Genomic DNA, 101,206 nt, shown 5'->3' with positions numbered 1-101,206 from the left:
TGAGAGAATGTTATGTTTTCTTCTTTTCCATCTCTCTCTCTTCCTCTCTCTAGTTTTTCTTCTCCTTCAATCACTTTATTAAACAAATATTTATTGAGCACTGTGTCTGTTGCTAGGTCAACATCGCTGAATAAACCTGAGGTAGCCTCGATCTTTGTGAAGATTACAAACTCATGTCATCTCCTCGTTCTCTTCCTCCTCCTCCACCTCCACTGTCACCAACATCACTCACAGATCTTGCAAAGTGCCTGATTAACCCTAGCACTGTAACAAGTGTTAATTGTAGATCATGTCCCACCCATGAATCATCTGTGCACAGGTAGGCTTTGGGGGTTGTTGGGTTGTGTATGCAAAGATGGAGGAAACCATTCCCTTTCATGTTTCTTCTCAATGACCCAGGTAAGGTCTGGCTGTTCCAGGAGACAACAGAACAGCACAACTGGGAGCATTAGAATCATCTACAGGTTTTGGGAGACATGATGTTGCTTGGTTCTGTGATGGTGTAAAAAGCACACATTGTTCACTGAAAGAGAAAAACCAGAGAAAGACCTAATCCAACTGGACCCAATACCCGGTCCTGTGATGCCCAACATTTTAGCTAAACTTTGCTTCTGCCACATTCTTCCTTCTTGAAATTTCATACTCTCACAGAGTCTGGTCAGCTAAGACGACTGAATCTGAGAGGAAGGTATTGGGAATATGGGTGTCCACAATGATGTGCTCGAAAAAGTTTAACAAGTGGCTTTCTCTGAACAAACAAACAAAAAAGTCCTGATTTGTAGTGTTTACCAACTTCCATGGTGTAAGCACTCTCCTGGCTGATTTCAAGTTACCAGCATGGCGTCACTGAATGTGGAGTTGGGAAGAGCTGGCTGCAGCATACCACTGAGTGTCTCACAGGGAGTCTGTGAGAGGGCCCAACCTCATGTGCCCAGGATTCAGGAGGGTATTTCCCAAGGCATCCTTTCTTCAGGAAAGCAGGGGCATCTGGACAGCCCAGTCCCTGGGGGTGGAGGCCATGTTTGAGCATTTCTTTAGAGTCAGGCACATAGTAGGTGTGCAGGAAGGAAGAGCTAAGTGGATGAATGAGTTGGGATGTTTAATCGTCTTCTGAAATGGAACGTGGCAAAGATGACTCTATCGGTTTCTCCTCAGACAAGACTTCAGAAGGTCCTGACTCCTTTAATGAGACATGTATTTACACAGTGTCTCTGTGTGAGAGGAGGATGTGTTACTCCTGGCTGGAGTAACTGTTAATTAATCAACTAGTTAAACTGATTAATTATATTAATAAGAGTTATCTGATAATTAGTGCACCAGAGAAAGACAACCGGGTGAGAAGACTCTGTGGATGAATGTATGCCTAGAGATTATATGGGGGCAGATTGGCTTCCAAGATTTTATTTATTTAGTTTTAAAGAGAAGGGAAGAGGGGGAGAAAGAGAGGGAGAGAAACATCCATGTGTGAGAAAAACATTGATTGGTTGCCTCTTGCACGCCCCCATCCGGGAGTGATGGAATCATTCTGGTCAAGGCACATACAATCCTGGTATGTTCCCTGACCGGGAATTGAACTGGCGACCTTTTGGTTCATAGGGACGGTGGTGGCGAGAGGTGAATCCAGGAAAGGGTGGGATCATGAAGAGGCTTGAAGCCACTCTAGGGAGTTTGAGTTTGGTTGGGTTATAGGGAGATCAGCCATCCTGGTATGCCCAGGACTTATGGGTTTTCTGGGATGTGGAGATTCAGTGCTAAAAAACTCAGAAAAGTCCCAGGCAAAGTGTAATGAGTTGGTTCCCTATCTGATAGGCAATGGGGAGCCATTGAGGAATTCTGAATTGGTTGTTAAAAGATGAATTGGCTCTGAGGTAAAATGAAGCTTCTGCAGGAAGCTGTCTCTGAACTCTCCCTGGACCAGGTCAGGGCCCAGCTTCAGGGCTCGCTCCGCTTCTCTTGGGCAGCCACATTCTAATATAATGCTGATTTGATGTTTGCTTTCTCCAACGAACACGAGCCACACGTGTAGTTTACTTGGCACCTGACATGGCTCATGGAACATGTTCAATAAACACCTGTCAATCAGGAACAAATGCTTGGTGTTGTCAGAATTGATCCATGTGCCTTCTAACCCTATGGGTATAAACTGGGAATAATACTATCTCCATCAACAAAACTGCAGTATGGAAACATCTAGCACAAGACTTGGGTGTGGGAAGGAAGCTCAAGAATAAGTGCTCAAGAAATCTTAGTGGAGTATGAACCAGAGTGGTAAGGGGAAAGACTAAGTCAACATGGACTGGAACAACCATTAATTAATTAATCAACAAATTAAATTGATGGAGTATATTTATTATTACTAATTTAATAGTTGCTTAATTTTACCACTTGATGAAATACGATTGTTTTATTTTCTGATAGTGAACTGACTTCATAGAGCTCTCAGGAGGGATCCAGACAGACCTTAGACAGAGGTTAAGGTGACCAGTGCTGAGGTAAGGGTACTGGGGCTATGGGAGCCTAGAGGATACCCTTGACCTGGCACAGCACAGAAAGGAGGCTGGACTGTTCCTGGACTATGTTTCCATTCTGTCTTGGTTGCAGGCTGATCATAACTGTTCTGAGCCAAAATTGCCTTACCTGTTAAAACCTATTTTGAGAACTGTTCTGAGGATAAAACAAAATGATAACTGTAAAGTGACCTAGCATCATTTGATCATTGGACAGGTGCTGGGTGAGACCCTGTTTTTGGAGCTGTGGACACACAGTCTTCATGAGCCTATGTACCAGGGCAGGGTTTCTCTTCCATGGCTGCATGATGCAATTACTTGGGAGTCCTTAAAAATACAGATATCTGGGTCCTCTCCCAGAAGACTCTGATTTAAGTTACCAAGGTTGGGTCTTGACATTGGCATTTTTTAAAAAGGAACCCAGGCGAATTGAATGTGGTACAAGATCGAATATAATTGGTTTTTTGGGAAGGGAGAGAGAGTAACTGAACAAATGAATAAATAAGATAATTTGGATGGATGCACTCATTGGAAATGGAAATAGACAACATGAGGTGATGGAGAATGATCAGGATGGTTGGGGTGGGTCTTAGAGGAGATGGCACTCGAGCTGAGTTCTGGGAAGTGTAGGTGCTCAATTCACAGGGCTTCTTCCTCTTTCCTTACACCATTGGTTCTTTGACTTGGCTGCGTATTGAAATCACTGAGGGAGTCTTAAAAAAATATTAATGCCTGGCTCCCATCCCCAGGGATATAATCAGTTGGGGCCCAAGCTGTGTATAACATAAATACACCAGTGCAAGTATTCTTATTCATAATAACCAAAAGGTGCAAGCACCCAAACAGATGAATGGATGAATACATAAAAAACCCAAAAAACAAAAAACATGTTCTAGCCATACAACGGGATATTATTCAAGACACAGAAAAGAAAGAAAGTGCGATATATGCAACAGTATGGATATACCTTGAAAACATTATGCTCAGACAAAGGAGCCAGACACAAAGGGCCACATAGTATGTGGTGTTGCAGAATTTTTAAAAGCCCAGGTGACTCTGATATGCAGCACAGCTTTCAGACCACTGCCTCATATTATATTGGGTTTCAATCAGTAAAAGATTGATGCCCAGATATGGGTGATGTTGCTCACAGTTACAGTCGACAATGGCATCCCAAGCCCAAAACAAACTTATTTCAGGCAGATGTGGGTGAGGACGTCCTGTCCCCAAGCTGCTCAGTCCCTCTGACTGTGCAGAAAAGTGAGGGAACAGGCTTCATTGAACATGCACATGCTTCCTGGGCACCATTTTCCTGTGAGTTTACAGGCACGGTTGGCACATTCTGCTTTCACACACACCTACCCAAAGAGCTCGTGCTTGCCCCCTGGATGCGTGCATGAACTCATCTTTGAAGCAATGGAACCCTTCCCTTGCTCAACGCCTCTGTTCTCGTCTCTGTCATCAACCCATGGTTCTGTGTAGCCCTCAGGCTCTGACCTCTGGGGCCCCCTTTGCCTATGGAGTGGCAGCCATGAGATCTCACTGTGATGAAAGGAGGCAGTGCTGCTCAAAGACTTGGCAACTTCTCAGTATCTCAAGCTCTCTTGGAAGGTAAACAACCTATGGGTGCCCAGCAAGACGAGACATGTTGGTATCTCGCCCAACAGGATTTTGTTGGCTACAGTCAAGGAAGACACCCAAGGGCCCCAGGAGCTCCTTCCCTTTTGAAACGTGTCAAAATTTTGCAAGGTGCCGAGCTTGCAATACAATGGGGAGCAGAGGCACAACACGACCTTTCATCCTGACGATTGTGAGATTGCACAGAGAAAACAGGTTTAGAGAAATTAAGTTGGCCCAAAGGTGGCACAGGTGGGCTCAGAAGGCAGCTCTCTTAGACTCCTGAGTCCTCTTACTTTCCTTCCTTCCTGATCGTGGCCCAAGGGTCAGATCAAAGAAAAAGAAATTTAAAAAAAGCACTTAGCTAATCTCCCAACTCCAGCCTGAGAAGGTCACATGAGCTCAGCAGAGTAAGGGAGCCAGACCGAGCTGCTCAGGATGACCTGAAGCAGGTCCGGCAACAAGAGAGTTCTCTCCCTGACCTTCTCTATGTGGGCTGGGCACACATCTTTTGTTGTATGGTATAAGGCAGCGGTTCGAAAGCTTTGCTACACATCACAGACATCTGGGGCTTTTAAAAATCCTGTGACACATTTTGTGTCTGGCTCCTTTAGCTGAGCATAATGTTTTCAAGGTCCATCCATACTGTCACATATATTAAGGTTTCTCTTTTCTGTGTCTGAAATAATATACCTTTGTATGGATAGAGCACATTTTGTTTTTGCATTCATCCATTGATGGATATTTGTGTTGCTTCCACCTTTGGATATTGTGAATAAGAATAAGCTAATCTGCCTTGGCCGGTGTGGCTCAATGGATTGAGTGCCGACCTGCAAACCAAAAAATCACAGGTTTGATTCTTAGTCAAGGCACATGCCTGGGCTGTGGGCCAGGTCCCCAGTTGGGGGTGAGTGAGAGGCAGCTAATTGATGTTATCTTTCACACATCAATGTTTCTCTCCCTCTCTTTCTCCCTCCCTTTTCCTCTCTCTAAAAATAAGTAAAATCTAAATAAATAAATAAATAAATAAGCCAATCCACCGAGACAGGTTGAATCAGAGTCATGGTTGCAAGGGCTGATAGGAAAGAGTGGACTATTTAACGGGCCTGGGATTCCCGTTTGGGCCCACTATGCTCCATGGCATTCTCCAGCCTGGTCCATCCCTTGGGCATCTATATCTTAGTTGGTCCCCTTCCCACCAATTTTCTGTAGATGTAGTTGTATTAGTATATGATTATGTGTGTTTATGTGTGTGAGGGGGTACAGGTGGAAGAGATGAAAATAAGTGGGTAATCTTCACTCTATAGCAAGCAGATAACTGAGCAGAAGGCATGATAGCATAATGGTCAAAGACATAGGCTTCAGAAGCAGAATGTTTGGGTTGTGACTTGAATTATGAAACCGCTTGGTAGCGCAGTGTCCTTGTCTGTAAAGTAGAGCTAATAATTCTCACCTCACTTGAGTGTTGTCAGAAGTTAACATGTTCAAAGTACTTAGAAAAGTGTCTGCTATTTAGAAAGTACTCTATTTTACTTCCTAAATACCTCTTGGATTTGTCCTTTTCTCTCCAGCATCACTTCCTCGTTGAGGTGGCCGATATCCGTGACCTGGACAGCAGCTGCTTCACTAGCTGGCTGGTGACCTAGACAAGCCCCTGCCACACCCAGGACACCAGCCTCTTCAGTCTACACAGGAAGATTGGTTCTGGTCAGCGGCTGGTGTTTTGGAAGCTGCATGGTGAGTGCACTGCATGTCTTTTTCATGATGAAGGTGAAGGAAAGGGGAAGATTGGAGCTGACTGTGAGCCGATACTATCAATGGGCTGAGCCAAGTCTCCTGCAGAGAGACCTGGTTTACAAAGATTTAATAACAATTAATGACTGTTGTGCTGTCAATGAAACATGAGATGAATAAGAATAGGGCAAACTACAGAGACAGAATGAATCAGAGTCTTGCTGCAAGGGCTGGTGGGGAGAACAGACTGCTTCACGGACTGTCAAAATAATTACCTTGTGTTAATGCCATGACTCAGCAGAAATGGCAATTGTGGTTACTCTCAAAAGGAGGAGTCACAAACATGTTTTCATGTTCAGAAGTGGATGGGGAAAGGGGTGGGAACAAATGAGTGAGACAGGATCCCAGCCAGAGGGCAGTATGTGTGAAAGGAGCCTGGGTGGAAACTGCTGCTGGGAAAAGGATTGCAGTAGAAGTGCTTGCAATGCTATTGTGTCAAAAAGCCTATGATTGTTCAAACCCTGAAACATCTCTGGCTCTAAATCTATCCTAGTGGGAAGTGACCTTTCAACTTAGCACCTTCCTTCCCCAAGGTTTCATCTCTTATGCCCACCTAAGATGTGTTTTTGGAGAGAGACATACAAGGAAGACCCTCCAGAGGCAAAGCCAGAACCATGGTGGACAGCAGACTAGGAAATTTCTCTAAAAGAGAAGAATGAAGTGGGAAAGTAACACTTTCAATCCACCCTTAGCTTATCCAAATTCCCATTGTGGCTAAACATGCAAATCACACATGACACTTAGAAAAACCCCTTACATCCTGAGAAAACCACACAAAAAAGTGCACCTTGTTTTTTCTTAAACTGCTCAATAGTTTTGCTTCGCATTAAACCCTAAGTAGATTAAATATTGGGTCCCCTGGTAGGCAGCTTCTAACATCACTCTCAGAGGTTCCATCTCCTGGTGTCCACTCTCCTGTGTGACCTGCTCACTTTGAATGTGGACTGCACCTGGTGACTCCCTTCTTTTTTTGTTGTTGTTTGATAAAAATATTTACTAGATTTTAAATGGTGAGAGTAAAGCATGTGTTTATCCTCTGCTTCTGGTAATGGAACTGTTGGCTGAGTGGGTTCCCGGAGGCTGAAAGGCCAATAAGTGGACAAGAATTCATCACTTATTCATTCCAAGTGCATCTGCTCCACACAGAATCTGGCTCTCACCACGTAAGGGCCAGTCTTTCAATCAGTGTGACTCCTTTGTTCTAACCGAGCCTCTCCATCTTCTATTTCTTCACACGAAGCATTCTGTTACTCATTGTTTTTCTCACTCCATCGATGCACTGGTGTCTGTTTCATTGTTTCAAGCTATATTTCACCAAGTTTTTCAACAGAAGTGTCTCTTCTAGCTGTCTGGTGAATACAGTGACTCACTTTTAGTGAATAAAATATGACAACAGTGATAGGATGTCACTTCCGAGATTAGGTTACAAATGCTTGTGACTTCTGGTATGTTCTTCCTTCTGGCTCATCTCACTTGCCTTGGTTTTCACACGTTGAAGACACGAGCTGTCAGGTAGGAGAGGCCTGTGGGGCAGGAAATGGAGGGTGGTCTCTGGCCAACAGCCCCTGAGGAATGGAATCCTGCCTCAGCCTCGTGAGTGAGCCTGGGAGTGCAGCCTCCCCCGGTGGACCCTTCCAGAGAGACCATGGCCACAGCGCCATCATGACTTCAGCTGACAGAAGACTGAGGGACAATAAATGTTGTTTAAGCCATGGAGTTGTTGGATAATTTGTTACATAGCAACAGATAATGAACACAGGCTCATCTGTTACCGGCTTCTTAAAAGAACACAATGTACCTGTATTGCACTGCTCAGAACCACAGTGAGGAGCTACTGTTTTTTCCTCCACCAATTAGAATGCTCAACATAACAACCATACTTTTGTGGGTTTAACTTTTATTTTTAAATTTTTTTTTAAATTTAAAAGGGAGGGAGGGAGAAAGAGAGGGAGAGAAACATCAATGTGTGGTTGCCTTTCGTGTGCTCCCTACTGGGGACCTGACCTGGCCTGCAACCCAGGCATGTGCCCTAGACTGGGAATTGAACTGGCGACCCTTTGGTTCACAGGCCAGTGCTTAATTCACTGAGCCACACCAGCAAGCGTGATTTAACTTTTAACTATATGCCAAATGTTAATTCTAAGAGCTGGTTCTTTGAAGGGAGATTCTCTTGCAAGTTAACAAAACAGATTTTAAGCTTTCAAATTTACTCCTGAGTTTTTAAAAACAATTTTGAAGATTGAGATACAATTGTATCAGTTTAAGAGGTACAGGCCTACCTCATCTTTTTTATGTATGCATGTATGTATCTATGTATGTATGTATTTTAATCTTTATTGAATTTGTTGGGGTGACACTTGTTAATAAAGTTATACAGGTTTCAAGTGTACAATTCTATAACACATCATCTGTATGTTGTATTGTGTGTTCACCACCCAAAGTCAAGTCTCCTTCTGTCAGCATTTTCCCTTTACTCCCTTTCTGCCCCCACCCACCTCTGGTAATCACCATACTCTTGTCTGTGTCTGTGAGTGGTTTTTTTTTTTTTTTGGCTTAATCCCTTTAGCTTTTTCACTTAGTCCAAATCCCCTATCCCCTCTGACAACTGTCAGATTGTTCTCTCTCTTTCTTTGTTTGTTTCTGTTTTGTTTGTTTATTGTGTCCATTAGAGTCCATGTATAAGTGAGATCATATGGTATTTGTCCTTCTCTAACTGGCTTATTTCACTTACCATAATGCTCTATAGGTGCATCCATGCTGTTACAAAAGGTGAAATTTCCTTCTTTTTTTTTAATGGCTAGTAGTAGTTTACTGTGTAAATGTACTACAGCATTTTTCCACTCCATCCACTGATGGACACTTGGGCTACTTCCAAATCTTGGCTATTGTAGATAATGCTGCAGTGAACATAAGGGTGTATATATTCTCTTGAATTAGCATTTCTACTTTCTTTGGATATAGTCCCAGAGGTGGAAGTGCTGGGTCATAAGGCAGTTCCATCTGTAACTTTTTGAGGCAACTCCATACTGTTTTCCATGGTGGCTGCACCAGTCTGCATTTACACCAACAGTACACAAGTATTCTCTTGTCTCCACATCCTCACCAACACTTGTTGTTTGTTGATTTATTGATGTGTGAGGTGATATCTCACTGTGGTTTTCATTCGCATCTCTCTGATGATTAGATGTTGAGCATCTTTTCAAATGCCTATTGACCATCTGTATGTCTGTCCTCTTTGGAGAAGTGTCTATTCAGGCCCTCTGCCCATTTTTAACTGGATTGTTTGTTGTTTTGGTGTTGGATTGTATAAGTTCTTTGTAAATTTTGAGCATTAACCCCTTATCAGATGTATCATTGGCAAATATGTTCTCCCATTCAGTGGATTGTCTTTTCATTTTGTTGATGGTTTCTTTTGCTGTGCCAAATCTTTTTAATTTGTTGTAGTCCCATTTGTTTATTTTTTCTTTTGTTTCCCTTGCACAAGGAGATAGATCAAAAATATATTGCTACAAGAAATATTTGAGAGTTCCGGCCAAGATGGAGGTGTAGGTAAAAACACTTCACTTCCTTGCACAACCAAAAGAAGGACAACAACCAATCTAAAAACTATAAACAAGCAGAACTGCCAGAAAATCAAACTGCATGGAGCTCCAACAACCAAGGAGTTAAAGAAACATTTACCTAGACCAGTAGGAGGGGTGGAGATGGGCAGTGGAGTGGAGAGGACATGTGGCAAGATGGTGGACTGTGCGGGCAAGGCAGGGGCTGGCTGAATGGGGAAACCAAAGACTCAAAGCTAGCTGTAAACTACTGCGGAAGTTGCCACGTCAAGAGAAACTCCCAGTCTCATATGAGAGAGTTTGTTGGAAGGTGGGGCTAGAGCTGAGCAAGTGAGAGCCAGTGAAGATCACTATGAGCTGATGGTGGACACTTGCAGTGTGGAGCAATGGAGGGTGTAGACCCAAGTTTAGTCCTACTTTGTCCCTCTCTGGCTCTGTGACCCTGAGCAAAGGAGTTCACCTTTCTGAACTTCATTTCCTTCTCTGTAAAATGCTGCGTCCATGTGACTAGTTGCTTTTGCTAAAAAGATAATATTCGCGAGGGCCATTTTTGGCACATGCGTGGTCAGTTCTGAATCCATCCTGTTAACTTCCAGGATGCACCACCCATTGCATGCTGTAGGGTAAGTGATTGATACATGACAGATGTCTAATAAATGTAATGATTGTCACTTTAATCATAATTCTGCTGGAGGACACTTGGAAGGAGGGTAAGTCAGGGGACAGGGAAGGCCAGGAGGCGGTGTATTTCCGAGGGCCCAGCCTGTGCAAGCGTGCCCTGCCTTTGGGGCAGGGGGCGCACCTGTTATTCTGTGGAGTTGCTGGACTACACGCGCGGCGGCGGCGTGCGTGGGTCCCGGTCTTTGACCAGGTCCTGCGCCTGTTGGTAGCACACATGCGGGTGCCGCTGGCGGAGGCGCAGGCGCACCACGTTGTAGTCCACGTCGTGCCCGATCTTCTTGCAGTTGAGGCTGCTGGTGAGGTTCTTGTGCGTGGCGAGCAGATCCTCCAGGTTCTTTTCTACGCGTGAGATGTGGCGCTGCAGCTTGTCAGTGCCCTGGAGAGGAGGTGGGGCCGTGCTGGGAGACCGGTGAAGCGTAGCCAGAACGGGGAGAAGTGGGCAGACACATCTGGGCCAGGTACGCGTGTGAAAGAGCACAGCCAAGAAGAGGTGGGCCTCGGATGGGGGGAAGCACACCTGGACCAGGTGTACATACAGAAGGGCCCCGCCTGGACAGGAGCATAGCTGGGGAGGGGCGGGCCTTGCATGGGACTGAGGGAGACACACTGGGGCCAGATGTGCCTGAAAAAGCAGCAGCGACCGGGCGGGGTTAAGGGAGGGGTCGGACGTGGGATGCGGGCGGGCCTCTGGACAAAATGTGCAAGGAGCCACCCAGGTCGGGACTGAGAGAGGAGTGTATGATGAGTGAGTGGGGCGGTGTGAGGCGGACAGAAGTAGAGGGGCACATATTTGAGACAGGGGACTTATTTGCAGGGACTCATTTGGGAGGTAGTTGAAGGACTGATAAACCTGGGTGAGATGATTATACCTGGGCCAGGTGTGCTTGAGGAAGTCTTACCAGGGCGGGGCCTCCCCTCAGAGAGGGCGGAGAGAGGAGAAAGGGGAACGGAGAGGGGAGTACCTGGGCGAGGCGCATGGCCTCGGGGAGTTGGGTGCCCACGTGTCTCTGGTACACACGAACCGTGGGTCTGTCTAGCTTCTCTCGAGTCTCCAGGTAACTTTTTGACACAGGACCCTGGTGGAGTGCGGTTTGCCGAACAGTCAGGTGCAGCCTAGGCGGGCATCCCTGGCCTCCTCCCCGCAGGCCCTTCTCCCAAACCGTACTTTGACGAGGCCGTGGGTGATGTACATCTCCTGGTTGAATTTCTTGCACCGGTGGATAGTTCCCCTCATTAGCCCCGAGGTCATGTTCATTCTTTCCTGGGTGGGTGGGAGCGCAGGGGGATCACGCTGGCTTCCCGTCCCCTCTCTTCCTGCGTCCCCCTTCTCTGGCTTTGATACTCCCCCACCTTAGCCCCTAGCCACCACCCGTGAGCCGCGACCGCGCGCACCTTCAGCTCTGAGGTCTCCCGCATCTTTTGGGTCAGCGATGCGCACACGCGATCGCTTATCAGCTGCTGTTTCTCCTGGATTTCCTTTTCCTTCTTGGCCATTTCTTGCAAGGTGTCCTTGGACTCCATCAACAGTCTCTTGGCTTCATACAGCGCCGTGGCGCACTCTGCAGGAGGGTGGGACACGCGTGGGGCGCCAAGCCCTCCTTTCTCTCACCCTGGCTCTCTGCGTCCCTCTATTGTCACGGGATGGTGGGCCATGGGCAAGGGGCTTTACTGAGGGACTGGAAGAAAGTCCAGGGGGTGAGTATGAGTAGCCCCCAGGAGTGACTGAGAGAGTGTGGGAAGCAGGAGTAGGCAGGGTGAGACTTAATCCAGAAGGGGGCTGGCTCTCAGCCCTCTCATTTGGTCTCAGGGCAAAATTCCCCAGAAAAGGGGCAGCTGAGAAGTGGAGGGGAGCTGGTGGGCACCCACTATCGTGGACTCCTTTCTTGCGGGGGCCTACCTGGGGTATACGTGCCCACTGGGTCTGGAGGAGGCGTTTTCTGACCCTGCGCGCTGGGGGTTTGGACGTGGAAGAGGTTCACCCAGGAGTGGCGGCCTGCCTGCTCCAGAACCTTGTCCAATGGCTTGTTCATTAAGTCCACAGCTTGGAGCCTCTCCTTGCAACAGAAGGCCAGAGTGTCACGGCAGGAGGCCAGGCTCTGGGGGCAAGGAAGGAGAGAGAGAGGGGCAGAGATGAAGGCAGACAGTGTGCTGGAGGTTGGGAGAGGTGGCTGGAATTGATTTTTCTGTTGGGGGCTGCAAAGTGTATTTGACACTCTGTACTTCTCGTTGGGGTGGGAAAGGAAGGATTTCCAAGTCAAGGCTCAGACACCCCACCTTCTCAGCCTCTGTCCAGAAGCCTCCACTGACTGCTGGAATAGGGTGGGGAGGAGCAGTGTGGGCTGTGGCAGCTTCCCTGTCCTAGGTGTCAGTTGCTCAGGGTCTGTGTCTGGCTTTGCCTTGGCACCCTGAGAAAGCCCCTGCCCTATCGATGGGGATATTTGTAAAGGGGAGAGGTAGCACTGGCTATACGCACATCTCTGTCTTCTTGTGCCATCCCTTTCCTCCTCGACTTGCATCCATCCCATCCTTAGCCTAGGGTCCCCCTTCCTCTTCTCTAATCTTAGTCGCAGGACCTCTCGGTGGGCCTCAGAGTCCCTCTCCCCAGATCTATTGCATCTGGACCCTCACCCCCATCCAAATCCCACTTCTATCATTACAAAATAAAGCATTCAGCCTTAAAAAGGAAGAAAACGCTGCGTTTTGTGACAACGTGGATGAACCTGGAGGATGTTATGTTAAGTGAAATAAACCAGATTCAGAAAGACCAATACTACATGATCTTGCTTATATATGGAATCTAACACCAATGTATAGAAGACAAGAGTAGAATGGTGTTTGCCAGGGGCTGGCGGGAGAAAGAAATGGGGAGTTGGTCAAGAGATACAAAGTTTCAGTTACGCCAGATGAGTAAGTCCTGGGGATCTAAGGCACAGCAATGCGACCATAGTTAACAATGCTGTATTTTATCATTGAAATTTGCTGAAAGGGTGGATCTTAAGGGTTCTCATCACACACAAAAGTATGTGAGGTGATGGATATGTTAATTACCTTGATTTTGGTGATTATTTCACAATGTATACACATATCAAATCATTGGGTTGTGCATTTTAAATATATGTACAATTTAAAATTGTTAATTATACCTCACTAAAGCTGGAAAAAAAAGATACCTGACCTGAAACCATAAGCCTGCCACTGGCCAGTCCTGTGCTCTGGTTGGGGCCATCGCTCTCTGAGCCTCAATTTCCCCATCTCCAATGAGGGGACCACGGTTTCTATTTCACAGGACTGCTTTAAGGAGCTACCTGAGTGACTCACAGGGCTGGCACAGAGAGGGTGTTCATTGTTATTCTGAGGCCTGGCTCCACCCCTCAGGGCAAAGAGGAAATACAGTGATTGTCAAGTCAGTGTGGGTGGGTGGAGACGTTGCTAGTCCCCAAAGTCAAAGCGGTTTGCCCACTGGGCATCCAGGGGTCCTCCTCTAGCCCTCTTCGCTGGGTCCCAGGTATTCTCAACCTTGAGCAAGGCCTCTGAGTTTTCCATGTCTTTCTCCAGTTTCCTCTTCATGTTCATTAACTCCTCTTTCTCCCAGGTAAGCATACTGTCAGCTTTGTCAGGGATCTGGAAAGTGAGGACAGAATCTCTCACACTCTCAGGAGAGGGCCAGGTTGGCAGAGGGTTTGTCAACCTCATAAACTCTGGGTTTGGAGAATGGAGTTGGGGGCAGTCCCACCCTGTGGGGGTCTCTCTGAGAAGTCTTTATCCTTTTAGGGGCTAGAGAGTGGGGCTGGGTATCTCCTTTTATACGTAGGAGTCCAGTGAGCTGGGATGAAGGTGACTTCACCTTCGGGGAAGGTTTCTCTAGGGCTGGGGTCCCCCTTCCTTGGTGGTGGTCTTATCCCCCCCTCCCTGGCTAGACATGAGGAATCTCATTATAGGGATGATGAGAGATTGCCTTTTGGGGGTCTTACTTTCTGAATTTAAGGGCTGGAACTAGGAATCCCATCCCGTGAGTGGGGTCTCATCCTTCCTTAGGGAGGGTGGGAGACCCCCCTTGGGGTACAAGTCTAGGGTTTCACTTTGGAGGAAGATTTCACAGGACTGAGACTAGGTAGGAGGTCTCTCTCTTTCTCCCTGGCTGGGCTTAATTTAACTCTTGGGTGTGGGAGCTGGGAGTCTGAAGGTCTCAATCTGTAGGCAGGACCTGTTCCTTTCTCCCCCCATGAGGACTGGGAAGGGTTTCTCACTCACTGAGGTAGGGGAGAGGTGTTTTTAAATTTTTATGTATTTTATTTTTTAACATTTTGAGGAGAATTTCATGGGTTGGGACCAGAACATTGCCCCCTTTTCTCAGCTGGGTGTGTCACTGGGTGTGGGCATTGTGAGAGCATGAACACAGGGGTCTCGCTCTGTGGGTCTGTGGGTGGGGTGGGTAACTGCATGCCTGGGTTGGGGGTTATGAGTTTCACTCTTTGGGAAGAATTTTATCCAGTTTGATATTGGGGTCCCATCTTTTCTTCCTGTCTGGGGGACTGGGAAACGTATTCCCTCCGAGGTGAGGGGGCTGAGGTTCTTATCCCCATGGGGGGTCTCCTTTTCTGGGGTCGGGGACCAAGGAACCTCATCTTGGGGATGTCCTATCTTCTTGTGCCCTTACTCCCTGGAACTGGGGCTTGGGAGGGCTGTTCTCTAGGGGCGGGTTTTCTCCAGGCTGAGCGAAGGCCTCAGTCTCAGAGACCGGGTTTGGGGTAGGGGGTGGGGAGGTGGTCCCACCTTCTCAGACTTGGGCCGGTAGCCCCGCAGCTTGACGCTTTGCTGGTTAATTAGCAGGCCCTTGCGCACCTCGCTGAGCCTGTGGTCAGTGGCCTCGCGCTGGCGCTGCAGCAGCCGCAGCTGCCCATTGATCTGCTGCTGCGCGCGGCCCAGACGGGCGGCGGTGAGGCGAGCCCCGCGCGCGTGCGCCTGCACCACCTCCGCGGTCTGCAGGGCTCGCGCATCGCGAGTCAGGGGCAGCGGCAGGTGTGTGTGCCAAGCAGGAGGCTTCATTTTGCTCTTCCACAGCGTGACTCCCTCGTCCGGCGGCGGCTTCTCCACAGTGCCACCGCCTTTAACCATCTCCAAACGGAAGCGCCAGGGCCGGATGTAGGCGGCCCGGCAGAGGTGGTGTGCGACGTGCGGGTCCCACACGCTGTCTTTGGGTTGCCACATGGTCACTGCCTCCTGTCCGCAGCGGTCGGTCAGCTGGTGCGCTTTCAGCGTCTGGGCCAGGGTCGCGTTGCGCCATGCTGGAGCCCCGACGCGCGTGTTCTGGCTGTGCTCAACCGGGGGTGTCAACACGGGCATGGTCCCTTGCTTGGAGCCCTGGCCTGGCCTGGGTCATCCACAGGGAGAGGCAGGCACCCCTTACCCCCCCGCCCAACCACTCACACTTCCTTCCTGGCCTGAAGAGTGAGAGAGAAACAGAGTGCCCATCACCATGACCACGGTGACTAGAGCACAGACAGGAGTTCCAGAGGTGGGGGAGGGGTCAGCAGAGGTGGCTCAGAACCTTGGCTCCTTCAGAAAGATGACCTCATTTAGCCCACCTCTCCCTGTTGCTTCTTACCCTCCAGCGACACAGGCCTTTGCCCACTTCAAAGCTCTGGCTCTGCTGCTCTCTGTGTGGCATACTCTTTTCCATGTTCTTCCGTGGCTGGCTGCTTTTCTGTCTTCAGAGCACAGCTTGTACAAGGTCTGTCTGGAAAAAATCCAACCACTCTTATAACGGGAAGAGTTTGCGCAACATCCATGTAACCTGGCAGCCAAGGAGAGTGGACTGGAATGCCCATTTGAAAACAATGACGACTTCACTGTACTAGTCAGTTGGGTGGTAGATGCTGTTGAGTGAGCATGTGTACTGTGTGGCCGTTGCATTCAAAATGGCTGAGTGAGTAGAGCAACAAATCTATGTCAAATTTTGCGTTAAGCTTGAACATTCCTCCACAGAAACTATTCAGATGACTCAGAAGGCCACAGCTATGGGCAACTGGTGATTGGCAGCTTCATCACACAACACGCCTGCTCATGCCTCACATCTTGTGCAGAGTTTTTTTTGTGAAACTTCAAACCACCCAGGTGACTCGGCCCCCTACAGCCCAGATTTGGTGCCCTGTGACTTATGGCTTTTCCCAAAACTGAATCATTGATGAGATTCAGGAAAATACGACAGGGCAGCTGGTGGCACTTGGGAGAACTGTGTGAGGTCCCAAGGTGCCTACTTTAAAGGGGACGGAGATGTCATTGTCCTACACACAATGTTTCTTGTATTTTGAATCTTCTTCAATAAATGTCTATTTTTCTCATTGCATGGCTGGTTACCTTCGGGACAGACCTCATATATCACCATGTTCAAGGGATTTTTTCTTAGCACTCTATCTAAGCCTCACTCTCTCCCATCACTCAGGATTTTTAGTGCAAGACACAGGAAAGATGATCTCACCATCACAGCCAAAACAAAATGAAACACAACAAATAAATGTCGTAGCCCTTGAGGACACCATGGTTAGTACTGCAAAACTCTCAGCTGCATCTGCTGTCCCTGTAGTGTCACTGCTACTGCAGCAGCAACTGAGTGGGTTCTCCATGGTACCTGCTTCTTTGTCTCCTTAGTTCCCAGGCTCCAGGGTGGCTGCATCTAGTTGCCTGAGCCCATGCCACACGGTTATGCTCTAGCTGCACGGAAAGCTGGGAAAAATGTGTCTCGTCTGAATTTCCTGTTTCCATGGGGGAAGGAACACTTTGTTTTCCGCTGAGACTCATATGGGGAATTCCTCCAACATAAGAAGCAGGTCAGAGGCTGGGGAAGACAAAAGGGACAGTTACTCTCTATCCCTCCCCTGTCATTCTCCACCTTGTTTCCTTCTAGCAGTGGCATCTTTACTTGGGCATTTGTTTGGCCCCTCAAACCATGGTCAAGGTTCTAGAGCCAAGCAACTTGGATTCAAATTATGATTCTGATACTTGCCATCTGTATGACTTTGGGAAAGTCACTTGACTTCTCTGTGCCCTTTGTTTTCTTACCAGTCAACTGGATAATAGGATTGTGGCATGGATTAAGTGAATTAATAAGAGTAAAGTGCTTAAACAGTGGCTAACATAGAGTAAGCACTATGCAAGTGCTTGCTTTTCTTTTTTATTATTTGAATGAGTAGATGAATGAGCTTTTCTAATACCAGTAGATGCAGAGAGGGGTTCACAAAGAACTAGGGAGACAGCTTAGTTGGGACAACATTCTGCACTCAACCATCCACATTCACTTTAATTCACATTTAGTGCTTTCATCTTCCCAGCTGGGGGATTTCACCTTCTTGATTTGCTGCCTGGTACACACAGAACCTCTTCTGTGTACTGTTGTTGTGCCAAACCAGCTCGTGTTCTTGTGTCAGATCTACATAAGGATGATTTTGGTTTCAACATAGGTCCATGGTGAAATTCATTATGGCTATCGGTGGAGGTGTGGTCTGTCCTATTCTGGCCTTTAATTGGTTCACCTTATTCATGCCAGCACACTCCCAGTATTTACCACTCTCGCTGTCTGAGCACTGAAACCGATGCATGCTGCTGCCCACTGCTCGGCCTGCTGACTCCTCCTTTTCACCTCCCAACCCCAGTTTGTATCCACTTCTAAAACTCACCTCCATTCCCGGTTTTGATGGCCAATTTTGGAAGTTTTTCCCTAGCTTGAGACATATGCCTGTGTTTGAGGAATAGGTAAACCATCTTCTGCTCTGCTTGCAAAGCCTGCTGGTCACAGCTTGGGTTGTCAGGTTCTATAGACTGAATGTTTGTGTCTCCTTCTCCTCCCCGCCAAATTCATGTTATTCTAATGCCCAATGTGAGGATACAGGAGGTGGGGCCTTTGGGAGGTGGTTAGGCTATGAGAGTGGAGCCCTCATGAGTGGGATTAGGATTCTTATGAAAGGGACCCAGAGAGCTCTGTTATCCCATCTGCCATGTGAAGACAGTGAGGAGACGGCATCTGTGAACCAGGAAGTGGGCCTTCACCAGACACTAAATAGGCTGGCACCTTGACCTTGTGAGCAATAAACTCCTGTTGTTTATAAGCCACAAGTCTGTGGTATTCTGTTATAGCAACCCAAACAGACTAAAACAGCAGGTGCCTGGAGGGAACCATAGTAGGTCTGGGGTTAACTCTCAGTCACCAAGAGATTCAACTACATGTGGCTGGGCAGAAATGATGCTCAAAAAATGGTACGGAAACATTTGTATACATAACCCATGGCTGGGAAAAATGTTCACTATTCCTCAAACTCAAATACCTCTCTTAAGCTAACAAAGAAGCCTGTTTTTATGCTATGAAAGTAATGTATGCACATTGTGTAAAACACAGAAAAATATAAGGAAGAAAATAAGAATCATCTGTAATTTTTTTCACCCAGTGATGTCTATTGTGAACATATTTTGATTTCATGCCAGCCATTTCTCTAAACTCTCCTCCCCACCTGTACAGACATAGGCAAAATTAGGTTTACAGCTGTTCATATGGTCAATAATATGATAATTAATAAATAATAATACAAGAATAAACTGTTTCATGTACTCACAACTCTAAACCTACTTTTGCCCACTACTGTACATACATGTGTCTATCCACATGTACACACACACACACACACACACACACACACACACACATATATATATATATATATATATATATAATTATACACATGTCCCTCCTGTCTGTATACTGAAGCTCAAATGTTTCTAACTGAGGCCAGTGGGGCATCATATTTGTGAGATCAGCTCTCTGATTTTTATAATGTAGGTCGCTTTACAGAAATTCCCTTTTGTGGCCATCTTTGCTGGGACCACCTATTCTACATAACGAGTATTACAAAATGGGGAGCAGAATTCTCTTCTTGGATTAAATAGAGTGAAAATGCAGGGTGTACGAGGGAGGAAAACCTTTTAAAACTTCTAGTTTTTCTTTCCTTATTTCCTTTGCTATTGCATGGTGATGCCCTTCACTCTGAAAGCTTGGCAGGTAATTATCAGAGACCCCTTTTCCGGTTCCCTGATGTCTTCCCTTCTGGGGCACCAGGTCCTACTTTTAGTAGGTGCCCCCCTTTCTCTTGGAGATAATCACATCAATTGGTCTCTCATTCCAGGGGGATATGACCTAGAATCAGTTTTGTCTTTGAGAAATGAGGTCGCTTTCCTGGGGGAGGTGTCAGGAGACAATGGGAAGCCCCAGGCTGGGAGAAGAGGTTCTTCCTGGCTTTTCCCAGTCACCTCTTGCAAAGGTGGTGACCCTGCTAGTTGGTAAGGAATAAAGACCGGTCTGTATGGCTTTAGTTCCCATCTGTCCCCTAAAATGGTTTAGGCAAAAGTTATTCATATCTTCCTGCAATGGACAAATTTCATAGTTTCTTCTCCATTCCATTCAATTTGACCTGTAGATAGAATCTGAAATCGTCCACCATCTGAAATGTGAATCTCCTCTCCTGTACTCTTTCACATTTTTCCCTTTTGCCTCTGATCTTGTTCCTTCACAGGCTGGTTGCCTGCCATCCACCCCCTCAAACATAGTGTTCTCTAGCCTTGAAAATGGCCCCCCATGGTCCCCATCTTCTGGTCTTCATGCCCTATATAATCTCCCACTTTTGCACGTGGACTGGATCTAGTTCTAACCAACAGAATATGGCAAAAATTAAAGAATGCTACTTCTCAGATTAGGTTATAAGAGATCATGTCTTCTATCTTCCTTGACTTTTCAGAGATGGAGAAGCCCATGTGGCAAGCAATTGAGGGAGCCTCTGGCCATCAGCCAGCAAGGACCTGAAGTCCTCAGTCCAATATCTGTGAGGAACGGGGTCCTGCCAATACCACACGAGTGAGCTTTGAAACACATCCTTTCCCAGTCCAGCCTTCAGATGAGATAGCAGCCCCAGCTGGTATTTTGTCTGCAGCCTGGAGAGAGACCCTGAGCCAGAAGACCCAGCTAATTCATGACCAGATTCCTGACTCACGGGAACCTATAAAATAAATATTTTTTGTTTTAAGCTGTTAAGTGCTATGATAGTTTGTTATGCAGCATTGCTAACTAATACATTAGGTTTCTGTCTTCCATTCACTTCTCATTCCTCACCCTCTCCCTGGTTTTAGGTATTACTTGTCAGATTAGGGTGACTGTGGCTTTAAGACCAATGGGTAGGTTTAGTGAGGCAAGTGCCAAGTTTAGAATAGCATCTGAGTTCCTTACCATAATGTAAAGGTATATGTTCTGTCCACCTTTCCTTCCCAATGTCCCAAAACTCTGTCCTTACATTGTTAAGGATCAGCCGTTTTGGTGCTCTGACTCACCAAGATTGTTTAATCTCATGTGCTTGCTCTCCCCTCTCTGTAGATATTCTGTATTTTCATATGGTTTACCCCCTCTCATCCTTCAGGTCTCTGCTCAAACCTTATTTCCTGAAGGGCCCTTCCTTGACCATCTGGTTTAAGGATCACACTGCCAGGCCATGCTATATCCCTCCTCCCCACAGCACTCATCTTTTGGTGATCTCTATCTCCAGATATCAGCTCTTTACTGGGGCTCTTATCTCTTAGTCCTCACTGAACCTATGCTACCTAGCCTAGTTCCTGGCATAAAGCAGGCCTTTCGTACTTATTCGCCGAATGACGGAACGATAGGCCCTGCCATGCTTGGACACGGTCCACGTGTGGATTAACCAAAACTTGCTGCTGCTTCTGCCATGGACAGTCATGTTCTGGCTGCTCAACTTCCAAACATCATTTTTTTTTTTTTTGATGGGGGAACCCCAACTAGGTGGGAGGCCTTACCTACCCACTGTTGTGAGTTGAATTGTGTCCCCTCAGAAAGATATGTTGAAGTCCTGACTACAGGTACGTGTAAATGTGTCCTTGTTTGAAAGAGGATCTTTGCAGATGTAATTAGTTAACACAAGGGTATACTGGAGTAGAGTGGGACGTTAATCCAATGATCGTTGTCCTTATATTGTAAGAAGGCTATGTGAAGGTACAGACACACAGGGAAGATGGCCACATGAAGAAGGTGGCAGAGACTGGAGGGCTGCGTCTCTAAGATGAAGAACTTCATGGATTGCTGGCCACTACTAGATACACGGATCATCCCCCACAGCCTTTGGAGGGAGCATGACTCTGTCAACACCTTGGTTTCAGACTTCTGGCCTCCAGGACTATGACAGAATCCATTCCTATTGTTTCAAGCCACCTAGTTTGTGGTAAATCGTTATGGAAGTCCTAGAAAACTAACATAATGACATCTGTCTCTTTAGTCTGAGTTCCCTTGCCTACTCCTGGCCTGTCTCTCCATGTGGCATTCCCTATCACCTGTGCACACTCGGAGCTCCTCTTCAACGCTCAAAGAGCAGAACTAGAGAGAGGCAGCTCTTTCCTCTCCTGGCTTTCTGAGCTCATCTTTTATATGCTAGTTTCCCACTTTAACCTTAATCCTCCTCTCATCTCCTGCTGGAGCCTCCTATAAGTCAACCCCACTTGCCAGGTTCCTGGGAGCAAGGAGCCCATTGACAAGGTCCACCCAGACCCACCCATCTCCCGGGGTCAGAGCAGGTTGGAGATGGGTGAAGTGTGGACTGGGGGACCCACCAGAAAAATCTTTTTCCTGATGGTGGATTGACTGATCGAGTTATTGGACAAGTATAACTGAGCTCCTGCTCCGTGTCAGAAACTGGGCTAAGAACCAGGACCCGAGAGTGAGGAGAGGCAAAGACCCTTCTCTTATGGAGTTTCTCATGCAGTGGAGGAGATGGAAAATGAGAAAGTGAAACAAACCACCAACTGGTCGGGTAAGGAGCCAGAGTTCCCAGCTGCCACGCAGCGCAGTGCTGTTCTGTGCTGTTCGTGGCTACTTCTCACAAGAACGCTGCTCCTGGCGGCAGCCCGTTGGAGCCTGGGCAGCCGGACTGTGACTGGGCGGGGACAGGGCAGGGCGGGGACAGGGCAGGGCTGTGAAGGCCTCTCCCCCGCTCCCCGGGGCTCCCGCAGTGACTACGTCCACAGGGTGGTACTGCAGCTGCTGGGAGCCGCTCTCCTGGGCGTCTGCTGGGAGAGATGTGTTCGATGCTTACATACCGAAGATGAAAACTCAGAAGATGGAAGGCTGCTTTATACTGGGAATCCGGCCCCAGCACTATTTGGTGTGAAATGTTCCTCTCATCCTGCGAGTGGGATCAGCTGTGCATTTTGGTTTTGCACAAAATAATATCATGCATATTTGAAAGCCTGTCTTTGCAGATCTTATTTTATGGCATCATAGGAAGCTTCATAGTGACTACTCCAGCACTGCTTCACTTCGTTACAAAAGGCTAGGTCATTCGGTTGCATCAGGGGCCCCAGCAGACAGTTATAAAGCCATTACTTATAACGTGCTTTCAGCACCGTGGGCAGTGTTTCACCAGAATGTGGTGAAGACTGCAAACAGCACGCATGTGTTTACCATATTTGATGCTGAAATGAAACCAGTGTTAGTGAATCCAGATCTTGTTGCAAGCCCTGAAGACTGTGACCATCTAATGGATTATAACAAACGAGTCACTTTTAATATGGAACAAGTGAAAACAAAACAGGTTTAAGATGAGAAATGAGTCTATTGTTTTTATGCTTGTGTTTAAATATGATTTATGTTCCAATCTATAATAGTAACATTGCCTTTACTTTTGTTTTCTGTTTAAAATAAAATAAACCACTAAGATTATGTCTGATAGAATTAATAAGTCATCATCATTGCCATCTAATTAATATCATAAGCAGGAAAACAAACTGCCAAATGACATGGTTCTATTTTTCTTTTTTTTTTAAAGATTCTATTTATTTATTTTCAGAAAGAGAGGAAAGGAGGGAGAAAGAGAGGGAGAGAAACATCAATGTGTGGTTGCCTCTCGAGTGCCTCCTACTGGGGACTGGCCTGCAATCCAGGCATGTGCGCCGACTGGGAATCGAACCAGCAACCCTTTGGTTTGCAGGCCGGCACTCAACCCGCTGAGTGACACCAGCCAGGGCACATGATTCTATTTAAAAAAAAATCATGGTAAAGCCCTGACTGTTTTGGCTCAGTTGGTCATCTTATAAAACGAAGGGTTGAGGATTTGATCCCCTGTGAGTGTACATACCTAGGCTGCAGATTCAATCCTCGGTCAGGGCGCATATGGGAGGCAACCAATCGATGTTTCTCTCAATTGGTGTTTCTCTCTCACATCAATCTCTCTCTCTCTCTCTCAAAAAAAAGAAGCAATGAAAAAATTAAAAAATCATGGTAAAATATACATAGCATAAAACCTGCCATCATAACCATTTTAAAATGTTTTGTTTAGTGGCAGTAAGAACATTCACAGTGTTGTGCAGCCAACACCACCATCTGTCTCCAGAACTCCCTTCATTTTTTAAATTATTAATATATTGTATTGATATTACAGTTGTCCCATCCCCCCCACCGTTTACTCCCCTCTGCCCTGCACACACCCTCCCACCTGCATTCCCCTCTTTAGTTCATGTCCATGGGTCATATATATAAGGTCTTCGGCTTCTACATTTCCTATACTATTCTTAACATCCCCCTATCCTCTACCTACCATTTATGCTACTTATTCTCTGTACCTTCCCCCCTTTTCCCCTCCCACTCCCCTGTTGATAACCCTCTATGTGATCTCCATTTCTGTGGTTCTGTTCCTGTTTTAGTTGTTTGCTTAGTTTGTTTTTGTTTTTTGTTTTATGTTCAGTTGTTAATAACTGTGAGTTTGTTGTCATTTTACTGTTCATATTTTTTATCTTTTTCTTAGATAAGTCCCTTTAACATTTCATATAATAAGGGCTTGGTGATGATGAACTCTTTTAACTTGACCTTATCTGGGAAGCACTTTATCTGCCCTTGCATTCTAAATGAAAGTTTTGCTGGATAGAGTCATCTTGGACGTAGGTCCTTGCCTTTCATGACTTGGAATATTTCTTTCTAGCCCCTTCTTGACTGCAAGGTCTCTTTTGAGAAATCAGCTGACAGTCTAATGGAAACTCTTTTGTAGCTAAGTGTCTCCTTTTCTCTTGCTGCTTTTAAGATTTTCTCCTTATCTTTAATCTTGGGTAATGTGATTATGATGTGCCTTGGTGTGTGCTTCCTTGGGTCCAAATTCCTTGGGACTCGCTGAGCTTCCTGGACTTCCTGGAAGTCTATTTCCTTTGCCAGATTGGGGAAGTTGTCCTTCATAATTTGTTCCAATAAATTTTCAATTTCTTGCTCCTCCTCTTCTCCTTCTGGCACCCCTATGATTCGGATGTTGGAATGTTTAAAGATATCCCGGAGATTCCTAAGCTTCTCCTCATTTTTTTGAATTCTTGTTTCTTCATTCTGTTTTGGTTGAATGTTTCTTTATTCATTCTGGTCCACACTGTTGATTTGAGTCCCAGTATCCTTCCTGTCACTGTTGGTTCCCTGTACATTTTCCTTTATTTCACTTAGCATAGCCTTCATTTTTTTATCTAATTTGTGACCATATTCAGCCAATTCTGTGAGCTTCCTGATTACCAGTGTTTTGAACTGTGCATCTGATAGTTTGACTATCTCTTCATCGCCTTGTTGCTTAGGAGCTTTGACCTGTTCTTTCTTTCTTTTTAAAAAAATACTTCATTGTTGTTCAATTACAGTTGTCTGCATTTTCTCCCCACCCCTTCCCCCAACCCCAGCCAAACCCACCTCCTTCCCTTGCTTCCACCCTCCTTCTTGGTTTTGTCCATGTGTCCTTTATAGTAGTTCCTGAAAACCCTTCTTCCCACTGTCCCCCCCCCTCTGGCTATTGTTACATTGTTCTTAATTTCAATGTCTCTGGTTATATTTTGTTTGCTTTTTCCTTCTATTGCTTATGTTCTAGTTAAAGGTGAGATCATATGGTATTTGTCCCTCACCGCCTGGTTTATTTCACTTAGCATAATGCTCTCCAGTTCTATCCATGCTATTGCAAAGAGTATAAGCTCCTTTCTCTCTGCTGCATAGAATTCCATTGTGTAAATATACCATAGTTTTTTATCCACTCATTTGCTGATGGGCACTTAAGTTGCTTCCAGTACTTGGCTATTGTAAATTGTGCTGCTATGAACATTGGGGTGCATAGGTTCTTTTGGATGGGTGTTTCAGGGTTCTTAGGATATAATCCCAGCAGCAGAATTGCTGGGTCAAAGGGTAGTTCCATTTTTAGTTTTCTGAGGAAATTCCATACTGTTTTTCACAGTGGCCTCCCAGTTTGCATTCCCACCAACAGTGTACTAGGGTTCCCTTTTCTCCGCATCCTCTCCAGTATTTGTTTGTGGATTTGTTTATGTTGGCCATTCTGACCGGCATGAGATGGTACCTCATTGTGGTTTTCATTTGCATCTCTCTGATGGCTAGTGATGCTGAGCATCTTTTCATATGTCTCTGGGACCTCTGTATGTCCTCCTTGGAGAATTGTCTGTTCAAATCTTTTGCCCATTTTTTAATTGGGTTTTTTGTCGTCCTGGAGTGGAGTCATGTGAGTTCTTTGTATATTTTGGAGATCAAACCCTTGTCCAAGGTGTCATTGGCAAATATGTTTTCCCAAATAGTTGGTTCTCTTTTCATTTTAATGCTGTTTTCTTTAGCCATGCGGAAGCTTTTTATTTTAATGAGGTCCCATTTGTTAATTCTTTGCTTTATGTCCCTTGCTTTATGGGACATGTCTGTGAGGATGTTGCAGCGTGGAATGTCTGAGATTTTCCTGCCAATGTTTTCCTCTAGGACTTTTATGGTATTACGACTTATATTTAAGTCTTTTATCCACTTTGAATTTACTTTCGTGTATGGCATAAGCTGGTGATCGAGTTTCATTTTTTTGCACGTAGCTGTCCAGATCTCCCAACACCATTTGTTGAAGAGGCTATTTTTACTCCATTTTGTGCTTTCCCCCCTTTGTCAAATATTAATTGACCCTAGAGACTTGGGTTTATTTCTGGGCTCTCTGTTCTGTTCCATTGGTCTATGTGTCTGTTTTTATGCCAGTACCAGGCTGTTTTGATTAAAGTGGCCTTGTAATACAGTTTGATATCAGGTATTGTGATCCTCCTGCTTTGTTCTTCTTTCTCAAAATTGCTGCAGCTATTCCGGGTCATTTATGATTCCATATAAATTTTGGAAATGTTTGTTCTATCTCTGTGAAATATTCATGGGTACTTTAGTAGGGATTGCATTGAATCTATAAATCATTTTGGGTAATATGGCCATTTTGATGATGTTAATTCTTCCAGTCCATGAGCATGGTACATGCTTCCATTTGTTTGTGTCTTCCTTAATTTCTTTCTTCAATGTTGTATAGTTTTCTGAGTACAGGTCTTTTAGTCCTTGTTTAGGTTTATTCCAAGGTACTTTCTTTTCCTTTTTACTATATCAAATGGGATTTTTTTTCCAGATTTCTGTTTCTGATGTTTCATTGTTGGTATGCAGGAATGCCTTTGATTTCTGAGTATTGACTTTGTATCGGGATGTTTTGCCAAATTGATTTTTTAAGTCAAGTAGTTTTTTGGTGGAGTCTATAGGATTTTCTATATACACTATCATGTCATCTGCAAACAATGACTGTTTTGTATCCTCCTTTACAATTTGGATGCCTTTTATTTCTTTTTTTTTATTGTTATTCAATTATAGTTGTATGCCTTTTCTCCCCATCCCTCCACCCCACCCCAGCTGAACCCACCTCCCTCCCCCCTCTCCACCCTCCCCCTTGGTTTTGTCCATGTGTCCTTTATAGTAGTTCCTGTAATCCCCTCTACACACTCTCCCCACCCCCACCGCCCACCCCCACCCTGGCTATTGTTAGATTGTTCTTAACTTCAATGTCTCTGGTTATATTTTGTTTGCTTTTTCCTTCTATTGCTTATGTTCCAGTTAAAGGTGAGATCATATGGTATTTGTCCCTCACTTCCTGGCTTATTTCACTTAGCATAATGCTCTCCAGTTTCATCCATGCTGTTGCAAAGGGTATAAGCTCCTTCTTTCTCTCTGCTGCGTAGAATTCCATTGTGTAAATATACCATAGTTTCTGGATCCACTCATTTGCTGATGGGCACTTAGGTTGCTTCCAGTACTTGGCTATTGTAAATTGTGCTGCTATGAACATTGGGGTGCACAGATTCTTTTGGATTGGTGTTTCAGTGTTCTTAGGGTATAATCCCAGCAGCGGAATTACTGGGTCAAAGGGCAGTTCCATTTTTAGTTTTCTGAGGAAATTCCATACTGTTTTGCGCAGTGGCCTCACCAGTCTGCATTCCCACCAACAGTGCACGAGGGTTCCCTTTTCTCCACATCCTCTCCAACATTTGTTTGTGGATTTGTTTATGTTGGCCATTCTGACTGGTGTGAGATGATACCTCATTGTGGTTTTAATTTGCATCTCTCTGATGGCTAGTGATGCTGAGCATCTTTTCATATGTCTCTGGGCCCTCTGTATGTCTTCCTTGGAGAAGTGTCTGTTCAAGTCCTTTGCCCATTTTTTAATTGGGTTGTTTGTCTTCCTGGAGTGGAGTCGTGTGAGTTCTTTATATATTTTGGAGATCAGGCCCTTGTCTGAGGTAGCACTGGCAAATATGTTTTCCCATACTGTTGGTTCCCTTTGTAATTTGGTGCTGTTTTCTTTAGCCCTGCAGAAGCTTTTTATTTTGATGAGGTCCCATTTGTTTATTCTTTCCTTTATGTCCCTTGCTTTCGGGGATGTGTCTGTGAGGATGTTGCTGCGTGGAATGTCTGAGATTTTCCTGCCAATGTTTTCCTCAAGGACTTTTATGGTGTTACGGCTTATATTTAAGTCTTTTATCCATCTTGAGTTTATTTTCGTGTATGGCGTAAGTTGGTGATCGAGTTTCATTTTTTTGCACGTAGCTGTCCAGATCTCCCAACACCATCTGTTGAAGAGACTGTTTTTGCTCCATTTTATGCTCCTGCCTCCTTTGTCAAATATTAATTGATCGTATAGATTTGAGTTTATTTCTGGGCTCTCTATTCTGTTCCATTGGTCTATGTGCCTGTTTTTATGCCAGTACCAGGCTGTTTTGATTACAGTGGCCTTGTAATACAGTTTGATATCAGGTATTGTGATCCCTCCTGCTTTGTTCTTCTTTCTCAAAATTGCTGCTGCTATTCGAGGTCGTTTATGGTTCCATATGAATTTCTGGAATGTTTGTTCTATATCTGTGAAATATGTCATGGGTACTCTAATAGGGATTGCATTGAATCTATAAATTGATTTGGGTAGTATGGCCATTTTGATGATGTTAATTCTTCCAATCCATGAACATGGTACATGCTTCCATTTGTTTGTATCTTCCTTAATTTCTTTCTTCAGTGTTGTGTAGTTTTCTGAGTACAGGTCTTTTACCTCCTTGGTTAGGTTTATTCCTAGGTACTTTATTTTTCTTGTTGCTATATCGAATGGGATTTTTTTCCTGATTTCTGTTTCTGCAGTTTCGTTGTTGGTGTACAGGAATGCCTTTGATTTCTGGGTATTGACTCTGTATCCAGCTATTTTGCCAAATTCATTTATTAGGTCGAGTAGTTTTTGAGTGGAGTCTATAGGGTTTTCCATGTACACTATCATGTCGTCTGCAAACAGTGACAGTTTCATTTCCTCCTTTCCAATTTGGATGCCTTTTATTGCTTTTTCTTGTCTGATTGCTGTGGCTAGGACTTCCAATACTATGTTGAATAGGAGTGGTGAGAGAGGGCATCCTTGTCTAGTTCCTGATCTTAGTGGGAAAGCTCTAAGTTTTTGTCCATTGAGTGTGATGTTGGCTGTAGGTCTCTCATATATGGCCTTAATTATGTTGAGGACTGCTCCCTTTATTCACACTTTGCTGAGTGTTTTTATCAGAAATGGATGCTGTATCTTATCAAACGCTTTTTCCGCATCTATTGATATGATCATGTGATTTTTGTCTTTGCTGTTGTTGATGTGATGTATTATGTTTATTGATTTGCGAATATTGTACCATCCTTGCATCCCTGGGATGAATCCCACTTGGTCATGGTGGATGATCTTTTTAATATATTGCTGGATGCGGTTTGCTAATATTTTGTTGAGAATTTTAGCGTCTATGTTCATCAGCGATATTGGCCTGAAGTTTTCTTTCTTCGTTGTGTCTTTATCTGGTTTTGGGATTAAGATGATGTTGGCTTCATAAAAAGAGTTTGGGAGTCTTCCATCAGTTTGGATTTTTTCGAATAGTCTGTGAAGGATAGGGGTTAGTTCTTCCTTAAATGCTTTGTAGAAATCTCCTGTGAAACCCTCTGGTCCAGGGCTTTTGTGTGATGGGAGTTTCTTGATGACTGCTTCAATTTCCTTTGCTGATATTGGCCTGTTCAGGTTTTCTGCTTCTTCTTCAGTCAGTTTTGGAAGATTATATTTTTCTAGAAATGTGTCCATTTCATCTAGGTTTTCAAATTTCTTAGCATACAGGTCTTCATAGTAATTTCTTACGATCCTTTGTATTTCTGTGGTATCAGTTGTAATCTCTCCACTTTCATTTCTAATTCTGTTTATTTGGATCCTCTCTCTTTTCTTCTTGATAAGCCTACTTAAAGGCTTGTCGATTTTGTTTATCTTTTCAAAGAACCAGCTTCTGCATTCATTGATCCTTACAATTGTGCTTTTAGTCTCTATGTTATTTAGTTCTGCTCTGATCTTGGTTATTTCCTTCCTTGTGCTTGCTCTGGGCTGTCTTTGTTGTTGTTCCTCCAGTTCTTGTAGGCATAGGGTTAGGTTGTTTGTTTGAACTGTTTCTAACTTCTTAAGGTAGGCCTGTATTGCTATGAACGTCCCTCTCAGGACTGCCTTTGCTGTGTCCCATAGGTTTTGGGTTGTTGTGAGTTCGTTTTCATTTGTTTCCAGGAAGTTTTTGATTTCTTCCCTAATCTCGTTCTTAACCCATTCATTGTTTAATAGCATGCTATTCAGTCTCCATGTTTTTGAGTGTTTTGGGTTTTTACCCTTGGGGTTGGTTTCTAGTTTCAGACCCTTGTGGTCAGAGAAGATGCTTGATATGATTTCAATTTTCTTGAATTTGTTGAGGCTTGCTTTGTGTCCTATCATGTGGTCTATCTTTGAAAAAGTTCCATGGACACTTGAAAAGAATGTGTATTTTGCTTCTTTGGGATGAAAAGCTCTGTATATATCAGTTAAGTCCATTTCCTCTAGGGTATTGTTAAGTGACACAATATCTTTGTTGATCTTTTGTTTGGAAGACCTGTCCATTTTTGATAATGGGGTGTTAAAATCCCCTACTATAATTGTGTTGCTGTCAATATCTTTCTTGAAATCCTCCAAGATTTTCTTTATGTATTTGGGTGCTCCTATGTTGGGTGCATATATATTTATAATGTTTATGTCTTCTTGGTGGATTCTTCCTTTGAGTATTATGAAGTGACCTTATGGGTCTCTCTTTATGGCCCTTCTTTGGAAGTCTATTTTGTCTGATATGAGTATTGCTACCCCTGCTTTTTTTTCCTGTCCGTTTGCTTGGAAAATTTGTTTCCAGCCCTTCACTTTCAGTCTGTGTAAGTCTTTTGTCCTGAGATGGGTTTCTTGTAGGCAGCATATGTGTGGGTCATGTTTTCTTATCCATTCAGCTGTTCTATGTCTTTTGATTGGAGCATTTAATCCATTTACGTTTAAGGTTATTATCGATAGGTAGTTATTCATTGCCATTATTTCCTACCTGTGTTCCTCTGTCTTTCTCTTTTCCTTCCTTTCCTTAAAGCAGTCCCTTTAGCATCTCTTGCAGAACTGGTTTGGTGGAGCTGTATTCTTTTAGACTTCTTTTGTCTGGGAAACTCTTTATTTGGTCTTCTATCTTGATTGAGAGCCTTGCTGGGTAAAGTAGTCTTGGTTGCAGGCCTCTGGTTCTCATTACTTGGAATATTTTTTGCCATTCTCTTCTGGCTTGGAGCGTTTCCATTGAGAAGTCATTTGCTAACCTTATTGGGGCTCCCTTGTATGTTACTTCCTTTTTCTCCCTTGCTGCCTTTAAGATCCTCTCTTTGTCTTGGAAATTTGCCATTTTAATTATGATGTGTCTTGCAGTGGGTCTCCTTGGGTTCCTCTTGTTTGGGACTCTCTGTGATTCCTGGATTTGGGTGGCTTTTTCTCTCCTCAGATTAGGGAAATTTTCCATCATTACTTTTTCAAACAGGTTTTCTATCCCTTGCTCTTCTTCTTCTCCTTCTGGTATTCCTATTATACGGATATTGTTACGTTTCATGTTGTCCTGCATTTCCCTTATTGCCTCTTCATTCTTTCTGAGCCTCTTTTCCTTTTCTTGCTCCTTCTGGGTGTTTTTTTCTACTTTATCCTCCAGCTCGCTGATCCGATCCTCTGCTTCATCAAGTCTGCTTTTAATTCCTTCTACTGTGTTCTTCAATTCAGAAATTGTATTCTTCATTTCCTCTTGGCTCTTGTTGATATTTTCTATTTCCTTTTTCATGTTGATATAGTTTGCAGTGAGTTAATTGTAGTTTCCTTGTAGTTTCTGGTAGTTCTCTTTGAGCTCAGAGAGCTCAGTGAGCTTCCTGATGACCATTGCTTTGAACTCAGTATCTGATAGTTGACTTGCCTCTTTTTCGGTTAGTATTCTTTCTGAGACTTCCTCCTTTCCTTTCATTTGGGAATTGTTTCTTTGTCTTCCCATTGTTTGTGAGGCTCTTCTTGTTGGCCTCTGCTTCTTAAATTGCTTTGTTCTGACTCCCTGGATTTATGATATGAACTTCTATGGTAGAATGCCAATGGGATTCGGTGGTGCTGTCTCCTTACTCTCCTGTGCTCACTGGTCTTGAGCTGACGTTTATGTGTTTAACACGGTCTAACTCTAGTCTTTTCAGCACTCCAGGTTTTGTTGTCTCACCGTCAGATCTTTCAATATCCTCTATCTTTGGTCTCTGATCTTCGTATATGCTGGAATACTGTTGGCTGTTCGCTCTGCTCCTCAGATCAGCTAGGTATTTCCCTGGCGCTGACGGGAAGTGGATTCCGCTCCCACCTATGTTGCCGCCATATTTTTTCCATCCCAGTTTGAACTTACAGTGACTCTGACAGCCAGTGTACTCCTGCCATGCAGTTTCAGAAGTTAGAGTGTAAATTGCTTGTTCAAAAAATCTCAGGGCAATGCCAGATCCAGTGAAGAGGAAACAGATATCCTTCAATGAGAGCAGTGACAAAGAAGGCACATCAGTTTTAATTCACTAAGATAAATGTGACTGCGAAGCAGGGGATGTTCTAGATCCCTCAGCTTGCTCACAGCTTCCTCTGAAATGTCATTTCTTATTTTTCTAGTTCTATTTCTTCTTCTTGTCTGATTGTCATGGCTAGGACTTCCAGTACTATGTTGTATAGGTGTGGTGAAAGTGGACATCCCTGTCTTGTTCCTGATCTTAGTGGGAAAGGTCTAAGTTTTTGTCCATGGAGTATGATGTTGGCTGTAGGTCTCTCATATATGGCCTTTATGATATTGAGGAATGCTCCCTGTATTCCCACTTTGCTGAGTTTTTTTTTATCAGAAATGGGTGCTGTACCTTATCAAATGCTTTTTCTGCATCTATTGATATGATCATGTGATTTTTGTCTTTGCTGTTGTTGATGTGATGTATTATGTTTATTGATTTGTGAATATTGTACCATCCTTGCATCCCTGGGATGAATCCCACTTGATCATGGTGTATGATCTTTTTAACGTATTGGTGGATACAGTTTGTCAACATTTTGTTGAGAATTTTAGCATCTATGTTCATCAGCGATATTGGCCTGACGTTTTCTTTTTTTGTTATGTCTTTATCTGGTTTTGGGATTAGGATGATGCTGGCTTCATAAAAAGTGTTTGGGAGTCTTCTATCTTCTTGAAATTTTTGAAATAATCTGTGGAGGATTGGGGTTAGTTCTCCCTTAAATGCTTTGTGAAATTCTACAACGTTTTGAGGATTCTTTCTCGCTCTTGTTCAGTTGCTTGTTCTGAGTAATTTCTCCACTCTTTAGTTGTATTTCCAGTTAGGTTCTGGGTTGAGTTAGTGTGGCTTCCACTCTTTCCCTCGCCTTGTTGTGTTGTTATCTGTTGGTGGTTCCTTTGTTGGTGGGTTTCCTCTTCCAGCAGGTATCCTGGTGTTCACAGCTTCCACCTGCTCGTCTGATTTTTCAGTGTCCTCTACAATTATTGGTCTGCAATCTTCATATATGCTGGGGTACTGTTGGCTGTTCGCTCTGTTCCTCAGTAGATCGGCTAGATGTTTCACCCATGTGCAGGGGGAAGTGGACTCCGCTCCCACCTATCTGGCCACCATCTTCCTTCTCTCAGTTGGTTGATCTGTTCTTTCATTTGGGCCATTTTTTTTTTTTGTCTCGGCAGGCCTCTTATGTATAAGGGGCGGAGCCTTAGGTATTCGCCAGGGTGGGGCAACCCACGTCTCTGTGTTGTGACGCTGTATGTGGGGAAGGGGTCCGAGAGGGAACAATGCCATTTGCTCCTCTCTCTACCAGTTTTCAGTCCCTTCCCCTGCTACCCACAATCAAATTGGGCCCTTTTGGTGCTGATTCCTGATTGGTTGGGCTTGTGTATGTTCTAGGACCTGTGGGTTTCTCCAGTGAACTCTCCTGTGAGGTTGGGAGTTTCTCCTGCTGATGTCTCAACCCCCACAGGTATTTTCAATCAGAGGTTTGAGGCTTTATTTCCTGGAGCTGGAACTCTGGGTTGTGTTGTCTGTCTTGCTCCCCAGTTAATAGTGATTAGACAATAATTATGTACTTCACAGAATGGTCCCCCCATTTCAAATATTTCAAGTACCCACCTGGCCCCAAGCACAGTTGTTATGATATTACTGACTGTATTCCCTGCGCTGTAATGATACATCTCTGTGACTGTTCCGTAACTACCCATTTGTACTTCTCAATCCCTTCACCTTTTTCACCCAGCACCCCCAACCCCACCTCCCCCCTGTCAACTGTCAGTCTGTTCTCTGTATCTGTGACTCTGCCTCTGTTGTTTCCTTATTTTGTTCTTTAGACTCCACATATAAGTGAAATCATATGGTATTTGTCTTTCTCTGTCTGATTTATTTCACTTAGCATAATACCCTCTAGGTCCATCCATGCTGTAGCAAAACGTAAGATTTCACTCTTTTTTATGGCCAAGTATATTCCTTAGTATATATGTACCACAGCTTTTTTTTATCCACTCATCTATTGATGGGCACTTGTTGCTTCCATATCTTGGCAATTGTACATACTGCTGCAATAAACATGAGGGTGCATGTATCCTTTTGAATTAGGGTTTTGGGCCTAAAGCAGTTCCATTTGCGGAACCTCCACACTGTTTTCCACAGTGGCTGCACCAGGCTGCATTCTCACCAACAGTGCACTGGGGTTCCCTTTCCTCCACATTCTTGTCAACACTTGTTTGTTCATTCATTGATGATGGCCATTTCGACAGGTGTGAGGTGGTATCTCATTATGCTTTCAACTTGCATTTCTTCAGTGATTTGTGATGTTGAACAACTTTTCATATGTCTGTTGCCCATCTGTATGTCCTGTTTGGAGGAGTGTTTATTCAGGTCCTATGCCCATTTTTAAATCAGGTTGTTTCTTTTTCTGGTGTTTAGTTATATGAGTTCTTTATAAATTTTGGGTATTAACTCTATCAGATGTATGAGTGGTGAATATCTTTTCCCATTCAGTATGTTCTCTTTGCATTTTGTTGATGGTTTCCTTTGTTGTGTAAAACTTTTTTTAGTTTGATGTAGTCCCATCTGTTTATTTTTTCTTTTGTTTCCCTTGCTTGAGGAGATATATTAGAAAAAATATTGTTATTAAAAAATGTCCGAGATTTTACTACCTATGTTTTCTTCTAGGGTTTTTATGGTTTCAAGTCTTATATTTAAGTCTTTAATCTATTTTGAGTTTATTCTTCTCTATGGTATGGGAAGATGGTCTAATTTCATGTTTTGCACATATCTGTTCAATTTTTCCAACATCATTTATTGAGTAAATTGTCTTCACCCATTGCATGTTTTTGCTTCCTTTGACGTAGATTAATTGACCACATTGGCATGGGTTTATTTCTGGGCTACTATTCCATTCCACTGATCAGTGTGTCTGTCTTTATGCCAGCACCAGGCTGTTCTGATTACTATAATCTTGAAGTAGAGAGTGATATCAGGGGGTATGATACCTCCCTCTTTGTTCTTATTCAAGATTGCTGTTGCTATTTGGGTTTTTTGTGCTTCCATACAAATTTTTGGATTATTTGTTCTAGTTCTGTGAAAAATACCATTGGTATTTTGATAGAAATTGTGTTGAATTTATGGATTGCTTTGGGTAGCATGGACATTTTAGTGATGTTAATTCTTCACCTATATGAGCATGGTATACTATTTATTAGTGTCTTCTTTGATTTTTTTCTTCAATGTCTTATGTTTTCTGAGTAGAGGTCTTTTACCTCCTTGGTTAAGTTTATTCTTAGGCATTTTATTATTGTTTCTGCCACAGTGTGAATGGGATTTTTTTTCTTAGTTTCCCTTTCTGATAGTTCATTATTGGTGTATAAAAATGGATTAGCATGATTCTGTTGTTTCCTTCTATACATTCTGCATTTTCCAAATTTTCTACAGTGAACATGCATTACCTGGATCATAAGAAAACTTTAAAATTTCTGCCCTCTGTTCCTCCCCCACTTCCCTGACAGTGATGCTGCTTTCTCCTGTTTGTTTCTAGGGCTCCCCACCTCCTGCCTCCACCACCAAGGGCACTTAGATGGCTACAGTCTGTTTCTCATCACCTGTTATTTGAATTTTATTTCTTTTCAAGTTGTGATGGCTAATTTAATTTACAGTAGTCCTCTTTTATCATGGTTTTGTTTTCCGCAGTTTCAGTTATCTGTGGTCAGTGGTGATCTGAAAATATTAAATCGAAAATTCCAGAAATAAACAATTTATAAGTTTTACATTGTGCTCCATTTCTGAGTAGCATGATGAAATCTTGAGCCATCCCACTGTGCCCCAGCAGGGATGTGGCTCGTCCCTTTGTCCATGGTCTGCATGCTGTAGACAGTCCCTCCCATTTCTCAGTTAGTTGCCATCTGGGTTCTCAGAGTGACAGTCATGGTATCATAGTGCTTGTGTTCAAGTCACCCTGATTTTACTTAATCATGGCTCCAAAACCATTCACATAAGTTCTATTACAGCACATTGTTATAATTGTTCTATTTTATTATTATTGTTAATCTTTTATTGTATCTAATTTATAAATTAAAGTTTATCACAGGTGTGTATACATAGAAAAAATAGTACATAAATTGTTCGGCATCCACTAGTGATCTTGGAATGTATCCCCCAGGGGTAAGCGGGGACTACTGTGTTTACTTTTAAGTTTATTTTTATTGTGACATAATTGACATACAACACTGTAGAAGTTTAAAGTGCACCATGTGTTGATTTGATACATTTACACATTACAATATGATTACATTTATACATTGCAATATGATTACCTTGGTAGTGTTGACTAACACCTCTGTCACATCATATAATTACCATTTCTTTTTTTTGTTACGGCATCAGTTAAGATCTAGTGTGTTTGTTTATAATACAGTGTATTGCTGTCTGTGATCCTTATGCTGTGCATTAGAGCTGCAGGACTTATTTATCCAGGCCTGTTTATTTTTTACTGCCTCTTCTCAGTGCTTGTCTAGAGAGAAGTCTCAGCAGGAGGCAGACTCCAACAGGGTAGCCTGAGGAGTGTGGTGGTGGGGCTAGGACACCACACAGGATGGTGCAGTAACCTGGGGCTGGCAGCACATGGGGGCTGTGACCATCCCTGAGCAGAAGCAGAAAGAGGAGGGAGTGATTACTGCCAGAATCTGGAGAGGGCCACCTGGCAGGACCTGTGGTCACAAAGGCACAGCCATCTGAGGTGAGTGTGGAAGGACGGACCTGAGGGGAAGATACCCTGGCTGCACTCTCCTCCTTCCTTCTGACCTCCTGCAACGGTGTCCCTTTGCCTGAGCTCAGCCAGAGCCAGAGAGTGAGGGAGCCTGTTGGTACAACCCATGAGGGGTGTCCTAGGACACAGAAGCAGGGGAGGAAGGAAAGTGTCCCAGGAGGCCAGAGGGAAGGTGTCTGGTGCCATTTGTCATTGAGACAGAGCTCTGAGGTCAGGGCCATGCTTCCCTGCTCACAAATGTTGAGTAAATAATCATGAGCTAGAAGAAGAGCAATGTTTTATTGTAAAGTACACATAACAAAATTTACCATTGTAACCATTTTCCCAGCTTTATTGAGGTATAATTGACATATAATTTGTAAATTTAAGAATGTGATGATTTGATATATCTGTATGTTGCGAATAATTACCACCATAGCCACTGCAATCACTTAAAAGTCACAATTCAGCGTTATTAAGTACATTCATGATATTGTGCAACCAACATTTATTTCCAGAACTTTTTACATCATCCCCAAAGGAAACCCTGCACCCCTGAGAAGTCGCTCTCCATCCCTTCCCTGCTCCAGCCCCTGACAACCACTAATCTGTTTTCTGTCTCTGTAGATTCACCTGTTCTGAATATCTCACATCAGTATAAATGCAGACCGAATTTGAGGGGGAATAAACATGCCCTTATCTCTGACTTTCCTCTTCTTTTCTCCCCTGAAATTCTGCTTGCGGTTTCAGACACTTTACTTGCATATCAGGCCACTCTGGTAATAAGGAGTGGTGGGGGCGCTGGTTGGAGAAAGGGGGACCTGGCCTTCTCTCCCTCCTCTGGGGCTCTGGGAACGATGGGGAATCTGACAGTTGATAATGAGACCCTCTCTCCCTTAATGACTCTGGGGGCTGCGGGGATGCCGCAGGCCAGCTCTGCCCTAATTAATTAATAGGGAGCGCTTCACACAGAGGAATTAGCCTCAATTCCTCCGGTCTCAGGCTCCTCTTGGCTCAGCGCTGCTCAGGCCCCACCCTGCAGACAGGACAGTCATCTGGGACAGCCTGGGGATGCTCCATCTGGGCTGGCCTGCCCGCCTACTGCCAGGGCCACAGTCGGAGCCACTGGTCAAAGGTGGGCTCTGACTCTGGCTTAACAAGGTGGCAAGTAGCTTTTCCCTTACTGAGAGAATGAGAGAGTGACTCGGAGGGCCAGGGTGAGGGTGAGAGTGAGAGTGGGGCTCTGTTTGGGTGCAAAGTGCAAGGGACTGCCAAAAGTTCTGTAATTAAAGTAAGTAACGTTGGGATATTAACTTTGAGAGGTGATGGGTATGTTTATGGCCTTGATGGTGGCGATGGTTTTCTGGGTGTATACTTATCCCCCAACTCATCGAGTTGTATATTTTAGTGTGTTCAGCTTTTTATATGTCAGTTATACCTCAGTAAAATGGTTTAAAAATAAATGAATAGGGCCCTGGCTGCTGTGGCTCAGTGGACTGAGCACTGGCCTCCGGACCAAAGGGTCACCGGTTTGATTCCCAGTCAGGGCACATGCCTGGGTTGCGGCAGGGTCCCCAGTGGGGGGCACGCTAGAGGCAACCACACATTGATGTTTCTCTCTCTCCCTTCCCCTCTCTAAAAATAAATAAAATCTTAAAAAACAAACAAACAAAAAATAAATAGGGTAATGAGATAGACAACAACTCCAGGTTTATGTCTCATTTCAAAACTGAAATGTGAGGAGGGACTCCTTATAAAATCCCCCCTGGAGTTTATTCATGAAAAATTGTGTATAAAAATTTAAAGACAGGATCAGTGAGTGTTGAGTGAAGCCATATGGCAGGCTGAAGCAAGAGGAAAATCAGGAATTCTGATGCTGTCTTTTTTTGGAAATGTTGATATTTTGTTAACTGTGGATTTTTTTGCATTCATTTTGGATACTGAGTAATAAAATGTTTTAATATTTGGAAGATCTATCTCAGCAAGCTGATATTTTTAAAATGACTAGTGCATAATGTTTTAAAATCATGCACAGGTGAAAAGAAGCACTCAATGGATTTTAATGTTAACTTAAAAAGTACAAAAATTTCACTGACAATTCAGACCCCACACTGCAACTACTCTTTAAGAAACTAGAATGCGTCAAGTTTTGGTGTGGTCTCAGAGAATAGTCATACTTACCCGAGAAGCTGATCAAAATACTCTTTCCTTTTCAAAGTACCTGTCCTGTTCATGTGAGGTTAAACTTTCTTCATATACTTCAATCAAAACAACATATCCCGACAAATTCAATGCATAAGATACATTTCCTTCTTGTTATTCATGGTAGTTTTATTCTATAAAGTTGTGCAAAGACTGCATTAGCAAAGAAACTATTGCTCCTAGGGAGATATACTGGGATAGGATGCTATGGGCTTCTGCTCACAAAATTTTTGTTAACCAGTCATCAGCCAATCAATACTTAACTCTGTTTTACAGGTTTTGTGTTTCAAGAAACCTCTTTTATATATATATCATATATAATAATACATAAATATCTCTATATGGTTCATTGACACCGAATTTACAGCCAACAGCATTGTGACTCATGCCTGAAGGAAGCTTATCTAACACATTTTCTCTACAAGGCGCAGCGCAGCCCTTCCTATGCTAACAAATTTTAGCACTATGCTTGGGAGCCATTTTAAAATCTACAAAAAGCACAAAAGTGAGGAAAATGTGGCACCAAGTAGACCATGAAAAGGACATCTTTTACAGTATGACAACTGCACCAAGAAGGCAGAGCGTGGCCTTGCTCCACCTCAAATGGGAGCGCACCTGCTGGCCAGTTCAACTTTGGCGTCACTCTGAGCATGCCCACTAATGGCCACGAAAGTGCCGCGAGCGTCAATTTTGGGTTCCAAGCAAGTTTAAGCAGGTGGGTGAATTTGCTACATGGAGTCTGCACGTAATAAAGATCAACTGTGTGAGAACCCCATTTTATTTCTATTAAGCTGGACATCAAAGCAATTTGCAAAACTGACACCTTGCCTGTCTTCTCAGGAGTTTTTTCTTGTTTTTGAAATGTTATTTTTCATAAAAATATTCTCTTTATGTTGTGTTAAAATGAGTAAATATTTTAAAACTTTCTCAGTTTTAATTTCTAATACAGTAAAGATGAACAGGTATAACCTATATAGATACAAATTCTTGGTCCTCCAGGATCTTATTATTTTATTTTATTTTCATTAACATTTTTTATTAAAGTGTAATTGGCATACAATATTATATTAGCTTCAGGTGATTCAGCATTTATATACCTTATGATGTGATTGGTTACTGCAATAAGTCTAGTTATCATCTGTCACCATGCAAGTTATTGCATGATCGACTTTATTCCCTGTACTGGACAAGGTCATTTCAATCAACAGACACGATTTCTTGGAACAATTTTAGATTTACAAAACATTTGAAAGGATTGTACAGGGAATTCCCATATCTTCTCCACTCCCCAAATTTCCCTTATTATTAATATTGTCTATTAGTATATATTGTTATAATTAATGAGCCAATATTGATACATTATATTTAAAGTCCATACTCTATTGAGGTTCCCTCAGTTTTCTGTTAACCTCCTTCTTCTGTCCCAGGAGCCCCTGCAGGACCCCTTATTATGTTAATTAGTTATCACTTAAGTCTCCTTCAGTCTCCTAGGAGGGTTTCTCTGACTTTCTTTGTTTTTGATGATTTGACAGTTTTGAGGAGCTCTGGTCAGATTTCTTGTAGGATGCGCCTTACTGGAATTTGTCATGATTAGCCTGGGGTTGTGACTTTGGGGGTCCTCTATAACTTTTAAGAGTGTAAAGGGGTTCCAAGATCCAATAGTTTGTAAAAGAGCAAGGGTGCTCTGCCTTCCCTGCTCAGTCTCTGGCCTCTAGTAGAGCCTGGTGCGCAACTGAGGCACAAGAAATATTTATGGAGGGAATGACTGCAAGAGCCAGGAGCTCGGAGACAGTGCTAGGCTCCTAAAAGGGTGCAGAATCCTCCGTGCACAGCCCGTGACTGAGGAGGAGGGAGTGAGAGACTTTTGAGAGGGCTGCAGGGGAACCTGGCATCTAGTGCAGGGGCTCAACCTCAGCCACATACTGAAATCACTTCGGGAGCATGGAAGTACGCTGTGCATGAGCCCTGAGCCTTGAGCCCAGTGCCCAGGCATGCCGATGAGACTGGTCTGGGAGCCACCTGAGGACTCAGAATTTTCAAAAGCTCTTCTGGCGATTCTATGGCACTGCTAAGTTTGAGAACCACCTATTGATAGACAGGAGGTTTTGTGAAGGAGGCGAGTCCGGGCTGTATGTACAAAGAGTTGGAATTGAGGTGGCTGCTCTCTGGCTCTCCCTTGGGCAAATTACCGAACGCCTCTGCGATTGGGGGTAGTGATATCTACTTCACCGGCCTGTGCAGTTTAAATAGAAGTAAAAGAGCCTGTGTAGACTAGGAAGATGCCGTCAACAGTTGGTCGCTAACATTAACATTAATAACAAATATATATTGATTTTTACAGCAGGTGCGTGGCTCTGTGCTCATCTTTTAAAACTGGCAGTTAGCCTTCAGAGAGGTGGAAGGTGTTGGAAGCGGTAAGTCAGTACCATTTGAGAAGAAAAGCAGGGTCAACATTACCTGAGAATAATATTAATTACAAGAGTAACAGGAATTATTCGTCTCCCTTTTGCACAGCGGCTGCACGACCCATTTCCACACTGGCGCGCTTTAATTTTCTGTTGGGTCAGCAAAGTCATATCCGTTGTTTATTTAGATAAGGAGGCCAGGCTCTGAGAGGGAGAAGGGCTGGCCCAAGGGCACGCAGCGGCTGAGGCCAGGAAGTGCATCCAAAGGGAGAAGCTGGGCTGAGGATCCCCCGCGGTGGTGTGGTCACTGGGACGCTTGCACCAGCGCTTTTCCCAGGCCTACGCCCAGGATGCAGGCGCGGACCCAGTTCAGTGGTGCCAGGGGCTGGTCCCACGCTCTCTCCAGAGATGTTCAGGCCTCAGGAGGTCTTGGGAGGCGGGAGGCGAGAGCTCGGAGGCGCGGCTCCGCGCTGGGGGCGGGAGCTGGACGCAGGAGAGGCCACCCACCCGGCCCACCCCAGGATCCCCCTCCTACCGCAAACTAGCGGTGCCCCTTCTCCTGAGCTGCTGCGGAGTCTGGGCGCCAGGGAGGCGGGGGGCATCCCGGAGGGGATTCCGCCCCCTCCCCCGGCCTCCAGGCGCCCCCGCACCCACGTGAGCGCAAGGCCTGCCCCGAACCCCCAGCTGCACAGCGTGTCCCGGCTCCCCGCCGGTGCCTCCGCTGTCTAGTCCCAGCGCCAGCGCTGTGTTGTCCCTGGCGGGTCCCGCTGCCCGAGCCCGGCGCTTTGCGGGGCTCCGGCTCCTGCATTCGGACGCAGCGTACAGGCCGAGGCGCAGGCAGCCGTCCCGCCGCGGACACTGGTGAGTGGGGACGCCGCGGCCCCGCATGCGCAGGGGCCCTGGGGTTCAGGGCGGCGGGATCCTCGGCGGGATCGGCCCACCCTGGGGTCAGGCTGGTGAGGCGCCATCTCTGGCCGCTCTTTGAGGCAGCCAGCGCCTCGGTGTCCCTGAAGAGTAGTTGCGTTTCCTACGTTAGTTACCTACCCCAGGGTCTCTCTGCCCATCTCCCTCGCCCCTATTCCTTTCCTCTCTCTGTGGCCTCCACTCCTGGGCAAGTTCCAACTCTACGTCTGACGCCTTGACCCTTTCCAGGGCTCGGTCCCTTATATATCGGAGAGTTTATTCCTCCAACTCGGACAGACCTGATTGTGACTCAGACTTTGCTCACCACTGCAAGGGGACTGGATCCTAAGATGTGTGGGAGGTGGTGGTGATGTGTGAGTGTTTGGGACAATTTATGAGTGGGGTTGCCTTCCCAAAGAAAGAGGTGTGTGCTGCCCTGGCCTGGAGGCTAAGTTGGTTGGAGCGTATCCAGTGCACCAAAGAGTTGTGGGTTCTGTCCCCGGTCAGGGTACATACCTGGGTTACGGTTCGACCATTTGACCAGGCTCTGGGTCAAATGTTTGACCAGGAATATTTGAAGAGGAACATGGCGCTGTGTGTTGGACGGTAGCAGGAATGTGGCAGGTGTGTGTGCTGTGTTTGTGTGTGTAGATTGGAGTTGTGTACCTGACACTGCATGAGTGCCGTTGCATTTCTGGGTGTGCGTGGGGCTATGTGAACAGTTCTCTGTGTGTGATTGTGTGTGTGGCTGTGTATGTGACAGCTGCACATGAGAGGAGTGTGTGATGTGTGATGTGTGTATTTCTGTCCTCTCCTTCCCCTCACTCCCTCCTCCTGCTGGGCTAGCAGGTGCTGAGATAAAATATATGGAAAGCAAACATGCTTTGTCCCCCACCGCTTGTTTCCAGCGTTACAACATAAGAGCTTCTTTCTTCCCCCCTGGGTTCCGAGGGGCTGCCAGCACTTCTCATCTGAGTCTGGAGGTTGGGGGAACCGGTGGGAGACCAATCCTTGAATCTGTGCAGAGACTTGGGGGCACTAGGAGGGCCATTCTTCAGCAGGAAGCCCAAGAAAGAGGGTAAAAAGACTGCCCAGTATCAGGAGAGCCTAGAAAAGAGAGAACTCAAGGTGAGGTGAGAAGCCCCCAGGAGTCCAAGAGAGATTGAGGAAGGCCCAAGTGCAAGCCAGGATCCTGGAAAAACCATTTCAAGTCAAGTGTTGCTTAACAAATGATGCAGACAGGACTGAGAAAAGTTGATAGGAAGACACCCTCCAGCTTCAGCATTTTCTGTCCTCAGTCATGAGTCTGCTGGGTTTCTCTGCTTCATGCACCACAGCTGGCGTCCATTTCATGCTCAGCAGGCACTGTTCTAAGCATCACCTGTACTGGGCCATCTAATCCACGTAGAAGTTGACTTGTTCCTGCAAGGTGGAGTGGGGCTTGAAATAAGAGCTCAGGTATTCTCTCCTACCAGGTCAGGGGTCAGCAAATGTTTTCATTAAAGGGCCAGAGAAACTGTATTGCAGCCCACATAATGTTCAGGCCAACAACTCAACTCAGACATTGTAGCACATAGACAATACGTAAGGAATGAGTGTGGCTGTGTTCCAATAAAACTTTATTTTTGACAACAAGCAGTGGGCAGGATTTGGCCCTCAGACTACAGTTTGTCCATCCCTGCTTTATACCATGCTACTTTTTGTAAGGAAGAGCACGGAAAGAGACAAAACTAGCTCTGCAGTTGTTGTAACTAGTTTAGATCTCAGCTGAACAGTTCCATGGGACACACGGGCAGCTTGGAGTTACCACCCAGTGCCTGGAAGTGTACATCCTAGAAGAGAGGGAGAAATTACAAGTTTCCTGTGTTGTGTGTGGTCCCATGTCTGGGATTTTTTACAGCGAGGTGAGAAGCATCATCGATGGATCCATTTGGAGTAGGACCCTGAATGGGGTTCTGCACTGGGGACCAGGAGCTTAGACCTGGAAAGTTGAGCCAGATGACTCATCCCTCAGATATGGGGAGAGCAAAGGAGGGCAAGAAAGACGGTGACCTCAGAAAAGTAGCTGCTTAGCCAGCAGCAGGAAAAAACCAAAAAGTCCAGGCACCTACCTGCTGGTGGAACTGAGACTTCCAACAGACTACCAGTTCTGACCTGGATGAATTTAGTCAGTGGGGGTGGGACGAGGCAAGGAACCCAAAGCTGCAATCCCTCAGAGACTAGCTGGGCAAGTCCAGGTTCTTCCTGGTGCCGCAATCCCAGGCAAACTTGCATGGAGTTCCACACAGTATACAATATTTACTGCCTTCCTTTACCTTGGAGTTTTTTCTAACAGTGAGGTGAATATGGTGTATCAGTCAGGAAACAGCACACTCAAAAGGAGGGATTAAAAAGAGTAAGATAAGGACTATTTACAAAGGGGTGAGCAGGGTTCAGGGAAACCAGTATGGCTGGGGTAGCCTGAGTAGGGATTCTCAGGGAGGGAGTGGGAGAGGGATCCAAGGACAGTGGTGGCTGTAACAGAGTTACCGTTTTTTAAAACTGAAGCATATTTGTCGTGTAACATTGAGAAAATTTAAGGTGTACGGCATGTGGTTTTGATACACTTACATATTACAATATGATTGCCATTATTGTGAGAGTCAGAACCTGTAGCGTCAAGAAATCCAACAACATCCAAGGGGGGAAAGACAGTCTCTTTGACAAATGGTGTTGGGAAAACTGAGTAATTGCGTGCCAAACGATGAAACTGGACCCCTAGCTCACACCACTCACCAAAATTAACTCAAAATGGACCAAAGACTTAAACATAAGGCCTGATACCATAAAATTCCTACTAGAAAATATAGGAAAGACTCCCCTTGATAATGGGCAATGATTTTTGCCAAAAGCACTTGTAACAAAAACAAAAATCAGCAAGTGGGACTACATCAAACTTAGAAGCTTCTGCACAGCAAAGAGAGATTGTTAACAAAACAAAGAGGCAACCTACAGAATGGGAGAAAATTTTTACAAACTGTATATTGGAAAAGGGGTTCATATTCAAAATACATAAAGAACTCATACAATTCAATAACAACCCCCCCAAATCTGATTAAAAATGGGCAGACAACCTGAATAGACATTTTTCCAGGGAAGGCATCCAAATGGCCAACAGGCACAGAGGACTGTATGGTGGGAGCTGTAGGTGGAGGAACACAGCCCCTGCCAAGCAGGGCATGGCTGGGGAAGCTGGGGGAATCAATGTTCCACCTCTTCCCATCCTCCACTCTCCTCTTGCCTTCCACTGGCCTGACCCAGAGGGGAGCCAGTAGGCAAGAGAGCCTGGACAATATCATCTCTAGTGGCCAGCCTTGTACCTGGAGTGCATCTGGAGGACTAACAGATTTCCCAGTGGAATGAGGGAACCTCCACATTTTTGCTGAGATGAGTATAGGCAAGGCTGCCTATCCTTCAGGAACTGGAGGCCCAAGGCCCAGCGCCCATAGAAATGTTTTCACTACTTTTAAAATCAGGAGAAAGAATTAAACTTTTGGGTCAAAGAAAATATTTTAATATATAGTGAGGTGAAATTCCCATAACAGAAAACCAACCATTTCAAAGTGCCATTCAGGGAGAACCAAGATGGCGGCATAGGTAGACACACTGCGCCTCCTCGCACAACCAGAACTGACAGAGAATCGAACAGCAAGGGGGACCGACACCAAGGAAACAGAAAATAAACATTCATCCAGACTGGTAGGAGGGGTGGAGACGGGCACCGGGGTGGAGAGGACTCGCGTGGCTGTGGCGGGACTGAGACTGGCGGAGTGTGAGACAAATGGCGCAGGCAGTCTGAGCACTAGCAGACCCTGCGGCCCCACATTTGCACAGATAAACCCAGAGGGCTGGACTCAGAGTGGCGGAGAACGGGGCAGGCAGAGCAGCGGGTAGCACCCCGCGGCACCACATTCGCCCACAGATAAACCAGACGAACGGCGGGGGGCGAAGCAGACCGCGTAACCCAGGGCTCCAGCTCAGGGAAATAAAGCTTCAAACCTCTGACTGAAAACGCTGGTGGGGGTTGGGGTGGCAGCAGGAGAGACTCCCAGCCTCACAGGAGAGGTTGTTGGAGAGACCCACAGGGGCCTAGAGTGTGCACAGGCCCACTTACTCGGGAACCAGCACCAGAGTGGCCCAGTTTGATTGTGGGTAGCGGAGTGAAAGATTGAAAGCCGGAGGAGAGTGAGGCAGGCGCCATTGCTCCTTCTCGGCCCCTCCCCCATGTACAGCATCACAGCGTAGAGACCAGCATTACCCCGCCCCGGTGAACACCTAAGGCTCCGCCCCTTAAAGTAACAGACACGCCAAGACAAAAAAAAAAAAAAAAAAAAAGGCCCAAATGACAGAACACTTCAAAGCTCCAGAAAAAATACAACTAAGCGACGAAGAGATAGCCAACCTATCGGATGCACAGTTGAAAGCACTGGTTATCAATATGCTCACAGACTTGGTTGAATCTATTGGAAAAACAGATGAAAAAATGAAGCCTATGCTAAGAGAAACGAAGGAAAACGTACAGGGAATCAATAGTGTTGAGAAGGAAACTGGGACTCAAATCAATGGTGTGGACCAGAAGGAAGAAACAAACATCCAACCAGAAAAGAATGAAGAAACAAGAACTTGGAAAAATGAGTAGAGGCTTAGGAACCTCCCGGACGCCTTGAAACGTTCCAACATCCGAATTATAGGGGTGCCAGAAGGAGAAGAGGAAGAACAAAAAATTGAAAACTTATTTGAACAAATAATGAAGGAGAACTTCCCTAATCTGGCAAAGGAAATAGACTTCCAGGAAGTCCAGGAAGCTCAGAGAGTCCCAAAGAAGCTGGACCCAAGGAGGAACACGCCAAGGCACATCATAATTACATTACCCAAGATTAAACGCAAGGACCTACATCCAAGATTACTGTATCCAGCAAAGCTATCACTTAGAATGGAAGGGAAGATAAAGTGCTTCTCAGATAAGGTCAAGTTAAAGAAGCTCATCATCACCAAGCCCTTATTATATGAAACGTTAAAGGGAGTTACCTAAGAAAAAGAAGATCAAAAATAGGAACAGTAAAAATGACAGCAAACTCACAGTTATTAACGACCACACCTAAAACAAAAACGAGAGCAAACTAGGCAAACAACTAGAACATGAGGGTTGTCATTAAAGGAGTGGGAGGGGGAGAGGGGGGTAAAGGTACAGAGAATAAGTAGCATAGATGATAGGTGGAAAATAGACAGGGGGAGGGAAAAAAATAGTGTAGGAAATGTAGAAGCCAAAGAACTTGTAAGTATGACCTATGGACATGAACTATAGGGGGGGAATGTGGGAGGGAGGGGGGTGGGCAGGATGGAGTGGAGTGGGGGGGGAAATGGGACAACTGTAATAGCATAATCAATAAATATATTTTAAAAAAGAAAAAACAAAAACAAACAAACAAAAACAAACAAAAAAACCAAAGTGCCATTCAGTAGCATTTGGTACATTTGCAGTATTGTACAACCATCACCTCTACCTAGTTCCAAGATAATATATTCACCTTTATACCAAACTAGTTGTAAAATATAATTTTAACATTTTTTTAGTGGAGGAAGGAGTCTCTGAGGTAAAATTCCTCCAGCCCAATACCAGTCACAATTGGCAAGCTGCCCTATACATGTAAGGTATGTAGCTGGGAAAAGAATAGGCAGGTGTTTATTTTTATATGTGTTTTATTTAATATGTACTAAAACATAATTAGCATTTCAAATAATGACTTAAAGACCTAATGTATCTAAGGTTTCTATTTTAGATACATTTATTTAGAATGTAAATACAATTATATGGATGTGGGCAAATTTAAAGAGGAGACACAAAAGCTGGAAGTTGGTGAAACAGTGCCTGGAGCCCCAGAGAGACTCTGTGAAAGGAGGAGCATCACATTCCCTTCAAAGTGGGATGCTAAAGAGCCACTGGGGTCAAGGATTGTCACTGTTTCCTTCCCAAGGGACTGCCCCTCTTTCTGTTGCTCACTCAGGCACTTAGGCAGGCAGCTGCATATATTGGACACTCACTATTTACCAGGCACTTGCTGTCATTGATTTTGTTGTTGAAAGCCCATTTGTCAGCACCTCCAGGCCAAACATGAAACCATATTAATTTGGTTTCATGTCTGGCTCCAAGGCACCATGTCCAGGGCTCTGCATGCAGTTGGCACTCAGCAAAGCCTTGTTAGGTTGGCCTGTGAGTCAGGCAATGGCAAAATAGCCTATTGCATTATGGTCGCCTTTCCTGCTTCTCCCAGCCAAGCCAGGAAGCAATTCTGAGACCTTGACCCTTTTCAGGACATGACCTTTGAACCCCAGGCAGTGTTCTTAGCTGTCCCAGGCCCCAGAACATCCCAGCCAAAAGACATCATGTCTCCCCTACGGTCAGGATACTCTCTGAGTTTCTCACCAGCTTCCTCTGCCCTACCCACTCTTCCCACTTCGCCTACATCTGTCTTCTGTCCTGTCTCTCACCAGGCCCTGGTCCTTTGGCCCTCTGTCCCCGGCAGATAGAAAATGAGCAGCCACGGCAACAGCCTCTTTCTGCGGGAGAGTGGCCAGCGGCTGGGCAGGGTGGGCTGGCTGCAGCAGCTGCAGGAGAGCATGCAGCAGAGAGTGCTGCGCACGCGCCTGCGCCTGCAGACCATGACCCGGGAGCACGTGCTGCGCTTCCTGCGCAGGAACGCCTTCATCCTGCTGACCATCAGCGCCGTGATCATAGGTGAGTGGGCTGGGCAGGTGGGAACATAAGGGAAATTCCTTGCGCTCACATCTCTTCATTCCACAGACTAATTCTCACCTGCATGCACACACACATCTTGTCTTACCAGAGCCCCCCCACTCCCCAGGGTAGGACACTCCCACAGTGCATACAATGTTACATGGATACGTGTGTGTACGTACACACACATGCACACCATACAAATACACTCTCTGCATATGAACACACAAACACGAACACATTTTTATGCATGCACAGAACTTACAGTTGCAAACATGTAAACACACAGTTGCGTACATACTGGAACTTCCAAACACATCCACCCAAGCACATGCATTCCTCTGCACACTTATTGGCACAATTATGAGCTTAAATACACATACACTTGCATGTTTGAAAACTATATACATATGGTCACACTATATACACACATGGGAAAACTGTGTGCATCTCATGTGCATGGGCCCACTTATACAAGCACAGACACATGCATGAATGAGTATCTGCTGTCACATGCATGCATGTGTGCAGACCTTTACGCACAAATTTACACTGTATCAACATGGTAACACATAAATCCATACATTTCTACAGTGCACATACGTACACATAGAGTGTTTCTCTTTTTCTCTCACCCCCATCCACACACATTCTTCTTGGGATGGATGGCCCCTGCTTGGGCCTGAGTGACCCAAACTCCACTCCATGGACGTTTTTGGCCTTAGGGGTCAGCCTGGCCTTTGCCCTGCGCCCGTACCAGCTCACCTACCGCCAGATCAAGTACTTTTCTTTCCCTGGAGAGCTTCTCATGAGGATGTTGCAAATGCTAGTGCTGCCGCTCATCGTCTCCAGCCTGGTCACAGGTGAGAGAGCCCAGGCCAGTGTTGGCCTTCAAGACCCACCCACAGCCCAAAGTTAAACCTGGAGCCAAAGTGGTCCCAAGCATAGGACCACCTCCTCAATTAAGGACCTCAAACACTGAGTGTACATCCAGCCCAGAGTCCTTGGCCAAAGCCTGGATCCCGATCAGAATCAGGTTCCAGACCCCATATGACTTACACCACTTATTTCAGTAGCTTTCCTATACTTTCCACTGAAGACAAAATACCAGCCTGCCAGGAACTTAGTGTCATGCAGAGGTGAAAGGAAGGCTGCAGTGGGGCAGCCTGAAAGGCAGCTGGAATGTGGCGTGGATAGTCAGGGGGTGACGTGGATGAAGGTGTTTGAAATGGAGGTGGGTTGGGGTGGGATGGAAGCATGGATGAACTATGCAGGGGTCAGCACACTTTTTGTAAAGGGACAGATAGTAAGTATTTCCACTTTAGAGGCCGTAGGGTCTCCTTTGTGACTACTCAATTCTGCCCTTGTAGCACTAAAGCAGATGCAGATTAATATGTAAACAAAGGGTGTGGTTATGTTCTAATAAAAATGTATTTATAAGAACAAGCAGTGGGCCAGAGCTGGCCCCTGGGTGGTTGGTTGATTGCCAATCTCCAGATTTTTGGGGATAGGCATAAAGATAAAGGCATGAAAGAATGCTTTCTTGGGTTAGGTTTCTTGGAAGCAGGGCCTGAGATGGGTATATATGTGCACAAGCGATTTCTTGAGGACAGCTCTCAAAAGAAACTCACGAGGAAGTGAGGGAGCAGGTTGGGGTGGGGAAAAAAGCCAAGCAGAGATGTGGGTTCTGAAGAAGTTTGGCCTCTTGGCCTGATCCTACAGGAAACTCTGGAGCAAGAGCCTCCCCACTGAATTTTTCCTCCGGACTCTGATCCCATCAGAATCAAAGGAGCTGGATTTTTGAATCCTACTGCCAGCCAGTCACTGGCTGTAGGTCTCCCACGGGGCCTTTCTGGTCAGGCAACTTCTGTTTAGCTGAGTGCAGTTCTTAGGGGAAGGGGACAGCATGAACTGTTAGCAGCTAACACACTCTGCAGCTGAAAGATAGGTGTATCAGCCTGGTAAAAGTGTCTGAAGAGGACACCAAAACATCCACCACAGAGAGTGTACAGTGACTGGGTTGCAGGGAAGTGTCATTATGGGGTGAATAGTGGGATGAAGAATGGAGTGAAAGTGAGGTTACAGTGCAAAATAGGGGTAAATGGAGGGTGGTATGGATTAAAAAGGTTATCTTGCAGTAGAGGGAAACTTGGTGAAGTAGTGATTGGGACATAGGATGGAGTGGAAGACATATATGGAAAATAGCATGGAGTTGAAGAATGATGAGATAGGTCAAGGGTAATGGTGTGGGTGCTTGGTGGAATGGTTGTTGATCTGGTGGAGTGGAGAGGGAGGAGTGGATGGATGGGAGAGTGGGTGGTGGGGTGTGGAGGGAGATGCTTGTGGCTGCACCACCTGTCCTCCAGGTATGGCGTCCCTGGATAACAAGGCGACAGGGCGGATGGGGATGCGGGCAGCTGTGTACTACATGGTGACTACCGTCATTGCGGTCTTCATTGGCATCCTCATGGTCACCATCATCCATCCTGGGAAGGGCTCCAAGGAGGGGCTGCACCGTGAGGGCCGGATCGAGACCATCCCTACGGCCGATGCTTTCATGGACCTGGTCAGGTGACGTCCTTTCTAATTTTGATGGGAATTCTGGCCCTATGTGCCACAACCTATACTCAAGGAGAGACAAAGGGAACAGGCTAGTCCAGCCTGGAAAAGCAACCTCCAAGTTGAACCTAGCTTTGTTGGTACCCATTTTCTAGCTTGGAACCTTGCACAATTCCTCTGGGAGCAGCTGACTCCTAGGGGAGGATATTTTGGTCCTTAGCCTAGAGAAGCTGTATCTTGGGATAGGCTCAGGACAGATAGTGTTTGGTTTTCCCAAGATCTGTTGGAACAGCAAGATTTTGTCAGCTAGATCAAGGCTAACTACAGTTCTACCCTAGCCACTGACTTGGGGGGAGTGGCGGAGTGCAGGAATGGTCTGGTTTATTTTGTTTTTTTGAGGCATATGTATATGAATTGAAGGGCCTACGGTGGCATAGGGTTGGTCCTACTACATGGCTCAGACAGACCTGGATTTGAGGTCCATCTGCACCCCTTAGCAGCTGTGTAGCTGTGTAACTTACTTAAATATTTTGTCTTTTTTGGGGGGTGTGTATAAAATGGAGACATCAATAGCACTCACTTTTAGAGTTATTGTAGTGTTTAAATCAGATCATATCGGTAAGGCACTTAGCTTACTTAGCCTGGACTGGAATAAGTGTTCAAATGTTGGCTACCATTATTACCGTTGCCATTGTTGTTGTTGTTATCATCATCATCATCATCATCATCATCATCATCATCATCATCCTAGATGACTTTCTGACATCTAACCCCTTCCTTTCGTCTGATGTTTTTTTTTTTGCAGAAATATGTTTCCACCCAACCTTGTGGAGGCCTGCTTCAAACAGGTCAGGGGGAAGTACACAGTTTGATCAAGGAGGTTTGGAGGGTGGGAGGAGCTTGCTGCTGAGTGAGTGGTTCAGGGGTGAGGGTTTGGAAGAAGGGCCTGGCAGAGCAATGGCTATTGGCATGATGTTCAAGGGAGGATTAGAGAGAAGACCATAGGCCAAGGGCTTCCTGGGGATGGTACTAGAGGAGGAACCAAGGCTTCTGACTGTAGATGGTTGAGAACACAGTCCCCCATATTTGTGTGAGCATTGGCCAGGGAACTTGTGAAAAATGCAGACTCTGTACTCATTCTTCCATGCTTTGGTTATTCACTCACTCATCCATCTACTCATTCACTCATTCTTCTATGCATTGGTTAAATCATTCATTCACTCATTCATATCTACTGAGTAAGACTCTGCAGGGTGTGGAAACCTGAAACTGGTGTTAGGAAGACATTTCTCCAGGTGACTCATGCATCCTGTCTGAATCAAATTTGGTCCCAATCTTTCCATATTCCAGTTCAAGACGCAGTACAGCACAAGGCTGGTAACCAGGACCGTGGTGAGGACAGAGAATGGATCTGAGCAGAGCGCCTCCATGCCTCCTCCATCGTCAATGGAGAATGGAACCAGCCTCCTGGAAAATGTCACACGGGCCTTGGGCACTCTGCAGGAGGTGCTGACCTTCGAGGAGACTGTGCCTGTGTCTGGCTCAGCTAATGGCATCAATGCCCTGGGCCTTGTGGTCTTCTCTGTGGCCTTTGGGCTGGTCATTGGTGGCATGAAACACAAGGGCCGAGTCCTGCGGGACTTCTTTGACAGCCTCAATGAGGCTATTATGAGGCTGGTGGGCATCATTATCTGGTGAGTGCTGGACTGTGATAGGGTGAGTGGTGATGGCACAGGGAAGGATGGACCAGGGCTGGGAAGTCAGGCAGTGGGGTAGCTGCTGACGGGGTCATTGGGACCATTGGGCCAACATCATTTACATATATATTTATATATATGGGTTAATTCACTCATTCATATACTCATTTGATTGCTCATCTATTCACTCTTTTCTGCAATGATTTAGTCACTCATTTGCTTCCTTGTTCATCTATTCATTCACTCACTTATTCATTATACTCATTCTTCCATGCATTGTTTATTTACTCCCTTGTTCATCTATGCATTCACTCAGTATTCTATGGATTGATCGAACTATCTATTTACTTGTTTATTCATTTATACTCATTCTTTCATGCATTGGTTCATTCATTTTTCTCATTTGCTTATTCATTCTTCTATGTACTGGTTAATTCACTCATTCATACATTCATTCACTCATAAACTCACTCATGAGTTAAGCCATTGATGGATGAATTTATTTGCTCACTCAGCCATTTATTCATTTGGATTCACACTTTGACTCACGTATTCATCTCTGCATTTATTCATTCTCTCAGATATTTCTTTCATTCATTCATCCATTTGCTTAATACACTCATTTGTTCACTGACCCCCTCACTCATGTTTCATTTGCTCATTTTCTTACGCATTTATCCACTCACTAATTACTCTTTAATTGATGCATGAATTCATTCATTTTTAAAATTTCTTCACACCTTCACCAATTTTTTCACTTATTTAGCAGACATTTTCCCAGATTGACTTTGTCTTGAACTCTGGAATACAGGGATGTATTACTCCTTGTCCTCAAGGAGCTCACAAAGTCTTGGGGGAGACAGACATATATATTAGATCAGTGTAATGCAATAGGGAAGGTTCTATAGTAAAAGGGTATTAAAAAGTGTGAATGTGGAGAAGGGAGCCAATGGAGGGATATGCAGTGAACTATGCTGGGGAAGGTGAGGAGGGAGTAATGGAGAAGGTCGCCTATTAGCTGGGCCTTGAGAGGTGAGTAGGAATCCAACAGGACAGAAGGAGGGAAGAGGCTCTTCAAGCAGAGGGAAGAAACCATGCAAAGCTTGAAAGGACCTGAGTTGTTTGGAGCATGGTGAGGAGTTCAGGAAGGCAGAGGCATGGTAACTTGGGAGTAGTGGTGGAAGATATTAAGAAGACTCTCTGGTTCCAAGTTGAGGAAGACTGTACATTATCCAAAATAACTTTAAAATTGTATAGGGGGCTAGAGGCCAAGTTATGAGCTTGGAAAAGCAGCTGAGGGGAAAGGAGGGGGAGCTTACTAAGGCTAAGCAAGAAAATTGACAAGGGGTATTGAAGGCTCAACTGAATTTGGAACCATGGGTTTAGCCAGTGGTGTCATTGGCATGGTGAGAGCAAATATCCACATGCACCAGGCAACTGAATATTGGAGAGAAGTCACGTACAATGGATTCAGGGTTTAGGAGGGATTTTGCAGAGGATGAGCTGAAAGGATGGAGGCAAGAGAGCTGGGAAAGGGGTGTGCAGAGTAATCATAGAGGTAGCTGCAGACTTGGAGATGAATCAACAACCACTGACAAGGGCTAACCCTAAGCCCAGCTTGGGGATCCCTGTGGTTGGAGAAGATGCCACATCCTCATTCCCACAAACTTAGAGTTTCACCATTTCTGACCCAACCTATTGCATCAACTTCCCCAGAGGCCCCAATCTCCTCCAGTACATTCACCATGACAATGACCAAGCACAGACTTCAATTTCTAATGAGAGAGCAATAACAATTGAATCCCGGTGATGAGTGAATGGTGGCATTGCTGGCAGAAACTCACAAGACTAACCAATGGGCTGGTTTGTGGGGAAACAGGTGAGCCCTTGAAGAACTCACTTATTCTGTCCCCTCTACTCTCCTTTTCACTCATCACTCCAGCCACACTGGTCTTTCTGCTCCTCCAGTACGCCCAGTTCACGCTCATCTCAGGGTCTTTGTGCTGTGCCCGCAATGCTTCCCTCTCAGATGTACATGGTTCCTTCTCAGCATTCAGGCCTCAGCTTAAATGTCACATCTTCAGAGAAGCCCTTCCTGACCACTCATGCTTAAGCAGCCCCACTCAATGACTCTCTTTTGCAGTTATCATCACCTGAAGCTTTTAATTACATCCTTCTGTGTGAATGTAAGCACCATGAAGTCAGGGACCATGTGATGGCAACACAGTAGGTGCTCAGTAAATATTTGTTGAATGAATAAATAAATAGATGATTTGATAAGATAGATTGCTTGAGATGTCTGTGGGAAATCCAGGTGAAACAGCTCAGGGCTGGTGAATGAGAATCTGCATTTATAGGAAAGAGAATACGGGCATAAAAGTGACAAATTTAGAATAAAGAGTTGGGGGCAGTGAATAAGGGGAGTCAGAGGACCAGAGCTAGGGATTGTCTGGGCAATGTCTAGGGAAAGAGTCCTGAAGACAGTAATTTTGGGAGAACTTGAGTGGGTGTGGATGAAGGACAGGCCTCAGGGCAAGATTTCATGCCCTGGAGTTGTAGGAACTTTTCTGCTGCCTGGGGTTGAGCTGTGGGTGAGCAGGGAGAGGAGGCGGCATATGTTTGTGGGTCCTAGTCCCATTTGTTAATGTGTGGGGAAGGTTTTGGGTGAAGTAGGGTGCTGAATTGTGGGCACTGCCTGGCTCTAGGGTCTTATATGGTCAAAGCCTTGGGGATGCCAGCTCTGGGCTTATAGGGGAAGTGATGAAGAAGCCCTGACAGGTGTCTGGTTTGGCCCAGGTATGCACCTGTGGGCATCCTGTTCCTGATTGCTGGCAAGATCCTAGAGATGGAAGACATGGCCGTTCTGGGGGGTCAGCTGGGCATGTACACCCTGACTGTAATCGTGGGCTTGTTTCTCCATGCTGGTGGTGTCCTGCCTCTGATCTACTTCCTCATCACCCACCGGAACCCATTCCCCTTCATTGGGGGCATGCTGCAGGCTCTCATCACTGCTATGGGCACGTCTTCCAGGTATGACCTTGTCTCCACCACTGGAACCCTTTCTGGGTTCATTCTTTGTCTTTCATGGGCTCTTCTGCAATACCTGCCTTCCCCCCCTACAGAATCTGTTCTGAGTTGTTCAATTATGTCAGGTGGCTCACATGGGCACTGACCTTTGTTCTGGGTGACTCTCCTCACCCCTTTTTCTCCTTTCCTATGTCTCTATTTTATATGGAGGAGAACCAGCTGTCATTTTTGAGGTGAGGAGGAGGGTTCCAACATGTGCCTTGTTCTCAGTCATTTTCTAGCTCAGATGATCTCACTCTCTTTGAGATGGTGTCTGGAAACTCTCTTGACTTCCTTCTCCTTTTGGGGGTGGGTTTCAGGTGGTTAATAAAGAGCTCTCCTTTTCTCCTATCCAAATTCAAAACAATTTGAAATATATCACAAACACCAATGGGATGGAAGAAAAATATCATTTTTTAAATTGCCCATAACAACCCTGGTTGGAGAATGTGTCTTTTGATCTGTGGCCAAGTAGAACTGATGCGATTGTGCCCCAGAATTAAACCCCCGTGGTCCCCACAGGGCTGCACACCCAAAGGGCCTCTCTGTGGGTTCAGGTTTCTTACTGCATGGCATAAAGCTGACCAGACAGAGCCCATGTTTTGTTTTGTGGACAGGCTGATCCCAAATGAGATGCCCACTTTTTTTGTGAAACTCACCAATCATTTAAGTCAGTCTTCCTCCTCTGGGGAGTGATGGGGAGAGAGACCGAGAGCATTAGTTTAGCTGAGGTCACTCCCTGTCTAGACAGGGGAGGGAGGATTAGTGGTCCTTGGAAACAGCCCTCAGTCCTGAGAGGAGGGAAGCCAGAAGACCCCGAGTACTCTTCCTTCTCAGAGTGGATATACAGAGTGAATTAGTGGCATGAACTAGTGTAGTAATTAGCTTCTAGTTATTGGCGTCAAGGGGACAAGGGACCATCAGCCTTGAGGACACCGTTGCTGTGTGCTCCCTGTGTTGTGAGGAGTCCCTCTTCCCCATGCAGTTATCAACCTCCGAAATGTTAGACACCTGCCCTCCACCCCTGGCTCAGGCTCCCACCTGGCCTTCCAATGTTCTCAAGGGGAATGCTCCTTTGGCCCACTGCTGCACCAGCCCTGTGCCACCATCCCCTGCTCTCAGCCCCTGGGGCTCTCTTCCCCAGCTCCGCGACACTGCCCATTACCTTCCGCTGCCTGGAGGAGGGCCTGGGTGTGGACCGCCGCATCACCAGGTTCGTGCTGCCTGTGGGGGCCACTGTCAACATGGACGGCACTGCCCTCTATGAGGCCCTAGCTGCCATCTTCATTGCTCAAGTCAACAACTACGAGCTCAACCTGGGCCAGATCACAACTATCAGGTGAGATGGTCTTGGTGGGACGTGACAGCAGGTGAGACCTAAGATGATATTAGCTTGGTAGGAGAGGAGGCAGCCTCAGTTCAAGATCAAGGGAAGCCTTGGATGGTAGAGGGGTGATGTGGGTAGAGGCCAATCACCCATGTCAGATGAAGCTCCAGGTGACTGCACCCTGAGGCTGTCAGGAGCTGGCAGCGTATTCCAGTCAGATCTCCTTTCACTATTGTGGGAGATCCCTTTGTCCATTATTTTCCAAAGTATGGCTGATGCATCCTAACTGCCTGAGGTTCTTGTTAGAAACTTGGATCCTGGGCCCCATTACCCAGAGGTTCTAACTTAGTCGTTACAAAAATCACAGCAAATGTTATCATCTCCTTCAGGTCTCTGTTCCAATGTCACCTTTTCAGGGAAACAGTCCTTAAACACCCTATTTACAATTGCACGTCTGGACTTTTTTAGGCTGAACCATCTCTCCATAGCACTATCTGCCTTATGTTTTACATATTCATCTTGATTATTGCCTCCCCCCCCCCACCCCATTGGAAACTCTGTTTGGGTGGAGATTTTCTTCTATGGGAGTTTCTACTAGGTGTCGAGCACATGGTAGATGCTCAGTAAGTATGAGTTGAGAGAGTTAATTTATTGAAGGCTCTGGAAAGTCTTGTGCCCATTTACTTGATCCTCACAACACCCCCTGAGTTGGGTAAAATTATTTTTTTGGAGAGAAAGAAATGGAAATTGAGGCAGGTTCAGTTACTTGCCCAAAGTCACCTAGTGGAAACAGGTGGAGCCAGGAGTCTGGCAAGTGCAGAACATAGGGTGGGAGGAGGGATGGGTGGGTGGGAGGAAGAACCAGGCATTCAAGGAAGCTGAGTTAGGAAGCAGAGGTATATGTGGGCAATGGTTTGAGATTCTCTTGCCCAAGGGAAGGGTCTGAGTCTGTCCCACACTCAGCAGCCCTATTCTGCCTTCATGTGCACAGGAAGTACCTGGAGCTTATGGGGCAAGGCTCTGTATTTCTTGTGGCCCTTGTAATAGGTTTCATAAGTATTCAACATTAGAGAATAGCCTCTTGTTCAGCCAGCAAATATTTGTTGTAGCAGTACTGACTTGGTTCCAGGCGCTTGGAATATGGCTGTGAGCAACACACTCATGGTTCTGCACTGGGTCTTTTGGAAATTAGATGACACAGCTGACTCAGGGTCCTGGGAAGGTGCCATTGAGGATTTTCATCATGGCTCGGAATTCTGGAAGGAAGGACTGTGCATGGACGCCCAGCAAAGTCTGACTGGGATGTGCTGGATGCAATTCTCCAAGGCTCTGCTCTTATTCAGGAATTTTTTTTGGAGGAAGAAGACACTCAGTGGGATTCCTATGCTGATAGAGGTCCAAGGGCCAGTTTCTTGGCTGGGTGGGAATTCCTACTTTAGACCTGATCTGAACTTAACCCAAAGCATTTGGAGTTGGCTTTTTGGATACAGCTGGAGTTAGCTCATCCCACTGAGAGTGTGTTCTGTGCCTCCCAAGGGCACACACGTGGTAGGGCTGGTGTTTAGGGGGGATAGGTAGTCTCTATTACCTAAAATAATGGTAATAATTGCCCTTCTTGAAGCTCCATTCATGAAGCACTGTGCTCTTTTACTGCTTACAATAGCCCCTAGCCCCCCAAGTTAGGTATATGTCTCCCCTTCTACGGATGAGGAAATAGAGACTCTGAGTTTATATAAAAGGCCATATGGCTAATGAATGGAGTCTGCTGGACCACAAAGTCCATTTTCTGTCCACCAACCCAAGTGTTTGCTCAATCTCTGTTCTGATAGAGACATCATCTGGGCTAACTGTCCTGAGTGGCTCCATGTTCATATGATAAAATTTGGGAAAGGTATTCAGAGGCCACCAGGAAGAGGACTGTCAACTTCAGGGCATTAATGCCTATCCTGGTAAGCTCAGTGGCTTTAGAGTTATTCTTAGCACACCATGCCAGGCGATCATGATGTAGGAGCTAAAATCGAGCTTACTCTTGATCCAGTCAGACCTGTACTTGAGGTTGGACCACTATCTCATTTTCCATGGGTTTTATCTTTCAATTTTTCAAAACCATATATAATTTTTTATTTGCTTAGCATCATAGACAATGTCTTCTTTGGGTTCTAAACTTGACCCCTCTTATGGAGTTCCATTCTTGGCAACTGGACCTGGCTGTCCCAACCTACCTACTTCCGGTATATGTGTATACAGGGGCCTCGATCTCCTGGTTCACAGTGCTGCCCATCGTGATTCTTCTGCCCTCTTCCATCCCACAAGACAGCTGAGTTAAATGCTTACTCTTGTGTCTACAATATGAGTTGTTGCAGTGTTCAAAAGTCCATTGTAGATGGACTTCCAACCAGATCCCTGCAAAGGATAAGACCTGTTTGCACTGGCATTTAATGAAAGTCACTTTGGATTTGCTTTTATTTGGGGGATTTTAATTTAAGATGCCCTGGGGAACTCAATCCTTCCTTTCTGTGTACATTCTTCCCTCTTTCTCATCTCTCCCTTTCCTCCTCCTGCCTCCCTATGTTCTGTCTCCATTTGCAGTATCACAGCGACTGCAGCCAGCGTTGGGGCTGCTGGCATTCCCCAGGCGGGTCTGGTCACCATGGTCATTGTGCTCACATCAGTCGGCCTGCCCACTGAAGACATCACGCTGATCATAGCTGTGGACTGGTTCCTGTGAGTGTCCTTCAGACCCTGCTGCTATCTCTCCTCCAGCCCCTGATTTCACTTCAGGACCCCTGACCTATGGGCTCCCATTCCAGCCAGCACACAGAGTTCTAGAAGTTTAGAGTGAAAGGGGACTTTGGAGAATGCTCCAAATCATTGCCTGTGGATCCTAAATTCCATAGAATTAACCTTGGGAAGTAGGGCAGAGAAGATTCAGATGATGGAGGCTTTACCTATCAACTAGAAAGGCCCCCTTTTTACCTATTTTATGTAGAAGTCAAAAAGGTGATCTGGGGGACAGAGCTGGCTTGCAAATATATTTTTTAAAAGTCTTCAACTTTAAAACAGGAGGTTTAGCCCTGGCTGGTGTGGCTCAGTTGGTTGGAGGGTTATTCTGTATACCAAAAGGTTGGGGGTTTGATTCCTGGTCAGGGCACATACCTAGATTGTGGGTTTAGTCCCCAGTTGGGGCACGTAAGGGAGGCAGCTGATCAATGTTTCTCTCTCTCTTTCTCCCTTGCTCTCTCTGTAAAATCAATACACACATTTTATTTATTTAAAGAAAATTTTCAAGATTTTATTTATTCACTTTTATAGAGAGGGCAAAGAAGGGAGAAAGAGAGGGAGAGAAACATCAACATGTGGTTGGTTGCTTCTCACATGCCTCTAACCGGGAACCTGGCTGGCAACCCAGGCATGTGCCCTGACTGGGAATCCAATCGGCGACCCTTAGGTTCTCAGGCTAGTGCTCAATCCACTGAGCCACACAAGCCAGGATTTTTTTAATTTTTAAAATATGTTTGTTGAGCCCTGGCTGGTGTGGCTCAGTGGATTGAGCACTAGCCTGAGAACCTAAGGGTAGCCGGTTGGATTCCCAGTCAGGGCACACGCCTGGGTTGCCAGCCAGGTCCCCCACTAGGGGGTGCTTGAGAGGCAACCACACGTGGATGTTTTTCTCCCTCTCTTTCTCCTTCCCCTCTCTCTAAAAATAAATAAATAAATGTGATAAAATTTCTTTAAAAAAATAAAAAAAACACAGGAGGTTTAGGTAAAATGAGTCTGGATTTCCTCATTCTGTATGCTGTTCAGCTCATAACCCCTAATATTCTATATTGGATGTTTACATCCTTAAAAAATTTGCGTTGCTGACATCAAATGTGAGTATACCAGAGATGGTCCATTCCACATCTGTTAGGAGGGGAAACTGATGATAGAGAGGGGATGCGACCCATTGGTCAGGGATTGGACTGGAGTGTGAACCCCTAGTTTTCAGACATTGAAACCCCCCTCAGCTGCATTCTCTCCCCTGGGGTGCTCTTCAAGCCTTGGTTAGTGGAGCTTAATGGTTAATTTTCTCCTCTCTTCCCTCCCCAGTGACCGACTTCGCACAATGACCAATGTGCTGGGGGACTCCATCGGAGCAGCTGTCATTGAGCATTTGTCTCAGCGGGAGCTGGAGCTGCAGGAAGCTGAGCTCACTCTCCCAAGCCTGGGGAAACCCTACAAGTCACTCATGGCACAAGAGAAGGGGGCATCCAGGGGACGGGGTGGCAATGAGAGTGCCATGTGAGGGGTGTCCTGGGAAAGACCCACTGCCTGAATGACCATGCACTGAAAACATGTTCTGTCTGACGTGTTTGGGGGAAATAGAGATAAAGGAGCAGTAATGAAAGGATGTCTACGGTCTTCGTTTCTCTCTGAGCTTATGCTGAGAACTTGGGAGGGTGGTGGTGGGAGGGCACTGAGGGAGGGTGGTGGGCAACAGGGTGGAAATGTTTTCCCTGGGGTTGTGGGTACAGGAAACTTAAGGTTCAACAAGGTGAGGGGTCATCTCATGTTGCTTATTCTCTAAAGGAGCAGCATAATGGGAGGAGGTAAAAGGAAAACCTCTATTTCTCATAACCAAACAATATCTATGGTCTCTATGTTGGGAGATCCCCAAGACCACCTTCAGGTTCCATGATTGGGTAGAAGGACTGACAGAACTCAGAAAAACTGTGGTGCTTGTGTTTATGGTTTATTGCAGTTAAAGGACACAGATTAAAATCAAAGGCAAGAAGCACATGGGGCAGGGTCCAGGAGACATCAGATGTGAGCTTCCAATGGTCCCTTCTTAGTGGAATTGCATGGCTGGCACTTAATTCTCCCACCAACAATGCATGACAACACATGGAGCATTGCCGTTAGGGAATCTCACCTGAGCCTTGGGGTCCAGGGTTTAATTTAATTTAATTTAATTTAATTTATTTTTAGAGAGGGGAAGGGAGGGAGAAAGAGAAGAAGAGAAACATCAATGTGTGGTTGCCTCTCATGTGCTCCCTACTGGGGACCTGGCAGGCAACCCAGGCATGTGCCCTGACTAGGAATTGAACTGGTGACCCTTTGGTTCGCAGGCCAGTGCTCAATCCACTGAACCACAACAGCTAGGGCAGGGTCCAGAATTTTTTACTGGGGGCTGGTTGTATAGCCATGGAGTGCCTGCTGACCTTAATTACTCATTCTTCAGTACCCCTAGAGGTCAGACTAATACAGCATGGCCCAGGGCCCCAGTGAACAAAAACAGGCCTTCACTATAAACTACCCTGTCAGCGTAGACTACCTGGCATGGCCCAAGATCCAATTATACAGATACTTTTATCAGGCAAGATATTCCAAGGACTCAAAGGTCACCTCTCAGGAACCAATCAAGGTCCAGTTTCTTTGGGATGTGCAGGCTTTGAGAACCCCTAGCTCTCTGACTTAACCCTTTACTTCATACACTCCACAGTTGGGGATAGAGGAAGCAGCTTCTAAAGGCGATGAGTAGCTGGAACTTGTAGCCCCAACTTTTGACTCCTTCCCATGCCAACCACAGGGGATTCTGTGTCTCCTTACCACACAAGGGTGGATGTTGACCTGTTAGTATTATTTTCCTTCAGTCTAGTGAACCAGGTGGGACATTAAATGGGACCTTAATAAAGGCTTGGGGAAAACACAAACAGAGAAACATGCTTCTAGCTATCAGGTAACTCAACTCTGACCCCTTTGTCCGTGAAACATGACATTTTTTTCTAAGTCAAATTAAGCTTCACTTGAGCATCTATGCCTCCCAAAGATGAGGGAAATTTGAGCACAGGTATGTTTTGGGGTGCCCTCCAGCCCCATTCTTTAGGATCCTAAGAGAACCATTGAACATAAACAATTGAGAGAACTTGGAAGAGGGCTCCAGAATTCTTTAATCTATTTGTGGTTACCACGCAGACATATATAGCCAGAGACTAGAAGTAATCCATGCAAAGGCAAGAGCCTCCTCTGCTTATTTTTAACAAAAGTCCCCAGTCTGAGGTGTGGGAAAAGGAGAGACTTTAGTCAGCTGAACAGTTCGCAAGCTGGGGAAACACAGCCTCTCCTGGTAATTCAAAGTGTCTGTGGAGACAAAGGGAGTCTGCCTTTTATATATAAATGTCCTGCCCTGGTTTGTGACTTGTCAATTTTTATGCAAATGAAGAATCCAAATGTGCACAGTCAGATTGGTCCAAATAGCACTATTCTAATTGTTCAGCATCACACATTCTGATTGATCATTATGAACTTGCTCTTATTGGTCAGTATAGTTGCAAATGAGCCCTGACTAGTGTGGCTCAGGTGGTTGGGCAATGTTCCACAGACCAAAAGGTTGCGATTTCAATTCCTGGTCATGGTAGATGCCTGGGTTGTGGGTTTGTCCTGGTTGGGGCATATGTGAGAGGCAACTGATCAATGTTTCTCTCTCACATCGATGTTTCTCTCCCTCTCTTTTTGCCTCCCTTCCCTGTCTCTAAAAATAAATAAAATCTTAGATGCAAATGAGGCTATAACTGTGCAGTTCCAAATTGGGGTAGGCTTCAGCCCATTGTTTGGAAGATGATACTGGGAACTCCCTCATAGAGGGAAACTCAGTAGGAACACAGCACAGAAGGCTGGCAGCTCAGTCTGTGGCTTTTGCCTGAAATGCAGAGTGCACAAGAGGCCTCTGTCAGCAATGGCTGCTAGACTCTGGTTATGAATTTGTGCCCAGTTAACCAGAAGGAGTCTGTCTCAGCAGATTTGGTCCTTCTTGAGGTTTACATTGTAAAACATCCTACTCCACATTTGGAACTTTGCTTGGGATCCCTATCTCAAATGAGAACTTCAGCTTCTGGTCTCTCCCACCCCATAGTCAGTGATCTGTGTCCCTAGTGGGCTCCTGGTGAGAGCAGGGTGTATTGCTTTGCTAGAGCTGCATGACTGGGTGGTTTAAACAACAGAAACTAATTTTCTCATAGTTTTGGAGGCTGGAAGTCCAAGATCAAGGTGTCAGCAGGGCTGGTTTCTTTGGAGGCTTCTCTCCTTAGTTGGTAGATGACTGTCTTCTCCTTGTGTCTTCATATGGTCAACAAATTTTTATATATTGCTTCTGTACTCTGCAACTTTCCTGAATTTCACATAACCTCAGAAATCATCTCTAAATGTGTTTGCAGGGCAACCTTCCAAAAACAGGTACACATCCCATCACTTCTGAGGATATAATATTTTAAAAGCATGACACTTTTTTTTGAGAGCTCTATTTTGTCTTCATTGCTTAGTGGACATCAATTCTAATTTAACCCTAATACCACTGACAAACTCTTATCAAAAGTAATGTCAGAGGAAAAAGGTTTATCATCGTCTCCTTCAAAATTTCAAGAAAAAAGTCTTAAAAGTTGACAAGTATTTTTAAAAGTATTTTATTGATTATGCTATTACAGTTGTCCCAACTTTCCCCCATTTGCCCCTCTCTGCTGGGTACCCCACTTCCCTCTAGCATCCCTCCCAGTTCATGTCCATGGGTTGTGCATATAAGTTATATGGCTTCTCCATATCCCGTACTATTCTTAACCTTCCCCTATTTTGTACCTACCAGTTATTCTTGTTAATCCCTGTACCTTTTCCCCCATTCTCCCCCTTTCTCCTCCCAGCTGATAAAATCCAAATAGTAGACTACAAAGAAACATGTGAGCATGTGATACATGGAATGAAATGAGGCTTTCTTAATGAGTAACCTGGGAACCAAGGGCACCTAGACATCACAGTTTGGAGGTTCATGAAGTTGCCCTGGGAGTGAGCCTGGCTCAGTGGCAGGACCTTGGGGACAAGCCAGGCTCTGTCTCCACTTCCATAATCCTGAACTGCTATGACCAAGGCAGACCACAGAGTCTCTATCTAGGAAATACACTTATAATCCATGAGACTTAAAAAAAAATCCAAACCATTATCGAAGATAACTGAGAAAGTGCCAGGTTCTATTCATTTAAAGTTAAAATGATTGGTTATAAAGTGAAAAAAAGAACCCAAGATATGACCCAAAGAAAAATGGTGAGAGAGCAAGGGGTACCTAAGGAAAGTTTTGCTTTAAGAGATAAGATTAGGAAAATGAAAAATATTGGACAGAGGAAGCCAGGATTTGTGGTCATCAGTGTTATGCATCCAGCTACTCGTGACAGTTCTGTAACTGCTTTATTCCTGACAGTTGCCACCCTGATGAAGAGTCCCCCCAGGGCCCTCTTCATGTCCCTGTTCCTCAGACTGTAGATGAAGAGGTTCAGCATGGGGGTGACCATAGTGTACATTACTGAGGCCACCAGACTTGTCCTAGAGGGTGAAGTAGCTGCAGAACTGAGGTAGACCTCAAGGCCGGTGCCATAGAACAAGGAGACTACTGACAGGTGAGACCTACAGGTGGAGAAGGCTTTGTACTTGCCCCCAGCTGAGGAAATCCTCAGGATGGAGGAGAAAATCTGAGTATAAGAAAAGATGATCCCAGAGAGGGGGAAAAGACCTAGGACAATAGTGTTAAAAAATTACTATTATGCTATTGATGAGGGTGTCCAAACAGGTAAGTTTTAGGACTTCAGGAAAATCACACAAAAAGTGTGGGATTTCCATGTTTGTGCAGAAGGACAGCCTCAAGACGGTCAGGGTTTCCAGCAGGGAGCCCATGACACTGAGGCACCAGGACCCCAGAGCCAGCAGCCCAGAGACGAGGGTTCATGATGACCGTGTAGTGCAGGGGGTGATAGATGGCCACAAAGCGGTCATAGGCCATCGCAGTCAGGAGTAAATTGTCCAAGCATCCAAACACAATGAAAAAAAATATCTGGCTGAGACATCCTACGTAGGTTATGACTTTGTTCTGTGTCTGGATGTTCAGCAGCATCTTTGGGATGGTGGTGGAGATGAAGCAGATGTCAGCCAAGGACAGGTTGGAGAGGAAGAAGTACATGGGTGTGTGGTGATGGGAGTCTGAGGTGATGGCCAGGATGATGAGCAGGTTCCCAGTGAATGTGACCAGATATATGGACAGAAATAGTGAAAGAAAGAGAGGCTGCAAGTCTGGCTTCTCTGTGAATCCCAGGAGAAGAAAGTTTATGACTCTTGTTTGGTTTCCTCTTTCCATGGGACTGCTGGGTTTGCCCAGGAGGAGGAAAAAAAGCAATACAAATTTCACTTCCAATAAGAAATCCTTGGAATGATAGAAATATCCTTACTTCAAACCCAGGGAAGTCATACAGTCATTCATTTTGGGTAATGGTTGGCATTCTTTGATGACAAATTGTGGTTACTGTTGTTAGCTGGGAAAATGGTCTGTCTCTAGGTTCAGTGGTTCTCAAATTGTGGTCCCTGACCAGCATCACTGGGGAACCTGCTAGCAATGTGCATTTCTGAGCCCAACTGACCTATTGAAGTGTATACTAGGTGTGGAGCCTATCTCCATGTTTTTTTTAAATTAATTAATTTATTTTTATTAATAAATAATAGACAGTTACGATTGTCTGCATTCTCTCCCCATCCCTCCACCCCAGCCCAGCCAGTCCCACCTCCCTCCCCCACCTGTACCCTCCCCCTTGATTTTGTCCTTGTGTCCTTTATAGTAGCTCCTATAGACCCCTCTCCCCACTATCCCCTCTCCACTCCCCTCTGGCTATTGTTACAATGTTCTTAATTTCAATGTCTCTGGTTATATTTTGTTTGTTTTTTTCTTTTGTTGATTATGTTCCAGTTAAAGGTGAGATCATATGGTATGCTGGAAGCAACCTAAGTGCCCATCAGCAAATGAGTGGATCAAAAAATTATGGTACATTTACACAATGGAATTCTATGCAGCAGAGAGAAAGAAGGAGCTTATACCCTTTGCAACAGCATGGATGGAACTGGAGAGCATTATGCTAAGTGAAATAAGCCTATCTCCATGTTTTAACATGCCCTCTCAGGAACTCTGACGCTGAGTTGAGGACTCTTCTTGAGGAGTGGTTGCTTGCATCCTTAAGCAGTCATCCTTTTCCCAGCATCCCTCATGGCTGCTCTTGCAATTTTTGCTCAGTACTTGTGGGAAAGGGGATTTTCCTAACTCTAGGCAGACCTTCACAATAACTGAAACATTCCTTTATAGTGCTCTTGTTTCTGTATATCAATTTTCTGGACTGTGGGTTCTACTTCTGTTAACAAAAATAATAACCAATGTTATTATTAATCATTATTTACATTTTACTTATATTACCAATGCTTCTAAATAAAATTTAAAAATTTCTAAGTATAATGTCCTTTACTGATGGGCACTTAGGTTGCTTCCAGCACTTGGTTATTGAAAATTGTGTTGCTGTGAACATTTGGGTCCATAGGTTCTTTTGAATTGGTGTTTCAGAATCCTTACATATAATCCCAGCAGTGGTATTGCTGGGTCAAAAGGCACTTCCGTTTTTAGTTTTCTGAGGAAATTCCATACTGTTTTCCACAGTGGCTGCACCAGTCTGCATTCCCATCAAAAAAATTTGGGCCATTTTTTTTGTCTTGGAGTGCCTGTTATGTAAAGGGGCGGAGCCTTAGGTGTTCACCAGGGCAGGGTAGCTGGTTGCTGCACTGTGATGCTGTATGTGGGGGAGGGGCTGAGAGGGAGCAATGGCGCTTGCTCCACTCTCTGCCGGATTTCAGTCACTCCCTTTGCCACCCACAATCAAACTGGCCCCCTCTGGTCGATGATTCCCGAGTGGGTGGGCCTGTGCATGCTCCAGGCCCCTGTGGGTCTCTCCAACGAACCCCCCTGTGAATCTGGGAGCCTCTCCTGCTGCCACCTCAACCCCCACAGTTGTTCTCACTCAGAGGTCTGGGGCCCCACTTCCCTGCACTGGAGCCCTGGGTTGCTTGGTCTGCTTCGCTCACCTGCCATTCCTCGTGGTCTATCTATGTGTGAATGTGGGGCCCTGGGGTCTGCTAGCTGTTTCACTGCCTGCCCGTTCATTCCACAATCCGCCACCTCTCTGGGTCCGCCAACTGCATGGCTGCGAGTCCTCTCCACCCTGGCTGCCCGCTCCACCCCTCCTACTGGTCTGGATGAATGTTTCTTCTTTATCTCCTTGGTTGTGGCACTTCCATGCGGTTTGATTTTCTGTCAGTTCTGGTTGTTTTTTGTTTTTAAATCGTTGTTGTCCTTCTTTTGGTTGTGCGGGGAGGCACAGTGTGTCTACCTATGCCTCCATCTTGGCTGGAGCTGTGGAGTTTTGTTTCCTTAAAGGGACTTTTAAAGGTACAATTAATTGTTTAGAGATTAATTATTTAGAAAAAATAATGTTAAATACTATCTTCACATTCCCAAACAAATTTCAAATGTTAAATGTGGTGGAGGAGAAGAAAATATAGATAAATATATAGGGAATATAAATTATACCTGAATATATATAATCTTTGAAAGTAGAAATTCTCTCTGAATAAAAATACTTTGGTAGGGGAGGTGGGTTCAGCTGGGGTGGGGTGGAGGGATGGGGAGAAAAGGCATATAACTGTAACTGAATAACAATAAAAATTAAAAAAAAAACTTTGGTAGAAATAAAAGGCAAGAAGATCAATAATTGGACCATAAATTGAAAAATTTTGAATGAGAAAATGTACCTTGCAGAAAATTAGAATGCAAAAAAACTCCCATTTGATTAGTAAAACTTAAAACCTTTATAAAGTCTTAATTATAAATTATTAAAAAATTAATGTATTAAGTAGGAAAGAGGCATAAGATATTGATTCATAGAATGAAATGTAAGAGGATAATTAAATATTTGACACTACACTTGATCTTAGACAAAAGACTGAGAAGCCTTTTGTTTAATATTTATCACATTATTTAATAATTTAAACAATTTAATAAATTATTAAATGTTTAAAAATTATTTAATAATGATTAAATATTTGAAAAAGTTTTATTATTACACTTAATCTATGAAGATGAAGTTAAAGTAGATACATTTTTCTCTGAGGAAATTAAGAAGCCCTTTTAAAAAAAGATGAAAAATGCAAAATCCATTATATGGAAAGAGAAATAAATGACACTTAAGACACTGCTATGAAAGGATATTTGGTCTGCTTTCCTGGGCTGGAGAAGTTAAAAACATCTTACAGATTTAAATATATATCTGAACAACATCAAGAAAAAATGATTTACAACAAGATACAGGAAAATGTGGACTAGGATCATCTTTGAGTGATAACCCAAATCTTCATTTTTAGATTTGTTTTGTTTTCTTATATCATTCAAAAGTGCAAATGAGCTCACATGCAATCTAGCCTCAAGAAACAAACACTTTAACATTTGAAGATGTTAATAAAACTTCCGTGAAAACTAGGTAAAGCAGAAAATGAAGGTAAAGGCAGAGTTAATGAATTAAAAAGAAGAAAAAATTTAGAACTGAAAAATAAATTTTTCAGCTAATTCTTTGGCAAAATCAAACAAATAGACAAAAATTAGAAGTCTAATAAAAAAGATAAAAAGAGAGAAAGAATAGAAATGCCTAAAATTAGGAATGAGGAAAATTAACACAGAGGTAAGGAAATGCTTAAATTTGTTGTATGATATCACTTATAACTCTGAGTTAAAAATTTGAAAAGGGAGAGGGCTTTTCAGGAACATGTATAAAGGACACATGGACAACACCAAAGGGTGTTAGGATTGAGGGTGGGAGGTGGGGATGGTGGGGGTTGGGGGAAAATGGAGACAACTGTACTTGAACAGCAATAAAAAAAGTTAAAAAAAATTGAAAATCTCTAAGAAATAAATTTATTTTGGGGAAAATATGAGTGTTCAAAGCTGATTCAGGGTGAAGGATAACAGATTAATAATTAAGGAAGGAATTAAATAAACATTACAACTTAGCACCAAAAATGCCCTGGTTGGATCTTCTGGCAGGAACAATAATAGAAGAATTCCCCTTTAAGTATTAAAGAAAAAAAGAGATTCTACCATCATTAATGTTATTTATTAACTCTTGTGAAGCTCTAACCAATGCAATGCAAGGAGAAAAAGATATGAGAGTCCTGAGTATTGAAAAGGCACTTCTTTATTGTTTGCAGATGATGCACTGGCTGTAGATAATAAACTGGCAGCTGAAAATCTCTTTGGACTGTGAATAATTTTAGTAAGGCAGTTAACACAAAACAAATGTAAAACCAGTAGCCATTTAAAAGTGGCATTTACCATATGATCTCACCTATAAGTGGAACCTAATCAACAACAAAAAAAACCCAAGCAAGCAAAATAAAACCAGGGACGTTGAAATTAAGAACAAACTGACAGTAACCAGAGGGGAGGTGGGAAGGGATAATGGAGGGAAAGGGGGAAGGGTTTTCAGGAACATGTACAAAGGACACATGGACAAAACCAAAGAGGGGTAGGATCAAGGATGGGGAGTGGGGATGGCTGGGGTGGCAGGGGAGTGGTGGGGGAAAAAAGGAGACAACTGTACTTGAACAACAATACAAAAAATGACATTTAGTGGCATATAGTATTTTCAGAGTGCTTTGCAACTATTGCTTCCATGTAGTTCCAAAACATTTCATCACTATGGGGAGTCTCTGTAATATCTTTATAATTTTTCTGTAAATCTAAAATTATTCAAAAATAAAAATTAACAAAAAATGGATGCAAGAGAAAAAACCCAGTAGTGTTCACATCTTGTTAAATCTCTTAGAAAATGGATTACAATTATTTACACATATTAACAAAAATATAAGTATCTTGGAACAAGGATTGGAAACTTGCAAATATACAAAAATGAGAGTGATACATTTACTGAATTAGCTAAGGTTTCTTGAGAGCCTCCATATGTTGAGCACTTGCACCATATTTTATGTACCTTGGCTTTATCATTATCACTCTTTTTTGACTTAACAATGAATATGTGCTTACAATAGTGCAGTGATGATAATTAACATATATAGGTGCTCACTAGGAAAAAGAGACAATCAACTTCCCATGCAGACAATTAATAAACTTCCCATTCTTTCTCTCTTTTAATTTAATTCTCATATTATCCTTATGAAGAGGATACTATCATTATCCTCATTTTACAAATGTGGAAACTAAGGCACAGAAACATTGAGTGACTTAATATCACAAGAGGCATGAATGAAGTCATAAGTGCTAACGAGGTGGAATTCAAGGGACTGTTCCTTGTTTGAATGAATGAGTGAATAAATGACTGAGTAAACTTTTGTAGATGAAAGAATATGGGTGCATCTTTGAAAGAAGAGAACAGAGGAACTATTGGCTCCTGAGAAAATGTCTAAGGTGGCTGGGTGTGAAACTCTTGATAAATGTTGGGAATTGAGAGAAAGTCAATTTCCATTAGGAAGGTGAGAAATCCTCAGAATTGGGTTCCAGAAGAAAGAGGAAGGAAACTGAGAGGAAGAGAAGTTGAGAGGAATTGAATTGTGTAGAATGTCTTAAATAAAGGGATTCTCACATCGTGTTATCCCCATTTGTACCACCAAAGTTCATCCTTTGAGAGCTCTTCCTGGCTCCATACCTGCTTCCCACAGCAGGTACTCTGATGACACTGCTAAACCTCTAGTTCCCTTGGTCCTTTTTTCTCTGGGTGATGGATATTCAACTCAGCTGCAAGGAAGGGCGTGGAGTGAGTATCAGTTGCACTCCCTCCTTCCTTTGATCTGTAGGTGAGAGGAGTAAGGGACATATTTACCGTTTCTGGGGCCTTAGAGCTTGAATTCTTATAGATCCTCATTAAATTAATTGTTCCATGGTTTCTCTAGTCTCTGAGCAGTTTGATTCTCATGAAAGAGCCAAAATAGAAAGGAACTTTTTTCCTGCTAGTTTTGTGCCCTTGGGGGCATTTTTGATGCCAGCTACACGTATCCCCTCCCCTGGGCCACTTAGTCATGATGTTCTTTTCTCCGTGGATGTGACTTCCATTTTCTTCTCCCATGAGAATTTCCTCAGGATCTGAAATGGAATTTCTTTGTCTATCAAAGGCAACAGCAGACACACTTTTCAAGACCACATGAGTTCCAAGCACCTTGACTTTACTATTGAAGGTGCCACCTAGAAAAATGCCCAAGTATGCAATGACAGAAGGATGGCGAAAGGTGGATGAGCGAACTGTAAAGGCAGGAATCTGGGTACCTACAACTTTTCAGGGCCAAAGCAAGTCCACTGGGCAGTCCTCAGTGTTTCAGTCCATTGAGTATCGGCCACCTTTGTCAATTCACGGGGGAGTTATTTTTATAGCCTAAGTCAAACATTATTAAAACATTTCCCAAAAATAAGAACAGTAGAATACTTAGGGTGTCCTCTTTGAGGGAACATTTTCAGCCTGAAGAGGTCATCAACAGGATGACACCTTTTCAACCAGAAGGGCAGACCCCCTGCAGGGTCTACTATACTCCTGTTATTGTATCAAGTGGTGAGCTACCCATCTGACTAATGCTTTATTCCTGGATGAACCCCCTACCTCTCCTCCCCGCAGGGCTGCCATTCCTGGATCATGCTTCAAGTGAAGGCATCAGTCTCCACTAAAACATGCTCCAAGGAAACTGTTCTGTGAAACCCATATTCGGATCTGAAGAAAGAAAATTACTAGATACATTGCTCGGAACAACACTCAATGACTTCTGTATGAGAACAATGTTGCTAAGTGTCTTTATTGTCTGTCTATCATTTGAATAGTTAAAGTGTGTTTATTTTATCAATGTCCCAAATCTTATCATTAATCCAGTCTCCCTGACTTATATCTGTTATAGAAAATAGAGCCAAGTCTGGGGCTCCACTGTAGCCTTTGTACAGGGATCTATGGTTCATTATTGTCACATGTAAGAATGTTTGGGGGAAGAGAGTCAAGAGGCAGGAGCATCTTATGTAGAGTCTTCTAGGCCACTGGGAAGTCTGTGACTTCTACTAGTCCAGTAGTCCCCCCTTGTTTACAGGGGATATGTCCAAGACCCCCTTCACCCAGTGGATGCCTGAAGCCATGGACAGCACCAAATCTTATATGTCCTATGTTTTTTCACACACATACATACCTATGATAAAATGTAATTTATAAATTAGCACAGTAAGAGATGAACAACATTAACTAAAAATAAAATAAAACATTTATAACAGAATACTGTGATATAAGTTACGTAAATGGCTTTGGGCCATTGCTAAGTAAAGTAAGGGTGACTTGAACACAAGCACTGTGATACCACAACAGTCAATCTGGTCACTGAGATGGCTACTCAGTGACGAACCAGCAGGGAACTGGGTGTCTACAGCCTGGAGACTCTGGATGAAGAGATGATTCATGTCCTGGGCAGGATAGAGTGGGATGGCACAAGATCTCATTACACCAGTCAGAACGGTGCATGATTTAAAACTTAGGAATTGTTTATTTGTGGAATTTGCTATTTAATATCTTTGGACCACGGTTGACCACAGGTAGCTAAACCCACAAATAGCAAAACTGGAGAAAAGGGGGACCATCACACTGAGGGTTTGTGGTCATCCATTTATGGAGATCCTTGTTGGTGTGAGTGTGTGGTTTTCTCCAACCACTTTGGATGTCACAGAGAATGGGAGTAATTGGCTTTTTAAAAAATGCTCTACAAAACTACATATTTAATATGTGTAGTTTTATGAGTTTGGACATAGGTAAACACCTGTGATACCATCACCACTATCAAGGTAGTAGACATATCCAACACATCCTAAATTTGCCTTGTGTTCCTTTTTTTGGTGGTAAAATATTTAACATGAGATCTGCCTTCTCAACAAATTCTGAAGTGTACGATACCGTATTGTTAACTACATTGCACAGCAGATCTCTAGAACTTGTACAGAATCATGGATGAGTCTGAGAAGCACAATATAGAGACTGACAGCTGAGAGCCCACAGGGCTCAGAACAAGTCCTCACCACACCATTTCATTTGTTAATAAGGACATATGTTAAACCATTTTATTTTATAATGGCTTGTTATTTAGCATTAGCTAGCCGATATAGTAATCCATGTGAACAGAACTGAGGGCAGTTATAATAATCTGCTACTTCTTATTTTTAAAAGATTTTTATTTATTTATGTTTTAGAGAGAGGGAAAGGGAGGGAGAAAGGGAAACATCAATGTGAGAGAGAAACATCAATTGGTTGCCCCTCATATGTGCCCTGATCAGGGACCAAACCCATATCCCAGGCATGTGCCTTGATAGGGAATCGAACCAGCAACACTTCACTTTGCAGGATGGTGAGCAACCAACTGAGCCACATCGGTTGGGGTGTCTGCTGTTTCTTATTTTTGGCACTTATTCTGATACTTTAACATCATTCCAGATAAGTCTGTTGTTTAAGTTAACTTCAGATAACTGAATTAAAAGTGACTACAGTGAGGTTCCTTTCTAGGTATCCAGCAGATCTTGCAAGGACATGTATGCTTGTAAATTAAAACTGGTGATGCTGAATCTATGCATAGGCAGTAATTTCTTATGAGTCAGTCACTTCTGATCATGAAAACTGAGGAAATTCCTTTGTTTATAATGAATGATATTGTTCATTCATACCCCTTTGGTGTTTATGATGAAATTTAGAAAAAGATGAGATATTTTATTCAGGGCAATGGAAAAGTCATATTTGTAGTATCACTGAAATTGTTTTTTAGTTTTAATTTTTAAAAGATTTTATTTATTTATTTTTTAGAGGGAGGTGGAAGGAAGGGAGAAAGAGTGGGAGAGAAACATAGATGGGTTGCCTCTTGCATGCCCCCAACTAGGGACCTGGTCCACAACCCAAGCATGTGCCCTGACCAGAAATCGAACTGACGACCTTTCAGTTCACAGTCCACTCAATCCACTGAGTCACACCAGCCAGGGTATCATCACTGAAGGTTTTGAAGCAGAAACAGTAAGATAATTCCATGAGAAAGCATGACCCCTGCTAACCAACCCTGTACTGCAATGATTACCCCCACATCAACACTGGTATTTGTGCCTCAGGAAGTAGATGTACAGCTTGAAAAGAAATTTAATGCATAGTAATGTAAAGTACAATTTAACGTTTGCTTTGTCAGAATCAAAGTGTTTGCCAAATCTGTTTATTCAAATTTCTGTTTCTATGTAGATGCCACTAGGAGACACATCTTTGACAAGCAGGTTTTGCCAGTGACTATGATAGGCAACAAGGACATAGAGCTGAATAAGACAACAGCATTTGAACAAGGAAAATAAAACTCAAAATGTTATAAAACACACCAGTATGTTAAAGTCCACGTTAGCAAGAATAGCAGTTAAAGTGTTGATTAAAAAAGGAATGACAGACATGAAAGTAAAAAGCTGTGGCCTCAGATTTTCCTCATTTGAAAATTATAGAAATGGCCTAGTTGCCAAGCTTAGCTTTTTCCATTGGAGTGATAAAACTTATGGCTATTTTATTAGTAAAACTAAGGAATTATTACATGGGTGATATTTTTCATTCTAGAAGAAATTACTCTTAAGCAATCCAAGCAGTTCCATGAGGTAAATGAAAATTTAATGTCCAAGATTGGGAATAAATTTGGAAAAACAGGAAGAAAAAAATTGATATCAAAGAAAACTATCTGATATCAGAAGAAGAAATTTAAATAAAGGAGTTACTTAAATTGTACAGAGAAATTGAATAAAAATTCCAATAAATAAATAAAAGGAGCAATTTGTGTTTCCACAATCTGATTAAAGAACTGTAAATTCTGACTACAAGTCCTTGAGTCCTATAGTAATGGCGACTTCATCAGCCCCAGGACAATTGTCCCTTGTTTACCCACCATCCAAAAAAATCTTTTCAGAGCCCCCTTTATGTCTTTGTTCCTGAGGCTATAGATGAAGGGGTTCAGCATGGGTGTGACCACAGTGTACATCACTGAGGCTGTTGCACTTGACTGTGAGCTGTGGGTACCAGCAGAGCTGAGATACACTCCTAGGACTGTACCATAAAATAAGGACACAACCGAGAGGTGAGATGCACAGGTGGAAAATGCTTTATACTTCCCCTGAGCTGACGGGATTGCTAGTATGGAGGACACTATCTTGAAGTAAGAGTAAAGGATCCCAGCCAGAGGACCAAGAGCTAGTAGCACAGCTGAAGAATACATCACCATGTCATTAAGAAAAATGTCAGAACAGGTCAGTTGGACCACCTGATTGAGTTCACAGAAAAAGTGGGGGATTTCCAAAACTCTACAGAAGGACAGTCTCAAAACCATTAAGCACTGCAGCAAGGAATTCAGGACATTGATGATCCAGGACACCAGAACCAACAGTCCACAGAGCTGGGGGTTCATGATGACTGTGTAGTGCAGGGGGTGACAGATGGCCACAAACCGGTCATAGGCCATCACAGTCAGGAGGAAGTCATCCAACCCTGCAAAGAGTATGAAAAAATACATCTGGGTGATGCAGCCTGCATAGGTGATGGCTTTGCTCTGTGTCTGGATGTTCAGCAGCATCTTTGGGATGGTGGTGGAGGTGAAACAGATGTCTACCAGGGACAGGTTGGAGAGGAAGAAGTACATGGGCACGTGGAGGTGAGAGTCTGAGCTGACAGCCAGGATGATGAGCAGGTTTCCCAACACAGTGATCAGGTACATGCAGAGGAACAGCCCAAATAGGAGGGGTTGTAGATCTGGTTCCTCTGAAAATCCCAGGAGAAGAAATTCTGACACTCTCGTAAGGTTCCCTGGATCCATGAGGTGGAGCTGACTTTCAAGAAGGAGAAAGAGAACAGGAGTAATTTTCATACACACCTGCATTACTTGCACAGCTCTAATGTTAGTTTATATTTTCCCATCAAGAAATTAATTTCATATTTTGGGGCAGATCTGTTCTGCTCTAGGAGTTTTCTGTGTTATGTCAGAGTAGGAATTTTTGTTCCAATCTGTTTTTTCCTAAGGTGTGTGGTATACTATAATTTTAATTAGAAATATTTCATGTATATCAGGAATACAAATTGAGTGCTGACCATGTTTTTGGCACTGTGTGGGCTGTGAGTGGAGGTGCTGAAGAATGCAAGTCCCTACACACCAATCCTGGGGAAAGAATATGGAAGCAAATAATAGAAATAATATAATATTACAGATGGTAACTAATCCTATGGAGAAAATGAAAGCAGGTATAAAGGAGAAAATAGGCTGTTCTATTTTTCATGGGTTTTTAGGCAAGACCTGCCAACAAGGTGACATTTGAGCCCAGAACTCAAGGGAGAAAGGGAGGGAGATCACTGTTATGTGGGCAAGTGTGTGCCCGGCAGAGGGAATGGTCAGTACCAAGACCTTAAGGAGAAGCTGCAGGGGTTTAGTGATTTATTCAAAGTTGGTATCAGAGTATGTGATGGGCCTTGGTTATAATTTTTCAGGTTACTTCTAGTCAGTGGGTCTCAACCAGAAATGATTTTTTCCCCAGGGTATCTGGCAATGCCTGAAGGGATACTGCTAAACACCTACAATTCACAAGAAAGCGCCTTCTGCCCTGACTCTGCCCCCTCAATTATTTTCCAGCCTCCAAAGTCAACAGTGAGAAGCTGAGAAAACCTGTTCTATAGAAGCACTTCAATCAACTTCCATATGCCTATGAACCAACAAGGATCCTACCAGAAATGCAGAATCTGATTCAGCAGGTCCTATTGCTCTCAGAGACTCTGCATTTCTGACAACCTCCCAGTGGGTGTTGATGCTGCAGGTCCTGGACTGTGGACTGTTCTCTGTGTGGCAAGGCTGTGGTTCTGTGTTAGGGTCAGGTATAGTGTGTTAGGTAGAAGATGAGCAGGATCATCCAGGGGAACTAAGGTCAGCACAGTGCTCCCCTAGATGCAGAGAGGGAGACTGGGAGAAAATGCTACACTGCTGGCTTTGACGAAAGAGGAAGGGCCCAGAGCCAAGGAATGCAGGTGGTCAGAACACAAACTGGAACTGGGGAGAAAACAGATGCTACTCTGAGCCTCTAGGAGGAACTCAGTCCTGCAGGCACCTTGAGATTAGCCAGGGAGCCATCCCAGGCTTCTGATATCTGGACTTGCTATAGCACATATTTGTTTCTTTTCAACAGCTACTGTGGGCATATTTTACAGCAGCAATAGAATCTAACAATAAACTGTCCTGACGGAACTGAGTTTCAGCTTCTCGATTTATTCATTAGTTTGCTTAGGTAAGGGCATTTTATGCTGAAAACCCACGTGGAATAGAGAAGATATTTTCAATTGATTTGCATATTAGCCACCCCAAGAGCTGGTGCAAGGAAGTCCTCTTTGCATAAATGTAAACATTGAGAACTATGATGGCTTTGTGTTAGGAAGATTTAAGGTACAAAGTGTGACCTAAAATAATCCATGACTTCATTGTAAAAAATTTGTTTCTCAGTACCATGTGCTCATTGCCTAGAAGTTGGTCAGTCCTCAATTTATATTCCCCAAGTGCATGACAGAATTTCTCATTTACAGAATAGAATAATGCCCACTTGGGGAAAAGTCTGAGTGTGGGATAGAAATTCTTATTAACTATTCCAACAGAGAAAGTAACTGAGTAACAAATTCTAAAATATTTGCAGCCTCACCAGACATGAAATCATTGAAATGAAATTATTTAGTGTTCCTCTTTAGAATTCTTAAATATTTTTCATGTGCATATGCAGCCTGAGAGAAGATACTGCAATGTCTGCCTCACTAACTGCTGCTGCAAGGTGCTGTCTACCTCACTGGTTGGATCTTTTCAATGAATACACAACATGCTCAAATGCACTTGTGTCCTAGATATTTATTACAAACACTCACTTCACTGCACTGCTCTCCACCCCTAATACTTTATTCCTTCTCCCTGAACAAGACCACTCCTCAGCAATGTTTTCATTTTACTGCACCAATTCTGTACGTCTCAGTCATTCTACAGTGTCTTCCGACTGGACTTCCATGCACATCACTTAATTGTCAAACATGGTCCCTCTATTGCAGACTCAAACAGCGTTATTAATGTATTAAATAAATTATTATAAATCAATTATTTGACCAAGAATACAGACATGGTGACCTCTGGTCTTGGGGCTTGGCTGATTAGGGTTACAGTGCCTCAGGTAAAAGTTCTCAGGTTCCAGCCTCTCTGACCGTTTCCTGTGTACCTACCAGGCTCTCAGACTGCCCTGGATGGGTTTTCTGAAAGGAAGGTCTCCGTGTGTGCCAGCCAGAATTGCTCCCAGGATGGTGGATGATGGAGACTGAAGCTCTGTCCCACAGAAGACAGCAGGAAGGACTGAAGCATCAGTTCCGGAGCCAGACTTAGGAATCACAGTGACAACCATGTCCTGTACACCAATGTTGCAAAAGCTTAGGGACTGTGCAGGGGAGATATTTACAGCTCTCTATGTCAGCATACCAGGCAAATTTCCCTTGTGTTATTCCATCCTCTGAGCATGTGGTTTCCCTCTGGGCCTCTGGAATGAGCAGAAAGGGAATTTTTCCTAATGATTCTTTGATCCCAAGAAACCAGGTTGGAAGTCAATTGAATTTAGTTTTTATGACTCTTTGTCTTGGATCTCACCCGCTTCCCAGAGGTCTAATCTCCTATTACCTTATCCCAACCCTGACTTAGCATTTTCTCCAATGTCTGAGACTAAGGAGCCCTTCGGAAACAGATCCCGTTGCCCCTTAAAGCACTGATTTGTGGTTGGGACACAGCCCTGATGTCTGCAGAGCATTGCTGTCCCCATTCAATGAGGAGGGAGCTGGGTTCCTTTGGCTATTGTAAATTGTGCTGCTATGAACATTGGGGTACATAGGTTCTTTTGGATTGGTGTTTCAGGGCTCTTAGAGTATAATTCCAGCAGTGGAATTGCTGGGTCAAAGGGCAGTTCCATTTTTAGTTTGTTGAGGAAATTCCATACTGTTTTCCACAGTGGCCTCACCAGTCTGCGTTCCCACCAACAATATACTAGGGTTCCCTTTTCTCCACATCCTCTCCAACATTTATTTGTTGATTTGTTTATGTTGGCCACTCTGACTGGTGTGAGGTGGTACCTCATTGTGTTTTTAATTTGCATCTCTCTGATGGCTTGTGACGCTGAGCATCTTTTCATATGTCTCTGGGCCCTCTGTATGTCTTCTTTGGAGAAGTATCTGTTCAAGTCCTTTGCCCATTTTTTCATTGGGTTGTTTGTCTTCCTGGAGTGGAGTCATGTGAGTTCTTTATATATTTTGGAGATCAGGCCCTTTTCTGAGGTATCATTGGCAAATATGTTTTCCCAAATATTTGGTTCTCCTTTCATTTTAATGCAATATGCAGTCCTGACCACCACAATCTTTTCCACACTCTGACACATTTGTCAAAATAATTAGGGATTTAGTACATATTTCATAAATTAAGAGCTGTCATTAAATGCATCATTATAAAATATCTGTTAATTATAATAGATATGTTTTGATAGTTTAATGCCATGTTAACTGAACTTAGTACCTTATAGACTTTATTTGATTTAATTTTCTGAAAAGCCCGTTATGAGGTATTACTATTATGAACTTCATTCCTATTTTCAGAAATAGGCCTTTAAGGGGTTTATAATTTGCTCAAAGTTATTCACTAAGTGAGAGATGGGCCTTGTCAGGTTGCTTACAGTTTTCAAACTCTGGGCCAGTGGTTCACTACCTGAGATGATTTTGCCCCTGGATATACTTGGCAACATGTGGAGGGAGGCTGCTCAGCACCTACACTACCCAACAGAAATAATTATCCCACCCCTATTGTGAACCCGAGAAGGTGAGAAAGCCTAGTATAGATCACCACTTCTCCAACTTCAAGGTGCATATAAGTCACTCAGGCTTATAGTTCAAATGTGGGTCCTGGTGGGCCCAGAGGTTCTTTGAATCAAACGAATTCCCAGGCAGTGTCAATACTGCAGGTGCTGATCTGTGGCCCACACTTTGTAGTAAGGTTGTACCTGCATTAGAGTCAGGTATAAGTTGTTTTAGGTCTTCAGAGCCAAAAATCATTTTGCATGTAATTTTGAATGTATAGTGCATATTCACTCATTCTGAAGCTGCTATAAATTCATCATTTAATTATTTTATATAAGGATTCATGAACAACATCATATAATATACTTCTGAAAAATACCTCATTTGATTCATTTAAATAAGGGCCCTTGTGTGACATCATGGAATATATTATTGAAACACATTTTATAGTCGGCAGAATAAGAGCCTCCAAAGACATCCACATCATAGTCCCCAGAAACTTGTAATATGTAACTTTTCATTGCAAGGGAGAATTAAAGTAGCACATGGAATAATTTGGCTAATCAACTAATTTTAACATAAGATATGAAGTGAAGGTTGGTGTGCTTGAAGTTGTTCCAGAGGCTCCTTGTGCTATCCTCAATTTTTAGATTCTTTTTTCTCCTTGGTGCTCTGATTGGGTGTTTTTTCTTCCTTATATTTCAAGTTGCTGATTTGATTCTCGGCTTCACCGATGCTGTTGATTTTCTGTCAATCATCTTTTATTTCAGTTAGTGAATTCTTATTTCTGACTGCATCTTTTTTATGCTGTTGAGGTCCTAAGTTCATTGAGCATCCTTATACCCGGTGTTTTCAACTCTGCATCTAGTAGATTGCTTGTCTCCACTTTGTTGAGTACTTTTTCTGGACTTTTGTTCTGTTCTTTCATCTGGGCCATGTTTCTTTGCTTTGTACCAAGGAACCCAGGGCACTTATTTCACAGATACACAACAAACATTTCAAAAATTTATATGGGACCATAAATAACCTCAAATAACCACATCAATTTTGAGAAAGAAGAACAAAGTAGGAGGGATCACCATACCTGACATCAAACTATATTGTAATTCCACTGTAATCAAAACAGCCTGGTACTGGCATAAAAACAGACACATAGATCAATGGAACAGAATAGAGAGCTCAGAAAGAAACCAATGTCTCTATGGTCAAATACTTGACAAACGAGGCAGAGGCATAAAATGGAGTAAAAATTGCTGATGTTTTCTTTAGCTGTGCAGAAGCTTTTTAATTTGATGTAGTCCCTTTTGTTTATTTTTTCCTTTTACCCCTTGCTCTGGGGAAATATCGGTGAAAATATAGTTGCATGGAATATCTGAAATTTTCCTTCCTATATTCTCCTTTAGGACGTTTATGGTGTCACTACTTATATTTAAGTCTTTTATTTATTTTGAGTTTATTTTTGTGTATGGTGTTAGTTGGTGGTTGCGTTTCATTTGTTTGCATGTAGCTGTGCAGATCTCCCAACACCATTTGTTGAAGAGGCTATTTTTATTCCATTTTATGCTTCTTCCCCCTTTGTCAAATATTAATTGATCCTAGAGACTTGGGTTTATTTCTGGGCTCTCTATTTTGTTCCATTGATCTATGTGTCTGTTCTTATGCCAGTACCAGGCTGTTTTGATTACAGTGTAATTACAATATAGTTTGATGTCAGGTATGGTGATCCCTCCTACTTTGTTTTCTTTCTCAAATGGCTGTGGCTATTTGGGACCATTTATATTTCCATATAAATTTTTGTAATATTTGCTCTATATCTGTGACATATGTCGTTGGTATTTTAATAGGGATTGCACTGAATCTCTAAATTGCTTTGGGTAGTATGGCCATTTTGATGATGTTAATTATTCCAATCCATGAACACTGTATATGCTTCCATTTGTTTGTGTCTTCCTTAATTTCTTTCTTCAGTGTTGTGTAGTTTTCTGAGTACAGGTCTTTTACCTCCTTGGTTTGGCTTATTCTGAGGTACTTTATTCTTCTTGTTGTTATAGCAAATGGGATTTTTTCCTGATTTCTGTTTTTGATATTTCATTTTTGTTGCACAAAAATGCCTTTGATTTCTGAATATTGACTTTGTATCCTGCTATTTTGCCAAATTCACTTATTAGGTCGAGCAATTTTTTGGTGGAGTGTATAGGATTTTCTATGTACACTATCATGTCATCTGCAAACAATGACAGTTTCATTTCCTCCTTTCCAATTTGAATGCCTTTTATTTCTTTTTCTTGTCTGATTGCCATGGCTAGGACTTCCAATACTATGTTGAATAGGAGTGGTGAGAGAGGGCATCCTTGTCTTTTTCCTGATCTTAGTGGGAAGTTTTTAGTTTTTGCCTGTTGAGTATGATGTTGGCTGTAGGTTTTTCATATATGACCTTTATTATGTTGAGGTATGCTCCCTCTACTCTCACTTTGCTAAGTGTTTCTATCATAAGTGTGTACCGTACCTTATTAAATGCTTTTTCCACATCTATTGATATGATCATGTGATTTTTTGTCTTTTGTTTTGTTTATGTGATGTATTACGTTTATTGATTTGTGAATATTATACCATCCTTGCATCCCTGGGATGAATCCAACTTGATCATCCCAAGTAGGGTTTGCTTGTTTGGGATGAAATGTTCTGTGCGTAGCAGCTAAGTACATCTGATCTAATGCATCATTCAGTGCCACAATAACCTTGCTGATATTTTGTTTGGAAGATCTGTCCATTGTTAAAATCCCCTACTCTGAGTGTGTTTCTTTCTAAATCTTTCTTGAAGTCCTCCAAGATTTTCCGTATATATTTGGGTACTCTTATGTTGGGTGCATATATGTTTACAATGTTTATGTCTTCTTGATGGATTCTTCCCTTGAGTATTATGAAGTGTCCTTCTGTGTCTCTTTTTATGACCTTTGTTTTGAAATCTGTTTTGTCTGATGTAAGTATTGCTACCCTTGTTTTTTTTTTCCTGACCATTTGCTTGCAATATTTTTCTCCAACCCTTCACTTTCAGTCTGTAGGTCTTTTGTTCTGAGGTGGGTCTCTTTTAGGCAGCATATGAACGGGTTATGATTTCTTATCCATTCAGCTACCCTATGTCTTTTGATTGGAGCAATCCATTTACATTTAAGGTTATTATTGATAGGCACTTATCCATTGAGATTTCTCCCCTTTGTACGTGTGTTCCATTCTCTCTCACTCTTTTCTTCCTCTTCTGAAAGCAGTCTCTTTAGCATGTCTTGCAATGCTGGCTTCGTGGAGGTATATTCTTTGAGCCTTTTTTAGTCTGGGAAACTCCTTATCTCACCTTCCATTTTAATTGAGAGTCTTTCTGGGTCAAGTAGTCTCGGTTGCAGGACTTTGCCTTTCATTATTTGGAATACTTCTTGACATTCCCTTCTGGCTTGTAGTGTTTCTACTGAGGAGTCAGCTGCTAGACTTATGAGGGCTCCCTGATATGTTACTTCCTGTTTCTCCCTTGCTGCCTTTAAGATTCTGTTTTTGTCTTTGAATTGTGCCATTGTAATTATGATGTGTCTTGGAGGGGGCCTCTTTGCATTCCTCTTGATTGGGACCATCTGTGCCTCCTGGACTAGTGTGACTGTTTCTTTCATCAAATTAGGGAAGTTTTCTGTCATGTATTTTTCAAAAAGGTTTTCTATCCTTTGCTTCTCCTCCTCTCCTTCTGATATCCATGTTATATCGATATTATTATGTTTCATGTTGTCCTGCAATTCTCTTAACACCGCTTCATTCTTTTGGAGTCTTTTTACCTTTTCTTGCTTTACTGTTTTTTTTTTCCTACTTTGTCCTCCAGCTCGCTGATTCAACCCTCTGTTTCATCTAGCCTGCTTTTGATTCTTTCTATTGTTCTTCAATTGAGAAATTGTATTCTTCATTTCCTCCTAGCTCTTGTTGATAGTTTCTATGTCCTTTTTCATGCTGATGTAGTTTGCAGTAAGTTCCTTGTAGCTTCCCTGTAGTTTTCTGGTAATTATCACTGAGCTCATTGAGCTTCCTTATAACTATTGTTTTAAGTCAGTATCTGATAGTTTACTTGCCTCTATTTCATTTAGTACTCTTTCTTGGGATTCCTCCTTTCATTTTGACTAGGGGTTGTTTCTTTGTTTGCCCTTTTTTAGAGGAGATTCTTCTAGTTTGCTTCTGCTTCTTAAGTTTATCTGCTTTGACTCCCTGAGTTTGTGGTGTGAACTTCTATGGTAGGAGACCTATGTGATTCAGTGGTGCAGTCTCCTTGATCTCCTGAAGTTGATGCTCTAGGGATGCCCTTTATGCCGTTTATGTTGGCTGTCTGGGTGTAATTGGATTTTTATTGTTGTTGGGTCATTCTTCGGTGGGGTCCTCTCTCCAACTGAGGGTCACTTCACCCACCATGTTTTGTATGCTGTTGCACAGATGTTGCCAGAAGAAAACCATAAAGTCCAGGAAACAAACCCTCACCTGCAAAAATAACTCCCCCTCCCACAATCCCACTGTCAACAGCAAATGAACCAGTATTAATAAGGGTTTAAAGAGATTAAGACTATTATAAGAAGGAGAGTGAATACGAGATGACCAACTGAAATAAAAATGATTTTGAGAGGGTAGAGGGAGGAATAGGAGTAATAAAAGGGAATAGAGCAATGTGAAGAGATAAAGTAAAATTTACATTATAAATAAAAAAGAGTGAAGAAGGCAGAACGAAGTAAGGGAAGGGATGTGTATAATATTAGGTTTAAACAGAAAATAAAATGAAATAAAGCAAGAGAGAAAAAGAACAAGGAAAAAAAGTAAATAAATAATAAAAACAAATAGGGATCATATTGGAGAAAAAGACCCACCACAGCACTATTTACAACAAATGAGCTAAATTTAATATATGTGGAATGGGAATAAGAGGGGAAAAAAAGGAAAGAAAAGCTTAAGAGATGTCTCGAGGAAAGGGAAGTGATTTTTTAAAAGATTTTATTTATTTATTTTTAGAGAGAGGGAAAAGGAGAGAAGAGAAAGGGAGAGAAACATCGGTATGTGGTTGTCCCTCATGCACCCTCCTCTGGGGACCTTGCCTATAAGCCAAGCATGTGCCCTGACTGCGAATCGAACTAGTGACCCTTTGCCTCACAGTCCAGCACTCAATCCACTAAGCCACACCAGTCAGGGTGGAAAATGATTTTGAGATGATAGAGGGAGAGGGAATACTAAGAGTGAGGAACAAAAATCAGCCTAAGACAGGGAAAAATTAAAATTTGAGATGAAGAGAAAAAAAAAATGGCAGTATGAATGAGAAAAAAAGAGAAAAGAACAGGCCAAGACAGGGAAAAGTAAAATTTGAGACAAAAAGAGTAGGAGAGGGAAATTTGAGATTTGAAATACAAAAATAGTGAAGATCTTGAGATAAAATTGAAAAAATGCAACAACTACCCTATCCACAACCAAAGAGCAAAAATTGCTAAATATGGAGAGAGAACATGGGTATTTTAAGAGCAGGAAAAAGAATGTGAGATGATCATTGACAAGAAAATTGGTTTTATGAGGCTGGATGAGAGAGAAATAGTAAGGGTGAGGAATGAATCAAGTTGTAGCAAGACAGAAAATAAAATTTAAAATGAAAATAATAAGAGGAAAGAATAAGGTAAAATGGAGTGAGAAAAGGGGGGAACAAAATTTGTGAATTGAAATAAACTATAATATAAAATCTAGTGACTTAATATGCACCAACTTGAAGGACAAGAAATGAATGTTAAAAAGCTATGTAGGAAAGAAAATATCACAGATCATGGAGAAGACCATACTGGATTTCCTTTTAGCAGCATCTAGTATTTGCTACTGTTTTTTCTTTCTGGATCCACCTCTGGTGATGTCAGATGGTGACCCTGTCTGGCTTTAGCCAGCCTGTTCGAGACCACCCCAGGGAGCCAATGTCTGTGGATGACCCCTTCAGTTCTTAACCTAGTCTGCACTCAGCAGTCAGGCTTAAGTACCACAGGGCGGGGCAGAGTTCCTTGCGGGGTGGAGCTGTTGCTTCCCCTCAGGCAGTTGCCACTTGGAGGGGAGTGGTCTGCCTGAAGGTGGTGGATGCTGTGTATGAGGGATGACTTAGTGCCAGGATCCCAGCGGCTATCCTCTCAGTTCTCTCTCCAAAGCCTCCATCGCTAGTCCCTCCTTAAGGCTCTCTAGTCCGCTTTGCCCCACACCCTTTTATGGGAGTTCAGAGTAAGTTGCTTCAAATGAAAAATATTTTTAAAAAGATTTTATTTATTTTTAGGGAGAGGGGAAGGGAGGGAGAAAGAGAGGGAGACAAACATCAATGTGTGGTTGCCTCTTGTGTGCCGCCTGTTGGGAACCTGGCCTGCAACCCAGGCATGTGCCCTGACTATGTCTCAAACCAGTGAGCTTTTGGTTCACAGGCTGGCACTTAATCTACTGAGCCACACCAGCCAGGGCTGCAAATGAAAACTTATGCATTGGCCCTTTAAACAGCTCTTTGAATCTCCAGCTGTCTGTCTGTCTTTTTAAAAAAATATATTTATCGATTATGTTATTACAGTTGTCCCATTTCCCCCCTCACTCCACTCCATCCTACCCACCCCCTCCCTCCCACATTCCCCCCCCTATAGTTCATGTCCATGGGTCATACATATAAGTTCTTTGGCTTCTACATTTCCTACACTATTCTTACCCTCCCCCTGTCTATTTTCCACCTATCATCTATGCTACTTATTCTCTGTACCTTTCCCCCTCTCTCCCCCTCCCACTCCCCTGTTGATAACCCTCCATGTGAGCTCCATTTCTGTGGTTCTGTTCCTGTTCTAGTTGTTTGCTTAGTTTGCTTTTGTTTTTGTTTTAGGTGTGGTTGTTAATAAATGTGAGTTTGCTGTCATTTTTACTGTTCACATTTTTTATCTTTTTCTTAGATAAATCCCTTTAACATTTCATATAATAAGGGCTTGGTGATGATGAACTTCTTTAACTTGACCTTATCTGAGAAGCACTTTATCTGCCCTTCCATTCTAAATGATAGCTTTGCTGGATACAGTAATCTTGGACATAGGTCCTTGCCTTTCTTGACTTTGAACACTTCTTTCCAGCCCCTTCTTGCCTGTAAGGTCTCTTTTGAGAAATCAGCTGACAAACTTATGGGAACTCCTTTGTAGGTAACTATGTCCTTTTCTCTTGCTGCTTCTAAGAATTCTCTCCGTCTGTTTAATCTTGGCTAATGTAATTATGATGTGCCTTGGTGTGTTCCTCCTTGGGTCCAGTTTCTTTGGGACTCTCTGAGCTTCTTGGACTTCCTGGAAGTCTATTTCCTTTGCCAGATTGGGGAAGTTCTCCTTCATTATTTGTTCAAATAAGTTTTCAATTTTTTGTTCTTCCTCTTCTCCTTCTGGAACCCCTATAATTCGGATATTGGAACGTTTAAAGATGTCCTGGAGGTTCCTAAGACTCTCCTCATTTTTTGAATTCTTGTTTCTTCATTCTTTTCTGGTTGGATGTTTCTTTCTTTCTTCTGGTCCACACCGTTGATTTGAGCCCCAGTTTCCTTCCCATCACTCTTGGTTCCCTGTACATTTTCCTTTGTTTCTCTTAGCATAGCCTTCATTTTTTCATCTGGTTTTCAAACAAATTCAACCAATTCTGTGAGCTTCTTGATTACCAGTGTTTTGAACTGTGCATCTGATAGGTTGGCTATCTCTTCGTTGCTTAGTTGTATTATTTCTGGATCATTGATCTGTTCTTTCATTTGGGCCATTTTTTTTGTCTTGGTGCATCTGTTACTTTAAGGGGCGGAGCCTTAGGTGTTCACCAGGGCAGGGTAATGCTGGTTGCTGCACTGTGATGCTGTACATGGGGGAGGGGCCGAGAGGGAGCAATAGCGCTTGCTCCACTCTCTGCCGGATTTCAGTCACTCCCTCTGCTACCTACAATCAAATTGGGCCCCTCTGGTGCTAATTCCCAAGTGGGAGGGCTTGTGCACACTCTAGGCCTCTGTGGGTCTCTCCAACGAACTGTCCTGTGAGGCTGGTAGTTTCTCCTGCTGCCGCCTCAACCCCATGGGTGTTTTCAATCAGAGGTTTGAGGCTTTATTTCCCTGCGCTGGAGCCCTGGGTTGCTTGCTCTGCTTTGCTCCCCTGCCGTTCCTCCTGGTTTTTCTATGCGTGAATGTGGGGCCGCAGGGTCTGCCAACCACCACCTTGTGGGGTCTGCTAGCTGCAGCCTAGCCTACGCTGTCCCACAATCCGCCACCTCTCTGGGTCCGCCAGCCGCCGCCTTGCCTTGAGTCCTCTCCACCCTGGCTGCCCATCTCCACCCCTCCTACTGGTCTGGATGAATGTTTCTTCTCCTTGGTTGTCAGACTTCCATACAGTTCGATTTTCTGTCAGTTCTGGTTGTTTTTTGTTTTTAAATTGTTGTTGTCCTTTTGGTTGTGCGAGGAGGCACAGTGTGTCTACCTATGCTTCCATCTTGGCCAGAAGTAAAATAATTATTTTATTGTTTTTCAATTACAGTTGTCTGCATTTTCCCCTAACCACTCCCACCCTCAGCCAACCCATCTCCCCCACTTGCTTCCATTCTCCCCCCCAGTTTTGTACATGTGTCCCTCATAGCAGTTCCTGAAAACCCTTCCCCTCATTATTCCCTCTCACCTTCCCTCTTGTTACTGTCAGGTTGTTCTTAATTTCTATGTCTCTGGTTATATTTTGCTTGCTTTTTTCTTTTGTTGATTATGTTCCAGTTCAAGGTGAGATCATATCGTATTTGTCCCTCACCACCTGGCTTATTTCACTTAGCATCATGCTCTCCAGTTCCATCCATGCTATTGCAAAGGGTAGGAGCTGCTTCTTTCTTTCTGTTGTGTAGTATTCCACTGTGTAAATGTACCATAGTTTTTTTATCCATTCATTTACTGATGTGCACTTAGGTTGCTTCCAGCACTTGGCTATTGTAAATTGGGCTGCTATGAACATTGGGGTGCATAGGTTCTTTTGGATTGGTGTTTCAGGTTTCTTAGGATATAATTCCAGCAGTGGAATTCCTGGGTCAAGAGGCAGCTCCATTTTTAGTTTGTTGAGGAAATTCCATACTGTTTTCCACAGTGGCCTCACCAGTCTGCATTCCCAGCAACAATGCATTAGGGTTCCTTTTCTCCATATCCTCTCCAACATTTGTTTGTTGATTTGTTTATGATGGCCATTCTGACCAGTGTGAAGTGGTACTGATGTGAGATGGTACCTCATTGTGGTTTCAAGTCTCATCTCTCTGATGGCTAGTGATGCTGAGCATCTTTTCATATGTCTCTGGGTCCTCTGTATGTCTTCCTTGGAGAAGTATCTGTTCAAGTCCTTTGCCCATTTTTTAAATTGGGTTTTTGACTTCCTGGAGTGGAGTCGTGTGAGTTCTTTATATATTTTGGAGGTCAAACCCTTATCCAAGGTATCATTGGCAAATATGTTTTCCGAAATATTTGGTTCTCTTTTCATTTTAATGCTGTTTTCTTTGGCCATGCAGAAGCTTTTTAATTTGATGAGGTATCATTTGTTTATTCTTTCCTTTTTGTCCGTTGTTTTAGGGGAAATATCAGTGAAGATGTTGCTGTGTGGAATGTCTGAGATTATCCTGCCTGTGTTTTCCCTTAGGACTTTTATGGTGTCACTACTTATATTTAAGTCTTTTATCCACCTTGAGTTTATTTTTGTGTATGGTATAAGTTTGTGATTGAGTTTCATTTTTTTGTTGTTGTTGCATGCAGCTGTCCCGATCTCCCAACACAATTTGTGGAAGAGGGTATTTTTACTCCATTTTATGCTTCTTCCCCCTGTGTCAAATATGAATTGACCATAGAGACTTGGATTTATTTCTGGGCTCTCTATTTTATTCCATTGATCTATGTGTCTGTTCTTATGCCAGTACCAGGCTGTTTTGATTACAGTGGCCTTGTAATACAGTTTGATGTCAAATACTGTGATCCCTCCTACTTTGTTCTTCTTTCTCAAAATTGCTGCAGCTATTCGGGGTCGTTTTGTTTCCATATAAATTTTTGTAATATTTTGATGCAGATCCTGGCCAGCAGGATCCTGTGTTGTGGCAGCAATAGACAAATACACATGGACTACAGAAATCCTGTGGAGAAAAAGGGACAGCATGGCCAGTCTCTAAGTGAGAGAGGGCAAAAGGGATAGAGAGAGCCCAAGAGAGGTAACCCCTGCCTGGACAGGCATTTATTGCTTTTCTGGGGACATTACATGGAAGATAGTCCTCATTTACTATGCACAGGTTCACTGTAGGTGATTACCTTTTAGAGACAACAAAGGACAGAATGCTGGTAATTCAAAGAGAAGGATGTTTCAGCTCCAGGGGGAAAGTGGTTGAACTGGTTACACTCACCACTTGTAAGGTTTAGCACAGACTTTAGGAAGTTAAAGATACTCAGTAAACATTTGCTGCCTCAATTCAGGGTGAGGGAGTTTTAGCAAAAGCAAGTCTCATAGCAGCCTAGGTACAATGCAGGCCTGATTCCCCATGGGAGAATCTGTCCATGGGCGTGGGTCCTGCCTGCCGAACCTTGCACCCACTGGCTTTTCCAAGTGGGAGCTAGGCTACATTTCCCATGTGTGGAACAGTTCCCTATAATGTTTGTTCTATATCTGTGAAGTATGTCATGGGTACTTTAATAGGGATTGAATTGAATCTGTAAATCATTTTGGGTAATATGGCCATTTTGATGATAATTTTTCCAGTCCATGAGCATGGTACATATTTCCATTTGTTTGTGTCTTCCTTAATTTCTTTCTTTAATGTTGTATAGTTTTCTGAGTACAGGTCTTTTACCTCCTTGGTTAGGTTTATTCCAAGGTACTTTCTTTTCCTTTTTACTATATCAAATGGGATTTTTTTTTTCCAGATTTCTGTTTCTGATGTTTCATTGTTGGTATGCAGGAATGCCTTTGATTTCTGAGTATTGACTTTGTATCTGGATGTTTTGCCAAATTGATTTTTTAAGTCAAGTAGTTTTTTGGTGGAGTCTATAGGATTTTCTATGTACACTATCATGTCATCTGCAAAAATGACAGTTTCGTTTCCTCCTTTCCAATTTAGATGCCTTTTATTTCTTCTTTTTGTCTGATTGCTGTGGCTAGGACTTCCAATACTATGTTGAATAGGAGTGGTGAAAGTGGGCATCTTTGTCTTTTTCCTGATCTTAATGGGAAAGCTCTAAGTTTTTGTCCATTGAGTATGATGTTGGTTGTAGGTCTCTCATATATGGCCTTTATTATGTTGAGGAATGCTTCCTTCCTTCCCCCTTTGCTAAGTGTTTTTATCATAAATGGGTGCTGTATCTTATCAAATGCTTTTTCTACATCTACGGATATGATCATGTGATTTTTATCTTTTGTTTATGGGATGTATTGTGTTTATTGATTTGTGAATGTTGTACCACCCTTGCATCCCTGGAGTGAATCCCACTTGGTCATGGTGTATGATCTTTTTAGCGTATTGCTGGATGTGGTTTGCCAATATTTTGTTGAGGATTTTAGCATCTATGTTTATCAACAATATTGGCCTGAAGTTTTCTTTCTTTGTTATGTTTTCATCTGGTTTTGGGATTAGGATGATACTGACTTCATAAAGAATTTGGGAGTCTTCCATCTTCTCAAAATTTTTGGAATAATCTGTGGAGGATGGGGGTTAGCTCTCCCTTAAATACTCTGTAGAATTCTCCTGTGAAACCATCTGGCCCAGGACTTTTGTATGTCAGGAGCTTTTTGATTCCTGCTTCAATTTCATCAGGTGTTATTAGTCTGTTCAGGCTTTCTGCTTTGTCTTCATTCAGTTTTGGAAGATTGTATTTTTCTAGAAATTTGTCCATTTCACCTAGGTTTTCAAATTTCTTGGCATATAGTTCTTCGTAGTAATTTCTTACAATCCTTTGTATTTCTATGGTATCAGTTGTAATTCTCCTCTTTCATTTCTGATTGTTTTTATTTGGGTCCTCTTTCTGTTTTTCTTGATGAGTCTGCTTAAAGGCTTGCCAATTTTGTTTATCTTTTCAAAGAACCAGCTCCTGGATTCATTGATGCTTACAATTATGCTTTTAGTCTCTATGTCTTTTAATTTGCTCTGATCTTGGTTATTACCTTCCTTCCTCTTGCTCTGGACTGTCTTTGTTGTCGTTCTTTGAGTTCTTATAGGGGTAGGGTTAAGTTATTTATTTGAAGTGTTTCTATATATTTTTAGGTATGCCTGTATCGCTATGAACTTCTCTTTCAGGACTGCCTTTGCTGTATCCCATAAGTTTTGGATTGTTGTGAGTTCATTTTAATTTGTTTCCAGAAACTTTTTGATTTCTTCCTTAAGCTCATTATTGACCCATTCATTGTTTAATAGCATGCTGTTCAATCTCCATGATTTTGAGTGTTTTGGGTTTTTTCCTTGGGGTTGGTTTCTAGTTTCAGTCCCTTGTGGTCAGAGAAAATGCTTGATATGATTTCAATTTTCTTGAATATGTTGAGGCTTGTTTTGTGTCCTATCATGTGGTCTATCTTTGAAAATATTCCATGTACATTTGATAAGAATGTGTATTTTGCTTCTTTGGGATGAAAGGCTCTCTATATATCAGTTAAGTCCACTTCATCTAAGGCATTGTTCAATTCCACAATATTTGTTGATATTTTGTTTGGAAGATCTGCCCATTTTTGACAGTGGGGTGTTAAAATCCCCTACTATAATTGTGTTGCTGTCAATATCTTTCTTGAAGTCCTCTAAGATTTTCTTTATGTATTTTGGTGCTCCTATTTTGGATGCATATATATTTACAGTGTTTATATCTCCTTGGTGGATTCTTCCTTTGAATATTATGAAGTGACCATCTGGGTCTCTCTTTATGGCCCTTTTTTTTGAAGTCTATTTTGTCTAATATGAGTATTGCTACTCCTGCTTTTTTTTTCTGTCCGTTTGCTTGGAAAATTTGTTTCCAGCCCTTCACTTTCAGTTTATGTAGGTCTTTTGTTTAGAGGTGGTTCTCCTGTGGGCAGCATATGTGTGGGTCATGCTTTCTTATCCATTCAGCTATTCTATGTCTTTTGATTGGAGCATTTAATCCACTTACATTTAATGTTATTATTGATAGGTACTTATTCACTGTGATTTATTTGTACCTGTGTTCCTCTCTCTCTCACTGTTTTTCTTCCTGTTCTTATAGCATACCCTTTAGCATCTCTTGCAGAGCTGGTTTGGAGGAATTATATTCTTTGAGGCCTCTTTTGTCTGGGAAGCTTCTCATTTGGCCTTCTATTTTAATTGAGAGCCTTGCTGGATAAAGTGGTCTTGGTTGCAGGCCTCTGGTTTTCATTACTTGGAATATTTTTTTGCCATTCTCTTTTGGCTTGGGGCATTTCCATTGTGAAGTCAGCTGCTAGTCTTATTGGGGCTCCTTTGTATGTACTTCCTTTTTCTCCCTTGCTGCCCTTAAGATCCTCTCTTTGTCTTGGAAATTTACCATTTTAATTATGATTTGTCTTGCAGTGGGCCTCTTTGGGTTCCTCTTGCTTGGGACTCTGTGTGTTTCCTGGATTTGTGTGACTTTTTCTCTCATCAGATTAGGGAAATTTTCCATCATTACTTTTTCAAACAGTTTTCTATCCCTTGCTCTTCTTCTTCTCCTTCTGGTATCCCTATTATATGGATATTATTATATTTCATGTTGTCCTGCATTTCTCTTAACCCCTCTTCATTCTTTCTGAGTCTCTTTTCCTTTTCTTGCTCTTTCTGGATGTTTCTTTCTCCCTTGTCCTCCAGCTCACTGATCTGTTCCTCTGCTTAATCTTTTTATCCCTTCTACTCTGTTCTTCAATTCAGAAATTATATTCTTCATTTCCTCTTGGCCCTTGTTGATAGTTTCCATGTCCTTTTTCATGTTGATATAGTTTGCAGTGAGTTCATTGTAGTTTCCCTGTAGTTTTTGGTAATTGTCTGTGAGCTCATTGAGCTGCCTGATAACCATAGCTTTGAACTCAATATTTGATAGTTGACTTGCCTCTATTTCATTTAGCATTCTTTCTGAGGCTTCCTCCTTTCCTTTCATTTGGGGATTGTTTTTTGTCTTCGCATTGTTTATGGTCAGTTGGAGGGGGAAGGCAAAATGGTTTAAGATAGCAGGAATGTATTCTATGGTATTTAAAGTACCAACCTGTAGAGAAGAGATAGGAAATTCTTTCAGTATGTATAGTGTTAACCATGATATTTCATCCAAGTAGCCACTTTTTAGAAAGGGTAGAAAAGAGATAAGACTCTTGTTGTTGGTGGGCGGGGGAGGATTGTGAGTTGGATCTAGAAAGCAGTGAGGTTGTGGAAGGTCCAATTTTGAGGTAAAGTGAGAGTAAAGGATAAAAAATAGGTGTAATGTGAGAGAGAATAGAGTTAACCACAACAGTATTGAAGTTCCGGAAACAGTGAAGTGAAATGAGGTCTGAGAGGGGTGCTGTGTAGTATGTACAATTGTATGGAACAGCAATTATTTACAATAGTAATGGAGCAGCAATCATATGATAGAATCTATGTGGTCTGAATAACAAGAATAGGAAGTACAGGACCTACAGTAGTGTGGTATTGGAACACAAGTAAAATGAAAGATGGAAAATTAAAAATACACTATGAAAGAGAGAACAAGGGAAACCAGCCAAACAATGCAATGTAGCAAACCAATACAAGAAGACTAAACAGAAAGAAGAGAAATAAAAAAATACTAATAAAATAAAAGATGAAAAAATAATGAAAAAATAATAATGATATATATATACAATAACTTGCAAGTTCTCTGGAGTAGCAAAGTGAAATGTGTCTCAGTGTCTCAGTTGTTGGGATGACTCCTCTTTTGGTCTAACTCAGGTCCTTTCACAACTCCAGGGTTTATCGTCTCACTCGTGGGAATAAAAAAGAAAGTGAAAGAAAGTAGAAGGAACTGAAAAAATAAAGAGAGGAAGAAGCAATAAAAAAGTAAAGAAGGAAAGAAAGGAAGGAGTTAAAAAATAAAAAAAGGAAGGAAGAAGGAATTAAAAAAAATAAAAAATAGGAGGAGTTCCAGCCAAGATGGAGGTGTAGGTAGACACACGATGCCTCCTTGCACAACCAAAAGAAGGACAACAAAAATTTAAAAACAAAAACCAACCTGAACTGACAGAGAATCGAACTGTATGGAAGTCCGACAACCAAGGAGATAAAGAAGAAACATTCATCCAGACCAGTAGGAGGGGTGGAGATGGGCAGCCAGAGTGGGGTGGAGAGAACTCTTGGCAAAGGGGCGGCTGGTGGACCCAGCGAGGTGGTAGATTGTGGAATGGGGCAGTCCCTGTGGCCCCACATTTGCAGATAGATAAACTGAGAAGAACGGTGGGGGAACAAAGCAGACCAAGCAACCCAGGGCTCCAGCACAGGGAAGTGGAGCCCCAGACCTCTGAGTGAGAACAACCGTGGGAGTTGAGGTGGCAGTAGGAGAGGTTCCCAGCTTCACAGGGGGGTTCGTTGGAGAGACCCACAGGGGCCGGGAATGTGCACAGGCCCACCCACTCAGGAATCAGCACCAGAGGGGTCCAGTTTGATTGTGGGTGGCGGAGGGAGTGACTGAAATCCGGCAGAGAGTGGAGCAAGCGCTATTGCTCCCTCTCGGCCCCTCCCCCATGTACAGCATCACAGTGCAGCAACCAGCATTACCCTGCCCTGGTGAACACCTAAGGCTCCGCCCCTTAAAGTAACAGATGCACCAAGACAAAAAAAATGGCCCAAATGAAAGAACAGATCAATGATCCAGAAATAATACAACTAAGCAACGAAGAGATAGCCAACCTATCAGATGCACAGTTCAAAACACTGGTAATCAAGAAGCTCACAGAATTGGTTGAATTTGTTTGAAAACCAGATGAAAAAATGAAGGCTATGCTAAGAGAAACAAAGGAAAATGTACAGGGAACCAAGAGTGATGGGAAGGAAACTGGGGCTCAAATCAACGGTGTGGACCAGAAGAAAGAAAGAAACATCCAACCAGAAAAGAATGAAGAAACAAGAATTCAAAAAATGAGGAGAGTCTTAGGAACCTCCAGGACATCTTTAAACGTTCCAATATCCGAATTATAGGGGTTCCAGAAGGAGAAGAGGAAGAACAAAAAATTGAAAACTTATTTGAACAAATAATGAAGGAGAACTTCCCCAATCTGGCAAAGGAAATAGACTTCCAGGAAGTCCAAGAAGCTCAGAGAGTCCCAAAGAAACTGGACCCAAGGAGGAACACACCAAGGCACATCATAATTACATTAGCCAAGATTAAACAGACGGAGAGAATTCTTAGAAGCAGCAAGAGAAAAGGACATAGTTACCTACAAAGGAGTTCCCATAAGTTTGTCAGCTGATTTCTCAAAAGAGACCTTACAGGCAAGAAGGGGCTGGAAAGAAGTGTTCAAAGTCAAGAAAGGCAAGGACCTATGTCCAAGATTACTGTATCCAGCAAAGCTATCATTTAGAATGGAAGGGCAGATAAAGTGCTTCTTAGATAAGGTCAAGTTAAAGGAGTTCATCATCACCAAGCCCTTATTATATGAAATGTTAAAGGGATTTATCTAAGAAAAAGATAAAAAATGTGAACAGTAAAAATGACAGCAAACTCACATTTATTAACAACCACACCTAAAACAAAAACAAAAGCAAACTAAGCAAACAACTAGAACAGGAACAGAACCACAGAAATGGAGCTCACATGGAGGGTTATCAACAGGGGAGTGGGAGGGGGAGAGAGGGGGAAAGGTACAGAGAATAAGTAGCATAGATGATAGGTGGAAAATAGACAGGGGGAGGGTAAGAATAGTGTAGGAAATGTAGAAGCCAAAGAACTTATATGTATGACCCATGGACATGAACTATAGGGGGGGGAATGTGGGAGGGAGGGGGTGGGCAGGATAGGGTGGAGTGAAGGGGGGGAAATGGGACAACTGTAATAGCATAATCAATAAATATATTTAAAAAACAAAAAAATTAAAAAAGGAAGGAAGAAAGAATTCAAAAAGAAAGGAATGAAGGAAGGAAGACGGAGTAAAAAAGGAAAGAAGGAAAGAAAGGAAGAAGGAATTAAAAGAAAAGAAAAAAAGAGAAAAAAGAAAAAGTGGAAGCCTTCTGCCGGCTTTAAACAAGCAAAACCAGTTTTGCTAGTCCTCCTGGCTGCAGCAAGCTGAGGGTGGATTGGTGGGGTTGGGTGCTATGTGCCTCTGGGTGGCAGGGTCAGGCACACTCTGCCAGGGCCACCGAGAGTGCTGGGCCTCCACTGCTGGGTGTACCTGCAGCTCCTGGATGGTGGTTCAGGTGCGAACTGTTCCCTGGGCCTCATGTATGAGCGCGTGGCTTCCACCGCAGCTGCTGGGGTGACTGGAGTGGTGGGGTAAGGTGCTGCGCTCCGCCCTCAGGACTGCGGAAATGAGCATTCAGCCTCCATGGATGGAGTGGGACTGGCGCTGGGCCAGGGGTTTGGGCACACCTTCCCTGAGGTTTCGGGTGTGAGCAGGCAGCCGCTGCAGCCACTGCAGCCACAGTGGGGGCCAGGTGGGGGTGGCTGGGAGGGTCGTGCACCTCTGGGTTTGAGGGTGCAGCTGGGCGCCCTCCACTGCTGGGGTTGGGCTTAGGGGCCCAGTCGCAGTACTGGCAGTAGAGGTGGGTCCACGACTGAAGCTGTGGAGGCTGCTCAGGCTCAGCTGGGGGAGGTGGGTGTGGTTGTCATGGGAGAATTCACCAGATAGCCGCTGAGTGTCTCTTTTTTTCTTTTTCTTTTTGAAAAATTCCTCCTGCTCAAGCCTGCTGTTCCATACAAGGGCCTGGCCTCTCACACAGCCCAACTCTCCATCCAGACTGGGGACTGTCTGGGTCAGGGCCTGCTAGAGCCAGACTCTTCCCAGCCTGTGTCCACAGTCTCAGCAGGTGCACATCGTCCCTGTGTGTTTGTTTGCCACTTCGTCTTTATTCCCCCGCACTGTGACTTCAAGCATCCAGGTCCCTCTTGGTGCTATTCAAACCTTGTTTGGCAGGGGAGGGAGCCATCGACTTGTCTCTCTCCCAAGAATCTTGCAGCAGACCTGACAGGTGCTGGGCCTGGGGCTGCAGCCTCCCTGGTTCTGCTCTGGTCCCTGGGACCTTATTGTTCCAATCCACTCTCCTTACCGTCTGATTTTTCAATGTCCTCTACAATTTTGGCTTCCAATCTTCACATATGCTGAGATACTGTTGGCTGTTCACTCTGTTCCTCAGAAGATTGGCTAGGTGTTCCACCTGTGCACAGGGGGAAGTGGACTCCGCTCCCACATATCTCACCGCCATTTTCCAGCACCTGTATTTTTAATATGTTCTGTTTGTTTTATGTTGTTACACTCTCACAAATTATTTTTAAAAATCTTTTAGAACTAATAAACAAAATCACTGAAGATGCAGGATACAAAATCAATGTACAAAAATCTATTGTGTATATACACTAAGTAATAAACTGAGAGAAATTAAGAAAACAATTCCATTTCCCATTGCATCAAAAAGAATAAAATATCTAGAAGTAAATTATAAAACATTGTTGAAATATATCAATAAAGGCACAAGAAAAATGAAAGTTATTCTGTGTCTATGGACTGGAAAAATTAATATTGTTAAAATGTCCATACTACTGTTAAAGGGAAAACCACAGGCCAAAATGGCATCGCTTGAGTTAAAAGTCATGATGACAAATCTAGATTTAATTTCCTAGAAGCTTAATTTTAATCAACCACTCTGGAATTTTCTGGTCCAGCACCAGTAATTATATCTGTCACATGGGCCCTTGACACCATAGAAAGAAGAGGAAATCTGAAGATAAAAATCATTCCCCAAAGAAAAGATATCACGGGCCTAAAATAATCCTTATTTTTTGTTGTTAATACCTTTCTGGCCCCCTCTTTTTCCTACAAAAATGTCTATTCTGTACATCTTCTTGGAGGTCAAAGAATAAATTACTTAATAAAGCCAATTCAATCTTCAGAATTATTAGGGAGTTGAATTTTGTTTTAAAACATACCCCAAATGATCAACAGATCTAATTCAATCTCTATTGTCATTTTTTCACAGAAATAGAAGAAACAATCCTAAAATGTGCATGGAACCACATAACACCTTCAATAGCCAAAGCAACCTTGAGAAAGTAAAAGAGAGCTGGAGGTAACACATTCCCTGATTGCAAACTACATCACAAAGCTATAATAATTTAAGCAGTATGGTACAGACATAGAAACAGACATAGAGATCAATGGAGGAAAACAGAGAACCCAGTAATA

The 101,206-nt window shown here is 43.5% G+C and overlaps 3 protein-coding genes and 1 pseudogene across 5 annotated transcripts; 1 reads left to right on the top strand and 3 right to left on the bottom strand.

The window, feature by feature from the left end:
• Positions 1-5,745: 5,745 nt before the first annotated feature.
• SLC1A6 (solute carrier family 1 member 6) lies at positions 5,746-62,473 on the top strand. 3 transcript variants are annotated; one of them, XM_045195867.3, is made up of 12 exons: positions 5,746-5,861; positions 39,925-40,084; positions 41,711-41,783; positions 49,209-49,452; positions 50,178-50,315; positions 51,819-52,023; positions 52,817-52,859; positions 53,362-53,705; positions 56,505-56,738; positions 57,919-58,113; positions 60,691-60,825; positions 62,191-62,473. In XM_045195867.3, exons 4-12 carry the CDS (start codon positions 49,248-49,250, stop codon positions 62,384-62,386), a joined length of 1,695 nt encoding a protein of 564 aa, XP_045051802.2. In that variant the 5' UTR covers positions 5,746-5,861; positions 39,925-40,084; positions 41,711-41,783; positions 49,209-49,247; the 3' UTR covers positions 62,387-62,473. The 3 variants fall into 3 exon arrangements, with proteins under 3 accessions (XP_045051802.2, XP_053767921.1, XP_053767920.1); XM_053911946.2 differs by lacking the exon at positions 5,746-5,861 and adding an exon at positions 13,556-13,751; XM_053911945.2 differs by lacking the exons at positions 5,746-5,861; positions 39,925-40,084; positions 41,711-41,783 and adding an exon at positions 42,499-42,635.
• TEKTL1 (tektin like 1) lies at positions 10,305-15,502 on the bottom strand. Its single transcript, XM_053911241.1, has 7 exons — positions 14,933-15,502; positions 13,676-13,780; positions 12,057-12,255; positions 11,552-11,718; positions 11,325-11,420; positions 11,122-11,235; positions 10,305-10,535 (listed from the first exon to the last, which is right to left on the bottom strand). The coding sequence occupies exons 1-7, from the start codon at positions 15,500-15,502 to the stop codon at positions 10,305-10,307; spliced, it is 1,482 nt and encodes a 493-aa protein (XP_053767216.1).
• A 1,095-nt stretch (positions 62,474-63,568) lies between the features above and the next one.
• On the bottom strand, positions 63,569-67,249 carry LOC128779229 (olfactory receptor 7C2-like; annotated as a pseudogene).
• Positions 67,250-76,230: 8,981 nt separating this feature from the next.
• On the bottom strand, positions 76,231-80,423 carry LOC112305052 (olfactory receptor 7A10). The gene is made up of 2 exons (XM_045195890.2): positions 80,238-80,423; positions 76,231-77,830 (listed from the first exon to the last, which is right to left on the bottom strand). Exons 1-2 carry the CDS (start codon positions 80,411-80,413, stop codon positions 76,843-76,845), a joined length of 1,164 nt encoding a protein of 387 aa, XP_045051825.2. The 5' UTR covers positions 80,414-80,423; the 3' UTR covers positions 76,231-76,842.
• Between the last annotated feature and the right edge of the window lie 20,783 nt (positions 80,424-101,206).

The sequence above is a fragment of the Desmodus rotundus genome, chromosome 9, assembly GCF_022682495.2.
Source record: "Desmodus rotundus isolate HL8 chromosome 9, HLdesRot8A.1, whole genome shotgun sequence".
Classification (NCBI taxonomy): Eukaryota; Metazoa; Chordata; class Mammalia; order Chiroptera; family Phyllostomidae; genus Desmodus; species Desmodus rotundus.
This window is presented reverse-complemented; position numbering and strand designations above follow the sequence as displayed.

What these genes read in the sequence shown, in the direction of transcription:
- TEKTL1 (XM_053911241.1), bottom strand. Translation starts at nt 15,502, where the DNA reads ATGCCCGTGTTGACACCCCCGGTTGAGCACAGCCAGAACACGCGCGTC. An exon ending in ACCGGCCCAAGTCTGAGAAG is followed by an intron (nt 13,781 to 14,932) that starts GTGGGACCACCT and finishes CTCACTTTCCAG; the next exon opens with ATCCCTGACAAAGCTGACAG. An exon ending in GGGAGACCTCAGAGCTGAAG is followed by an intron (nt 11,421 to 11,551) that starts GTGCGCGCGGTC and finishes CCACCCACCCAG; the next exon opens with GAAAGAATGAACATGACCTC.
- SLC1A6 (XM_045195867.3), top strand. Translation starts at nt 49,248, where the DNA reads ATGAGCAGCCACGGCAACAGCCTCTTTCTGCGGGAGAGTGGCCAGCGG. An exon ending in GCTATGGGCACGTCTTCCAG is followed by an intron (nt 56,739 to 57,918) that starts GTATGACCTTGT and finishes TCTCTTCCCCAG; the next exon opens with CTCCGCGACACTGCCCATTA. An exon ending in ATAGCTGTGGACTGGTTCCT is followed by an intron (nt 60,826 to 62,190) that starts GTGAGTGTCCTT and finishes TTCCCTCCCCAG; the next exon opens with TGACCGACTTCGCACAATGA.
- LOC112305052 (XM_045195890.2), bottom strand. Translation starts at nt 80,413, where the DNA reads ATGGTTGTCACTGTGATTCCTAAGTCTGGCTCCGGAACTGATGCTTCA. An exon ending in CAGGGCAGTCTGAGAGCCTG is followed by an intron (nt 77,831 to 80,237) that starts GTAGGTACACAG and finishes CCTTCTTGAAAG; the next exon opens with TCAGCTCCACCTCATGGATC.